Below are 142986 nucleotides of genomic sequence, written 5' to 3'. Positions count from 1 at the left end.
TAAAAAAAATAGATTTTAATAAAATAATTTTAACAGAATTTAATATTTTTATATCACAAAATAGTAAAATAATAAATAATTCACATTTTAACTAAATATTTTGATGAGTGGTGCTTATCTGTTATGTCAATAATTTCACAACGCAAAAAAATAATAATCTCATCTAATTTGTTTAAAATATGTATTTACCCATTCATTTTTAAAATACTGCCCCATTTCATTTTACCAAAAAACAATACTTTATTCAACTAACTTCAGTATAATTTAAGTCTTTCAAAAAGTAAAAATAAATAAATCATTTGTTGTTTTATTGAGTGGTATTAACTAGTCCATACAAACTCTCAGGTGCATGTCAGTTATTGTCAGTAAAATGAATTCTTGTTTATGTGCACTGACCGTGCCAGTGAAACAGAAAGTGCTTACTCATATCCGTACCTGTGGAGGCAGATCGAGTCTTGCAGCAAACCTGCAATGTTTTTTTAACCATGTATTCAACCACAGGGGGAAACATGGACTATATTTATCTGTATTTATAACAGCGTAGGAACATTCAATCCACATAACGGTTGCATCTTAAGAAGTGGGAGAAGTGTGAAAAGATTTCTTTCCATCGTGAATTTCCACAAAATGCACCAGCTTGACAAATAAGGGGAAATATAATATAACTCCTGAAACTGATTGTGCACGGTGTTTCAGAAGCAGATGCACTGATAAAACCAAAAAACCTGTTTAAGGGAAAACAAGTGTTCGCTTTGAAGAAAGCCATCGTAAATGTCAGCTTGCTGTATTTGATGCTTATTTTTGCTAGTGCATGTTTAAAAGTGGATTTGTTGTTTCATTTGTGTTGCACATACAAATCTGAGATCACACTGAAAACCAGCTATTTCTTTGTAAATTATTTGAAACAAGAAATAAAAGGTTATAGAAAATCTTAAAAATATGAAAACATTATGATTTAAAATGAGAGGAAATATCGAAGATATATTTAAGGTATTTAAGCAAATCTGTGCTATTGAGCATGTTAATGCCACCTAAACAATTTTACAATTAATTCAGGATTCAACCCTATATGGTGATGGTGGTATAGTTTGTGATGACACTTTTTTTACTGGTGGTCTCAGACTTTGGTTGTTCTTACCTCTCTCTTAGCTTTGATTCTGAACATGTCATCTGTTTGTGTGAAGGTGCTTTTGAAGGCTGTGGCAGCATCACTTTTGAGCTCCTCCTGCTGGCTCAGTATGATATGCAGGTGAGTGGCAGCATATGTGGCAGCATCCACCCCTCCGTGTCCATCAAACACAGCGTAATACTCTCGATCTACACCATCCTGTGGAAAACAGACACAAAATCACATTCATTCCTCAGAGACAGGGCAATACGCATATTCGGGAATGGGGTTGGTTAAATATCTACTACAATGCAAGATGTGGCGGTCTTACCTGCAGTCCTAGAAGCTGGTTAAACTCTCTCAGGATGATGTGACGGTCCTCCATCTTCCTGCGAGTGTTACGAATGGCATGAATGGAGCAGCTGTGTGTCTGTAATGAGGACGACCCGGGACTGGGCAGCTGTTTCTGCCAAGCCATACACACCTCTCTCAAGTTATTGATAAAGAGGCGCTGCAATGGCTCAGACTGTAACACTGCAGAGTCACACACACACACACACTCAGCATGATGCTACAGTGTTTAAACAGAGGTTCATTGAAATCACACATATAGACTGAAATCACGTAAACAATCAATAAAACAACCAAGAACGGAAACTTTTTCTCAGAAGAGATAAGTTGTCAAAGGTAATGTCAAATCTGTCAAATCTTCATGTAGTACTTCTATTTGAACTCTAGAGGGCAGCGAAGCAACTCAGCATTACATTGTCATCTTCAATTGTTTATATTTATTCATTAACTTTGATGAGTATTGTCAGCCTGTTAGTCACATATTTAAATTAGTCATTTTTGGTGGATTTTATTTATTTATTTTCTAACAACAACAATAACTTTATATCAAGACCACAAGAGAAAAAAAAGATGGAAAAATAACGCAAGGCCTCTGCAGAATTTGTAATTCAGTTTTCAGACATTAAGATTTTTTTTTTTTACATATATATATATAAGTTTCTCAATATTGTATTGCTGTTCTCTTTATCATCAGACTTATAATTATTTTCCCAACTTATTGTATTAAAAAGAGATCAATTTAAATGTGACAGTAACCCCAAATATCACAAAACAGAAAAGAACGAGAACCAAATCAAATGAATCACTCACAAACAACTTCCTGTTCATCCTCTGGTTGCTGTTCAGGATCTTTGGGGCAGTAGTGAGGTGAAAGGTCATCTTTAAGTAATTCAGTGACGGCAGCATTGCACATCGCTGCACCCAGCCAGGACGGGGCATTTCTAAAATAAATACACATGATCTCACATATACCAACAGTGTGCTCAAGTGAACTTACACTATCAGCCAAAATTTGGGGTTGTTAGATTTTGTAATGTTGTGGAAAGAAAATGTGTATGCTCACCAAGGCTGTATTTATTTGATCAAAGATACAGTACAACAGTATTAATATGGTGAAATGTTAATATAATTTAAAATATCTGTTTTCTAATTAGATGCATTTTTTATGTCATTTATTCCTGTGATCAAAGCTGAATTTTCAGCATCATTAATCCAGTCTTCAGTGTCACATGATCCTTCAGAAATCATTCTAATATCCTGTTTTGCTGCTTATTTAAAATACAATTCTTTTGTAATATTATAAATAATTTACTGTTGCTTGATCAATTTAATCCATCCTTGCTAAAAAAAAATAATAATAATAATTTCTTTAAAAAAATTAAAAATCTTGCAGTTGTGATTTGCTGTTTTTAGATTAGATTTAGCACTTTGCCTGCTGGAGCAACAAGTGGCAAATGGCTCGAGCACCCACTCATAACAACACATCTATTTAAAAGAATCATTTGGCTCTGTGAGATCTTATCTAATGACATAACATATCATAAAATGACTCCCTTTTGTCCTACTTGTCAAGAGCTGCGGTAACGACATGCACATCTGACCTACACCAAGACACGAAAAGGGTTAAACCTGACAAATCTGCACTGTGCAGACTCTGAATGCGCCACAGCTTCCAACAAAGAGGAAATGAAGTCTAAATGTCAGGAAGTGGGTATAACAATAGTGATTCCACAGACAGGAAGTCTGCCCTGAGAAATGCGTCAGAGGAGAGAGAGAGAAGGATGCAGAAAGAGATAAAACAAAAACTTCATTGTAAATTTCAACTTTAAAACCTCTGCACCATCGCTTTCACTTAACGCTTGGATTGCCACTGATAGTACGCTGGGAAAAAAACACCAAATCTCTTAATCAGCTCACGCATAGTGAAACGTGCTGACCTGGTCCAAATACTGTCAGGAAAACAGATCATGCCAGACAGAGAGCGAGAGAAAGCAAATGAGAGAGAAAGACAGGAATGACAGGAATGAGAGAACGCTCCTCCTCTGGTTGGAGAGGACAGGTGTGTCGCAACATTTCAGGCCCACTTCTGGGCCTTTTTTAAAAATATACGAAGTAAATGGGCAAGCACAAATATGAAGCTGATTTATAGCTTAGATCTGAGAATGTCATCCAACAGGAAACATAAACACAAACCATCCTCTCTTGCATGAAAATAGTGATCAGGGGTTTCCAAACTGGAAACCAGTGAACCCCAATAAGGGACTACATGGAAAAGCTTAGAGAAAAAGTGTATAAAAATAAATAAATAATAAAACATAAATAAATTAATGGATTAAAGTACTAAAAAATATATTCAATATATAAAAATTTCAATAAAGAAAGAAAAATGTAAATTAAAAAACCCCAGGAATTTTACAAGGGAGTGGTGGGGTATCCGTGGAAGAGCTTGGAGAAAAACATATTATATATTAAAATAAATAAACAAAAGAACATAAGGAAATAAATCTATAAAAAATTATAATAATTAATTAATAATTCAAATAAATAAAATAATTTAAGAATAATAATAAAAGAACCCCCAGAGGCCAGGAAGAGAGTGTTAGAGGGTCTGTTGAAAAGATTAGAAAAGTGTAAAAATAAATAATATAAAAGATCTAACTAAAAATGCATAAAATATATTTAATAAATAAAAATGGTTAAAATAACAATATATTATTAAATAATAATACCAATATAATATAATAATAATAATAATAATAATATATAATAGTATTTTAACAAATAATACATAACAGTACAGTAGTGAATAGAGTTTCTCTCCAAAAAATAATATGCTATACACATTCAATATAAATTACGTCTTTATATATTAAAGCACATAGCTGTCTTTTAAAGTATAGAATGAGGGTTTACTCGAGGACGATCATATATGGGGGTCCATGGCATCTGAGCGATTGAAAACCCCTGAGCTACATGATGTGAACACAACTGACCTGGCTGAGAGCAGTCGCAGGCCTAGCTCCAGACTCTCTCCCTTCACCTCCTGCATAGTGACTTTACGGCTGAGTGGAGCGACGGGAAGAGGGTCCTCTGGGCCAAGCGGGTTTACAAACTCCTCCAGAAACCTCTCCAGAAACTTCCCAGCGTCACCTTGCTCCGTGCAACTCATTCTGAGTGTGGATTTGCAACCTTTTGTCCAAAGCAACCTTTGATGCAAACGTCAGGTATGAATTTACAAAAAAAAAAAAAAGAATTATGAATAAATAAATAAAAACATAAACAACCATCCCTGTCAATGTTGTAAAATGAATTTTCCTCATTATTTTAAAGCAAATTTGTTGCTAAAGTAACAGTATAGAACAGAGTAGAATTTATAATATTTAGACATAAATATATAAATAATATATAAACTTTTCTATGCTTTGTGTTTAGGTTAATAATCCACGCAAAATAGAATGTTAAAGCGTTGGCTAATCAGAACACTCGGAGGAGGCCCGCTGTCAACAGTAACCAATGACGTGCACTTGGGGCGGGACTAACTGTTCATCCGAGCTATAAAACACAAGGAGAGATTTTTTTTTTTTTTACGTTTACGCTTTATGATTATTTACATGTTACAAAGTAAGCGTATGTATTGGGATACCACATTTTAGTCATATACTCTTCCGATTTTCAGATGGCAAACTAGAAATACAGAATAGTACACTAAATCAACAGACGTCTTCGCAAATTTCGCAAAACCCAGCAGAACTGACCTTCTGTCTAACCGCAGTGTATTGCATAAAGGAAACTTTGGTTTGATGCATGTCTAACGTTACAAGGATTCATGGTGTAACTTTTGCATGACACCAAACCAGAAAGTGCACACACTGTCGCCATTTGAAAGCAGCACAGCCGGGCCTTGAACTACAAGCAGCAACAGATTAGTTTAATTAACAACATAAAAGAGAACATAGTCGTGCGTAAACGTGCAGTATATACCTTTGTGGATGGTTGGCGTTGCTTTATTCGCCGACACTCCCTTTTTTTCCTCACGAGTGCGGTTTGAAGTGCTCGTGCATGAACGCACGCCCTTTCAGTCACTGCACAACAAAAGCCAATCCATCTGCGGAAGTCGCTGTGACAAACAGGAAGTACAAGCACAGCGAAATAGAAGCGATAAGGATGAACGTGTGATGCACGGAATGGATTTGCCAGAACAGGATGAAGACAATCCGTTTGGTTGTCAGATCGTGTTGGCGGTGACGGACCAATTTTATGAATATTAATACATTCCTTTTAACGTGCTATCCAACGAGCGCCCAGGGATTCACGTAAGGTAATTAATATTCATAAGCCAAGGTTTTACTTCTTTATATGGAAAGAAATGAGGTGGCGATTTTTGTAATAGTGACAAGGAAACATTTTTAATTATTTTTTTCCCCATTATAAATGCAGAGATTCCTTAAAAAACGTTATTCAAACATATTATTCTTATAATTACATTTTACAAGAGGATACTGAGAGATATGGCGCCTTATATTTTTATGTATTTTTTTTCTTAATATTGTTTGCATAATTTGTTCAGTTAAACATCGTAAAATGTTGTTGATTATATACTCTCAATGAACATTGTTCTTAATGTTGTTTCTTATGATTATATGCATTTCTGATAAAAATGCATGTAATCATAAGATAAGTAAATCCAGCAAATATATAAATAAAGAAAATACAGAAATTTAAATCTAAAATATAGAAGCAACTTGGTAAAATGTGCAACTGAAAATTTGTAACATGCTACGGTTGTGGTACCATATTAATAACCATACCCTGTTTGTTTTATTTTCATTTCTTTGTAACTAACTTTGTATAATTTTACCATTTTATTTATATATTTAGCATACTGTTTCATATAGATGTATGACTTTTCTATTTAAATATATTTTAAAATGTAATTTAGTAGCAGCCATTACTCGAGTCTTCAATTAAATTATTCAAATGGTTAACAGTTCTTTTAAATTATATTTCACAACATTATTATTATTATTTAATTTTTTTATAAAAATAAAAATAATTGTGAGCATTAGAGACTTTTTTCAAAAACACTAAACACATTTAGATTTTTTTCAAATGGTGCATTAAATATATAGACATAACCCCCCCACCCCAGAAATAAAATAGACAGACAAGATACAGCAAAGAGTGTATTAAACTAACAGTTTATTGCCATTTTCATATTTTGAGTTTGCACTTTAAGACTTATTAAGCTGGCTTAGATCTTCCGCTGCAAGAAAAATTAGCATTCTATACAAAATATGCTGCCAGGGCTGCCATTTTATCTTTAGGCTTTTTAGGATTCCCTCTTCCCATAGGTCTCCTTCCTCTTCCCTTCCCTCTCCCTCTGCGGGCTCCTCCGGCCCGGTGCATGGGATGCCGCATGGTCGCATGTTTCAGCTCCACCAGATCCTGGAAGACGGGGTCGCAAAACACACAGCCAGTGTGCTGCGTTTCACCATCAGGCAACTGCGAGCGTGTCTTGTTGAAGTCCACTATGACCAGTGAGGCTTCGCAGGAATCACAGCTGTCCTGGGACACCTGCACTTTATGGGCGTGCTCGAAGAAATGCACCACAACGTTGCATTTGTTGCAAGCCATGCGCCACTTTGGACCCGAGGTGGGATCGAAGACCAGGACGCCCGTCTCACATTCAACACACTGGCCGATGCCAAGAGAGTTGAGGGAGTGCTGACAGGAAGGGTGGGTGCACTCATTACAGCCCATCCCTGACCGAAATAGAAAGAGAAAGGACATTATAAGGGATATTCTTCAAGTACGAGAACTTTTACAGGAACAGGAACTTTTACATGTCAGAATTCCCCACCCAGTCTTTTTAACTGCACCTCTATGATAAGTGTATACATTTCTCTAGGTATATTATGTATTTTATATATTTATTTTAAACAGATTACTGTTCAAAAGTTTGTGGACATTAATATGTTTTAATTTTTTTCAAAGAAGCTCACCAAGACTGCATTTACAGTTAAAAAAAAAAAAAAAAAAAAAACTGTAAACGGTAATACTGTAAGATACTAAATTTTAAAAGAAGGGTTTTATATTCTAATTGAATGTATTTTAAAATATAATTTATTCCTGTGATGCAAAGCTGAATTTTCAGCATCATCACTCCAGTCTTCAGTGTCACATGATCCTTGAGAAATCATCCTGATATGCTGATTTGCTGCTCAAGAAACATTTCTGATTATAAACCATGTTGAATTCTTTACTATCCCTTTTGATCAATTTATCATTTATTCTTTAGCAAACAAATGTTACTGACTCCAAACGTCTGGTACTGTAATATGAAATATATAATATTTTTAATTATATAAAATGCATTTAATATTTAAAATAAATAAATGAATACATTTTAATATCATCAATCAGATACAGACTTGTAAAAACAACTGTGTAATTTAATAACAATATAAAATCAATATATTTTGTATTATGGAATATAAAATAGGGCTGTCAGTATGGAAGTAAAATAATGACAAATGTCTTTGAAACAAAAAAGCATGCTGAATAGCACTAACTGAAATATAATGCATTGCATTAACAGTACTTGCATTTTAATGCCTTGTATTTCCAAGGATTGCATTTTTAGGTCCTGAAATTTAACATAGTTGTTCGTTTAAGCTGTGAATATTTCAATAAAAAATATTTCACACACCTTTTCATAATTAAAAAATCAATAATTCATATTCACGTTCCAGAATTCACTTCCAAAATATTGAAGCGGTTTAAAAATACGATGTATAATATTCGACAGGCAAATTTCAGTCCATTTTATTTCACTTTCCAAATTCGCTTCCACAAATTCAGTGGTTAAAATTCGGCAGATAGTTCGCCCTTTCACATCCGGGAGCTGCAGGAATAGCAGTAGAGCACAGAGGCATGATCTCCATCTGCTGTCAGTCGCTCACCAGCAGGTGGTGCAAGCGACTGCTGATTAATACCTAAGCAACAGGTGGATTAAGTAATACAGTTACAAAAGCTGATCTGCATAAATGGAGCAGGCGCTAAGCAGAAGTTTTGATTATTGGGGCATGTGGAAAAGCTGATTGTGTGAATGTGAATGTTTATTTCAACATCTTTGCCTTTACCATAGACTGTATAAAGGCTGTTACCCGTAGCCTAAGCAGCATTCTCTACCATAAAGGAGATTATAATGGGATTTTACCCAACGCTGAAGTACAGAACTAACATTACATCTAAGGAAGACATATATTGCTTTCGGTTGTTTAGTTTCTTTGTGTCATGGCTTGTGTGTCACTGTGCTGTAATACTGGGGATCCCCTCACGTCACACTGCAGGATTCTCCAATGACGAGTAACGCTTCTCAATCAATTAATACTATGATATAAGACCTCAGATCTCAGATTACACTTTATTGATGATTATGCAAACTATATAGACAGTTAAGCAGATATAAAATATGAACGAACGCTCAAGGTTTCACGCGGTTTCCCTCAGACATCTGTTAAAGAAAAGAAAACTGGCTCAGCGCACTAACAGCGATTACATTTATTCACTTAGCAGACGCTTTTATCCAAGTCACTTAATAAGAAAAACTCCGTGTTAAACTTTAACGTTAAAAAATTAACGTCTTTTATTGCCTCAAGATATTAAATTCGGCATCTAATTAATACAATATATTACTGTATATTATGTACATTTCAGCAGATGAGCACAGAAATGAGCCCCACAAACCAAAAAGTTTCACCAAATAATTTTTTTTTTTTGTAAAAAGAAAACCAAGCGCAGTAGTTTTATGTTTGATATTTGCTGTCTATTCGCCTAAGCTGCTTTAGGGACCATCTGCAAATTTACCTCAAAATGAAACGTAGTACAATATTAAATTCAAATTAATCAGTTTACACTTAATTAATAATTAACTCAAACTGACTAAATATATATGGCTAATAACTTATTTCTCCTTGTATGGACACTACACAAATATTGTTTAAGAAAAAAATAGTAAGTCAGTCTTGTATCTAGCAATGTACCACAACTCGTGGAACATGAAAAACCCTTTCCAGGGATCTTTAATATGTAAATAATTGTATACTGTAAATATATGAAGGGAGGTATAGGCAAAATCTCACCTGTAGATAATCACTATGAGAAACATTTGACAGTACGTTATTTAAAATTTTTATTAAAACACATTGGACCTTTTAACCCAGTCAGTGGAATTGTCAGATGGCCCCTTGGGTTCCTGCTCTGTCCATGAAGATGCCTAGTTTTTTTCTAGGTGCGTCCACACCGCATCGAGTTAAAAACATCTAAACTTTTCAGAATACTGCAAGCGCACCACGGGTCATGTGGCAAGAACTAACCAGTCAGCTTTATCCTTTCCCATAACAAAGTTGAAAGTTCAGCCAAGATGAAGGAACAGCTGATCATAGCTGTATATGGATTGCCATTTTGAAATAAATTTAGTAGCAGAGCTACTGCAAGGGATTTTTAGTGCTGCAAATCCATTTATCCTTTGCTGAAATTTCCGCGTCTTCATGGAGAGAGCAGGTCATGGATGCTTAGCAACGGCAGATGCCTCAGGAGTGCTTCTGCCCGAGCGCTTTGGAAAGAAGGAGAAAGCCGTGTGCCTAGCGTTTTCCATGCGTTTTTAAGCGCGATATGTGAAAAGCCCCTTACTCGTCATTGGGGAATCCTGGAGTGTGACGTGAGGGGATGTAATGTTAGTTCTGTACTTCAGCGTTGGGTAAAATCCCATTATGGTAGAGAATGCTGCTTAGGCTACGGGTGACAGCCTTTATACAGTCTATGGTAAAGGCAAAGATGTTGAAATAAACATTCACATTCACACAATCAGCTTTTCCACATGTCCCGATAATCAAAACTTCTGCTTAGCCCCTGCTCCATTTATGCAGATCAGTGTTTGTAACTGTATTACTTAATCCACCCGTTGCTCTGGTCTTCATCAGAAGCCGCATGCACCACCTGCTGGTGAGCGACTGACAGGAGATGGAGATCATGCCTCTGTGCTCTACTGCTATTCCTGCAGCTCCCGGATGTGAAAGGCCGAATTATCTGCCGAATTTTAACCACTGAATTTGTGGAAGCGAATTTGGAAAGTGAAATAAAATGGACCGAAATTTGCCTGTCGAATATTATACATCGTATTTTTAAACCGCTTGAATATTTTGGAAGTGAATTCTGGAACGTGAATATGAATTATTGATTTTTTTATTATGAAAAGGTGTGTGAAATATTTTTAATTGAAATATTCACATCTTAAACGAACAACTATGTTAAATTTCAGGACCTAAAAATGCAATCCTTGGAAATACAAGGCATTAAAATGCAAGTACTGTTAATGCAATGCATTATATTTCAGTTAGTGCTATTCAGCATGCTTTTTTGTTTCAAAGACATTTGTCATTATTTTACTTCCATATGTCAGTCGATTAGCATTTTTAATCTAATTAATTACATGATGTGATGATTAATTAAATCTAAAATATGTGAAAATATCCACAAAAAAATTATTTAAAGCTATTTTGTGTTAAAAGATAAGTTGACATAAAAAAATTGTAGCTTTAGCAAGAAAAATGATATGTGATTCAACTAAATATATTACAAATAAACATTTAAGCTATAATGTCTTATTATAAACTATGGAATATAAAAGAAGATAATTTGAGAAACAACTCTTTATTGTCTATACAATTAAAATAATTTACCAAAACAGCTTTGTTACCAACAGTCTTAAATGACCTTCTTTATGTTCCGCTGAAGAAGTGTTTGAAATGACATGAAGGTGAGTAAATTATGACAGAGATTTTTGGGGGGTGAACAATACCTATCCCTTTATTGTTATCATGATTATTATTTTTATTTTCATGAAATGATTCTCTAAATAAAAAACTAAATCTGCCAGCAGGTGGCGGTAAATGTCTAAATTCGATTCGACTCAAACGGCTGATTGATTAAGGAATGAATTAAGCGGCTATGAAATTTTGAATCATTGATTCACGTGATTCCTTCAAGACGAATTCATTCAGAAACTAAACACTACTAGTAGTGTTGCTCAGAGATGCACAACATTTCTGCTATTGCTTTAAAGTTAATATGTTCTCTGCAAAATTGAGCAAAAACATAATATTGTGTTTAAAATATAACAATATCAACATCTTATTTACTGAACTGCTGTATAAAATAACATTTAACTTAACTTGTGATATTCGTGACAAAATGAGCACTCGTGTGATAGTGCTTATGGTGTGATAGTCCTATAAGTTAAATACGAGACAAAAAAAACTCATATCTTGAATTTTAAGGAATACCTGCATTTATGGAGTTGTTGCCCTGCATCATATTTGTCAACAATATGATGATTTATAGGTCAGGGGGCAGGGCCAGGCGTTAAAATATTTTAATTGCGTTATTTTTTAATAACTAATTAAGTTTAGCTCTAATATAAAATACATATTTTTTACTTAATATTTAATAATAGTTTAATTATTTAATATTTATTTATTATTTAATAATATTCAATGACTACATTTTATACATTTGATTTTATTTGGAAACTAAACATTTCTTTTCATTTCCATAAATTTGAAAGATGGTTTATCCAACCATTTCAACAAAAACAACAAAAGAAATTAAATCCAAAGGTTGATCAAGGGCATGATCAGATCTCTGATGTAAAGTACATAAAACACAGGTTGAAAGAAACCTAACTGAAGAATCACTTTAAAACCTGTTGATTTGAGAATCAAAGCTTTCTGCTTTCTCTTACCTTTCTTCATGTCTCTGAAGGGAGGGTTGCTGAAGCAGTATGGACACACAGGGTAGCTTTTGCCACGAGACCCCGAGGTCCACAGCACCAGCTCAAACTCATCCAGAGGACACTTGAGCTCCTTGTACAGCTTAATGGCTCCGTTCTGAGGCAAACTGTAGGTCTCGTCACAGTGAGAGCAGTGCAGGCGACTGGGTTTGGCCTGGGGGGGGATTCAAAAAGACATCATGATAAAGCTGTAGAAAGCCATCTGGGAAAACACACGTCAACTACCAGCATTTACTGAATTACTAATGTATTTCAGTTTATAACTTTATTTTCCACATATTTTACCATCCAAAATTAAGAAGTAACAGTAAATACCTCTATACTGTGGCTGGACTTCACTTGAGAAAATCTGAATTAATTTCCCTTACGCAAGCGGTGGACATTGAAGCCCATTTAACAGGGACATAGGAGTCTCATTTGAATGATGAGGGACTCTGATGAATCATTTGAGAGTTATTCCACATTAATATGGACACAAGACAACATTTAGGTAAAATGCTTCCTTGTTGAAGGTCACTTTCAGGTGCTAGAGAGATGAGAGGCTGCCTAAAAGCCCAAAGTGCATCAGAGCAGAAAAGAAATAAACCACGTGATTTACAGCAACATGAGCATTCGGATGGTAATTAGGATGAAAGTTAGTGTTCATATGTGGATGCTCTGGGATCCCATCCATATCAGATGAGTCATTAAAAACTTCAGCTGCATTACTCACTGCGAATAATCAACATCATCATGTTTTTGATGTACAAAGCATTGTGGGTATATGCACACTACATACACAGTATAAAGTACTGTTCAAAAGTTTTGGGTCAGTAAGATTTCTTTAAAGAAATTAATACTTTTATTCAGAAAGAATACATTATATTGCTAAAAAGTGAAAAACATTTATTATATGTTTTGGTTTCATATAAATACTGTTCGTTTATTAAAACATTTCTGAAGGATTGTGTGTAAAGACTGATTCTGCGTCAGACCTACGCCCTAGCCTACACATAGACGCACTCCCATACGCTGACTAGCTGTTTGCATGTGTACTGCACGCCGACAACGACGCAGAAGTATAAATGAAATCTGATGCATTGCCTACGGTGTAAAGGCTAAGGCGTAGGTCTGACGCAGAAGGATAAATCAGCCTTAAAGCCTGTCGTAATAATGCTGAAAATTCTGTTTTTTAAATTGTAATATTTCACAATCTTACTTTATTGCATTTTTTTATCAAACAAATGCAGCTTTTAAAGACTCTTCTTACTACCCCAAAACAAAATCTGTTTTAATAGTACACTGAACTCAGGCCTGAACTACAGATCATAGCATGCACAGACTTTGTCAACATTGGCCTTTAGTTTGAACTGATGAAAGTATGATTAGATGGAGGAATGTTAGATATTTAACCAAACACGCTTGTTTCAAAATGGTCCAAAGTTCAGTTCTGCACAGCACTCAAGTCAAATGATTGCAACACCATGTCTAGGGCTTTGATCCATGACCCTTGACCCTACCATTAACTCCCAATCTGGAGACATCACATAGGGCTTTGACCTTCTTATTACAAGCCAAGGGCTTTGACCTCTTAACTACCATTTTATCTGTGCTACGATTAAACATTATACCCTTCAGAGTCCTAAACAGGGTTGCAGAGGGGTGAAAATTTCCAGTAAATTTCCAGAAACTTTCAAAAAAGATTTGAAAAAAATATGGACATTTTCTAACATTCCTGGAATGTTTCAAAAATTTCCTGGAACTTTTCCATCTTTTTGCAACCCTAGTCCTAAACACATTCATTGAGGCGGCAATTATATGATCAACAATACAGTAAAAAGAGTATCACTGTGAAATGTTAATAGTATAATAAACAGAAAGCAAGAATGCAGTATGAATAAGAAGTCAATACGAGTCATTACAGACCTGGATGTACTTCATGAAGCGATGGCATTTGCCACAGCGTGAGAGAGGTTTCCCAGTAGCGGCGATGGGAGAAAAGGACACTTCCATCAGCTCATCCATTCCTGTTAAAAACATTCCCAGCATGATTTAAGAGTCAATAATTAGCAATAACAAAGTAATACACACTGATACATGATTAGTAGTGTTAAAGCAACATCTCTAATGCCAAATTCACACTGCAAAGGTGGCATAGAAGCGCATCTGATATGTTCAGTGTATTTAAACAGCAATTACAACCATATACTTAGTCTGACTTTTCTGCAGCAATCATAAAAACATGGGGTTTCTCTGAGAACATTCTGAAATAGATTTTTAGTCTGGTACAGAAATAGAGCAGTAAACTAATTCTATGCATAGATTCATTTTGGGACATTACCTGCAATGGAGTCCACAAAGTAGTGAAACTTCCTCTTGAAGATGTCCAGAGTGTGCTGTAAGACCTGGTGGAAGTCTGCCTTTCCTAAAGCTATCAGATTTAGCTGTTTTTCCACAGCACTGCGGATTGTGGGCAGCACCAAATCTGCATCTAACACACACATTCAGGTGTACAAGGAAAAATGTAAGTTTAAAAATGAGTCAAGCAGCTAAATACCTGATGTTGACACTGTTTCCTTACCAATCTTATAGTAACCATGAACCAGAACAATCCCCAGGTTGGTGGGTTTGAGTTTGCGGCCACTTTCAACCGTCACATAGTTCCTCTGGCAGATGTTGTTAATGTGGACAGGGATGCTGGCATCCGTACCTAGTGACACAATCATTTGTTTTTTGTAGTCCACATAGTAATTTCACTTTACTCCCAATTACTCCCAATTCCTACCAGTTAAATTTGAGCAAAAATTGTAACTAAATGTAAAAATTTTAATTTTTACAAAATAAAATAGCTGTAAAAGCTTATTATAAAATATTTATAAATCAAATAAAAGCTGTTCTTATCCTGAATCCTGAAAAAATTATGAATGAAATATTTAGCAGGACAACTGTTTTCAACACTGATTATAAGAAATATTACTTAAAGTAGCAAATTCTGAAGGATTATGTGACACTGGGACTGAAGTTATGGCTGTTTTAAAATATATACTTTAAATGAATAATATTTCGCAATATACTCGTTTTACTGTATTTTTGATTAAATATATGTATGCATCTTCGGTGAGCATAAGAAACTTATTTCAAAATCTGTAAATGGCATATGTATTAATACATTAATGCACTAAATCTTGTAGAAACATTTCTAATATAAATACAAATAAAATATGAAATGTGACCCTAGACCACAAAACCAGTCATAAGTGTCAATTTCTCACAATTAAGGTTTATACATTATCTGAAAGTTGAATAAATAATCTTCCCACTGATGTATGGTTTGTTATGACAAGGCAACATTTGAAAATCTGGAATCTGAGGGTGCAAGAAAAAAAAATATTGAGAAAATCGCCTTTAAAGTTGTCCAAAATAAAGTTCTTTGCAATGCATATTAATAATCAAAAATTACGTTTTTATATATTTGGGGTAGGACATTTTTAAAATATCTTCATTGAACATGATCTTTACTTAATATCCTTATGATATCAAATAATTTTGACCCATACAATGTTTTTTTTGCTACTGCTAAAAATATACCCCAGCAACTTAATACTGGTTTTGTACTCCAGGGTCACAAATGCTAAAATACTCCTCATATACAATAGCATATAAATAATAGCATATAATGCATAATGAAAGAATTACTTTTCATAAATCATTGTGCTGTGAATATTCTGCATGATTTTGAGACATAGTATTTTAGACACACCACATCTAAAAATGGTGAATAGTTCAATGGTGACCAAACACTAACACTGTGAGTGCACACCAGAGATAAAATGTATGTGAAGACCTGTTTCCATTTACTCTCCTCTGTGGACTGCTGTGAAGGTGGTCAGGACTAATAAAAGTGATCATACCGACGCCGTGTTTCTCCATGAGTGTGATGAGCTCGGCCTCAGTCAGGTAGTCTGGTGGATTGGTCTGTTTCTCCAGTAGTTTGATCTCATCCACTGTAAATGTGTCTCCTCTCTCACACACCGGCAAGGCCTCTTCCTGTGCAATACCCTGCCAGGGCATCACCTCAGTGTAACCTATTTGCAAGAAATATTAATAAGCATCATCTCTCCACTAAAATGGATAAAGTAACAAAAAACATTAATAAAGCTGATCTGAAGAATGCACGTACCAGCAGAGATGAGCGTCTTCCCGCTGCATGTGAAGCTCTCTGTGGCGATGCTGAAGGATATCGTGGTCTGCAGGTATTTGCAGTCGGGGCTGACCGTTGCGATGAAGTGCCGTGTGATGTAATCATACAGACGCCAACCATCGCTGCCTGCAGAAACAAAAAGATATTTGACATTTTATAGCTCTGTTGTCTTAGATCTGACTTCAGATCAGTTAAGATTAGATTCTAGAGTTAGGATGTTCCTGCAATATGGCCTTGTTGACTGTACTGTTCAAAATTTATTTTGATGTCTTTTATACTCACCAAGGCCGCATATATATATATATTATTATTACATTAAAAAAAAAAACTTTTATATTTGAATATATTTTAAAAATGCAATTTATTCCTGTGATGCAAAGCTGAATTTTCAGCATAATTTCTCCAGTCTTCAGTGTCACATGATCCTTTAGAAATCATTCTAATATGCTGATTCACTGCTGAAGAAACTTTTCTAATTATTACCAATGTTGAAAACAGTGCTGCTTAATGTTTATTTACACTTAATAATGGATAGTTATTTCAAAACAACAGCATTTATTTTGAAAAGGGAAATCTTCTGCAACATAACAAATATCACTTTTGATCAATTTAATGCATCCTTGCTGAATAAAAGTATTTTTTTTATTCACCTTTCTGAAGCCTCAAACGTTTGAATGGAAGTGTAAGCATCCTACATGCTTCACTATTTAATTAAAAAGATTCTTCACCCAATCGTTTACTTACCCTCATGTCGTTCCAAACCCGTAAGACCTTTGTTTATCTTTAGTACACAAATTAAGATATTTTTGATGCATTCCTTTATTCATCAAATTTATTCAACAATTCGTCTCCTCCATGTTACCTTAGCACCATATTGGAGAATATCACATACATAAACAAATTATGCAACATATGTACGCAGATAATCTGTTTATACTTTGATCTGAATGTACACAGAATATCCACATACATATGTTGCATTTGTTACTCTCGAAAATAGTGCTATAGGTTGAAGTGGAGGAGAGAAATTGTTGTATAAATATGTTTTCTTTGTGCGCAAAAAAGTATTCTTGTTGTTTCGTAAAATAACGGTTGAACACCTGATGTCACATGGATTATTTTAACGATATCCTTGCTACGTTTCTGAGCTTTGATTGTGTAAGGATCCTTGCTGTCTATGGAGGGTCAGAGAGCTCTCGGATTTCATCAGAAATATCTTAATTTGTGTTCTGAAGATGAACGTAAAGGTCTCACGGGTTTGGAACGACATGAGGATGAGTAATGAATGACAGAATTTTCCTTTTTCGGGCGAACTATCCCTTTAAGCTCACATTTAAAATGATTAACAGGTTCAAGCATCTTGTCCTGAAATGTCAGATTTGGATCATTGTATGATCCATGAGTGTTTTCTAGAATATCTCTGCACACATCATTTCAATATCAAACATGTAAATGTGAAAATACGCAGTCTGAGAGTCGTACCCAGCTCGCTCTCAGAGGCGGCTCTCATGGGTGTGATTGGCGGATGGTCTCCAGCGTCCGCTCCCTTTCTTGGCCTGTTAATGCCCTCAGAGAGCAGGGCTTTTACCTGTATAGACAAACACACACAATATTAAACACTTTGCATTATTTTTGTGGCATATCAAGATTAAATATATAGACTATCTATATTATAATACTAAATATTATACAAAATAAAATAAATGCAATTAACCTTCTTACAAAAATATAAGAACGGCAACAACAAATCTTTGACTTAATATATTATAAAATATTAGAGCTGTCAAACGATTAATCGCATCCAAAATAAAAGTTTTTGTTTACATAATATATGTGTGTGAACTGTGCATATTTATTGTAAAGAGCATATTCATTCATTATTGAGCATCTTAAGTGATCTCTTCGGGGGATGGAGGAAAGGGCTATTGCTTACCGCTTCCCCCCAGAAGGAGCTGTTGGCTTGTTGTTTGAGGGTGCCCTTCAGGTCAAAGTTTTCAGGGTAATGTGTGGTCTCTGTGCGAGGGTAGCTGATATAACCCTGTGTGTAGAGACGCTCTGCTATCTGCATAGTATGCTGGGGACCCATTCCTGAGAAATACACAGATAAAATCACATATACGCTGCAGTTTAAATGTTTGAGGTCAGTAAGATTTTTTTTCCTCTGTCAGCATATTAGCATGATTTCTGAAGGATCATATGAGATTGAAGATTGGAGTAATGATGCTAAAAATTAAGCTTTGCATCACAGGAATAAATTACATTTGACAATATAATATACAACGGAAAACAGTTATTTTAAGTTGCGATAATATTTTCAAATTATTACAGTTTTACCACATTTTTTATTAAATAAATGCAGCCTTAGTAAGAGAAGAGACCTATTTTAATGGTAGAGTGAGTTAACTATTTTCAGTCTGATTATTTTTTATGTAAATAATCCTTTAATACTACAAAATTACAGGAAAAAAAGTGATGTTATTAGAGAAAATTAAGTTCTAAAAGTTCTATGGCATTACATTTCATAAGTAATTGGTTTTATTGTCTCCCTTATTTCTTTCTTTCCTCATTAAAACCTATTTCTTATGCTTTTGATTTGTGAATTCACATTTAATAATCACAAGGAAAGCTGCCCACCCAAAGCAGAGCTGCCCACTCTTAACATCTCCACTGTATTCAAGGCCAGGGGTCTCTGCTTGGCTTTCTCTTTCTTAGACACGGATTCAACCTGCAAGAAAAGATACATCGCAACTCATGCAGTTACACATCACTAAAATATTAAATTACAGCTGAGACACAAATACATACTTTAGCCTCCTTGGCCGTCTTTGCCATGTTAACAAACATTTGACCAACATCTCGGTCAAAAACTCGCACACGGTCCCAGTCCAAGGTGAGTGGACTGTCCTTGCCTTTAAAAACCTGTGTAAAATGTAGAAAAGAAGCAAGAATGCGAACCGAAATGATATAGCAGTTCTGTAAAAGAATTGGATTTTGAAAGTGGGTTTTTGTATTTTGAGCAGAAAAGGCCAGAACTGACCTTTGCCTGTATGACCCAGTATGCTTCAGGTTTGAAGGACTGGATCTTGTCATGCCGTTCCACACAGAATCCCAGAGTGGGAGTCTGACACGGACCAAATGAGATCAAGGAGGAGTCCAGATTCCCATATTTCCCCTGGAAGTATTTAGTCTGGAAACTAAAAATAATGATTATGTGTGATGAATGAACAACTTACTATTATCTTTAATAACAATTCTTCGACAAATGCAATACTGTTCAAAAAGTTTGTAGTCAGTTAAAAAAAAAAATTATTCAGTAAAGATGCATTATTTTAAGGAAAAGTGACAGTGAATACATTTATAAAGTTACAAAATATTAATATTTCAAATGAATGCTGTTCTTTTGATCTTTGTATTCAACAAAGCATCCTGAAAAAAATTATCACAGTTTCCACATAAATATTAAGCAGCATAACTGTTTTGATGTTAATAAGAAATGTCTCTTGAGCAGCAAATGACCATATTAAAATAGTTTTTGAAAGATCATGTGACACTGAAAAATATAGCTTTGCAATCACTGGAAAAAAATATATAATTTTACAATATATTACAATAGAAAACAGTTAGATTTAATTTGTAACAATATTTTACAATATTGCTGTTTTTATTTAATTATTTTACCAAATTTATGCAGCGTTGATAAGCATAAGAAATGTTTGTCAAAACATTTAAAAAAAAATCTTACTAACCGCTATCATTTCAACAGTATATGTATATTGCACTTGCATTTGAATGGTATTAAAAGAACTCAAAGCAGGTCTGTTGGACCCAGAGGACTTCTTTCATACCGTGTGAAAGCACAGCCAATCCTGAGGTCCAGCTCCTGACGAGCATCTACGGACAGAGCCTCGTTCTTGTTGGGTTCTCCGAGTCGGTTCATGGCATTATAGATATCCGTGTCTGTGATGGAGCTGAACTTTGCTCGATACACGGTACGATCATTACCGTAAGACTTATTCATCAGCGGCTGAATGGCATCCAACACCTGAGATGGTACAACACAAACAAATCAAGAAAAGCCCCAGTTATTCGGACAATCTTACGCTCTATTTTCTTTCAGTAGATTCAGACTCACCTCAAAACAAATGTTCTCTCCTTCTTTATCACAATCCAACCACAGGACAACATAGTCACAACCTTTTGCTTCAACCTGTCAATAAACAGCAACTTTGTTATTTAAAGATTTATGGAAGGGTTTTTACATATGTTAAGACTTAATTGTTAAAATATTGTTATTGTTAGTATAATTATATTATATAATAGAAATGAGAAATTTTTTGACAGGCTTACATGTCGTCTTTAAATACAGTTTGTCTAAATGTTGAATTATTTTAGACAACAGATACAACACAATCAGTCAGGTAGTGAAAGGTAAAGTCACCTGAAGGAATTTGACCATATTTAGTTTGGGGTTGGCTTCTTTCTTCTCAGTCGGAGCTTTACTGAACAACTCAGCTGGATCAACTTTATCCCAGTTGTTATACTTTCCTAAAAAAGGTCAAGTTTTTAGTTTGGATCAAATAAATGCAGGCTTGGTGAGCAATAGAGAATTCTTTAAAAAACACTGCTTCAGAAACTTTTGACTGGTAGCGTACGGTTACAGATTTTGCTTGTATTTTAAAAGCAGTCCTGCTGAAGACAAAATACTTGCCGATGAAGTCCAGACTCATGACATGTCCACACACTGACGTCATCTTGAACCTCACATTCTGGCCCATGAAGCTTCCCGTGTACTCATGGACTGAACACGCTCCATTCAGGCCTTTACGGGATGAACAGCTACCTGTAAGTCAAAGGCAATGAAAAGAAATGTTTAAAGACCTCATTCATTCCTTATAACTTCATGTCCTTCAAAACTTGCTGGCATTTCTTTCTCTGGTTTCAGGTCAAATTGACTTCCATAGTATGAACAAAAAATACTATAGAATTCATTGTGACCCCAAATCTTTTTACGTATTTTTCGGACTAAAGTCGCACCTGAGTATCAGTCCAAAAATACGTCATGATGAGGAAAAAAACATATATAAGTGGCACTGGACTATAAGTCGCATTTATTTAGAACCAAGAACCAAGAGAAAACATTACCGTCTCCAGCCGCCAGAGGGCGCTCTATGTTTTCAGTGTAGACTACAGCAGCACTGAGCAACATAGAGCGCCCTCTGGCGGCTGGAGACGGTAATGTTTTCTCTTGGTTCATGTCTCTTAGTTAATTTCTCTTGGTTCATGTCAAATTAATTTTGATAAATAAGTCGCACCTGACTATAAGTCGCAGGACCAGCCAAACTATGAAAAAAAGTGTGACTTAATAGTCCGGAAAATATGGTAGTTAAAAAAAAATCTTCATTTGTGTTCAACAGAAGAAAGAAAATCATACAGGTTTGGAATGACATGAGGGTGACAGAATTTTCTTTTTTTGGGTAAACCAGTGTTTCTCAAACTTTTTCAGCCCAAGGACCACTTTATCTTCCATTTTTTTTCTGAGGACCACCTAACAGAATCCCACTCTAACACGCCCCCAAAAACCAACAAAATAGGAAGGATAAGCTAAATTTAAGTTTAATATGTGACTGTTTCAAGTCAAAAACGAATTATTCAAACACAAATGCAATGATATGGTCAGAAATTATTATATTAATTTTTATTTAATTTGAAAAAGTAAATGCGAAATGAGTTGCAGCTTAATATGAACAACTGCACATGTGGAAAAAAAAACTGCAATTAAACATACTGTAACAGCCTAGGTCCCACTTAATGCCATTCCAAAGAGCCATTAGTTTAAAACTGAGGTGGTGGGTATAGGAAGTCTATGGTTGTAACTATGGTAATAATAAAATGCTGAAAAGAATGTTCCCCTTAATGTCCAATATCACTGAAATACTGGGATTTTACACATGAAACAAAAACTAGTACATTACAAAACTAATAGATATGTGGATTTTAGATTTTGAGATTTCCATATAAAACTTAACGTGAATATTAATATAATGAGATGGGTGTTGCTGCTTATCACACATCAGTTTCTGAATGTCTGGCTCCAAAGAGGAGAGTTTTAGGTCATCTTTTCGCGGACCACTAGGGGGCGATGGCGGACCACACTTTAAGAATTACTGGGGTAAACTATCCCATTAACTAGAACAAAATTAAAAACTGAAGTATTTTAACATGAAATTCATGCAAACATAAGCTTTCACTGACAACACAATAATTGCATTCAGACAAAACTTAGTTTTTCGCTTCGAATGCACAGTTTAAAATTCATCCGCCTAGAACCACTTCAATGTCTGCAAAAGTAACTAACATGATGATGTAAGCTCAACTACTGCATAAGAGTTCCTTAAGAAACAATGATGGTGGAGTACACTGATGAATCAGCAGCCTAAAAGCAGTCCAATTGGTGCTGGCATTAAGCGATCCATCATGTGAAATGAGAGAGAGATGAGCTGATTATGCATCATTCCTTTCATTCATTCTTTTCTATTTTGCCCTACCAGAGTTAAACCTGAATGACGTCAACGGTCACCATCAGGTAACGAGATGCTGGTCCCAAGGCTGATGGAGTCCATTGTGACTGAGCCTGATGATGACCTCCACTCTTCCGCTACAGATTTTTGGAGGTTTCCATTGAGATGGTGGCACATAAATATAGGCCCAAAAGAAGAGGGAGGACACACTTGCACTAGAAGCTTTACCTCCAACAGACACGGCAAGCCTCCAGCCTTTCGCTGCACTCCTCAGCTCCGTTTCTCCATCATGCACCAGCTACAGGTAAGAGTCCAACGGCATTCTCACAAGACTAGCCTCGCAAGATCATCTAGGACCCAGAACTAGGAAACTGCACTTACTTGGACTTTTTAGATTTAAATTATTACATTTTAATATTAAATTAGTTACACTACAATTCAAAAGTTTGGGGTTAGTAATAAATGTTATGTTTTTGGAAAGAAGCCTCTTTTGCTCATCCAAGCAGAATTTATTTGCTCAAAAATGCATTGCTAACAGTAATATTGTGAAATTATTTTATATTGGAATATATTATTTTTAAAAAGTTGAATTTTCAGCATCATTACTCTAGTTTTTATTTTTGTATGTATATTTTTGTAAAATGATTAATCTCTTTAATGTCACATTTGATCAGTCTCATGAATCCTTTAAAATGACCTAAAGCTTTTGAAAGTTAGTACGCAATGCAAAAGTAAATATAAGTAATTAAGGCGAGACACTGCAGGCAAAAACAATGTTTTTTCAAGCACCTGTCAATTTTGAGATTTTGGGCTTTTTGGTTTTTCATAAAGTGCTTTTTCAAACTAGTGGAAGGAAAACATCCAAAAGACACTGTTAAGTGTTTCTTTTATAGCACTTTATCTGTTTGTGTCAATAGATTTCAATTACAATACATATTTTTAAAGGCCGTTTTCTCAAAATGAGTTTTTTCTTCAACACTGAGCCATAAATCTCAACTTCAGTAGCACGTACACACACCAAACTTGACATTTTTATTCCTGTCTGTATTCTGAAGATTTTTACAGAGGGATTTGTTCATATATATTTTCCTTGATTATATACAACATTTTATTCCCCCCAAAATTTTGAAAATATATTGTTTTCTGGCTGTTCAAAGTATTTTCTGAATTATGGAGTGACAAAAAAAGATAACCAGAATTCCCTCTGTAAAAACATTTGACTCTAATATGTCAAAAAAATTAAACAAAAAATTTGAAACTGACTTCATCTAGTGTTCAGATTTTTGTACTAGAAATGTATGCAAATTAGCACATATTTCATTAAAGAATGCCTCATTTGCATATTTAAACATAAAATTTTTGAAAACTTGTAATACAAAAAATGTTTGCAATAATCAATGTAATCAATCAACTGGGTAAGTAAGGTGATAACTATTAGATTTTTTTTTTTCCCTATTCACCTGCAGTGTCTCGCCTTAAATCATAATATTTCATACACACACACACATACACACACACACACATATATATATATATATATATATATATATATATATATATAATACATGGAAAATTATAGGTAAACAAAATTGCTGAAATCAAATTATTATTTAGATTTACCTAACATTAAAAAAAAAATTCTCTCAAAAAATTTGAAATTCTAAAAATAAAATGTGCCAGAAGTGCCCTGGCAGATATACATCATATCATATATCACTAAACTAAAACGGAGCATCCAATAGTTTATGATGCAATCCATTTTTAGTATTTATTTTAGTATTTATCTGTTTTAGTAAACTATATTTATTTATTGTTCATCACTGATGAATTTAATATAGACTAAGGGACACATGGAATCTATAATTATTCTTTAACTTGAATGATGTCAGTGTACAGTGCATCTGTGAATGCAGGTGTTATATTTTGGCAGTAGCTATGGAAGGAGCACAATAAATGAAAGTGTCCACTGGTGACAGGTGCCAATTAATAAATACTGATGGTTTGTTGCCTACTTCTCACTCTCCCGCTCAGATTCTAGGACTCCTGAGCATTTTTCTGCTGGTCTTGAACCCCAGCCAGTGCAGTCCGATCATGGAACAGTGTGTGGAGCAAACCGACTGCTCCTCCACGCTGAAAGAGTACCACGCACAGCTCCTCAACCTGCCCAGCAGGATCAACGAGCGCAGCGTCGCTGCATGGAGCTACGAGTGAGTACAGCAGATCTGTAAACCTTTTTAAAGCTAAAGGTAAAGTAAACTGCAGGTGCATTTTATACAGGATAAATGCAATCCTTTTCTTATAATAGTTTGTAACAATTCAGAATTTTACGAGCTGTATTTAACTGACATAACTGGCATCAAAATGCAGTCTAATCTGAAAGACACTTCAGCCAATTTCTGAATTTCTGAATATAGAAATATTTTTTCTGCACCAATAACAGGAAGAACTTCGACCTGCACCGTGTGCCACAGCTCATCTATGAAGCAAACTGCCTGAACAGTCATTCCTGTAATGGGGTCGACAGCTCTTTCAGTCTGGAGAGCATCCCCATTGCAATCAAAATGCCATTTCTTAGAAAAAACCCAAGATGCCCAAATTACGCACTGGAATTCGAGGATGTCAACATCGCCTGTCTTTGTGCTACATCCAGACAGAATTAGCACTGGGTCTAACAGTTCATGCACTGGATTCAATTTTAATTATTGAATCTAATGTCAACCACAAAGAAATCTACTGAATAGTGATGCTTATCGTCCTTAATAAACAACAACACAATGTACATGCTGCCATACAGATGTATTGAGTTCCCAAATGCTTGCAAATGTGATTAAATAAACTAGTTTTGTAACAAAAACATTTGATCTCATTTTGGAAACAAATGTTTCAAAATGTAAGACTCATTTCTTTTAAAATACTCAACAAAATGAAACACCCAGTAACCTTTTTCTTGCAGTGGGACTATTAAGAATATTCAATATACTCTATAATTTAGTATGTAGCCAAAAAAATGAAAAATAATTAGAAAATAATTAGAAACGTGCTATTAGACATATTTTTATTCTAGCACCTCATTTGACGATGACAACTGTCCATCTGCTGCAGGGATATACCAACGGAATATTAACGAATGAATGTCAAACAGGACCAAACAAGACATCAAGGCTGTTATTATAAATTAGGACACCTGAAATTATATACAGTATATTTAATTTGTATAAAGATCATACAGACTCACCTTTAGAGAGGATTTTGGCGATGGACTGAGCCAGAGAGGGCTTCTCAGCCACCATAAACACAGTCCTCATGGCTTCCGGCTTTATTTATGTCTCAAAAACATCAACGGGACCTGACACTGAAATAACAAAAGTATATATCGTATCTTAAAGTTAATAACTAAAGCTAAAATTAGACTTTTTAAAACAACAATCGTGAAAACACACCGGTATGTGATGCAGCCACTTCTTTAGGGATGTTCACTTCCGGGTTGTTCGTGTTTTTTTTTTGTGTGTTTTTTTTTAAATAAAAGCCCTGACTGTTGTACGAAACATTTTAATACAATTAAAATACCGATTAAAATGAAGGAATAAACAAATGTAATTGTAATGATGATTATTATTAATTATTATTATGATAATTTTACTTACATATTGTAATATACATATATTAAATATATGTATAATAAGTAGGCTATACAATTTTAAATACATATTAAAATGAATATAGTATAAATTAATATTTAAAATACATGGAAAATGTGTTGTTTTGTCTTAAAATTATCAATAACTGAAAAATGTCAAAACATTTTGAAAAGGTTATTTAGTAATATATATATATATATATATATATATATATATATATATATATATATATATATATATATATATATATATATATATATATACATATATTCATGCAAGTAAATACGAAATACATAAGCAAAATTCCTCATTAAATGGTAATAAAAAAGTTTTTAAAAACCTTTTTAAAAGCAAATCTGAAAATACGGGTCTTTACCAAGAAATAAAACAGCCAGTGAAAGATGCAGTGTTATTTATTTAAAAAATACTCAACAATGCTCAACATTCTCAAAAAAAAAAAAAAAAACGGAAAAGGGAAAGGGAAAGGGAAACAAAATAATTAATTTAAGTGAGCCTGCCCATATGGCCACTTGTGTTTCCATGCCAATCCAGAAAGAAGACTGTAACATTCTGTAATGATGTCATCGCTCACTAAGATTCTTACATTTGCATTTTAGTTTTTAATTGTTACATATAAAAAGGATTACTGTCAAAATTTGCATCCTTGAAGAATTAAGTTGATCAGGTGGTTTACTTTAAATATGATGACATCACAGTATCTCTCATTTCCAGTCTCACATGACATGATGCATAAACTGCATCCCGAAGGCAGATTCAATCACAGTGCTTTGCTCTATAATAGCTTGTTTGATTCCCTCTCTTTGATACAGAGAGACTCTATTCACAACATAATGAGTGACATATGGTTCTGTCACCTTATAATCTAATGCAGTTGTTCAGTACAATGCACAGTACACGTTCACCGTTTCAAAGGAACTGAGCTTGTGACGTTATCTAGTCATTTTGTTGTCAGTCCTCTATCACATTTTTCCACTCGCATCACTCCATTTATCCACATCACTCCAGTGAATATTTGGCAACAAAACATACCAACATTACCACTGTTTCTATCCAAAGAAAAAAATCATACATTTCATTTAAGAGATGTTGAATTTTATTCAGCATAAGCTGTCACAAAAAGGAACCTATATTATTTTATTTTATTTTATTTTATTTTAAGAACAACACAATAAAAAATGTAATACTGAAGTTTAAAATGCCAAAATCCACATCACATAATCCATGTGCAGTTAAAATATAGGCCTACTATATGAGTTCAAATTGTATTTTAGTCATTTTTAATAATAAAATAATTAATAAACACAAATTAATTCAACTAAATTAAATAAAAAGGTACAAATTAAAATACTACTATTAAAACGAATTTAAATTAATTATTTATTTATTTTTTATTACGTAGGCTGTATTCAATCCCATTCAATGGCCACTAGGTGGTGACCTAACTCTACGAGAATCTCTTGATTCCTCCAACAGATTGTTGAGTTCAGCTCACTGACAGCAACTGTTCATGTGAAATCCTGCCAATTAGAAAAGAACTAATGAGAACAGGACAGTTACATTTTTTCAGCCAGTTTGTTTAGTCAACTGTCCAATGCTGAATTGCTGATTCGTAAAAATGAGTGAGAAAAGGGGAAGAATGTAAAAAAAAAAGGGGAAAGACAAGTCAGTGCATCGCTTTGCTGAAATCAGCGTGTGTCTGTGACCCCACAGATGGCAGAGGGATGATGGAAGTGAGTTTGTCTCCTTCAGCCGAGTGATCAATTAAACCCATCCAACCCACAATGCCTGCCTCCTCCAGTATTGACTCATCTATTCTAGACTGTCTCACACACACACACACACACACACAGATTATTCTCTGACACATAAACTGATGAAATTATGATCCAGATCATCTTTTTCACTGTTTAATTGTGCAAAACCAGAACATATACGGTCAAGGGGATACTAGAACATTAATCCGCAAAGAGTTTTACATGAAGGCTACATGCATGTGTGTGACACTGATTGCAGGAGATGAGTCATATTTCTATGATTGGCCACTTTTCATCAGCACTCTCTGCCTCTTTCTGTCCCTTTCATCCTCTCTTACTCACAGACAGACACATAAACACATTTAAAGCAAGAAAAAGGCTGTGTTTAAGAACGAGAGAATATGCACCACGTTGAAGGAGGAGGACCGTAAAGCAGCAGACAAAGAGAGAGACAAATGAATGATTACAGGGCTGAGGATGGATGAAATTACAGACATGGATGAACAAACAGCACTTATTTGCTGCTGTTTCTCTTTCTCTCTAGCTCTCATTTGCTTTCTCTCTGATGAATTAAAAGAGGGTTTGATGGCTTCCCTTTCAGGTGTACACTATATTAACATCCCAATAATGTATATGTTGGATGAAAGCTTGAGGGAGGGAGGGAGGGAGGGACTGACTGGCAGGATGGGGGAAATGATCTTAACCATTAAAACTGTTGCCAGTAAAGATGGCTGACTCACTCGCTTCATCTAACAGGGCTGACTGTGGAGATCTCACTTGTTGTCTTGTTTGTTTTCTATCATTTCTTTCACTTTTGAGGAATATTTCAGACTAATGTGCATTAAAACAACTCAACAGGAGTGCTTAATTACATGCTAAGAAAAGAAGATTCATAAACGTTATCTCTTAAACCCTAAAGTATAGTGTGTCTTATTTCTAAGGCAACAATTTGATCAAAGCTGAAAACTGGACTGATAGTTTATACATTTTTAGTAAGTAAAACATTTTAAAACGATCCACCTTCAGCTCGTGGTACACTTTTTGCTGTGAAATCTTTCCTGCTTCTTATGAAGTAAATAATATTCTTAGCAATCTTTCATGATGAACACTTACTGGACTGAAGCAACATAGGTTTACTTAATTATCCATACACCATTTTTAAAAAATCATGTTAAAATGTAAGCATCAAATATGATCCATCATGCTTTAGAGAAAATTCTAATTTGTTTTGATCTCTCAGTCATCATTGTATTGCATGTTGTGAACCTTAGTAAAAAGTACAGAGTTTCGATCATAAAATTATTATTTTAAATATCATCTCCTTTAAATAGGCTATCATCAAGACATTGATATGTATATGCATTTCATGTAAGCAGTCTATTGTACTGTTGATTTACATCACATCAGAACTTACAAATAACAACATCTGGATCAAATTGGATATTGGACAGTATGGGTCTCTGAATAAAACTGATCTATTACTGATGTTAAAGCTGTGTATTTTCACTATTCCATACTATATGATCCATAAAAGCCTGTGCTAATAAATCTGACAAAGATAATAATACACATATGCCTATTTTTTATATTTTCTAAATGTTTTTTTGTTTGCAGTTTTAATGAAGTGTTCCAATTTAAAAATGTGTGGGGGTTTTCTAACTATTATTTCATTTGTAAGGCTTTATATAGAGTTAATATCTCAATTGTATCTCAGTGAGATTTAAATGAAGAGCAAACCGGGACTCATGTTTCCATTAATTTGTCTCCTTGTATGAGAACTTCATGAGATTTCTCACAAGGATGCAATTCTTCCAAGAACAAGCAATCTAAGCTATCTAAATTCATTTCTCATTACATCTATTTTTATTTCTACAATCAAGTCCCCTGAGCAATACAATTTTACTCTGGGTCTTTACGGTACATTTAAACATAAAGGACCAAGAAACTAAAAGGATATTTTTTCGAATCATCCCAAAGATAAAGTCAGCAGGTTAAACATCACAATACACTTCCTTTCTTTCCGATGGTTTAGTCTCAACTTGACTAAACTGTATTTCAAATTGAAGGGATCCTGTTTGAATGTAAACATGAGCAGGTTTATTCCCAATACATTTATGCATATTTAAACACATTTACTACATTTTTGCTTGTGTGCATATATGTACGATTCAAATGTTTAAGAGAGGACAAACTCTTCAAAATAAAGGATCCAAAATGGGTTTTCGTAGCAGTTTCATTTGAAGAACCTTTCAATAAACAGTTCTTAAAGTAACCATTCTGCATTTATAAAGAACCTTCTGTGGAATGAAGATGTTCCACGGATGTGGAAGTAAGGAACCTTTCTTTTAAAGGGTGCACACAGCTTTTGTTATGTTGTGTCTGTTCAGGCATTTGTCATAAAATCTCTTCTGAGCATCTAATTATTTTAGCTAACCAGCAGTAATTAAGAACCTACTTCATTATCAGATAATTTAAGCTCTCATCTTCACTTAATCATGGACATACTGTTCAGATCTCAGGTTAATAGTTGCACTTCTCTTCTACTTGATCATCATCACTGACCATCAGCTAGTCCCTGGTCTTTCTGTCCTTTTCCTCCCCTCCTACTTTCATCTTCACACATGTCTATGAGATATGCAGGGAATATGAAGCATTCTGGCACTCGGCTGTGAGGAAAGGTGAGGAGTGTGCAAGGTGTGATAGAGAGGAAAGTGGAGAAACATTTCCTCAGAGAAAGAGGTTGAAGGAAAACAGCTGAAACTCGATTGCTTTTAGTGGCATACATGTTCATGAAATGCTGAATGTACACATAGGTTTATACATTATAATAATAATCTTCAAGTAAACATTAAATCGATCAAAAGTGACAGTAAAAACATTTATAATGCTACAAAAGATTAATTTTTCAAATACAGGCTGTTTAATTTTTATTTTTTACTTTCTGTTCATCAAAATCTGTGGTTTCCACAAAAATAATATTAAGCAGCACAACTGTTTTAAATATTGATTATAGTAAAACATATTATTTTGGAGCATCAGTGGAATGATTTCATGTGACACTGAAGATTGGAGTAATGATGCTGAAATACAGCTTTGCCATCACAGGAATAAATGACATTTTAAAGATATATTACAATGGAAACTTTTCTTTTAAATGGCTTTTTAAAAATGAATTTAACTTTTCAAATGAATGTTGCCAGATCATCTGATCATCTGATCAATGAATTTTATCATCATGCAGTAGCGGTCCAAATACGTTTTTAGAATTGTATTTTTTTCCATTATTAAACAGAAAATGAGGTTAAGTTTTTTTGAAAGAGTGTCACACCTTATATAAATGAAATAATATAATATATATATAGTTTTTTAGATTATTACAATGCTTTTCACACAAAGGCAAAATGGTTCTTTCAGGAACTGATCACTGAAAGACAATCTTCAATGGCATCGCTGCGAAACACCACATTTGGAAGCTTTATTTCTAAGAGCGTAGAAAATTAAGACATGATTTACTTTCAGTAGTCTTTCAATATTTTTAAGTGTTGCACAGATGTAAGAATTCAAGGCAATCTTCTATCTTTCCAAGATTTTAAACAGCTCTATTCATATTTCTCCTCTTTCCGCGCTCACTGTCTGCTGCTGCCGTCCTCCATCCTCCACTCAATCGTAGTTGGGAACCTGGGATTCCTTTATTGTTTGAACAGGGTCCTCACATCAAGGCCATGCCTTTAGCTAGGGGCTGTTGCCCTCTGACCTTTCCTGCATTAGGTATGTGCAGCGAGACCTCAAAGAGCTGGAATTCGTCTGAAGTCAAACACACAAGTGAAGCACACAAACACACACACACACACACACACATTGGAGGACCACCGAGGGGCCAGGAAAATGTTGAAAACAACATGTTGAGGGACTCTCTTGATCACACGTATGCAGAAAAAGAAGAGACCACCTCCATGTGCTGAACTCACCACCTCACACAAAAATGTTTTTTGCAGACGCTGGTTTTTGTTGTATTTTATGAAAATGTAATTCTTGTTGACTTATTTCAGCTTTCACCACATGCATGATCAGATTAAAAAACCTCTTTTCTCAGTAGGAACAGGAGACCACAGTGGGACAGGCTCTGACCAGCATCCATCCATCATGGGACACTTTAATAAAAGCAATGAATAATTACTCACAGGTCATTGCTTTCTCTCTGCTTTCACTGTGGGCTTTTATTATTTTTATTTTTTTTATCATCCTCATCCTCACATCATCAGGGGTTTTTGGTATTAAGAAATGAAAAATCTTCTGTTATCTGCTGTCATCTGCTGTTTGACATCACAAAATTGAGTAATTTCTAAGGAATAATCGGGGATGTTTTATTCATTTAAGAAATGAAGATTGGTTTTTCATTTCCATGGAAAGTATTTTTCTCCCATTTATATTCCAGTTTTTTTTTCTCTCTCTCTAATAAAATTCTCTAAACAGTCTCAGGAAGTTTAAAGGTTGTGTTTGCATTTTGAAAAATCTTTAATTAATCTTTATTTTGATCTGAAGTTTAGAAAAGATCACGTTTTTGAGAATATGTTTCTTTGAGCTTATGTATGTTTCTTTGTTTATAAAAACATCTTGATGTCACATTACATGTTCTTCAGATCAGTATAATTTTTTTAAGGATCTTAAAACCACCAGTAGATTAATAAAAATATTAACTAGAACTAGAGAATGAAAATATTATTTGTGAAGCTAAAAATGTACTCCTTATTTGAATTTAGTTTCTTATTGACTGAAAATTATATTTTTTATTGTCATTTAACCTAAACATGAAAAGCGAAGAAAACTCTCTTAAAGAACATACTTTTGTATAAGGTGATTAGTTGTTACTTGATGTGTTAAACTATATTTTTCATGGACCAAATTTTTGAAAATGTTCAAAGGTACTGTAATCTAGCAAAAAAAAAAAAAAAATGAAATAAATAAATAAATACATTTGACAAATGTCAATTCATACAAATTATGAAAGGAATGGCATTTCGTGTAATTACTGAGATCTTAACCATTACAGAAATGGGTATATTTATCATTTAACAAATGTTTCTTTGTAATACTCATACTTTGTGACCATTTGGTGTCCTAACAATTAGTTTTTTAAAGTATTATTTAAACAATTATCCAAGTCCATAAGGCTGTGAAATACTCGATGCTCAAATGAAAACAAATGAATCTGAAATAACACATTAACACTGAAAAAAAATAATGTTTTTCTTCAACAAATAAACCAGAAAAACACTTTTCTGTGGAAGGCCATTAGTTGCTTTCTGGTTTATTCGTTTAAACATAATTTTCAAACCCATTAAAATGAGTAATTCGATCAAATTAAGCTGTTGTTGCTTGCAAAAACAATATTTTTCGTTTTTGCAATAATGGAACAAGCAAATTAAAATGCAGACTGACATGTAAACAACAGCCTTAAGATATTTGTCTAATTAAGAACTTAAACGTCTTATCGATGTTGCTATTATTTGCACGATTTAAAGCGATCTTTTGTTTTGAGCCCAGTTAGCCAGTTTTTCTAAACGTCCGTCTACACGCTTCAAGACCCTAAATGTTGCTAAACAGTATATCAGCGTCCACAACGCGTGGAATATCTAATAATCAGTCTCAAATCAACGAAAAAATCGATTGCCTTTCGATGATGTACAAAAATAAAGCGCGCCTGAGTTTTCGTAGATATGACAACAAATGAGCACTTTACATAGACCCGCCTCTTCCCAACACACACACACACGCGTGCACACACGCATGCACACTGAGGAATGTCAGACATTTCTGTGACCTTTAATCGCTTTTAAAGATGAGCTCCAGTAGTTTTATATGAATGAACCGTCAGTTTTATGTCTCAATGAGGGTCATTCATAAATATAGTTGTTAAATGTGAAAGAATAGAAATAACTTCATAACGTGCATGTTCGTAAAATCCATAATGGAAGTGAAAAAGTGCCACAATTTTAAGGATAGTCATAAAACTCCTAATAAAAATGGATGAACTTTAACTTTTAAGTAACAAAACTATTGTAAATAAAAATGTTTTATTTTCCTTTTCCTTTTCAACTTAATAACAAAATTACAAAAACAAGCAAATATTTCCTTTTCAATGTTACATGTAATTTCATCTCAAACTTGATTACGTTTGTTTCACTTTATAAACAGTTTTGATGAATAGCAAACAAGGCAAAAAGTGTTTGTTGTAAAAGAGTGTTAATTTGACAGGAAATAACAGTACTATCTAGATCCTGTCAAATTAATTATAGAATTTTTTTTTTTTTTTTTTACACACAGCAGTGATTAAGTTTGAATATATTAAGATGCAGACATTTTAATAGGTGAATTAAATGTAATTTATTAATTTTTTTATCAAATTTGAAATTAAATAAGCTATAAAAGAATCAATGTTTTACAGTGGCATCCTCTGAAAATGCAATGAAAATGAATTATTATTACTAAAAATTAAACAAAGAAAACAAACCAAACACAAGCAAACACCAAAAATCCATTCCATTTATTGACCCAACAATGATCAATCAGTTCTTCTGTGACGTCACCAAACAGCCATCTTTTGTCGGTTCTGCAGATTGTGGCTCTGCTAGGCAGCAGCACTGATTCTGAGCCTGTAGGCTCAATAGCAGGTATGTAGTGTGATCTGGGTGGTGTGTATGGAGGGAAGCAGAGGCCTGGCGCCACATGGATATGCACGAAACCTGAGACCCTGTGCAGTGGCTCTGAACTCTGACATCTGGGAATTCAGTGGATGCTGACCTCTGAGGGTCAGAGGTCACACGGGGGTCCAACAGTTTCCTTTTTGAGAAGGGGAGAGAGAGCACGATGGAGAACGAGGGGCGGGAGGGGGGAGTGAGGAATCCATAAGAGGGGTTATTGACTAGTCTGAAGAGAGGAAGGTTGATGATGCCCGAGCTCACATCTGGCAATAGTGGTGGATTTCTTATTATTTACATTTCCATTCAAGAAAGCATTTCCGGCACCTTGGTGAAAAGAGAGATTGAGTGTCCTGTGAGATACACGTCTGTGTGTACTGGGAGGGAGCATTGGTTGAGCTGATTGAACAGTCATGAATTTTTGATTCACAGTGCATTTGATCATTTCTGACTGCAACATGTAAAACATGTTCTGACTAAAATATGAAAATATATAAATGACAAAATTACAATGGTAAGCTTGCAATAGGTTCTATTGTAGTTAATTGCATGAATTATAGTTATAATAATAAACAATAACATGAACTATTAATGAAAAATCATTTTATTAATTTGATTAAATGCATTTCTTAATCATTAAGGTTAATTTATATATTTTGTGAGCTATCAATTAACAATTGTATGTATATATATATATATATATATATATATATATATATATACACATAATTGAATGCATAAAGTTAATGTTAGTTAATTTACTAACTAATGAAACTAATGGGACCTCATTGTCTAATGTTACCAAAACAAACAAACAAACTGATAACAGACTTTTTCTTTTCAAATCCGTTTTTTTTTTTTTACTTTTCGATTCTGCTTAGAAATCATACCATCCATAAATGTTAAATAAAAAATAAGATAAAAAAGCATTAATAATTTTACATTTTAAATAAATATAGGAAAAAAAATTTTCCACACAGCTACAAATACAAGTACTACATTTTAATTCATTAAGTTCAATTGCATTAACATACAATATTTTCAAAGCATATACAAAACATCTAATCACAAGAAAAAATAGAGTATAACAATAACAAATACCAATAATAAAATAGTTTTAACCTAAAGTGTTAATGGATGAATATAATATGTAGTCTTTCATTATATACAGATCAGGCAGTGTATTTTAAATATACTGAAAATGTTAAGAAAGAAATGATGCATGAGAGTTCACAGTGATATAGTGAAAGTGCATGACATGCTTCTGCATTAATGTGTCTGTGTTTGCACGTCACTCAACTCTAAAAAGCTCTCCAGTTCCTGCTATAACACTTAACAGTGTACAGAAGGCTCAATGCCACCCACCCAGCTGGAATGTCATGCATGCAATTAGGAGAGATTGTAGCAGTAGCTGGGGGGCTGGGACGGGACAGGACGAAGGCTTGGGCGGGGGGTGGGGGTATGGCAAGGAGCTGGAGACTGCCTGAAGAGTCAGAGAGAGGGCGTGGAAAGAAAGGAAGAGGTGGAAGGGGCCTTCAGAAAAACAGACGAAGTGAAGAGAGGAACACACCGGCTTCTCACAACCTCACAGTTCCTTCCCCTCACAGTTATCAATACCCATCAATAGGAATTGGCCTCCAGTCATAGCCCCCTCTCAGGAGGGATACCAGGCGAGAGAGAGAGAGAGAGAGAGGGAGAGGGAAAGAGGGAGGGAGTAAGAGAAACAGAAGGAAATGTTTAAATCAAAGAGGAAAGAAAAACATTGAAAAGGTGAAAGTGAATGGTGTTTTAGACATTTCACCAAAACAGAAACAACTACTAAACCTACTCCTTCATTATATGAAGATTTATTGCTTAAGATTTACAAGCAGAGGGGAATGCATTTATACATGCACATGTTATAGATAAATAGACAGATATGCACTAATTCAATTAAATACTTCAGTTCAATTAAATATTCATTTAAACAGAAGCAAGAATTTAAATTAAATACTTGCTTTCAATGAAAATTGTTTTAGTGAGTCATTGATAAATTCCTTTTGTTTAATATGTACTACAAACATGTTTGAAATATTAAGAACCAAAATGGTGTCGGATGTTTTTGCACTTAAAACATACATTTTGCACATTAAAATGAAAATTCAGCATAAACTGCAACATATATATATTTTAATGATTATAGTTATTTAATTACAACTAAACTGTTGTTCACATGAAACACAAACAGGCATGCATCCAGAAAGATGCATCAAAATGCTTTATTATTTTATTACAAACATTTTATTTGAAGTCAGATATTTAGTTCTAGCTAAACCCTACAGATTTAAATATGTTTGTCTGAACATAAATTCCAAGAGTGTAAAAAAACACACTGCTGCAATTAAACCTAAAAGACAAATGTACCATGAGATATTCTAAGATACTTTCATGGTGAAATTACACATAAATGTTAAACTGTAAATGTAATTAGTTTTGAGCTTATATCAGAGAAGTGTAGTAATTGTGTGCATGGGCTAAAAAAATAATATGCCAAAATCTGTCTGTAAAAAAAGTCTTGAAACGATGAGTTCGTACAGATTTAGATAATAAAAAAATAAATAACAAAGCCGTGCGAATAAACAAAAATAAGCCTAAGCTAGCTTCTATCAAACACACATGAGAAGTTTACTTCTTTACTGGGACGTGGGCGTGACCGACAGGGTTTGGTCACATGGTCACTAAAGAGGCGGAGATTCTCTATAATTTCATTTTTCCTCTAATCGACGTGTGGGTTGGGTGAATAAGAACGTTTTATTTTTCTTGTAGGAATATAGGTACACAGAAAGAACTCTTATTTAATCAAGTTAAAAAAAATGTCTTAATGTTGCACGTGGTTTAAAAAAAATAAAGCTTAATGTTTGCAGTTTATAATCACTGAAGCATTTGCTCTAATTAAATAGGCTACTTATTATAACATAAGTTTATTAGGCTAAGAAAAACGTCTATAAGAGTTTATTTACATATTCTATTCTTGTTCATTTAACAGTGTATAAATAGTTATATATTTAAATGTGTAAAAAAAAAAATATTCGGGTTACTGTAAACTCTTGCTTTTGCGCATGTGTGTTTTTTGAAAGTTTGAGCGCGTGTCATTCCTTATTCCGCCTCGAGATCACATGGACACAAAGGGCAGCACGTGCATCACGAACAAAACAAGAACACGGGGCAGGCTATATATTAACCGTTGCATGCGATCACGTAGAAGAGGGTTAATGGTTCGTTGGCAATTGCAAAGTGCATGCAAATTTGTGCATGCTTTGCTAACGGGTTTATGGCCAAAGGGTTTCAGTTGCTTTTCGATGACATGCCATGATTTATGATGCCTGCCCAGCAACACACAACATCCATTAGGGGTTTCCATTAAAGTTATTTTCAGAACCAGTTCCTTACATTCTAAAAACTTTTTTTAAAACCTTTATTTTTGTCTGTATGTTCTGCTTCTGATTTGCTCTCTTCCAAACAAACACCATGCACTAAGAAGGTATAACTAGGCCCTCTCTCATGCGTGTTTTATAGAAGGGGTAAGGGAGAGGAGGGTGTCCCTCTTGACACGTCTGCTGCATACTGAATTCACGCTCTGCTTTGGATCAAACGCTCTCTGCCGATTAGCTACACAATCAGGTCCCCGCAGCAAACGGGGGAGAGTAAGACAGCGAGAGGCGGTTCTTTTCCGCCGGACAATGCCATTATTTAAGCTCCATTGGTCAGGAATGCCGGATTTTACAGGCCGCTGCCCTCCTCTAGGCGTCAACCAAAGGGCCTCCACTGAGGGCCCCCCTTCCTCTCTCTCCTCGGGTCACCATATCTATCTCAGAGACCTATAGCTTTCTCAGTGCATTCCACAGTTGCTTCTCTAAGCTGTCGTCTCTGAGAGGCTCCAAAAATCAGCGGGGCCGTCAAATTCTTACAAAACAGACCCACCAAAGAAAACTAGAATTAGAATTTATTTTCAAACTGTCTGCATTAGGGCTGATAGAAATTAGATTAAACAGCATATATAATAATTCAATGTTTAATTTGACCGGAAACATACAACTATAAGAACTGTTGAATGCACACGAAAAAATCTTAATATAGCCTAAATTAACTTAATATTAGGCTACTTAACTTCACAGTTCTGTATAAGTTCATAGCCTATCAACAAAACTAATGTTTATCAGTTAAATCAGGCAGATATAGCCTAGCTCTTTTATTAGCAATTGCAGGCTATTTGTACAGTATAAAACATGACTTGTTTAAATATTTGAAAGGGTCATTATGGTTTTCTGCCATGCAAGTGCAAATAAATGTATTTTTCCTGAATTCATGAATCCTCAATGCTAAAGGAACTTCTGTTAGAAATGTGAAATTTATATTTGTAGATAAGATTCTACGAGTCACATAAGGCCCTTCTGGATAGATGATGAAAAGATTTAAAAAAAAGATATCCCTATTTTTCTGTTTTATTAGAAATTCAGTTCATTCAGTAGGATCCTTTTATATTCTTATAGGATTGTTATTTGTTTCTTTTTGATAGCTCTATTCTGAAAGTTCTAGAGATAGAAGTGGTTCTAAATTATGATCCAATTCCATTAGAATTATTTTAGGAATTGACTAGATAAGCTTTTTTTTTTTTTTTTTTTAAACGTAGGCTATACAGTTCACAGTAAACGTTTCTAAAATTGACCTCATGGTTTTTGTCCCTGTGGCGTGGAATTTAATAACCGTTTTCATGCAATCTGCTACTTTAAAACTACAATACATGTAGTCTTTCAATCTAGCATAAGAAGATATTTGTGAATGGGGAGCAGAATTTGAGCGTTCATTGTTAAACTAAAACTGTACGGTGACGTTTCACTCCAAGTAGCCTATCGCGGGACTCACAAGACAGTTAAATGCCTTTGACTTCAACCAATGATTCTTCAAGCGGCAAAGACTAGCGCAGAAACGCGCCAATAGCGAAGACGCATGCAAATGAGGAATTTGCTTCAGCAAGAGCTGAATGTCAACTAGTCAAAGATGGAGTCTTGAGCAAAGAGGGCCATTGGCTTGCCATGTATAAATCACGGTTTTGATTTTTCAAGACCATGAGGGGAAATAATGCGTGAGCGTGACGGGATGGCACTATGTTACGCGGGGTGAATGCGAAGATATTGGAAGATATTCGCGCTTCTTGCCTTGCAACCCTTCGGTCCAACTTTTTTCTCTTTTTGTCGGTGTCTTCTGCTTCTAGGATTGTCCCTCCCTTGGCCAGGTACCATTCATGAAATTAAGGGGGTCCTCTTTCTGTTTGTGAGTAGCATCCGGGTGGTTTGGTGGAAATGGCGGGAGCTCAGGGGCAAAAACGACAACGTTGAGTCGGCTTGGGTGGGGAGAACGACGAATGGGGTGCCATAGAAGCCCCTTAACATGGCTGTAGTTAGAAATGTGAAGCGCGCGCTGGTGAGGATATCAAGAGGGCATCGCGTTTCAGAAGTCTTGTCTGTCAGGCTGTCATTCAGTCCGAGGGAACAATCTCCTTTCGTTCTCTTCTGTTGTCATCAGTGTTGATCTGTTGCAGCCTATTTAGTCCGAGGAATCCATGTAAAGCATCTAACTTCACCATATTCCCAAGAAGCCAATGTTTAACTTGCAAAAGGGTCTGGGAAGCCTAGTCCGTGCTTTCCACGTGTTTTTATACACAGTCTAAATCAGTATGTTAACTGTAAAATAAACGATTTTGAAAATACAGCTCAAGTGAAACAGAGAAGTGGCAACACGATGTGCCACTTTTCTTTTTATTTTCAAAGATATCGCTGCATTAGGTGTAAAGTCTATATAAACTGAAACAAAATGTGCAGGAATTAATTATTTTGTTGCAAGTGCTGTTTGTAGATACATTTCAGAATTTGCATTGAAATCGAGGCTTTTTGTGTGTTTTTACAGTGCCATTCTAATTGCGGGAAAAAAACGTTCTTATCAATTTCTATAAATCATTTTATATCTGTAATTACTGCTAGGTAAAATTGTACTGGATGTTTGCACGAGGTTGTGCATAAATATGTTTGTTTTTGGGTAGCCAAAAAGTATGATTTGTTCAGCTCGGAAGAATATTTACATCTCAGCCAAATATAAAGGTTTATTTTAGGAAAAATTAAAATCTTCCGTGTTTTTCCCCCCCGAAGTGTCCAAAAGCACTGTTAATGTATGCATTGAAAATAACAACCTTAAGGAGCCTCCGCCCCCTCACCTTGTCCCCTAACCGGGGGGGGGTTTCAGATTGCCACTTTGGCAAAGGGGACAAGAATAATACATATTAAACGAAGGTTTCTCATACTGTATCGGGGAATGTGCTCTTTGCCCTATTTTTTTCTTTCTTCCTTCGTATCTCACTCAAAGCACTGTGTTCATCGCTATTATGCTGAAACTGCATGAAAAACGTGTGAAACCATTGCTGCTAAATGTAAATGTTAACTCGGAGATTTTGCCACGTCCTGCTTGGTTTTTTATAATTACATGTGCGTTGTTTCCCTCGTTTTAAGCTTTAATAACAGCCAGCAAACATCAGGTGGAAGGTTTGGAGATTTTTAATTTGTTATTATTATTTTTGCCTTCCAGCACTCCTTATTTTTTCTTAGACATACGCATACAGGAAACATAAATTGCTTTAAGTTAAATTAACAGTGTTAAGCTAATTATGACCATAATTACTGTTATGATCAGTACATGCATGGTCTAAGATTTACATTACAATTTCCAGTAATTTTGTGGATTCCCTCTGTGTGGGTCACGTGTGATATTTGATAAATCAGTTTAATTCAATCCGTTATAACACACCCCGTGTTCAGTTTCTTTACTGTTGTTGACCAGGGCCCTTTTTCTGTTGTACTACTGTGCAGTCAGATGAGCAGTGCAATATTAAAAGGGCATTGGCTGACAAAAATAAAAAAAGTAGGAAAGAAAAAGTAGCCTAACCTTCACCCCTCCCCTAAGCTTTCGGGTTCTCCCACTCTCATTGAATGTATTCGTCTACATTTCATTTGATATAACAACAGGTGTAATGGTTTGATTCCATAAAGACGTATTATGACGTCACAATGGCGTTGCTGCACAAATACAAAATTATAAGGCAACAAATGCTGACGGAGCTCGAGGAAAAATAGAACGAAGCGTAATTCGTTAAAGTTGCCAATATAGCAAGACATGTAGCAAATATTTTTACTAGCTTCAAGCATACCGATTTATTTTATATATATATATATATATATATATATATATATATATATATATATATATATATATATATATACCTCGTTTCTTCACTGAGTTTAACAATGAAGGGTGATCTCGCCCCGTTGTGTTGAAGGCCCGTTCAAAGGTGGCCCATGCACCTCGGCTGTGCTAAGGTCTGTTGCTTTGACGATGTTGCACTACTGAACCATCTACTCAAGCAGTGCAATAGTATTGTCATTGCATTCGGCTTTCGCCTACTCACCCACTAGAGCCTTAAACAAAGCTGGGACGAACGCTATATTGTTAAGGGGCATTTAAGTAGCATTTAAATGGCGAATAGGGGGTTTTGCACGAGTATTGACCACCTAGATATATGGGCCCAGATGTGTGCACGATGTTGGATTGATTCCATGCCCAACAGCACTATTGCAGAGCATGCACCAGGCCTGTGAACTGCAGTATTTGAGCTATGGTATATCTGTGACCAGGTTTTTCCACTTATTGAAAATGCCTACAAGACCACGCCTCCTTCGAAAGAACATTTTGTACGACTGAGGTCGTCTTCGTTTGCATTGAAAACCACGTGTTCGATTAAGTAACACTCCAAAAATGCTTTGAAGTGAGTTTCTCAACCTTTTGCATATTTCGGGAACTTCTGTATGAGGCCTGCTGGCAAAGAGGTGCACAAAAGCAGTGAATAATAACGAGCGGACGTAAATAATCATCTAAACGCCATTTTGTATGTTTTTGTCGATTCATAAATGTAAGTAGCACACACAATGTTCAGAAAACAGCCAATAATAATAATATCCTCCTATAAAGCCTTATGAACGTCCTTTTGCAGTTTTTAAATATAGCTTCACCCCCTATGCATTTTGTAGTCAACAGCAACGTGTTGAATTGTATTTATTTTCTTTAAAGAACAATATATATATATATATATATATATATATATATATATATATAATTTGTTTGAAGGTGTAGCCTATTTAAATCACAAACGTAAATAATTGTATTCTGAATTTGTTTTCTTCATGATTTAATTATTCTTCGTGCAATTAAACTTTATTATTGAATGTTTTTCCCCCTATCTTTCTCAATTTAGTGATTTAAGATATTTATTGTAAATTCAAAGCCAACACAATTATTTGGTTCTCTAACGGTTACACGTAAATAAGCCTGTACATTAATCAGTGCTATGAGAATTAAACCGTTTGATGCAAAGTATTTGTAACAGCAGTGCTTCCATCTCCCTGGAGCTCCCTACTAAACAGAGCTGGTAGGTGTGTAACCATATATTTAGATTTTTATTTATAATGAAGGAGCTCTTCCAGAAGGCAGAAGGAAGGGATGATTCTCTTGTTTGAGCCAGATCGGTGGGGGATGGGACTATTTGTAAGGAATGTAGGGGGCAGGTCCCTTTCCAAGAGGGGAGGAAACGGAGGGAATGTGAGGAGGGGGGGTCGTCCATAGTGACATTTTACTCTTGGTCAGTATCTGCAAGGTTATGCAAGTTGAACTTTTTCGGTTGTCCCATCAAAAGACTGGATATCTGGCCGAACAAAGTTGCTTGTAATGATACGTAGGCAGGTCGGTGTGTGTGAATTTGCTGGCTGGCGCAACACACACAGACTTTGTATAATAGCCTATAAAAGTTAAGTCAATAGTGTGTCTCGTATTTTTTAATTAAACATATTGCATGCAATTCGTACAAAAATAAAGTTTATGATGAACAGTGAATTATTTCGATATCTTTTTTTTTTTTTTCGAGTTTGGGACTTAAAATGTCTAGGTGGTGTAACTGCTGAGGTTGTAAAACACTTTTAAAAGCTACAAATCTTGATAAAAAAAGCAATATTGGCATAAGAAGTCTGTAAATTTTAAACGGACAATTCTTTAATGTTTAGAATTGCATGTTCTAACAAACAATCATCAACCATTTTGTTGTCATATGACGAGAAGAAGAAGAAAAAAAAACAGAGGAACCATTTAAAGTAGACCTTCATGACTTGACTGTGTCTGGGTTATTTTATTTATTTAAATCTCCCTTTTATGAAAATGCACGCTTTATTCAGTTTTGTTCAAAGGAAGGGTCTAATCTTACGTCATAACATAAGTTTGTCATTTTCATGACATTTGCTAAAAATCTTATTATTATTAGGCCTGTTTAATAATAGTTGTGTGGATTCGCGTAAAGTATTTTATGGTCTTTTAAAAAACACTGCATGATAATTTCGCACGAGTGTTTTAAATCAGACCATTACAAGATTTATCCTTTTTATCATCTGGAGTATTTATCATTGCCGCGTATATATCGGGGCTCTACAGTAGAATGTAAGCTTGAGACTCACCGGTCTGAACTGGGTGTATGAGGAATGTTGCCCTATACCGCAACGCGCATGCGCAGCGCATTCATAGGCCACTATGGCATACTGAGGCCTACAGCTCCTCTGTTCTCATGATCCTGGCTCAGCTCTTAGCTAGATGGCTTTGAAGCTTCACATGAGGAGTGGTAAGTTTGCCTTCACCTACAGATTTGGTAGCGCATTCTGTATTCTTATTATGTAGAACATTGTAAAATCGCCACACGTATTCGTATTATCGAAATGGCGCGTATTTACATACTATAGGATTAGTAAACAGCGCGTAACGTTACCTACAGGATACACATACAGGACCACTACTGGTTATTCAGTGTGGTCAGTTTATACCCTATACTAGTTGTTTGTAACTTTGTGGTGTCGTATTCTTGCCCTCTTGTCGTGATACAACATTTTGACTGCAAGTTCACTTGATGAAACCTGATTGGTAAATTGTTTAACGTGTTTTATTACCAAAGGGGACAAGTAAGATCATGCATGTGAGTTCAATGTGAAATTCCCAAGGGAGAGGAAAAAAAAAACATCCTGTTGAAGCATGTCGTTAACTCCAAGGCAGAAGCTGGTATGCTTGGAATTGCAGAGCACCAAGACTGCTTTTGGACGAAGATAACCAAAGGGCCTACAATATGCTTTCTACTCAGTGTTTCTCATATTTGAATGCCATCTGCGTGGTTTGAAAGAATGTTTGTCTTTATTGATAGCATGCATGTATTGGTATTAGAAGATGATTTTTTTTAAGTTGCCCATTTAAAATGCCAGATGTGCTTAATTATGTTTTTGAGAGGAAAAAAAAAAAGTCACATGGTATATTTAAATGATTCTACCTATTCTTGGTAATTCCTTGACAAATGTAGATTAAATTGTATTATTATAGATGAAAGCATTTAAACTCAACCATATAGCCTACACAACCCTCAACATTTTTGCTATATTAAACAACATTTCATGAATCATGTTGTTTGGCAGCAAATAAACTAAACTGAATTCTGTTGTAAATAAATGTTGAAATGAGCAGCATTTTGCTGTTCACTTTGGTTTAAGGCTGTGGAGGGTCAGATGTCACAAAGAGGTTTGCGTATCGTGTTGTAGAGCAGGAACCATTTTCAGTCTAACCATTTAGGGATTTAAACCCCTAGATATTGTGTTTTGCACAGCCGTGCTATCTAAGTGCTGTGTGATTTTCGTGATAACTGCATCTTGCAGGCAAGACCCTATCAATATTGCCTCTGCTTTTTTCACTGTTTATGGAGTAGTGCAATATTGCTTATAGGGTCTTGACTTTAAGGGTAATCTGCAATTTCAGAAACATTCGAGGATTTGATTGTCCATGGTCATTTTTAATAAAATGCACAATAATGTTGTGCTGAGGCTTGACAAGATATCAGTCTGTGAATTCTTTTGTGGAGAAAGAATGGGTTTGCTTCTCTAAATCGTTTAATTTGAAATACAATAAATAACACCCATTTAATATTAAAACTAAATGCCCCACAAACATTTTGATGTGGTTATATCTTGCTTTTAGCAGTGCAAACACTTAACAGCGATTACATTTTAAACCTTTCCTAATATGAATTATATCATTAAGTCAGAGAACACACTCTCCTTTGCAAAGTCTTATAGTGACTTATTTTGAGCAAACGTAATAGACCCAGGATAATTCAATTAATTCAGACTACTCTAGTTGTCCACTGTAAAGCAGCTTTTCTGGCATCAATGTATTTTGAAAGAAATATTTCTGTTTTCGATAATATATAATTTTTCCTCAACATGATGAACCGTCTCAATGTTATAGGTCTAATCGAGAAATAAATTACCACAGCACTGTCATATTCCAGTAGACAACAATTTTAACTTCCTTTGTTTCTCTGGTGACCATATTTAATATTGATATTTAAAAACACGACTGTTTTTACCTCAATTTGTATTTGAAAATTGTGTTTTTTGCACATGTAACTGAAAAATACTATTGACAGCTGAACATTTTAACTGAATATCCTTTATTGTATGTGAGGAATGCTGAATTTCAGGTCATGCATGATGAAAATCTAGCTCTCTAAATGTTGTTTCAAATAGTTTTTATTTAGTAAATGTCATGATCTCATAATCAATAGGTTAACCTTGAGTGAGTATGTGTATGCATGCAGTAATATGAAGCTGTGTGAGGTCTGAGATCTGGATCGTGAAAGGCATGGAAAAGCATTTCTTGTGATGATCAGAGATTGACAGGTGTATTTCCAAAGGCTGTTGAATTAGTGTTTTATGTTTTAGACCACCTGAAATGGCTGGAATGCATTTGGCTATTTAGAAATTATAACAGTTTAGTGGAATATGATTATTTCTAAACCCTTTCTGTTTGTGTGAACATGTTCCTGGTCCCATTGTTTGTCTGTTGCCTGACACTCTTTCCCTGTTGCACTACTGTGGGAGCTGCAGCTAGCAGTGCAATAATGAAAGGGCATCAGTCCACTGGACCAGACCACCAAACACACACCTATCCCTTATTTACCACAAATGACATGCTCCCCTGCATGCTTCAACCCAGATGATCAGCTAATCTATCCATATAACTTTTGTAAGTGGTGGTTGCTATTTACATTTATTAATTGAGCAAATGCTTTATCCAAAGTGACTTTGGAATGAGAAATACTTTATTTAAATAATTTTTTTTTGCAAATCTTTAATTTGGTCTGTACATAATCAGAATTCAATAAAAGCAAAATGCATCAAATACGTAGTTGTGTTTTTCTTAAATGCTGTTATTAACTGTAGAAAAAAAAAATTTCTCCTGCTTGCGAAGTTAAATATCACTTTATTTAAGGTGTATGGCAGCCATTCATGCAAAATGTTACTGTATCTTCAGATATGATGAAATGTCCATAACGATATTTACTTGCCTTAGTGTATTGTAAGAGAGTTCTATGTGGTTTATAGTCTTGCAGTTGATTTGGTTGCTTGACCATATTTAAGATGACATTTTATTAGGTTTATAGATTCATTTAGATTTTGCACCTCCAAATGCTTGTTGAAAATCCACATCACCTTTTTTTTTTTTCTTTTACAACGATAACCAAATTAGGGTCCACATATAAGCACAATAACGTGCGCCATGCAGTCTGTCTCTTTAAAAGCACACACTCTTGATTCTGATTGGCTGTCAGTGTTCTATGGTTTATTAGCTGGAAAGAAAATGTACCGAAAATGACTCCTATGATTATTCACCTCTGCCATTATCGTAGATGTGGTATGGACTTTGCTCTTATTTAACATTTACAGCTAGCCCATTTTAAAACTAAATATCGTTATCGTCCTTGATGTAAATGGCCCTAAGCACTTAATTAGCCTATTATTATTATTTTTTTTTAATTTTGCATTAATTTACTGCTAATATGACAAATTACGTCTTTTCTGCTTCTGGAATTTCTTAAATTGACTTAGATCATTTTGCAATCAAGGTGACTTTCTAAAGGCATATTTCAGATCCAGTCGTAGTGGTTCCCATAATATTTCGACCTCAAACACTTCAATTTCCTAGTCACTCTCACGGTCTCCATTCAGTCATGTTGTAACCCAAATGCTTGTCTTCTCTTGAGTATGGTATTTTTTTTTTATCATAGCTCTTCACTCCACCCTGTGAGGACGTGTTTTCATGGCTACCCCATCCACGTGGATACTCAGCCCAGCTATTAATTTGATAATGAATAGTGCAATAAAGAGCTTTTGAGCTATTAAAACCATGTGCTTCTCTCTTGGTGCAGTATGGCACTGCGTCAAGATTGTGTCTCAGATATGGTGACAGCACTGATGAGTGATCCTGACAACCAGAGAAAAGGTTTTCTTTATTATGTTGCGTTGTAAGAATATAGCCGACAAACAGCTGCAGTGTGTAGAATCGACAATGAAGGCACACAGCCTAATACAGAATGAGAATAAAAACAAGTGTTTTTAATACAGAAGCAGCTCGGTTTAGATAAGCCACTTCTCTGTACCATATTAGATGAATCTTTTTAGATACTAGAGTTTATAATAGACGACTGACTAGCGGAAATACGCAACCACTGTGTTATATTATGTCGCCATCTTCTGGGAAGACGGAAGAAAAAAAAAATCAATCCGCATCCTCTTACGATTCAAACTCTACTTTCTTACATAAAAATTAAAAAAGGTTTAGGCAACAATTTATTTGCATTAAGCTTAAATTAGTAGCCCTAGGCCTACTCGTTTATAAAACTTATAAAATTCGCATTAGTGATAAAATAACATCTTAGTTAAAGAAAGGCTGTTTGACAACTCTTAATTTTATTTTCATTGATAAATCAGGAACCATTTAATTAGATTATGCTTACGTTATTAACCTACTTCATGTTAATTGAAGTGTAAATTAGCAATAGGAAAACTTAATTAACTCAATAAAAGTGCGTATATTTAATCTAGGCGTTTTATTGCCCGCTAATTACGATGTTGAGCATCATGTAGGCTACTTATGTTCCATAATGTTATTATAACATATGCTTTTACACTCATGTCTGTTCAGATATTTACTAGGCTACATAACCGGTTTCTACTAAAATAGGTGGGACGTTATTATTAATCTAATCGGTTTATTTCTCATTATCTGCATTCTTCCATTACTCAAATCAGCATCATCCTAAAATAGTGAGGGGAGATACAAAATGGATTTTTTGGTTTTGACATCCCTCAGGAGGAGAGTCATCAGCGGTCATACAGCATCACGGTCAGCAGTGGTGGGAAACACTATGGTAAGTCAAATTTACAAAACCAAAACCATTTAAATATCAAAATTTACATTTACACAGAAGAGGAACAAGACATTACAGGACAGATTAAGCCACGGTATCAGTCAAGGAAGTTCAAGAAGTTAAATAGTTAGGCTATAAAAACAGTAATTCACCTATTTGACAATTTTATTTATTTTATTTTATTTTTTCCCCTTTTGTCTTAGCGTATTGCCGTTGCTGTAACGTTGTGTTATAGTCTATATACAAGGCTAAACCATTTGGAACAACTAATTAGAAAGTAACTATTCACTCAGTGGATGCTACATTAAAACCACAATAAATTAAAATGATAGCCTATCTGATTCAAACAGTGTAAGATTAAAGAATCTTTCGTTTGGTTTCAATTTAATGAGCACATTTCGACGGAATCTTTGCTTACCATGACGAATCTTTGTAAAGATTTTATTAAAATCAACCTGACAAAAAAATTCTCAACATAAATAATAGCGCAGTATAGCAGTTAGTGTTTGTTTTATTAACAAAATATAAGAATTAACTGTCCGTTTACCACAATATATTCTTTTAAAACAGCAGTTTTCATTTGGTCATCTAGATGTTTAGCGTTTCATTGTTCCAGTATATGAGTTAGTCATTTGTCCTCACTTTACGTCCGCGTTGTGAGTTATTAAACATCATGTATACTGTCCTAGACACACGTTTCACAGACAGTGATATTTCCTTCATTTCGATATTCATGCGGTGTGTGCCCAACACTTACTAAATGCTGCCCCTATTTGGATGCTGTGTGTCATTTTTCATTTTCCAGAGAAGCGAGAGTTAGAAGCAGAAATGATCATCTTGACAGGCGATTGCAATTTTAGAGTAATCTTTAATAAAGTCTAAATAGTGTGCAATATTTATTGACAGTATTCAGAAACTGGGCATCACAACAATGCATCTGCTTGTTTACAGTTTTTTCATTCTATGGTTTTTAAAAGTATGTTGTTTTAACTGAAAAAAAAATACCTACAGTATGTTTTCAAAAACTTTATTTAAGCTTTCATCAAATTATGAACATATCGGGTCATATACAGTAAGATAGGGAAAACAACTATTGGTTATTACAGAAACATAGAAAACTTAAACCAAAGCAGATATGACCATTTGATATTTTTCAATATTGAATTTAATTTCATGTGTGCAAAAACACTATTTCATAGCACAATGCCATTTGTTCCAGTAGTAATCAAAACTAATATAAATAATAAAAAATACTCTGTTTTAAACCCCAAAATCCTGGCATGTCATTTAATTGTAATCCCTTTTGTACAAAAAAAAAAAAAAAAACACATTCCAATCATTAGCAATCTAGTAAAACAAACCTATTTGCCTGTGAAGTTCTTTTTGCAGGTAACATTTTTCAAAAATTGCATCACACAATTTTGACCAATAAAAGTAAAACTTTATAGAAACTGAAGATTTAGTTATAGAGGTTTTCACAGCGTGTGTGAGTGGAGTTCTCAGTCGCTCGCTACGATAATGTAGCCGGTGGAATCATCAGAGCTCATCGTGGCGCGCTGGATCAATGCTGGGCTGAATAAAAACCCCCTCCATCACCTTCCAGTAGTTATGCTGATTGGGTGAAGGCATTCCATGGACCTCATGCTGGCCTCTGATTGGTTGACCGTACTGCTCTCCAGTTACACTGAGGAAAACCTCAGTGGCCACGTGTTTAATTCGCACTGCGTCGTCACGTTCCCAGTATGTTTCGCCGCACTGCACGGTCCATACGTCTAAATCATCTCCTTCTCCATTTTCACCAAATGCACTCACTTCCTGCAGACATAAAACAAATCAATGTGATTCAAATCCAGCGAGTTACAGTCATCTGAACATGTAGGTTAAGAGAGGAGAGTGTTGTGTGGATCTACCTGATGGTTAGACAGTGGAGAGCTAAAGTGATGTGAGTGTAGGTTGCGTCCGGTCTTCATGTGTGTAATTCGGATTGCCTGACCGCATCGAATGGGCTCCCCACGCTGACAAACTTTGTCTGGTTTTCCACGGATACGCCAGTAGCTGTTGGCATCATCGGCAGAATCCACACCGGTTACCGACTGCTGGCCACTTCCTGCAGGGCATCGTGTAAACAATCTATTATTTGAGCATATATTTATTTTGATATGGATATCATCTTGGACCTCATATTCATTATATAGTACTCCAAAGTACTCAAAGAATATTTTAATACCTTTGCATCCCATATTACATTTTGAACAAGAAAAACATAAGTCATGCATTATATATTGTGTAAGGTAACACTTTACATAAAGTGTTTATGTATGATGCATTACAAAGGGTTATTAAGGGGTATAATGCATTATAATTATTCATAATGTGCGTTGTAATACATCTTGTCATAAATAATTATAACCGAAGTGTAACAATGAATTGATAGTGTTATAATGTCTTAAATCTGGTTATAATTATGAATGAGACTGTACAATGCATTATAAGGTGCATTACAAGGCATAATTAATTCATAAAAGATACTTTTATAATATTTACATTATAAATTATATAAATAAAATATAATGGTATAACATTATACATTAAAGCTTTAAGTAAAGTCTTAATGAATATACATTCAAAAATATTTAGAAATATTTGTAAGGAATTAATGTTGTTATAATATAATAATAATAATAATAATAATAATAATTTCTAATCTTGTTATCTTATTATTCATGATATTCAGAGGATCATTTTGTCATTTTGATCATTTACCAAGTTATTTTTGGTCAATTTCTGACACATACAGATAATTACACAACAATTTTACCTAAACAACTGCTAACATCTGAGTGAAATATCAGTTTATTATTACATTTATTATCATTGCTAATGTAAATATATATATATATATATATATATATATATATATATATATATATATATATATATATATATATATATCAGTCTATTTATGTATAGACACATATAGATAATTATACAAAAATCTAATCTAAGCAACACTTAAAAAAAACATTTATTATGAAACATATTTATTACTATTATTATGGTAAGTTTCTGTATTGTTACGTACTTTTAAATCTTAACCATAACAAAGCTAAATTTCCAATATTAGGTACAGTTTAACAGATATTACAGAGCAAGTTTTGATAAAAGAAAATTTTAAAACCTGCAACAACAAAAAATACATTTTTTAAAAAAGCCACTCGAATAAATATATGTATTACCACTGTACATAAATATATGGTATTATCACGGTACTTTTTAGTATTTTGTGGTGCACCTGTCGTCATGATTACATAAATCTTTCAGGTAAACACAATACATCCGAACCAACAAAAATAATCCAATGGGGACGAATGAGAGTTTATAACTGGTTTACGGAAATACAAATTCAGTACTTTACTGTTTACTGATTAGAAATCTTAGCAGTCATTAGCTTCCTGGCTAATGCATACATGCACCAGCTGATAATACACTGAGGAATATCATTAATATACGTGCATTACAAAAGACTAAAAGTGAAAATTAAGCTGTCAGCTAGAACATAAACATTCTCTGAGAACTAAATGGCTGAAGTTTATGATTCTATAGACAGATAGTGGTTCTACCTGATCCGTATTTGACATCATGCGAGTGAAGTCTGACGCTGTGACGAGTGTTCAGGAGTTTGACCACAGATCCACACGTCACGTAGCTGGAGTCCAGATCACGAGCGCCGCATTGAGCAAACATGAAAGCCACTAAAATGACATCCAGAAAGACAGACAGAACTCTTAATGCTCCCATTGTTACAGCTCGTGCCTATGTACATCACAGAAAGATGGATACGCAGAACCCCATTCAAACGCTGACACGCTTTCTAACCAATCACATCATGACAAGTCCGAAAACAAGGAAGTGGTCCACGCGCACACACGGAAACCAGTGATTGGGCGAGGGTGGTGTGACGTCACTACATTTTAATGATCATTAGTTCATGTACATGTACATTCAAATAAACTAGAAATATTACTAAAAGTTTATTCATGCATTTTAAAATGCATTAATAGATATTTAAAAATTCTGGTAATGAATTAACAGTATCAATTAACACTATTTTTTTTCGGAAAGAATTGCTAAAATGTCTGGATTCAATGATTCGAATTATTATTATTATTATTATTATTATTATTATTAGGGCATGTTATCACACTATAAGTTAATAAGAAAATAGTACTAAAATGTAAAAAAGAAAAGAAAAGTAAACAAACTGAATAATCAAACCACTGTTTTGTTTTTTTAATGAATTAATTGTATAACATTTCGACATTTACACATGACAACCTGCACAGGTTAACCTTTGGTTAAAACTACCTCATATTTACCTTATTTATTATATTTAGATTGTATTTATTTAATTGTATTATTTAACATTTTATTATATTTTATTATCTCATTTTGATTAGCCAAGAATATAAAGCGTAGTCCTAATTTAATATGCATTCTTGCGTTTAACAAAAGCTAGACATATAAATATTAATTAATAAAAAGACATGTTTCAGAGATTCATTGTTTTGAAGCGAAATGTATCAAATTTCAAATAGTAATTGAACTCTCACTGTTTTTAGTAAACTGTTGAGCTACAGTGTATTCTAACACATAATGTAAGTGATGCCATGCATATCATTTCTACATCAGGTGGCTGAAGTTAAAAACACTTCATGAACATGCGGAAAGAAAGTTCACAAACATGATCCCCTCCCTCTCTTTATGAATAAGGTTACGTGTCTTGGGAAAACATTCAAAAGCCTCCACAGACACGTAAGCAAAAGTCACACCTGCTGCCTGTAGGATAACATTCAGCTTAATAACACTGTCCTGGGTCTGGTGAGTATGCCTAAAGCATAGTTTATTACTGTTTTTAAATAATAGCTGATTAAAAACTTCTAAATGTGTTCACAATAAGTTTTTAACGTTATCTATAAAATATCTATTTTCTAAAACACCACACTGTCATCTTTTGATTCAGTCTCTTTTATTCCTAAAGTGGCATATCGTGTTTTTGGTTGCCAACATCTTGGACAAAATCAAATGTATAATTTAAAAACAAGTGGTAAGCATTGATAATATGAAATGAATATATTTATATTTATTTAAAAAAATATACATATTAAAAATTATAATAATTATATATATATATATATATATATATATATATATATATATATATATATATGTATAAAATATCCATTGAAAACAAATGTTTTAAATTTAAAAATAGACTGATATAAATCAGGAAGAGAAACTTTGACACCTCATAGGCCTATTTGCAAATGTGGCGTTGTTTTGTTCACATCCGGTAGAGGGCGTTGCAACTCCGGAAAAGGAAATTGCAGTTTTACGTCTCCAGATGGTCATTCTCTCCGCACCGCGTTAGATACATTGAAAAACTAATGGCAAGAACCTCGCAATAAAATGGGTAAGCGTTTACCACATTATTACTGCTAGCCAGGAGTAACGTACATCACAAAAACAATTAGTCCCTTTGAAATTATAAACGTTTGTTTGCTTGTTTCTCAGCGGAGTAAATCTATAAGCAGTATGTTAGATGCGATTCTACACCACCATATGTGATGGATAGCAGCAGCTTATCGTGTTAACACCAACCAGACGAATAAAGCGGCAGAGTTTTAGATCTGTCTTATTAACGAGTCGGTGATTCCCCGCTAAGCAGCTTTGCCGCAGATGAGACTCGCGTTTCATACAAACCGTCTCGACTCGTTTCGTTTCGTTTTGTCTTTAAACAGATGATGCTGAATGACGTGTAGTTTGACGCGTGGACTCAAGGATCGTTTCCTCAATGATTGGGTTTTATGACTCAGAGATTAAGACTTCTCTGTCTGTGTTCATATGGAAGTTTCTGCCCTTTTAAGAGATCAATAATCGGTTTTATACGGCTATTTTAACGGATATCTACGTTTCATCGGCTGTCAGTAAATATTGGTCAGTATCACCGGATCTCGCTTCATCGGTTAGTATTTTTATATGTTGGATATACCCTGATGGCACCATCTGTTGAGAATAAGGCAAAACAAAAGGTAAAGTAACTTTTTTAATACATGGTTTTCATAATTACTCAGCGTTTTAAGTTTATATATATAGTAGCGTTATAACCGCGTTTTATTAATATATATATATATATATATATATATATATATATATATATATATATATATATAATACAATTCAGTCTAATAATGAATAAAACAGCCGCAGGTCATTTCCAGGTATCACGCGAATAGCTTTACGATTAAACATATCCATTTTACAATAAAGATACAAATAAATTTATGGCTTTTCAGATCAAGCAAATCTTCATGTAATGACATAATTAGCAACAAGTATTGTCAATACTACCTAATATTATTTATAAACTATTTTGATACATATTATGTAGTGCTGTCTCTATCCTTTAGTCATTGTTTCAAAATACAGAAATAAGTAAATGTAATTCTGCTTAATGTAAAAAGCATCAGTATTAAACCTAAAGAGGATATATTGGTCAATGTGTAGTCTAGTGTTTTTGTCTTTCATCAGCAAGGCGAGGAGAAGATGCCTCAAGCCAAGGTGAAGCTGGTGGTGACAGGAGATGATTTCGGGTACTGCGAGAGAAGAAATCAAGGGATTGTGGACTGCTTCAGATCTGGTGGGATCTCTAATGTCTCTCTTCTGGTCAATGCAGTCTCAGCGGAGCACGCGGCAGAGCTGGCTAAAAGGTCCTGCGGCTGATTTTCAACTACTTTTCATCTCAAGCAGATGAATATGAAAATATGATATCAATTTTTGAGTATCTTACATTCAAACAGAATGTTACAACACTTTCCCTAATGATTATGCAAGTCTTTTAAACCTATTGCCAAATATAAGACTAGGCCTACTGATAGTGTGTAGAGATTAGACAAAATGTTATTATGGTTAATTAAAACTTAATTAAAAAAAAGCATTTTTGTTACTCTAATAACTATTAAGAATTTTATTATAGCTTATTGCTAAGAAACTTTTCATTTTAACTTGGTTTTTCTATAATAACAAACACAAAATAAAAATTTAACCATAAAATGAATTAAACTATATCCAGTCAAATGGTTTTTGAACAGTAAGATTTTAATGTTTTATTTATTTTTATTTTTTTTATAAAGAAGTCTGTTCTGCTCACTAAGCCTGATTTATTTGGTGCAAAATACAGCAAAACAGTACAAGTTTGAAATATTTGTACTATTTAAATAATTTATTCCTGTGATTTCAAAGCTGTATTTTTGGCATCAATACTCCAGTCACTATTCTTCAGAAATCATTCTTATATTCTGATTTGCTGCTCAAAAAACATTTATTATTGTTATGATGTAAAAAAATGCTAAGTAGATTTTTTCAGGTTTCTTTGAATAGAAAGTTCAGAAGAACAGCATTTATCTGAAATATATATTTTGTGCTCTACTTGCTAAATAAAATAATTAATTTCTATTACAAAACAAAACAAACAAAAAAAGCATCATGAAATTTTTTTCAACTGTTTTAAATGATGAAAAAAAAAAAAAAAAAAAAATATATATATATATATATATATATATATAAGCAGCAAATCAGCATAGAATGATTTGTGAAGGATCATGTGACACTGAAGACAATAATGCTGAAAATATAGCTTTGATCACTGCAATAATTTACATTTTAAACTATATTCAAACAGAAAGCTGTTATTTTAAAAAGTAAACATTTTCACAATATTACTGCTTTTGTTATATTTTCAAGCAAATAAATAGGTTCGGTGAGCAGAAGAGAATTCTTAAAAACATTTAAAAAAATCATACTTAAAAAAGAAAAGAAAGACAAAAACATAAAATGACAAAGTAAAAGTTAAATGATAATGGAAAATCGATTCAAAATAGCAATAAAATCTAAAATAACACTGCTCTTCTCGCGCACAGGAATCACATCCCCATCGGACTCCATGCAAATCTCTCAGAGGGTCTCCCAGTCTCTCAGGATCTGAAGGGTTCAACGCTCCTCAACAAGGATGGATTCTTCCATGGCAAGATGGGCTTCCGGGAAGTTTTGCAGAGTGGCCAGCTCAAGATGTCAGAGGTACACAGAAACCGAAAGTCACACGTGAATGCATTCAAACCATGCAGTGTGTTTACATCACAGTGTATGTGACTGTATTCATGTTATACAGCAGTGTCAAAGGTTACTCAGAGAACATGAAAGGACTTTATTACACTTATTGCTTCTAAGAGGAGTTATGGTATTATGTGCTCTACATTTTAAAGCAGCATTTAAAATACCTACCACTATTTGAATCCTAAATGGTGGTAAAATCACTTTTATAATTTGTATTATTAAAACTGCACTAATGTTAGTCAAGAGTGGTTGCCCCAAAAACTTTTACATAACCATTTTCCACCTTGTTGTAAATGTAACCAGTTGTTTAATAAAGTTTAGTTTCGGTAAGATGGTGTTTTTGGCCTTTAACCTCTTTTATTTATAAGAATTAAAGTAATTAAGGATAGTACTGTTCATGGAATAACCTGTTTAAACTTGCAGTATTAAACCATTTTAAAGTTTTAAGACTTCAGAACCAAACACAGCTTAGTTTGTTTGATTCTGTTATGATGTGTTTTCGGTTTAAAAGGTGGAGGCGGAGCTCAGAGCCCAGGTAAATCGATTTTGTGAACTGGTTGGCCACATGCCCTACCATATGGACGGCCACCAGCATGTGCACATTCTGCCAGGTAACAGCGGGTTTGTTTTCAGCATCATTACTCATTCTCATTATCACATGATCCTTTAGAAATCATTCAGATATGCTGATTTGATGCTGAATGAATATTTCTTATTATTATAAATGTGGAAAACGCTTGTGCTGCTTAATATTTTTGTGGAAACTGATGCATTTTTGTCTGGATTTTAGTCTTAATAGGAAGCAATATTTTGTAACATCAATAAAGGTCATCCTTAAGCTTTTTATGTTTTGCCATGTTTTTCAGAGGTGCGAGAGGTGTTTGCACAAGTTCTCTCTGATTTTGGAATCTCCTACACACGGGTCCCCATAGAACCCGGACTTAAATTTTGTACCTTCCTCCCGCCGCATCTGCGGGACTTCAATGCACAGGTTGAAAAAGATGCCCTGGAATCGATCGAGGTCTTTCATCGCCATGGGATTAGGTTTGTGAGGCAACATTTTAAATGATCTGCACCTGTTGATGTTTTAGGAATATTTACCTCATTTATAGTATCTTGTATAGTTATTAGGGCAGGTTTGGTTACATTTTAATAATCACTTTTGTCCTTCAAATACATTAGGCACAGTATATTTACACAGTATGCATGACATGTTATCCTTACATTTTTACCTGATGAAATCAAATCAACTATATACTGGATTTGCCTATCTATTCAGATGGCCTGATGTTTACCTGGGCCTGAGCACCATGGGTAAGAACATGTCTGTGTCCAACCTGAAACGCGCTTTGGGCTTCACCCTGGAAGCTACACTAGATGACCGTGTGACCTCCCCATTGATTCAGTCCAGTGATGCCACAACCGACTCCTATTGTCCGGTTACAGCAGAGCTCATGGTGCATCCAGGATATCCCAGTCAGCCTCACCAGGGCGGATGTGGAGAAGGACCGGACGACTTCTCACAGTCCGCAGACAGACTACACGAGCTGAATACTTTGAAGGACCCTTTAGTGCTTAACTACTACAGGCAACAGGGGATCCACCTCTGTGCCTTTAAAGACTTTTAAACACCTCGAACAGAGGATTTGGGGTGTTCTCCTTTAAGAGCTTACCTGATACCTCAATTAGTCATTAGAGTATGAGTGCTTGGTTTGGGAAAGAAAGAAAAATCGGCATTCTGTTTCATTGTGCTGCTTCCAAAGCCCATATGAAACAATTTGAAGCTGCTACTTGAAGTAGAGCCAAAACTATATTCTAATTATTCAACAGAAACACAAGGTACTATAAGATTGACCTGTTTTTAAATGGTTCAACAAGACATTTAGTTTAGTTAACTTTTAAGCAACCAATATAGAGAGCTGCATCTTTATAAGAGAAAAGTGCAATTTTATCTGGATTTGTTTTTGAAAATGTTGCCTCATCCGAGCAAGTTTCTCTCAAATACTGATATTAATATTGCAGAGAACTGTTAATCTTAACAGCAATGCCATATATGTGTAACAAACTATGTGAAGATTTTCAGTCAACTAAACATGTAGCAATTACTTTATATATTTAAAAGTGAAAGGTATTTTTGGTACAGTGTTTTTAACAAATGTATTTATGCTATTTTTATGAACCTAAAATAAAGAGTTAATTTTATTTTGGTTTTCTTTCGGAGATTTAAAAATGGTAGTATTACAATGGTGGAAGTGATTTAGGATTGAAAGTAAAAAAAAAAATAAAAAAAAAATCTGTAATACATGAGCACAGCAATTTTGCTGCACTATATTTTTAAACATTTTATAATGTGCTTAAACCAACCAGTTGCATTTGTACGCCGAACATTCATCCTATTGAAACATTCATTCAGAGCTAGGTCAAAATAGCCTTTATTTGGTGAGTTCAACGTTTTGTCACATATTAGGGTTAACATGTTTATAACCTGTATGTTTCAGGCTACTAAGAAAAAGCGGTAATTGAAGCAACAGTTTAGGGTTTAAGTAGTAGTCCTCATAAATATATAGTTTACTAATGCTAATATGTTCAGGTTACACAATCACTAAATGCTCAATTGGGGAGTCTTAGAAAACTTACTGGATTGGTTGATTTTGATATGAAAAGCCTAACCAGATCAGAAGTGAATTTAGGCGACGTTTGAGTGTAACATTACTTGTTATAACTTTATTTTGGTGTACAAATGTGGAGCGTTTTTGAAGTCTGATGATGCATGAAAATAAGTTTATAACAAGGCATTCTGCGAGAGACTCCCCCTGCCCCAAAGCATGAGCAAAGCCCGAAGAACCGCTTTGCATTATAAAGAGCGGCATAAAAATGGAATATGACAGAATGAATGATATCCTTTAAAGAAACTGTAGAGAATGTTCTAGAAAACTCACGGTCAACTACTGCGTTTATTCTGTGTTGGGAAAAAAAGGGAATAATAATAATTCTCAGTAGCGTACATCTCAGTAAATCTAGGGGCCGTTTCCATGATTAAACCCAAACATACAAGGATTTCCTATGAAACATGTTAAAAGAGATGTTTAAAATTAGTGATCATCATGGAAAATTACGTTCACTCACACAAAGAGCGTTGTTTTCATCCTTCCTTTTTTCATTTGTGAAACAAAAATGTATTTCATAGCAATCTCTGCACTTTTAGTTATGGACTTTACAGTGGTTTTGCCGATTCGAGGCTTGGTAAAGGGCTGAAAGTAGCCGGTTCCTTACACATACCGTGCAACCCATACAAGTGCAGTGAAAGTAAAAATGTTATATGAAATAACCTCCATTACGTCTCCTTTTTTGTTTTGCGGAAATCAAAGAGCACAAATGTAAGAAAAGGGAAAAACATCATAATAATAATAATAACAATGTACATGATAAATTACAACCCATCTTTGTTTTAAATGAAGTGTCACTTCCAAAAGTCATTTTTGAAAGTTTTGTGTAATAATGAAATGATTCATTTTCTCATTACAAAAGGGTCGAACAGCATTCGTTACTGAAACGCCTTTTACAATTTCCAACTTCTTTGTCTTAAGTTAGCCTCTAACCAAATTTTGATGCTTTCAAAGTTGAGAAAGGAAAAATAAACAATAGTAGAAAGTTAGTAAGGGCCTCAAGCTAACACCAGAAACTCAGATCGGATGTCCTCGCGGCGTCCTGCTTCAAGACGGAGGATGCAGCTGCGCTGTACTTCTCCAGCTCGACTAGAGTGACACATGGAAAGGAGAGGAGAAGGAGGAAAGCGGGAGGGAGGGAGGGAGGGATAGAGGATATTGTTTGGGTGTCGGAGGAAGGAGGTAGAGCGAGGGGAAGAGGATCGGAGGAGTAGGAGGGGTCTGGGGCTACACACTTGTCTGGTTATTGTTAGTCCACTGGCCGCTTTTCGCCGTGTTTCTTTGTAAACTCTTCTGCATTCTTAAAGAATTTTTTACGGTCTTTTGAGTATTCTTCTGCTAGGTCGGCCCTCAGAGGATGTTCTGGCTGTGGGTCGTTCACCAGGGCAATGAGCGACTGAATAACTGTAGGAAGAAAGGGAAAAGAATGTACGTTATGATTGGTTACCACAACAAAAAGTGTTTTAAGTAACTTAAATGTATTTATTCTTATTCCTTACAGTTCTAATAAATTCAGCTTTAAATAATCCCAATAGTTTAGTGATAGAGAATTATATACTTTTCATCAGTCATCATGGGGATACTGTTTTAGATTTTAATAATATTTTGAGTTTAATATTTTAAACTTATCCAAAGAATACTTTTTGTATGGCTTTAGTTTAAGTTCTAGTAAACTATAATTACCCTGTATTTTTTAAATCTTCTATTTCAGTTATTTATTTCAAGTAACATTTTTTGTTAAACACCTTTAGCTAAAATTAACATTTTTAGTTAATTATCTATGGAATATTTGGGTAGTTAAAGTGCCCCATTATGGATTTTTGAAAATTAACTTTCATGCAGTGTGTAACACAGCTCTAAGTGAATAAAAACATCCTGCAAAGTTTTCAATCTGAAAGTGCACAGTGTATAAATTTATTGTCTCCTAAAAAGGAAGAGACAACTCTGAAACATCTAAACAAGTCACTTTAAAACGAATACCAAGCCGTTTCATGCTGACGTCAACATGAAACATTAGCATATTGTCCGAACACTTGTCAGCCTTTTCGCTTTGATTCAATGCCACTAGGTGCCACTTTTGGAGCGCTAAATGTTTCTCTGATAACGCTGTACGCAAAGCAGCACTGCGCTTACAAACGCTGCTTTATCAGGCATTATTATATAGTGAGACCAATCGGACCAATCACTGCAGATTAGCATCACGCAAAGGAAGAATTTGTAAAAATGAATCAATGAGTGATCGATTCTCATCTTTCTTTCTTTACGTGAACATTTGGGCGGCGTTATACAAATCTTCCCACACAGTGACGTAGAGATGTTTTCTTTATAAAGAAAATCTCTTTGGATTTGAGTCTTTAGTCTGAAACTTTAAAGATCTTTATGCACCAAAAGCTTGTAACACTCCAAAGAGAAAGGAAAAAATTGAAATCGCGCCATATGACCCCTTTAAAAAAATCTTGTCGACCGATATTGTTTATTTTATTCATATTTAAGAAATTTGAAATCATTTAACAATTCATTAAAAAATAAACATACTTGTACTTTAGTTGACAAAGTATTTTTCACAAATAAAGAAATAAATATTTAATAAAAATATAATTAAAAAGGATGTAATCACTGTAACCGAGATGGAACTCAGTATTCTGGGAGGTCTGTGTGCATTGGGAATCATATTTCTCAAATAAAGCCAGGGTAACACTCATTTTACGTACAGCACACAGAGAAAATTACATAAATATGACAGTGGGTGAATGCATAAAGTGCAGCATAATTTGAAATCGTTTTAAGCATTCAATAAACACGGGCCAACCATCATGCAGAGAACACGTGATCATGCTGGATAAAAATTATTAGACAGAACAGTTAACAATGACGTTAACAGTTAACAATAACCGTTAACAATGACAGTAAACGAGAGAGAGTGTGAGCACTGTGTGTGCGCTCGGGCACTGCCTTTCTCAGTGCCAGCAAAATAAAAGTCCAGTGTGCCGTCAAAATACCTCAAACAATTCAGCCAAGCAGAAAAACTTATCGGCTGATGCCAATATTTGAAAAATGCCAAATATCGGCCATGGCGATATATCAGTCGACCACTAATTGTTACCAACAGATATCCAACCAAAAGGTAAAAACAAAAGCCTAAAACATGGATGTTAGTTATTCAAGAAATAAGAACCTCATCATGTTTATTCCATAATCTAAAGCAAAACTTTCATCTAAACAGTTTTATAAACTAGGAATGTAGTGCTGCATGATCTAAACTTGTTCAGAGCAAGGTTTCTGAAGAAATGTGACATCACAAGAATGCTGTAGAACAATTGCAAACATCTTGAAAGTCAAACACAACTACGCAAAAAAGCCACTTTTTTGCATTTATTTTTGGCCATATGACAGATCATATATTCTATTTGTTATATTTATGTTTTGCATAAAACTGAATAATATTTAGTACATCCTAGAGTATGTCAATTCCGTATCTATTGTTATCCACAAATGTGTATAAAAAACATGTGTATAAAGATTCTCATAAATAATCACTTTTGTTTTGCTTAACCTATGTGCAATTATTCTAAAAATAACGTTTAATGACATTAAAAAAAATGTCACATGTTAATACACAAAGCATAGGCCTGAGTAAATTTGACCACTATAGAAGTGTAGTAATTTAGGAGGTGAATATACTGTGAAATTACATACAAGATATGGCATAATATTTGAAAGTATAACCACGTCTATGAAAAAAATCAATCAATAAAGCATTTTTTTTAACAATGACATTAAAATGTTTGAACAAAATGTTATTGCAGCCAGGTAGCCTAAGAATTCTTGAAAAACTTATATTTTTCAATTAAAGTGAACTTGGAGTTTGTAGGCTGCTTTTGGTGCATGAATTTCTTTAATGAGGTCCAGGTTTAGGAATGTGCTAGAAGTAACCATTTTAAAAGCATTAGCGCGAGCCCCACTCGCTGTGAAGCGGGAGCGACCAGGTGCCAGAGGATTCTGCAAAGTCTTAAAGGAGCCTTCCTTGAGTTGCTACGTTCACAATTCAAACAATGATTCGAGCAAGAAGAACGATTGATTTGGTACTTGTATGGTCTAGATGGTCATATGGCGTATGCCTACAAATATGGGACAAACTGCATCCCGTATAGCTTTCATACAGAACACTTCTCTGATGCCTTAAAGTCCTTAACTTTTATTTGAAAGAGCTTAGGCTCATGCAACCAGAAGTTTAAGATATAGATGAATATGGTTTTGTGTTTTTCTTGCCACATGGGTTTACATATTAACAAGCAAAGCAATTCAACATTAATTTCACGGTGTGTATGTGAAACGTTGAGATACCATCGTAGTAGTTTCGTGCGAGTGTGGATGTCATGACAACGTACCTCAAGCGGGAAACACTTAACGTAATGTGTAAGTGCGCATAACTAACAAAAAAATCAAGCAAGCTATGCATAGGCCACGAAGTGTTGGCGAAATAACATTAGCAGACCAGAGGGGAATAATATGGACTTTTTTTCCAGAAAACTTCTTGCACAAAATAAATTCAAGCATTTTCATGGACCTGTATCTATGCATGTTTATTTTCAAAAACTTTCCACGGCCTTGACTTTTTTTTCTCTTCAGATTCATAAACTTTTAAGGATTTCAAGGACCCATGGAACCCTGCACATAATCCAAAGATTAATTTCTAATTATCTATGTTGAAAACAGTTTTGCTGCTTAATATTTTTGTGCCAACTGAGATTCATTTTCATGGATGAATAGATGTTCAAAAGAACTGTTTTTTTGTTTTGTTTTTTTTAAATAGAAGTCTCTTATAACAAATGTCTTTCAGTCACTTTTGATCAACTGAACTGAGTCCTTACTGAATAAAATTATTACATATAGTTTTATTAAATTCAGCATTAAATCATTCCTGTAATTTAATCAGAGAAGGCTAAATGGCCTTTATCTTTATTTAAAAAAATATATATATATATTGATTGGGTAGTCAATCTGAACAGCATTAAGACAAAGCGTGTGGCCTATCCGTTCATGATTTCTAAACTATATAATGAAGTGACAACAGGACCAAGAGTATTTATGCACCAAGATCAGCTGAGCTTTAGCAGTCTGACTCATGTGTGACAACTGCAGCACATCTCACCTTGGTCAGTTTTGGTGGCTGGTTTCCAGTTCTCTGCACTAATGACAGGCAGGCAGACCTGTCCCTTCTCGTCAATGTTGGGGTGGTAGATCTTCGTTTTGAATGTGATCTTGGGTGGTTTGAAAGGGTATTCTGCAGGGAAGATGATCTCGATCCTGAATGCCCCTTTGTCATATGGAGGGTTGTCCTGTGGGAGAGAAAGGTAAATGAGCCAAGCGCAGCTCAGTCTATAATGTGTACAATAACAAACAAATCAATACTGAAAACAGGACAGAAGCGTGAATGCATGAGGTAGGAGATCCTACGAGGCTGATCGCAGTATGAAATGCATGTATATTCTCTAGGTCTAAACGCACTCTAGCTCTAAAATTGCAAGAAATTATAAAAAAATATTTAGAGGTTTATCAATGTTTTGCACAGAGGTGCCCAATTTTAAAAATCAAAAATCAAACAAGAATAAAAGCAAATGTTGCTTTACATTCAGCAACAGCGTATTAAAACGTGTTTTCCCCCCTTAAAGATAAAATAGGTCAGCATTGGCCAACTTTGACTTGCAGGTTCGGTCAAAACCTTAAAGCAGTTACAACATACCATTTCTTGTCTGCATACTTTACACATGCAAATAACGTTTAAACAACTCATGAAAGATGTATGAGTGTTTACTAAACACTTACTGGAACAATGAGGCCTTGCCATGTCAAAATGTTTGATTCGTCGACTTGAATGTTACGGAAATTTTTCATCCCAGATTTGCGGATTTCTTCAAGCTCCTGATAAAAAAGATTGGAAAGAAGGATGCGTTAGATACTATTTCTGTGGGTTTGCAACTTCTACTTTGAGATTTAGCTTATGCTAAAACTCTCTCCTAATATTAAAATCCCCATTAATTAGGTAATACCAAAGCACAAACAAATCAATTAGGAATAACAGTTTAAACATTAGCCTAAACCTTCTATGTACAACCCCTGGCAAAAAGTATGGAATCACCACTCTCAGAAGATGTTCATTCAAATGTTTAAAACCAAGCACATATATGCCACAAAACAATTTTCACTCAACAAAACAATATTCTGGCTGTATAAAACACTTACAAAAAAAACCACAAAGAAAGATAACTATAGTCAATTACAAGTGTTTTTACAGATCAAACAGAGGAAAAAAATATGGAATCACAAATCAGAGGAAAATTATATGGAATCACCAAATAAAAACACTACTAGTACTTTGTTGCACCACCTCTGGCTTTTATCACAGCTTGAATTCTCTGAGGCATGTATTTAACTAATGACAAACAGTATACTTCATCAATCTGTCTCCAGCTTTGTCTTATTGCAGTTGCCAGATCAGCTTTGCAGGATGGAGCCTTGTCGTGGACCATTTTCTTTAATTTCCACCACAGATTTTCAATTGGATTGAGGTCCGGACTATTTGCAGGCCATGCCATTGACATTATATGTCTTTCCTATAGAAATGTTTTCACAGATTTTGCCCTATGGCACGATGCATTATCATCCTGAAAAATGATGCTACCATCACCAAACATCCTTTCAATTGATGGAATAAGAAAAGTGTCCAAAATCTCAACATAAACTTGTGCATTTATAGAAGATGTAATGACTGTCATCTCTCCCATACCTTTACCTGACATACAACCCCATATCATTAATGATTGTGGAAATTTACATGTTTTCTTCAGGCAGTTGTCTTCATAAATTTCATTGGAACGGCACCAAACAAAAGTTCCAGCATCATCACCCTGCCCAATGCAGATTCGTGATTCATCACTGAATATAACTCTCATCCAGTCATCCACAGTCCAAGATTGTCTTTCTTTAGCCCACTGAAACCTTGTTTTTTTCTGTTTAGATGTTAATGATGGTTTTCGTTTGGCTTTTCTGTATGTAAATCCCATTTCTTTTAGGCGATTTCTTACAGTCCGGTCACAGACATGAACTCCACTTTCTGCCCATTTGCTCCTCATTTGTTTTGTTGTGCATTTTCTGTTTAAGGCATATTGCTTTAAGTTTTCTGTCTTGGCGCTTTGATGTCTTTCTTGGTCTACCAGTACGCTTCCCTTTTACAACCTTTCCATTTGATTTGTACTTGGTCCAGATTTTAGACACAGCTGACTGGGAACAACCAACATCTTTTGCAACATTCGGTGAAGATTTACCTTCTTTGAGAACTTTGATAATCCTCTCCTTTGTTTCAACTGACATCTCTCGTGTTGGAGCCATGAGTTATGTCAATCATCTTGGTTCAACACATCACTAATGTGTGCAAGCACTCTTTTTTAACTGCAGACTAATTAGCAGTTGTAATCAGATACAGGTGTTTGTTTTAGAAATGCAAAGTGCATGGTGATTCCATATAATTTTCCTCAGATTTGTGTGATTCCATATTTTTTTCCTCTGTTTGATCTGTAAAAACACTTGTAATTGACTATTGTTATCTTTCTTTGTTGTTTTCTTAAGTGTTTTATACAGCCAGAATATTGTTTTGTTGAGTGAAAATTGTTTTGTGGCATATATGTGCTTTGTTTTTTCTCTACACAATTAAACATTTGAATGAACATCTTCTGAGAGGGGTGATTCCATACTTTTTGCCAGGGGTTGTATCTTTATCATGGTCATCATTCCCAAATGTAACGTGAGCCAGGTCTCGACCTACTGAGTAGGAGAAATGACCCCTTCCTCAGCAGCTTACTGTAAATAACTGACCTGAAGTACAAGTTAGTGTGCATTAAAACAACCACAAACAACACTTTAAATGTTTGAACTAATAACCATTGCTCTAACATGGGCTGTTTATAGGGCAGCAACTAAAAATTATTTTGATACTTTGATTAATCTGTCAATTATTTCCTTGATTAATCAGGTAAAAAGACCAGTTGTAAGTTGTTTGAATTTATAATTTTAAAAATGTTATATTGCAGCAATCCCTTATTAAATACTGCAGTTTATCCAATAATAATTACTATAGTAAAAGGTAATGTTTTAGTGCCCTGTAAGTATTACCCATTTCCTTCTCTTGCCTTAGGGAGTTGATTGACATCTACAGTCACACTTATCTAACAAGGAAGTAGACTCGTTAAAACGGTCACTTTGACATTCAAGTCCACTCAGTGTACACAAACACCCCAAAACATCAAATAGACGTCAATTCAGAGAGGTTAACCTAAAAAAACGTTTTCTCGGACACATCTAGGTGGCTAAAAACTAGTTAATCACGAGAATGAATGAAGTGTTTTCGACAAGACGGAAGTGTATAAAGCGAAAGCTTGTTGTGAACACGCTTACGGTTTCGTTTTTTTATTTTTTAATAAGGGTGTTACTACAGCTAAGCACCTGGAACTCACTGAACCAACTTATTTAATTAGTTTCTACTTAAATGTGTTACATAAAGCTTAAAACATTAAAAGTACGGCGATTTCAGCTTATGTGTGACAGGTTAGGAGTCTTTGAGTCATGTCTAACGTCACTGCAGCGGGTTAAGATAGCATTACTCGGTTAAAAACATATATTAGATAATTTAACAGTCGATTAATTTAAAGTTATTGTATCCAGGTGATTCAGATCTGTTTGAATCAAACGGATCCGCTGTGACGGGACTCATCACAGTAGACTCCTGTGCGTTACATTCCTGTCATTTAGGCGCTGTCGATGAATGAAAGGACTTGATAAAATACCGAAGCCTACTCAAACGTGTCCTTTGACCCTCTATCTCCCCGATCTCGACCCAAAACCTTGTTGTAAAGTCCTGCGGCCTCCGTCGGCGCTTTTCCTCCTTCATGTTTGGAAACGCAAAGCGAGCCGAGTCATCGAGAGAGAGAACCGCTCGTACCAACGCCGATCGAGCACCAATGAACAATCAAATCGCCTTTTCTGCGAGCCAAACGTTATGTTTAAACCACCATCGCGTCGTCGTACCTGTTTTTTCTTTATTTGCGATATAAAAAGTATGAGGTTTAGACGTCTACCTTGTGTAGTCTCCTGCTCGCCGCCATCTTGAATCTTTCAACTGCTACCAGAATGCATCGCGCGGCGCAGCTATGGAATCAGGAGCTCGTCTGCGTTTTTAAAACTTCAGATGATCTGGGATCAGATTTAGTTCTCGCGCACAAGCCACACAACAGGCGAGACGAGAGCGCGCACAATGATCTCAGGTCAGCACCCGCGGGTATTTTCCATTACAAAACGAAACAAAAATGCAATTTATTATTACACTGTGATAGTAATTGATTATCTCGTGATTAATCGAGCCCTCATTTAGTCAGTCTTTATTATTTCTACTTATCTCGAAAATGTATTAAACTAAGTTCATGAATAAAGCTAACGGTTAGAGTAAACTTCAGAATGTAGGTGTGCCGTGCAGTGAACGTCCTTGACTAGGAAGTGCGTCTACCGGGTTTCTAGCTGCGAGCTTCTTAACGACCGCGCGATGTCACTCCAGAGTCAGGAATAATGATAAGGAAGTGGTTATTTGATGCAGAGGGTTTATTTCATTGATATTTTATTTTAATTATTTGGCACCTTTTACGTTGGCTTACCAAACCGCCATAAAACAGAAGAAGAAGAAGAATTATTTGCGACATAAACAATATTTCTGATTTTATTTGGTTTGAACGTTTCTGAAACCATTCAACAGACCAGTCTGACTAGGCTGGAGACTAGCCAATACCAGAAAACCTCTTAAGGCTGATTAAACTAGTAGCTTATGTGTGTACTAAATAAACAAATCTAAACAAAGTCGTTTTAACTTAATTTTAAGAGGACATTCATTGGCCTTTTCATCAAGTACTGGTTTGAAGTTAAAACTCCTGAATGATGGATTTGTTTCTTAAAAACACACATTTTGATTCACAATATGTTAATTGATTACTTGTGGATTATTGTGATGTTTTTATCAGTGGTTTGGACTCTCATTATGACGGCACCCATTCACTGCAGAGGATCCATTGGTGAACAAATTATTTCATGCTAAATTTCTCAAAATCTTTTTAGATGAAGAAACTAACTCATTTTAGATGGCCTGAATGTAGGTAAATTTGTTAATTTTTTTTGTGTGCAAACTATTCCTTTAATATACAATGTATAACTGTAAATATAAATGGCTTCAAGCTATATTTTAGTTGATCATAAATGCTTGTCAGTACATATGACAGTTTACATGTTAACCATATTTCAGTGGCAATAAGTATTTATGGAATTACATATAGAATGTACTTAAGTCTTACTTAAATATGTCAAAAACACTTTATGTTAAAGTAATTGCATTAAATATAAATATAAATTTAAACCATAAATCATTTATTTCATTTGTGTGCATGCCAAATTGGGTGTGCATTTGTGGTTTTATTCGTGTGATTTGTTTATTTGTTTAATCATTTCTTGTCACAGGAGCTCATACTTTGCTGCCAGCAAACTTCCCAGACCAAGGACAGATCAAAAGTGGGCTTGCATGCTCCCATGGTTTCCTGTAAACCGCATGACTGAAACAACTTGATTGGACTTGCTTCCCCTCCAGCAATTTCAGGTAAAGATGGGGTGTTACAGATGGGAAACACTAACTGTCTTTTGCTGTGTTCAGCATTCAAAATGTTTCCCTAATTTGGCTGAATACTATACTTTAAATTATAGTCAAATGAATGCTTTACATTTTTCAAGATAATTCACTTTAGTGAGACTCTTTAACCTGAATGAGTCGTTCAACAGGGCATGAACATGTAAACACAGGTGTTCAATTCTGAAGAAAACACCTGTCAAAATATATGTTTGAAACATATGATCTAACCTAAATTTCAATAACAATAGCTGAATTTTCACTTCCATGTAGTAATGACCTGCTTCAGGCAGTTTTGGGCTTGTAACTGGGTCAAATATTACTCCTACAACTTAAAATCTTAAAGATGAGCCTTCGAACACCAATGTAGCAAAGTAGGTCAGAGACCTTTTAGCCCCAAATTCAATGAATGCAAGTACATTGCTAGACAATCATCTTAATTTCCAAGAGAAGTCTGTTATTATGGATTGAGCTCTAATGTAATGGTTGATAATCACAGTGAAAAGAGATTTGGTGTAGAAACAGTTTTCAGTCAGAAATTGCTAGTAAAACTCACAGTTAAACAAAAGCAATAGACACAGCGAGTAGTTGTGTTTTAAGCATTAAACTCTGCTATAACTCCCTCGAAACAATGTGATGACTAGTATAAGCTTGTAGCTCTCTGAAAGTATTTTTATATTGTGCCCAATAAATTGGTTTCACATTATAAAATCATTTAAAATCAATATTTCATGCGTGAAGTTCAAGGCTTTCTCAGCAAAATCAATATAGGGGGTTTCTATCAGCCTTTGTGGTTTATGAGTGGTCATTGTTGGCTTTATTGCTCTGAGATTACTGGAAAGTTTGCCACTTCCTCCAACATTGTACAGCTGAGAAACCACTGAGGGTGTTTTCCTCCTAGTGAAAGTACTTTGTGTTCTTCATTGCACTGAGGCTAAAACTGCACAAGTTTGTCCAATTATGGGTTAATTCTTAAGAATGTTTAGCAGTGCTTTCAGGGAGTTCACACACCTTTTACCTGCTATGAGAGGGGTCTCAGATTGCCTTGGTTTTGTTTCCCTTACGAAAGGAAAATATATTTACCAATATATTTCTTAAAATATATTGTGATATATTGTAATATATAATTTTCCCTTTTTATTTTCTAATATTTAATATATTTGAATACATTTAATAATATATTGATAATACATACTTTATATAATATATTGCAAAATATACAAATGATTGCCGCTTTTAATATATTGCAATATATTGGAAAAATATAAATATATATAAGAATATATGCCTAATATATAAAATGATATTTTCCAATATATTGCAATATATTTTTGTTTCATAAGGGTTGCTTGGTATATGACTGCTGATAAGCAATCAAAAGATCTTATATTTGGAAAGAATTCAACTTTTCTCCTTTTAGGTTCTTGCCATACTTTTTGAGGGGAAGCATGAGGGGAATAGATTTTTTGTTGTAAATAGTTTGTACGTAAAACCTTTTGGATTTATGGATTTGGATTTATTGGTTCTACTTGTGTTTCATGAATGTTTTTTTTTTAACTATGCTCTAACACATGTTCTTTACAGTACTGGGGGGGGTGGGGGGGATGTGACCTGTCAGTGCAAAGGTCACAACCTAGCTATATCAGATCCATATGTTTGCAAAAGCAATTGTATGGAAAAATTGAAAAAAATGGATTGTATTACATAGAGGTTCACTCCTGAGCAAAAATGGGCCAAGTCAAAAATGGATAAATATTTGAACATTTTAACCACAAACCACTGGTCAGGAAATTATCAAGAATTGCACAAATACTATAGATAATGTAATTTAGTACAGGATATAAGTTTTAAGCCATGTGGGTAAACTTGCAGTTTACTTTTTAAGGAAGAAGAGTCAGTGTTATACCACTTGATGTTGATGTCTTCAAACAGTTAGTTGAAAATTGTCTCCCAGTTAGTTGGAGTTTAATGTGAGACCAATTTTTTTTAATAGAGGTTTAAATCTGGTCTCTGACCAGGCCAAAACACAAGCCTGGATGGAGTTGTTTCCAAAGCGCTTCTTAGTTATCTTTGCAGTGTGGGGAGGAGGATTTTCTGGTTGAAAACAATAACAACAGATCGTTCCTTTTAAGATAACAATTTTTCAGCTGTGGGAAGCAAGCCATTCTGCAATATTCTCTTAAATGCAGTTGACTTTTAACAGTGAAGCAGCCCACCAGTACCAGCACCACTGTGGTAGGTGCATTCAGATCTTCAAAAGACTCCGCTCTGGTGCATCACCATACAGCGAGTGTTTTATAGTGATTAATCGCTCCACATTATTCTGCTGCACCACTTCCAAGTCAAACTTTCCATATTCTGCTGAAAACCTCATTCTGTCTTTGATGTTTTTCTTAAACCGCTATGGTGTGTTTTGCTAATTTTCTTACCAGTAACTATAAATAAGTTTTCCAAAAGATTCTAAAGAGAAATGTAAAATATTATGATCCAACCACATCACTATACTGTGTTTTTAACACTGCATTCTTTTTTGGATGGTAAGAGTAAAATAAACTTTTAAACTTCATGGCAATTATTTTGTTCATTCTGGTGTGAATATGATATGTTATTGGCATGAATAGACTGTGCTGATTTTGGAAAGCTACGCTAAATCAGAGCAGTAAAAGTTAACATAGCACCAAGTTGTGTTTTTTTAAAAACGAAACTGAGTAGTGCATTGTAGGTGGAGGACTGTTCTTTTGAAAATTAAGCAAATAGAGCACCCTTTCATTTAGCAGGTGAGTTCAGGTCAGTGTTGAAATGTAACAGCACATTTCTCTTTACAGTTGTTCACAGTAGTGATGCTCTTGGCATTGTTGCTTCACGGAATAACACACACCCTTGGATCTTTTCCAAGCTCTGATAATAAAAGACATTCAGACTATTCATTATTAAGATAATGACATGTTTGGATCACTTTAAACACGCTTTTCTTGAACAGGAAAGTTTGGAAAGGTTTAGATTATGCACGTTATTTCTGTCTCCGCTAAAGAGATTTTACTCAAATGTATTTTGTCTGTCAGTTTCTAAGTGGCTTTACATTGAATTTTAAGAAATAAACCTTTTAAGAGTATGCTAAATTGAAATACAGTGGGGCCATTGAAAATCTGAGATTAAACATTTAAAATGTGATTTAAAATGAGCAGAATGTTTTGGCATGTGAATTATTATAGATCAGATTATGACTAGATAGATGTGCAGATAATTCAATCTGTAATGCTAAGAAATTGCACATTATTTCAATTAACTCAAATTTTCTAAGTGCATAAAAAATATACATTTTATTGTAAAATATATATATATATATATATATATATATATATATATATATATATATATATATATATATATATATATATATATTTTTTTTTTTTTTTTTTTTTTTTTTGTATTCTAGCAGCAGAAATCAGATAAAATCATTTTCAAAACTAAAGTTGTGAGCATCAAACCGTTATGCGACTCTGTTAAGAAAAACCCTAAACATTTCTCTGAAAGTTCAGCTGGATTCATGTGCGTCTGGTTGTTTATGAGCTGCTAAATAAATTATTCGGTCATGCACCCCTGTAGACAATTCTATGGGAACCGAGGGGAGAAAAACGGTAAAGAATGTGTGAATGATAAATGGAAGTGAAACTGATGCATTTACAAGATGGGGCGGCGCGAGTACGGTAAGTCTTAGCTTGAAAGTGAAAGTTTACTCATATTTTTTTTGTATAAATACCTGCACCTGATACCTGCGCATCACACCTGTGCATAATCGTCTGATGATCTTACAGAGACCAAACACAGACAAGAATGCAGACCGCAGCAGTAACTCTCCTGGTCATAGCTGCAGTCCTCTGGAGCAACACTGAAGGTAAGAAACATCTTGTTTCATGGAACACATCTTGCAGTTTCTCAGAAGCACCTTGCAGAATTTAAAACTGAAACTACTAATGAGTTCTGTCTGAAAGAAAGTTCCATTCTTGGCTTTTTCTATGCTGCTGGCATGCTTTTCTTAGAGATTTAGTTATGGTAACTGTAGGGGCAAGTTCCAGTAAATCCAGAAGTGCTCAGAAACAGGCCAAGTTTTGTTCTTGCACAGGGTCAGACACATATAGAGTGGAGGGGTTTCCTGTGTAAAGTGTTGCTAATGCCATCCTTTCATTCTCAGCTTTTTCAGACGCAGCTGTGGACTGCTGTCTAACCACCAAGGACACTCGTATTCCAGTACAGATTGTTGCATCCTACTTTCACCAAACCACAGAGAGTGGTTGTGCAATTCCAGCTACTGTGTAAGTTCCAGTTCAGGTTCTTTATTGGCACTGATGCTTCCATGAAGATCCTTTAACATCCACGGAGCTACAAAAGATTCTTTAAATTCGTAAAATGCTCTAGTAAAAAAGGGTGCTTTTAAGAACTGTCCACTAAAAGGTTCTTCCCAAAACGGTTCTTTATGGCAACCCTTTTTATTTTTAAGAATTTTGACTCCATTGATTCTAAACTAGGTTTATATTAATGCATTTTCTCTTCTTTCTGTTGCCATAGATTTATCACAAAGAAGGACAAGAAGCTGTGCGCTCCACCAGAGAAAAATGGCTGGATTTCCAAGATCATCACACACTTAGACAAGAAGAAGAAAGCTTCTCAGTAGAAAAAAATAAAAAATAAAAACCCTCTTAGTTCTGCTCTCATAAGTTCTGTGACATCTCAGACATCTTCAAAGCTAAATCAGTCATTTAGCAGAAGTTGTGCAGTTCTTCTTGCTTGAAACCGTTTTCTAGCTCCTGGTATCAATAAAACCTTTTCTGGTTTTGCTTTCACAAACAGGAGCCGAAAATGATAACCTTGTAACTGCACTGAGCAGCACTGGACAGACAGAAAGTGATTACTCTTAAACATTAACTACCGCAGTGGTTTTTAAAAGTTATGGAAAAGTTATGTTTTGGAAATCATGTAGATTTGGGGAATCCACGGTGGTCAGATTTTGTAAATGATTAAAAGCAGTTATGTTATTTGTTATATTAGACTGTATTGTTTTACTGTAGCCATTCTGAGTCTCATACATTTGCATGAATTATAAGCTGTGTCTTGTGTTTTAAGAATATGTTTTTTAATGTATGTCACATACTTTGTGTGACTGTAGTTTTTCTAACAATGATTTTTAAATAAATTCATTCTGTTAAATCTCCTGTGCACTGCAATTATTCCATTTAAAACACTTCACAATTATGGATGCTTACAGCAATATGTCTATTCCAAAGTCCTGTTCAAAAATGTGTGACACCAAATGCTTGAGTAAAGATGATCCCTGATAAGCGGCACATATAAAAAGAACGTGCGCCACCTGAAATTGCTGGGAATTTCCTGTCTGATCCAAATGCACAATATCACTGCTTCATATAAAGACATGTTTATACCACAACACTTTCAGGTTTGCTCAACATCTGTGTCATTATAGACATCAGACATAACTTATAAACTTCTGCTTGTACAATAAACCCAACAGAATTCACTGTGTGCTTTCCACTCAAACACATGCACAAATAATAATTAACTTTGCAACACTAAGTAAACATTAACAGTGGATCTGTATCTTTTTTTAACCCAGTGGAATCCCCAGCTTTGTGTTTACAAGAATCAGTATCGAGAAGATGACCAAACAGTTTGTCAGGTTTATCTGAATTGCTTTTTCAGTCATAGCAAAACATTTGTCAGTCTGTTGAGTCTATTAAGAGTTTCTATTTGGATTCAAGCAGATAACAAAAAAAGAAAGCATGGAACCGATACACAGAATGTGATGCATTGTGTCATAAAATCGGCCCTCTTTCAAAAAAAAATTGTTTTGTTTTGTCCAGGTCACAACCTCTTGCTCTGACATTTCTTTTTTGCAGGACAGGGGAGGGACTATGACAAACATCTGTGTAAAAATGAAACTTAAGACTGTCCTATAAAGCAGGGGAGTGATGGAGCAGTGAGAGGAGAGTGTTAGAGAAGAGCCATAGATCCTCCAGCTGCTTCAGCAGGACAGACGAGACACTTGTTCCTCCATCTCATCTTCTGTGGCGGTTACCATGGCTTCAGCCCTCGTATCTGTGCTGAGTGTGATCCTCTGTGCGTTGGCACTCATTCTCTACAGCAGTCCGGCGGGTACGTCATGTTTTCTTTATCTGTTTTATGTACTTCATGAGTGTATGGTGTATATGATCTATTTATTACTCTTTTATTTCTTCTTATCATTTATATATGATAGCAGATGTGCAACATCTCATCAATTCTAGTTAGTGATCTTTTAATACATTTTTAATACATTGAACTAAAATCGAATCATCTAAAACGATTCAAACTGTGCTTCATCCCAACAGAGATCAGTCAATTTATTCTATATATATATATATATATATATATATATATATATATATATATATATATATATATGTATGTCATATTATTAAAAATTAAATTATTATTTTTATGACATATTGTTTATAAATTAAAAAGAAAAAAGTTAAATATATACTATTCATATTTTAAGCAAATGTATATAATTTAATAACTAATAATATAACACTTTTTTAACAATCAATTTGAAATAGTCTTGAGAAATCCTATATATATTTAATATTCAAAATATAAATTAGATTTAATTCAAATGCCTAAAACGAGCCTAAAATGTATTTATATATATATTTTAATTTACACACACACACACACACACACACACACATATATATATATATATATATATATATATATATATATATATATATATATATATAATAAAATATATTATATATAATTAGCATATCTTAAACAACTGTAAACAGTTATGACAATGAACTTTTTATTTGTACTGTAGTTAGTTATTAGTCCCACACTATTCCAGCTGTGCATTGCACGTATGTTTCGGTTTATTGAAAACTATATATTTGTGCCGACACTTTCTTTTTTCCTTACAGAAGTTTTCAGACTACTCTAGAAGCAGACCTGTATTTCCATTTCTTCTTCCAACCCTTATTGTTTTTTTATTTCTCTTGTGTCTCAATCTTTCTCAGACGCTCAGGCAGACTGTTGCCTTTCGGTTAGCCACAAACCCATCCCGAAACGTGTCCTCCTCACTCACCGGAAGCAGTTCAAAGTTGACGGCTGCTCCCTAGATGCTGTTGTGTAAGTATATTCTTTATGGGAAACTTTTAGACTGGCTCATGTGTGGGAGCCTGGGAGTGGATTAAACTATTTGCCATCCCATTTTCAAACAAAGCAGATGTGAAAGAGCCTATTTATTGGGGAATTCCATTGCGCTCAACAGAACAGTGCTTGAATTGTCTACTGTTCTAGCCAAATAATGTGCAAAACTCAACTCCCTTTCAGATTCGTAACAAGGAAAGGTTTGAATCTGTGTGCCCCACCTGCAGCAGAAGAGCACTGGGTAAAAGAGGCGATCAAGTTTCTGGACACTAGGCTCAAGAAGTGCAAAGAAGAAAAATTTCATGTATGTACTTCACTGCAGATTCCTCACAGTTTCGTTTCCTCAGCCATCTTCTGTAGTATCTGATGACATAAAGCTGGTTGCACAACAGCTCATCATTGTTATGGCACGAGCCCTGCAGCAGGCCACTTTCTCTTTTCTGGTTTTCATCTGACTCATGACATTGTTTATATATAGTAGATCACAATTTGGATGTTATAGTCATACTCATACAAAACCACAAACTATTGAGCTGTGAAACCACAAGCCAAAACACCCTCCTACGGCAAAGCTTTAAGCCGACCACCAACAATGAGGACTCAGACTGTGGTGCATGCTGCATTTTACATGTGCAGCAAATCAATATTTACAATTAAATTCAAGTCAAGTAACAGTGTAACACCTCTTTATGAGCAGGCTGTAACTAATGGTTTTCTCTGTATTCTTTTATTTCAGGATAAACGCTGTGACGCCCTGAAGAAGTTCTAATCTTGATTGAACACATACACCTACATATACACTTTTAATGGCAGCTGATAGAGTCATCGTGACATAGCTCACTTCAGTTTCTGGAACACATTTCAGTTCTTCCACTTTCGGCATTTTCAACCTAAATGATCAAACCCCTTCAAGTTGTCTGATCTTCACAGTAGCTGCTGTAGTGTGAACATATTACTCTTTTTTTATTACTATTTTGATAATCATCTTGTTGTGTTTTTAAAGAAAATAAATTGGTTGACAAGAAATATTGGTGTGATTGTTTTTTTTTGTTTTTTTTTTAAGTCCTGACTTCATAGAAATGCTAAATGGATAAACACATGGTAAACTGCGTATTAAAACAGTTCTCACACACATTCATCTAAGTAGGGAATTATAATACTATCACTAACACTGTAATACTAAATAAAATGACCATAAACTCTCCAAAACCCTAAATTTAAAAAGTAATAATTATGAATAAAATTATTGTAATTTATTGTAAAAGTATTGTTTACACAGTCTCTTTATGAACCATTTTTTCATCTTTATACACTAATTCGTACCCAAATGAACATCTGTACCCAAATGAGTTAGAAACACACAAATGTGTGTAAAAGGGAACTTCTTAGTGGGTCCTTAAAGTTAATTGTAGAGTAATCCTAACCCTAAAATACATCTTTTAGAAGTCCATAAAGACTTAATTTAGTGTCTGCCCTCTGCATTTAGATTTTAGCTGCTTCTTTAGGTAATCTTATCTGTCTGATTTAATTTCCTCAAATTTCGAGGTCCATGAAGCACACGCACCAGCGGTCAAAGCCTCTGAGTGGCGCTAATGAGGTGATCTCTTCTGTGTAGCGCCGCCGTGCCACACGAAGAAGAGCATTCACTAAACCACCGCCACATTATGGCACTCTTATTATCCTCTCACGTCGTATTTCATTTTCTGTGTATAATTATTATGCTGTTAAGTGACGGAACTATCTGTAATGTTGGTAAGTGAGCTTTGAGCGAATTAAATATCAGTAAAAACAGTCAATGTGAATCCCAAAACAAAGTTAGCTATACGTTAGCTGGATAACTGTTAGCAAACAACTTGTTGCCATGGAGAAGCACAGCTGAACGTACATTTAAGACATGTACATTAATGATGTATTAAAAACATAAAGAGTATTTAAATAAGCCATTTTATTCAAAACGCAACAGTACAAATATACATACACAAATGTATATCTGTAGGTAATATAAATGTATGGTTATTTCAGTGTTTCAGCCTGCGTTTATTCTGGCATCTGGTCCGAGAGTTTCATCCTTTCTGGTTGGAAACTTGTCTGGCATTTCCTTCAGCCTCAGTGTTGTTTCATCCTCGAATGCAACAGGTGGACATTTTTTCAAATCATGTCGATGCTATAATAACTGCATTTTAACTGCTATGAACAAATATATGTGTTTCAGAAATCTAGTGTTTGGGCATCAAAGTTGTGTTTAAATACCCAGATATGCTGTTATGATGTTCTAGTCATGAATAATTCTCTTTTTTTTTTTGGACCCTTTAGTTTTCCATGTCTTTTTTCATGAATCAAAAGTGACATTAGGTCTGGCTTTACTTTAGGCTTCATGTGCTATGTATGTTTATTCATTTTGCCGACACCTTTAGTAACTGTATAAAAATGATAACTTTAATGAATGTTTTCTTTGTGAACGTCTTCAGGGAGCATCCCGTCATCGTCCTGTAGGCTGGTTTCTCAAACACACTGGAATCTTTCAAATGAATTAATTGGGAAGGTGAGTTGATCCTGCCACATCAATGGTAGGTTTATGTAGTATTTTGAGAGGCAACAATTAAATATCTGTCTTCATTTTGATTAGGAGTTAGAATCAGCAACATGGACAATTGTGGGCAACATGGAAAGAATTTACAGCAGTAAACAAGCATCAGCACAGCAAGCAATTAGCTTGTAAAATCCCCGTTGAAATATCAGGGAAATGAAATCTGTGTTATTAACCTTTATTCCAGACAACCTGTCATTAAGCAGGGTGTGATATTCACCTACGCATAACGTTTTTGTGCACGACTGAAATTCCCCCATTGTTTTCTTTTTTAGCCTTGTCAGGCAAATAGTTTAAACATAGTTTTATATGAGCTGCAGAACATGTCCAGGGCAAGTTTAGTGGTCTTTTAGGGAAAACTTACCAACTAATTTCTCATTTTGCTTTCCATTTCACCTCGGCACAGGTGTCGGCATTATTTCTACACAAGTTTAAATCGCAGTACCCTAGTTCCTTTTTCTGGTCATTTTCACTGATGTGATGTGTCACTTTCTTGTAAGGTGCTGCAGTAAGAAAGCATCTTCCAAGAATAAATGTGAATGTTCCAACATTTACAGTCAGGAAGCGCAAAGATGCATTAAGTTGATCAAAATGAATGGTTAAGAGATTTACAATGTTATAAACAGTTTCTATTTCTCATTTCTTTTGAATTTTCAAATAATCAATGAATCGTGATACATTTTTTTTACACATTTTCTACAAAAATAATATGGCGCACAACAATTTTTTTTAACATTGATAATAATAAGAAATGTTCCTTGAGCAGAAAAACAGCATATTAGAGTGATTTCTGAAGGATCACGTAAGACTGAAGTAATGCTATATACAATATTTCACAATATTACTGTTTTTACAGTATCGTTGATCAAATGTGTTTTGGTGAGAAGAAGGGACTTATTTTAATAAACATTTCAAAAATCGTACCGACTCCAAAGTTTTCAACGGTGTGAATGTACATTTTTCACAGTTCTTAGTCGATACACCTAAACGGACCAGTACTATGAATTCAATAAATATCTTGTCATGCAAGATATTTAATGAGATGGCTTTATTATAACATCCAAAAGGGTAGTAAAATTATTCATAATACTTTTCCTTTTAAATGACACTTTAAATTATTATACTGTAGTATTTGCTTCAGCTCAAATCATGGAATGGATCTGATAAAAAGAAAAGAAAAAAGGTTTATTTATTTATTGTTCTTATAAAATCTAGATGTCACCATAATTCATCTGGTTGACTTCTGGTGTAAACTTGATGGGAATATCCCTGACTTTCTAGTTTGACAAACTGCAATGTCATACCACTTACAAAATTGTGGTAGGTGTTTTGAATCATGATTATTTCGTGAATCACCTTAAGCAGAATCCTGAGCAGAAGGAGCGGCTTAATTGTACATTTTTACACTTGGTTTCCTTAATGTATAAATCAATGCTTTCCTAATAACACTTAATGACATTGATTATTGTTTTGTTGAAACCTCTGCCTGAGAACACACATAAACCAAAAAGTCTTCAGTGTCACGTTTCTCTTCAGAAAGCATTCTAATATGCTGATTTGCTGTTCAAGAAACATTATATGATTATAATCAATCCTGAAAACAGTTGTGTTGCTTAATATTTCTGTTATAATATTTTTACAGTTATTTTCAGGATTCCTTTATTAATGGAATGTTCAAAAGAAAAACTTTTATATAAAATAAATACAAATATTTTGCAATATTATAAATGTCTGTACTGTCACTATTTTTTTAATTTAATGCATCTTTTCTGAAAAAAAAAAAAGTATGAATTTATTTTAAACAATGAGACAATACACCTTCCGTACTGGTGTGTTGCACTACTGAACAACATTATATTCTCTCTTTATTATTAATATATCAGAATGCCATGCTGGTGCGACTGAGTCTAAACCGCAGTCTGCAGCTGTGTGGGAATGAAACATCTGTCCCGGACTGCTGTCTGGAGCCGCTGTGTCTCCAGGAGACTCTCCTCGTGTCTGCATGCATGGATGAAACTCCCAAAGCCTCACTCATTATACAGACCCAGATTTATGCCCAGATCGTACCCAACAAACCCCCGTCTGGTTAGTGTCTGATTTCATGGAACTGAATATGAAGTTCTGCAGTACATCCTGTACATATTGGAGTACCATGAAATATACGTTTGAGTTCCTGTCACTGAAACATTCACATCTGCATTAATTTAGCAGAAGTAAACTTACAAATGAGGAACACTACGAGCAGTAGAGCATTGCTTTAGGAACAGCAAGGTCATGGGTTCAGTTTCCATGTCATGTATTTTCCTTGAATGCAATGTTATACACTTCAATACCATTTTTTATACCATGGTGCCACTAAACTATTTCATAGAGCTGTCATTATACTTTAATGCTCGTATACGATATAAAATAAAGTCTTTTGTGTGTGTTTTATTTATTTGCAGAAAATAAAACCATCATTCCCAACCAAGTGTTTGAGCCTCTCGGCCGCTGCCCATGTGATGTTTCCCCAGGCCAGTGTGACATACACTGCTGTTGTGACCAGGTAATAATTAAAGCATAGACAGCTGAATATCTGTTTTTAATATATCTGTCCTTTTCATTGGCATTCTGCGGTTTACTCTTTGCTAAGCCCCACGTTAATGATCCGTCCTATATAAACATTGCATATGAACAAAATGGGCATAGAAATGTGCGTACGCCATTTTTTTCATGCACTTATCTTGGATTTATAAAAAAGAAAACTTGGCATAAATACTTTATGTGCACACTGTACAGATGCTTTTGACTGTGCATACACACACACATTTTCCTGGCGAGAGAACATTTTTAGACTCTGTTCAACTCATTTGGTACATTTACTCTCATTAGCACTGAAATTATAGAAAGTCATTACGCAGAAGTTAAACCCAAATTCTATGAATTTAGACGCATTTATAGTGAATGCACTTGAACACTTTTTCTGTGGCTGTTCCAATCACAGCAAAGAGTACAATAGGTGCACAATAATACATCTTTTAAACTAAACTGCAGATCTCATGTTATGAGAAAATATCAATATTTAGTGAGAACAATGATCAATAATGCACACTTATGGTGTGTGGACACTGCTGTCAAACTGTCTATTGTCCGGTTTGGATATGTCCAATTATAATAGATTTCAGTACAACTGCAGCTGCACAGAGGTTGCTGTCGTGTGTAGGCATCTCCACAACATTATGAAAAATACCACTGAATTTGAAGAATACAACTTAAGGAAAATGGTTAGATTTAGGATTTCCTTTTTAAAATGTCAGTGATGTGCTGAGTCAGACAATTGTGTTTACACAGGCCTATCGGTTTTCACTCAAAAGAGCTAAAAGATGTTCACCTTAACTGCATAAATGTAATTTGATTTGAATTGTTTAAAACAACTGAAACATCTGATAACCATTTTTTGTTTTTATGGATATTTTTGATATATTTATTCTTAAACATAACAAGGACATTGGGTGATTTTTAGCAATAAAAATAGGCTAATGTATGGCACAAATAGCATTTATAGTCATATTTACTTGTCTAATTATAGTCATATTTACTTGTCTATTAAATGGTATCACATGGATGGGAATATGAATGGAAATAATATGCAAATGAGGTTATGTATAGTAAAACTAGGCATTATAAGCTCCATAAATGGTGATTTTGGGGAGGAGACGGGGTGGAGATACACGTACAGTCGTCCCCTGATTAATTTATAACGGGATTTTTGCGCAGGTTCTGGATTTTGTGTGTACGAACACTTTTAGGATGAAATCTAAGGAGAGTTGTATAGGCCCCTGGTTTAGCAACATTTACTGCATAGTTTAATAATCTTATTTAAAAAATTACTTGCTGTGTCCCAATTCATTAGAATAATAGCCCAAAAAAAATTATAATTAATTTTATGTGCACATTTTACAAAAAATGATGCTGTTCAAGGCAATCTATAATTCATTTCAATGGGATGTTTCATTACATTTACATTTAATCATTTAGCAGACGTTTTTATCCAAAGCGACTTACAAATGAGGAGAACAATAGAAGCAATCAGACGAACAGGAGAGCAACAGTATACAAGTGCTATAACAAATCTCAGTTACACAATAAATATTACATAAAGCTGATCTGAGTGGCAAATATTAACATGGGGAATCAGGAAGCCTTGAGGTTTTCTATCTATGACAGGTTGTTTGTTGTTGTTGTTGTTGTTGTTTTTCAGGACTGTACTCAAGAAGTTCTGGGGTTGTTTGCGACTCAGTGTCTTCCTGGACCTTTCGGGGGAAGTTTCAGTCCTGTTCCAGAGTATCAGTGCTCAGCTCAGTCTTCTGAAAATGACCCTGATTGGTTCCCCTTCCTCTGTGTCACCTCCCCCTTGGACAACAACCCCTTTTTGGGACTTTTCTACAATGGTGGGACAGTGTAAGGAGAGGAAGTTTTGTTTATGACTAAATTCATGTGTTATTACACTTAATGAAAAATATACAAAGTTTTGGGTCAGTACAGTTTCTGCTCACCAACACTTTATTTTTTAACCAAATACATTGATATTGTGATTTATTGATATTATTATTATTTGAAATAATGCTTCTCTGTTTTATATTTAAAATTGTAACTAATTCCTGTGAGGACAAAGCAGCTGAATTTACAACAGTTATTACTCCAGTCTTCAGTGTCACATGATCCTTCAGAAATCATTTTAATATGCTGGTTTAGTGCTCCACAAACATTTCTTGTGATTCATCAGGATTCTTTGATGAACAGAATGCATATAATGCATAAAATTCATTCTTGCTAAATAAAATACAAATTTCTTTAAAAAAATTTACTGATCCCAAAATGTTTGGTGATTTTCTACATTTGCATGTGTTTTTACAGCTCTCCAAAGCCTAGTCCATCATTCCAAGCCCTGCAGATGACGGCTCCTGTACCTCCCATTAACTACCGCCAGGGGGATCCAATATTCACAACGGAGGACCAGTACGTCACCATCCCACAGGTCGGATGCAGCAACATTGCTAGTGCATGTATTTATTTATATGAGTGTGCACATTCATGCATGTGATATGAATATTAATCCCAGTTGTCTTGTGAGCAGAACTCTGGACTGGGTCAGTGTGCGGAAAATGCTCCGGTGGCATTTTTGGAAAACTTTGAGTCTCAGTGCGTGAGGAGTCTACAGTCCTGTCCGGCACCACCTGACGACCTGAGAGTGGATATTAAAGATGGATTGGGAGGTACAGATACAGTTTAACAGTTTTCTTTCCTATCCTCCTTTTATCATCACAACCAGACACAAGAACATCAACCACATATTACAAAGTGATACATTATACCATCAGTACCAACTATTCTTATCGGTCCTGTAATAACTCAAGGTTCAAATGTATTTACAAAGGTTTTGCAAAAAGGTGCATGAAATTCCTGAACCTACATAATCAAAAAAGCATCCGTATATGATAAAATATTCTGAAGAGAAAAAAAAATCTAATATCACATTACGCAATTTAGCAGTTTTAAAATGCAACACTACACTTTTAAAGGATAGTGTGGTTATAGTCTACCCTCAGTAATATGCTGTAGATAGGTAAATAGTGCTTAAGACTATTGATTGTATTATTGTCTTTCTGTGCATGCATGCATGCAAATATGCTTATGTGTGACTGTTCATATGCTTGCATATGTTCCAGGTATCGTCACAGTCACTGTTATGGACGAAATGGCCGATGACCTCAGATTATTTCTGGCAAATTCTTGTGAGCCTATATCTGGTCAGTTGCATGAACATTTCCAGCAGTCATTTTTTATATATTACATCTAAATATTAGAATTATATTACCTTTAAATATATTTAGATTAATAACATAGTAAAAAAATATCAATAATCAGGGCTTAAAGTTCTCTGGCACCAATCCGGAAAAAAAAAATTGTTCATTGATATCTCTCTCAGGTCCATGAGTTCGCCTATCAATGCCATGAGAGGAGGAGCTTTCACTCTCAACCATACTAACATTACTAGCCAGTCAGAATGTTTTGCTCTTATAAACAGGAGACACATAATAGTATCCAATTGCAGAGTCATAGCCCCGATGAATGGAGAAGCGCGACAAAAAGCTGCGAGGCGCGATGGTCAAAGATAGCGCATATTTATATAGAAAAGCTCATTCTAAAGCAGCAGAGCTTTGTAAAGTGCCCAGATTAATTAATTATGTGATTGCCAGAACAAATCACGCTGTAAAGTGTGCCGTTGGCGCCCTCTGTGGGTATTTGTTTTCATACGTAATGGACTTAAGTTGGTAATATTCATATAATGTATAGGCATATTATATTATGCATTTTAACAGTGTTGTTCAATACAATCATGTAATTTCTTGATTTTGATATTTTATTTGAACCAATTATTTTTGCCTCATCGTTAGTTTATATATAAAGTCATACTAAAGCCTGGTTTTCACTTAGGTCTGTTTGTGTTACTAAAACAAATCAGATTAATCAGTTGTCAAAATAATCAGTAGATTACTTGATTACCAAAATAGTCATTAGTTACAACCCTAGATTAGTTTAAATATTTTATAATTATAACTGCATTGTTTTACTTTTTGTAATTAAAACACAAAAATGTTGTCATTGAAAATTTCGGAAAAATAGTATTAAAATATATCAGTCATGTTCTAGTGAACCTATTTTGTCTCATCTTGTGAGCTAAGTGTATTGTCACAATCCTAGTGTCGATAGGTGGTGATATAGCTCATCATTTAGCTTATAATTTTCAAAGAATATGACACAGCTTTCATACTTCAGGTCAACCATATATTCATGAAAAGGAAAATCAGTTTGAATAAAGATGGCAATAACTTTGCCATAGTATCCTTTCTAATGTTAAAGTTGCCTGCCACAGTCATTGCATTGCATTGCTGCCCCACCCCCCGAAAAAAAGTTCAGGCTCAGGATTTTTTTTTTTTTGCTTTAACCCCCAAACAATTTTTTTACTGGAGTAAAAAAACATGTGGAATATGCTTTATAAAAAAAAAGAAGAAAAAAAAGAAGAAAAAAAACAAAAACACATGGATCACGTTCACTGAAGACTGGAGTAATGATTACATGCATTACATAGTAAATGATATTTTAAATGTAGTTAAATAGAAAACAATTCTTTTAAATAGTATTTTTTTACTATTTTGCTCTATGTGGGAAAATAAATGCAGTCTTGGTGATCTTTAAAAGATCCCAAACCTTTGAATGGTAGTCTACATAGCAAATAATAACACAGAAAGTATTACTATCATTTCTCTTTTAGTACCATTGTTGTCAAGAATGAAGTGAAGTGTAAAGTTGGAAAACTTTTCATTGTGTAATTATTATTGTTTTTGTTTTTTAAGCGCCACAAGAGTGTGGTAATGTTGTTGTGGCCTTGCGTTACACTCTTTACTGGAGAGAGAACGGCCTCACTGAAATTACTGTGACACGGACGTCTGCGAACATCACTGTACCTGGTGAGTCTCACAATATGACACACCTCTGCACTGCACTGCACTTTTCTTATGCACTTCCTAACATTTTTCTCTCTTTCTCTTTTGTGTCCCGTCTAGTATCTTTGACCAGAAGATACTCTGCAGTGTTTGTGCATGCAAATGAAACATCTCAGTCGAATTCTGGCAGTCCAGGTTAAAGGAACTCCCATGATTCATCAGTTTGAGATGCTCAGGAACAATGATTTATTGTGCATTACACTTTTTCTCCTAATGTTTGTACAGGTTACCAGGTGAAGACGCCAGTGATTGGTGGTATTTTGGTCTCTGATACAGAAGATATACTGAGGGCCCAGATCAATCTCTGGCAACCAGGTAGTGCAGCCAATGCATATTCATCTATATTAAACCACTACCCAAAAAGACCTTAGTTTGATCCTGTGCTGTGTTCTCCGCAGGTGGAGATGGCCTGTGCTCCTCTGCTGAAGTGAGACCAGCTCTGTTTGGGATCAACTCCACATCAGGCTGTATGATTCCTGCGAGTTTGCTGAATATGAAGCAGTGCAGTCAGTTGAGGTGAGAAACACTGCTGAAGAGTTTTGAGCACAATACAGTAGGTTCCTGTAGACCAGTTTCATCTGAAAAGGCTTCTTTTGTGTGTGGTTTCACAGAGAAACAGTGCATGGTGTCCTTGCTGGATTAGTGCCTGCTACACTCGTCTCCACAACAGGAACACCAAACTTTTCCAACCTATCAGACTGGGTCAACATTACTAGTGAGCACTGCATCGTACAATTATCTGTGATATGTATAATATATCAAACTGTTTTAGAGTCTAGTGATACTTTGACTTATAAAATGTGTAGTTGCAGCTTTAATTTTCGGTCTGGCTGAACACTGCCGGTCACATTTTTTGGAATCATTTTTTAAAAAGCATTTTCATTTACAAAATTTGTATTATTGCAATTAAATTTTTTTTTTCATATAATTTGAAGCATAATTTAATCCTGTGTTTCAAAGCTGACTCTGGTCTTTAGTGTCACAATATCCTTGAGAAATGCTGATTTGGTGTTCATTTGTTACAAGTCATTATAGGTGTGCACTGTTCAATTATTATAGTTTTTTTTTATTATTATTATCAGTGTAAAAAAGAATGTTTTTGTGGCATAGTATTTTTGCAGAAACTGTGATGGATTTTTTTAGGAGGAATATCAATTTCAGAAGATAAGAACCATCTTTATTGTCATCTTTGATCAATTTAATGTGTTTTTGCTGTATGAAAGAATTCATTTCTTTAAAAAAAAAAAAATCTTACCCCAAAATTTTAAATGGTAGTGTTTCATGGTTTCCATTTGTTTTGAACATTACTAATAATAGGAAGTGTTTCTAGAATTATTATGATAACACTGAAGACTGGAGTAATGATGCTTTGTCATCATAGGAATAAATTAGATTTGAAAATGATACAGTATGTTCCAATAGAAAACATTTTATCCCAATATAATCATATATTGTGAATTGTATATAATTGCGATATTATTTCCCTGTATTACTGTTTTTACTGTATTTTTGATCAAAATTAATCCAGCCTTGATGAGCAGGAGAGACTTCTTTCAAAAACATAAAAAAGCTGACTAGTGCTTTAAGTGTTTGAATGAAAACAATTCTTGCTCCTATATTTCAGCTTCAGTGCAGAACTCCAGTCAGCCAGCAGAGAACAGCACTGGAGAGTGCTCAGCTGTTCCCACACACCTCCGCATCCACGTGTGGAGCGGCATCATGGGAAGTGTGCAGGGTGTGCCTCAGACGTTCATCCAGGCAGTGGAGATTAGGTACAGGACTGCTTCCTGATAGATATTCATTCATGTTCGAGCGTGATGTCTGGATGCATATACAGACTTCTGATAGTTTAAGAATGTTCTGTGTTGCATTCACTCTTTTTCCAATTTTCAGTTTAATAGAAACAACATGGAGGATAGATTGTGGTATGGGAAGGGTGAACCCGTGTTTAAACCCAGAGCTAATGCAGAATTTCCCTGTGACCTCGTCTGTGACCTTTACTGATAATCCTCTCATTAAACAACCCCCTAGATCCAGGTGGGTCCTACACACACACACACACACACATACACACAAAAGTCAGATTACTGTATAGAAACAGTTGCATTTTAATTTCTAAAGGTATTTGTTTACAGTTTGAATTGAACTCTGAAGGTTTATTGGGGTATCTTCTCTTCTCTGCTGCAGGTTCAGTATTAACTTCACCGAGTTTGACTGTGACAGGAACGATGTTTGCTGGCCCGAGCTGGCTTTTCCTCTCACAAGATACTATACTGGTGAGGGCTTGGGCTTCTCATGGTTACTAATAGAATGAGACCGAAATAACCTTAAAAACTCTGTTCTGTTGAAAGGGTCAGCAACACTTAATGTACTATGTCATTTTGTTTCTATTTATTGGAATCTGTGCTGAAGTTATAGCACATTTTTAAAATAAGTTATTGCTCACGTTTTGGTATATTTGGATAGTTTATGTGAAATATGAAGCACTAACAGTAGTGTGACATGCTAGACCTCCTCTACAACTACTTTAAACATCATTTTTGCAATTTTTGTGTAGGCAGTTGTTATGAGCCCATATTTGGGGACAACAAAATATTTATGCTTTCAAAATCTAATTATTCACACTGCAGAAGTGTTTAGGTGAGCTGCACAGCACCTAATCATATAGTTTCTCTTTCACAAAAAAAATTGTAACAGTAAACCTTTATTCAGTCTTAAACTATGAATTTGGAATTTTTTCTTTTCCTGCAGGTGAGCCGTACTCCCAGGCCCTGGCTAAAGGTCTCATTCTAGTGTTCTTCTTCATTGCTGCGTCTGTTTTAGGAACTCCATGGAGACAAATCAGACAGGCATGGAATAGTGCTTCATTGTGAAAGAAATCAATGATCTATCAAATTGAATTTGAAATGCAGTTGTAAATAGGTGTAAAGATATTATTTATTTTCCTTTTCTGGTTTGTACATTTTTTTTTTTACAAATTATTTATTATGTTTTGAAAACTTTTGTAGGTCACGTTTATTATGTACAAAGAACTTTTGGATTTTTATTTTTTTTATTAAATATAGAATGCAAAATAAAAAAAAATTATACATTTCATATGTAAACACAATGTTTTGTTTCTTACTCTCCTATATATGTAACAAACTATCATATATAATAATAATAACTAATGATGATAATAATAATAGCAACAAAACCAATATACATTTTTATAATATCATTATTTGCATAAGTAAAACACTATTTAGTTTCATACATACATTATGATATATGCACAAACTATCACATAATAATAATTGTTATTATTATATTGTTTTTTCCACTAATATATTTAACAAACTATCACTATATTGTAACTAATAATAAAAATAAGCAACAAAAATCATATTATTGTTGTTATTGCTTGTAAAAACAATGTTTTGTTTCTCCCACTACTATACATGTGACGATCTATTATATATAATAATAATATTAGTAACTAATAATAATTGCAGAAATAGTACTAATAATTATAAAACTATTACATGTATCCTACTATATATGTAACAAACTATTGCATATATTATCATTTTTATTTGGTTTCTTCAACTAAATTGTAACATGCAATCACTATATAGAACTAATAATAATAATGGCAACAGTATAATAATTTTTTTAATATTATTCTTTGTATTGTATTATATGTAAAAGCATTGTCTTGTTTTTTTCACTAGAGTATTTATAACAAATAATAATAATAATAGCTAATAATAATAATCCACTAAAATATATGTAGCAAACAATCACATATAATATGACTTCTAATGATAACAATAATAGTAACTAATAATAATTGCAGCAATAATAACTATATAGAACTTATAATAAAAGCAACAATATTTTTAAATATTTTTTATTTGTATTGATTATATGTAAATGCATTGTTTCTTCCACTACTGTATTTATAACAAAATAAAATAGTAGCTAATAATAATAATCCACTAAAATAATATATGTAGCAAACTATCAAATATACTACTACTACAACTACTACTACTTAATAATAATAATAATAATAATAATAATTACACAACACACATACATAATCTATTACATGTGCTAGATTATGCATTAATTTCATAAACCGTGTAATATGAATGATTGGTCCCGCAGCGCCCCCAGCGGTAGAGAGACGCAGCGCAGCTAATGGGAGGGACATGAAACATCACTTTGAGTTCGCAGTCTCTCTCAGTCTGTCTCTGAGTCCAGCTAATTATTAGACAGTTATTCCTGGTGTACTCGAGGCGACATGAGCGGAAGAGTTGGAGATCTGAGCGCGAAACAAGCCGAAGCTTTGGCCCAGGTGAATTATTATTCTTTTATTTCTCTCATGTAGAGTATGTCGTGGATTGAATTGCTCCGGGTTTTTGGACTGAAACAGTCTCCCGGTCAGAGAGGCCACACACTCACCCACCGCAGATGAAAACAGACGAATCACACTCGTTCTGAATGCAGAAACCATAAACTACTCATAAGAGTACAAAAGTGTTAGTTAATCGCTCTTTTGCTGAGTTGTGTAAATTGCGTAACTGCTCAGTTTTGCAGTGTTGCCAGCACGTGAGTAGATGTTCCTCACGGATGTGCGCAACTTGACGCTGTATAATTATTCATCTGTTTTTTTTTTTTTTAAGTTTCGAGAGAAAGTTAAGGATATTCTACCCCAGTGTCCATCCCAGAGTGACCACTTCCTGCTCCGATGGCTGAGAGGTGAGCTACTTCACTCACATTCATAACGCACAATGAACAATTAGTAGGTTAAATATACATTTACTTTTCTTTACTAATATATACATTAATAAAAAAAAATTTAGTTTGAGAACAGTCTTAAGTCTCTGTTGCATAGATATCAATATTATGACAATGATATGTAATGATAAACTTAATTAATGTAAAAGAATGTGCATGAACTATAGATTGTGGAATGACTCTATTAATCTATAATAACAACTATTAAATCAAATCTTCTAAACCGATACTGCCTAAAGAAAAGAATGATAAAATTCATAGAACAGCTAAATACAATTCATTAAATAGAACCATATAGAATTATACTTTATATAGAGTCGAATCTTACAGAACAATTTGGCATATATAATATATAATGACATAGATTCTAGAAACAGAGGACATGTCCTGTCCTGACTCAGTATGAATCAGTCTAATCGGATCAATGCTGCGTGTATCTCTGTAGTCAGGAACGGTGAGGAACTCACAATACACGATAGATTAGGCCTTCACGCATTGGTATGGTTAGAAGTGTTCTAAATTGTAAGTTATTTGAATCTTTATAGCTATTTTATTTAGAAATAAAAAGCGCACACTGCAAAAAGTAAGATTTTAGATAAGTTTAATATTTAAGTTCCTATAAGTTTATCTTTTGTTCCTCTGTTGTAAGTTGTTTAAATTGTTTGCTAAACGTATATCCACTGTAAAAAAATATACGGTAAAAAACTGGCAGCTGTGGTTGCCAGAATTATACCATAAAAAATATGGTAACACCGTTTTAGGTTTAACGGTTTTACCTTAAATGTACAGTTTAATACCGTAATTTAACCGATATAATATTAATATACCAACTTATTGAAGTACTGAAATCTGTTTTGTACCTTTGTAATACACTGGTAACCACCCAAAGCAGGTGGTGATGAGAGTCACATGATCAAACACAGCCCATCACAAGCAGCTTTGAAATAATAAGATACATAGAAGGTGCACAGTGTCATTCACACAAGCGCTAAACAGCATCATGGTGAGACTCATTAAACTGAAATATGCAATAAACATTAATTTAACAACATTATATTTAACATACAACCCTAATAAACATAACGGATAAGGAAAAAATAAGACGAAACATAGTTATTTCAAAGAAAAAACATCAAATTCAAACAAAATTTGAAATGCAACGCAGAGAATTCTGGAATTTTACAGGAAATTACCGTTAACCATTTAACAGGTTTGTACTGTAGCATTTTCACAGTTTTTTACCGTATACTATAAGATTACATGTAAAGTCCAATACACTTTTTCACTGTATATAGTAGGGGAATTTAACAGGTTTTTACTGTAGCATTTTTAAAGTGTTTTACCGTTAAAGTCACAGTAATTTTTTACAGTGTGGTCTCTAAACTTTTAGCTGGCCCTCTAGAGTGGCGTTTGGATACCTTGTTGGCCGCTTTACAGAGGCTAACAAAGGCTGTTTTGTGTTTCTGAATGCAGCCAGTCTTCTAGGCACCAGACAGAGACTAGCAGCACCGATTCTATGCAGGACTACTGATGGAATTGTTTAATTAATTAGTTTATTCATGTAAACCATGAAGCCATCTAGCATGCATGATGGAAGCTCCAGAATGTCATTAATCGTAACTCTGAATGTTTTTCTCTAAGTGATCTGGGTCACATGTACTTCTGCAAGGCCAGTATTATAATTTTTGTGCTGCGTTAGAGACTGTTGACACATGCACATTTCGTTAATAAAGGCTGTAGCACCTCACAAAAGTGTTGATAAGATAAACACCCGATTGTGACACACGTCATTGAGGTCTGCAGTGATGTGATATGAGTTCCCTGAATGCACGGGTAATGTTACTCTAGTTCATGCGTTTACATTCATGCATACACACTGGTCAAAGGTTTAGGATCAGTAAGTTTTATTTATTTATCTTTTTTGTAGGAAATTAACACTTTTTGTTAAGCAAGGATGCTTAAATTGAGGCTTATTTTATGGCTAAAACAAATTTCTATTTCATGTAAGAATTCTGAAAAAAGAACTGTATGCCCGTTTCCACAAGAATATTAAGCAGCAATAATAAGACATGTTTCTTGAGCAGCACATTAGAATGATTTCTGAAGGATCATGTGACACCGAAGACTGGTGTAATGATGCTGAAAATTCAGCTGCGCATCACAATAATTACAGTTGATGATGTTTCACAATATTACAGTTTATAGTACTGTATTTTTGATCAAATAAACAGCCTTCGTGACTTCTTTTAAAAACCATCTGTAATGCTGCCTACTTCTTTTAAATGAATGAATGAACTGGCTTTTGAGTGGTAGTGTATACAACCTGCTAAATAAGTCAAATATCACTTTTATTTTTGCATATACTAATAGGAAGTTATGCAAAGCATTAACCTCGATGTGCGTAACCCGTCCTGCGCTTTTTGTGCAACAAACACAAGCATTATCTGTTACTTTTTCCAAGCGATTAGACACATTGGCTTAATTGTGGACAATAAAATAGGTGAAAAAAAGCTCACAGACTCACTGAAGCCCTATCTAGTGACCAGAATCTCAGAGATATCAAGAAACTTGGGGATGAGCCAGTAAGCAAACACCTAGCAACCATCCAGAACACACTGGCAACCGCATTAGAAACATTCTAGAAAAAACACCAACACGTCCGGGCAACAATCGAAATCATTGTGATAACATAATGGCGTGATTTCTGCAAAGACAAATTCACAATTTCTTCAGATATAGACATACTATGAATACAAAAAAATAGCCTTTTTTTGGTTTGATCTATTTTTACATGTAATTAGTTTTTTAAGTTTGTGTTGCTGCTGATAAATAACTAAAGTACTAACTAAATCTGATTAGTTTGATTAATGTTGTATTTAAGAAGAGAAGGCACTGTATCCGCTGTTAAAAGTCTTCATTATAAAGCGGTCGACATATCTGTTCCACGAACCACTGAACGCTTATGTCGGCTGTGTCACATAATCTCCTTTATGAGTATTATATACTTACGTATGACTCCATGTCTGACTAATTCTGGGTCAGTTGTGTCTCTAGGCCTGTCAGGTACAGACAAGTGTGATTAGATGACAATAAAACTCATCCACTGACTTTTCAAGACTGTGGAACTGAAATTGGGTTGGGTTGAAGTTGTAATGAAAGTAAAACTTGTTTGAGGATAGGCTTTTCCCTCCAAAATATGCCTATCTACATGGGAATATGCTGAAGGTCAGCACACTATGACCTTACTAGTCTACTCCAGGGTCTGCAAACTTTCCTTCTTTTCAACTGAACAGTTAATCTGTTACCAAGTAGTGACTTTCAGTGATTCAAGGCTTCCATGTGCAGGTTATCTTGACTGAGTTCAGAAAGATGCATGAAAGCTTGTCTTGCAGGCTAAGGATATTAAGGAAAGTCATGTGCACAGCATGTTTGCTCATCATTCACCTGTGGTTAAAGATGAGGCTGGAAACTAATGGTTTGTAGGTTCGAACCCTGCAAGACGCTTAAATCTTCCTGTAATAAATTAATTATAATAGATGGAAAACTGTTACATTTAGTTTTTGTTCTCTCCATTTTTATACTAATCTTTTTTTTTTTTGCCAACTTGTCTTTCTTGTTTTACAGCCAGAAATTTCAATCTTCAGAAAGCCGAGGCCATGCTGCGCAAGGTATCACACAAACTTACTATTTGATTGAGTTTTTCAATATTCACACAATATTCACAAAGTTTGGGATCAGTAAGATTCTGTTTTTAAAGAAGGTTATGTACACCAAGGTGGAAAAATAATGAATATATATAAATAAAATCTTTTCTGTCAATCTCTGGATTCATTAATTGTGATGAATTTGGGGGTGACTGACCTTCACAAAGCCAGGCTTCATGTCAGCATTGGTGTACATTACCTAAAGGCTTTAAATGAGATGTTGAATAACTGTATGTAATATGATCTCACTAATATTAGGCCCCGGTTACACCTGGTGAAACTCTTGTGGTCAGTTTATAGCTGTGTGTTGATAAAGCTCAAATCAGTGTTTTATATAGAAGTCTCGTATGTTCACCAAGGCTGCATTTATTTGATCAAAATACAGTAAAAAGAGCAATATTGTGAAATAAAATTACAATTGAACTAATTGTAATTAAAAAAATAATGTATTACTGTGATGCAAAGCTGAAGTTTACATTGCGATTACAGCGTGATCATTCTGTGCTATTGGGTGTGCAAAGGGCTGTTTGCTTTCCCATTGTGTGAGTGATGCTTCTGTAGTCCATGGGTTTTTTATTACAGACCTTTTGCTCACCATCTTGTTGTATCTCTGAACTCTGTTACCAGTATCCACTGAACCTCGGGTCAAAGCACAGCAGTATCTAACTAACACATACCGTAAATACACATAATGCAAATTATGTTGATAACGCTGAACGTTTGCTCCACTGGATCATGTAAAAACACCTTTAGGGCAAAAACACAGGAATGTTTTTAATCATGTGTTGTTTTTCATGTGCAGCACATGGAATTTCGGAAACACATGAAAGTTGACACCATCCTTACAGAGTGGCAGCTGCCAGAGGTATGATGCATTTGTTTTGGTATGAAAGAACAAATATACACACACACACACACACATATATATATATATATATATATATATTTGTTGTTAAAATTTTGGATCAGTTACAATGTATTATTTAAAAACACTGTCAATAGAATACTGTCAATAAAGTTATAATATAGTTTTTTCTGTAATGGTACAGCTTTTCAGTGCTTTTCAGTGTCACATGATCCTTCCGAAATCATTCTAATATGCTGATTTGCTGCTAGAAAAACTGGTATCATTATTATTATTATCAAAAATGTAAATGTTAGATATTTTTATTCTTTTCAATATAAGAGTTTGCAATTGATTAAAAGATGCAACTTGAATTGACGTTTTAGTACATTAATCTATAAAACAGGCATGTTTTGTTTTTGACCTCAAGAATAGAACCTGTGGTTTTTGCCAATGTACCTTTAAAGGGATAGTTCACTCAAAAAAAGCAATTTTCATCATTTACTCACCCTCATGTTGTTTCAAACCTGTATGAGTTTCTTTCTTCTATTGAACACAAAAGAAGATATTTTAAAGGATTTGATGGTGGCCATTGACTTCCATAGCATTAAAAAAACAAACACTAGAAGTTAGGGGTGTAACGGTATGTGTATTTGTACCGGACCGTTTCGGTACAGGGCTTTCGGTATGGTGCACGTGTGTACTGAATGACCGAATGCAATATTTTGTATTTTCGGAACATAGGTTTATTGTCGTGTTTCCAAACGAACATATTAAGTGGCGCAAGTCTCCGCGTTCAGCGACACACTGGTTGCGTGGCGCAAGCGTCTCAGCTGCGTGGCGTGCCTGCGTGAGACGCGTGGAACACGCGTGCATATAACCGACGCCTATTTTTCACGCAACACGAAAGCATGTTGGAAGCGTTTCCAGGCAAAATAGAATAGGAAAATATGTTTATATGTCATTTTGTACACAAATACATATTAATTCATGACACTTTGATGTTTGAAAGTCTATAGGTTGACATATATTCAGATATAAATGTAATTTAAAAAATAAATTAATAATTATCGATTTTCAAATATTGCACCTGTTAAACATAGTCTATTTTGCCGTCAATACTGTTGACAGGTGCAATATGCCAGTGTGTCACCGGCCTAATGTTTTCAAAAGGCATCACGCGAGTGTGAACATCACTACAACTAGGGGGAAAAAAAATTACTGTAATCAAATGCTGCTCCCGTCGGCATTTAAACAGACCTTTGCTCTTAATTCCGATCGGTCCAATGCAATAACGAAATCTGAGCAGGTCTAAAAACTGAAACTGTTGCTGCCCTTTACACTTTGGAAAAGTTATATATATTTTTTTTCAATATGAGCAGGCCTATAAGCTGGGATTGGTAATGCTGCACTGTAATCATAGTTATTTATTTATATTTTTCATTATATTTTATTATATGGTATTGGTTTGAGACTGAGAGTATTTTATTTAGTGGAGAACTTTGCAGCAGTATTTTATTTCTTATTCTGTTTTATTTTATATATATTTTATTAAAAAGTATTTAAAAAAAAGTGTAAACAAATTGTTAAAAAAGATTATATTAATAAACAACCTGCAGTTTAATGTATGCATTTCTTTCCCTTAATGTACCGAAAATGAACCGAACCGTGACTTTAAAACCGAGGTATGTACCGAACCGTGATTTTTGCGTACTGTTACACCCCTATCAGAAGTCAATGGTTAGGTTTGGTTTCCAATATTGAATCTCATACAGGTTTGGAACAACATGCCAGTGTCATTTTTGGGTGAACTCTCCCAAGACTTCTGTGCATAAGATCTCTATTATTATGAAATGACTTACCTGCCCACTCTCATTATATAATTGGTTATTTAATAATGAACCATTTTTGTAGGTTAATAGATTTCAGTAAGTATATTATGTACACAGAGTGGTAAATATATATTTTTTATGTTTATGTTGAGTATATACAAACTCTCCCCATTTAAGAGATTAGTTTTGTGATTTACACTTGATGCTTATTTTTGTGCTCAGGTGATAGAGAAGTATCTGTCTGGAGGGATGTGTGGCCATGACCGTGAAGGGTGCCCGGTCTGGTATGATGTCGTTGGACCTTTGGACCCTAAGGGTATGATGCATTCGGTGTCCAAGCAGGACTTAATCAAGTCTAAAGTCAGAGACTGTGAGATGCTGCAGAAAGAGTGCGACCTACAGAGTGAACGGGTAAGTGTGCAGCTTTGAAAAAGCCGTGAGGAATAGATTTGGGAGAAAACTTAGCAAGTGATTGTAATAGCATTCAAATCTATTTTTTCCTCCTATTAAAATTTTTTAACCATCACCATGTCCCTTTAGGGGCTTTGTACAATTGCAAAATATGACAAAATATTTGCATTATAATTTGTCATGCAGCCCTATACTGTATGTAAAGAATATTGAAATGAAAACAGTCAAAATAAAACAAACAATGAAATATTTGATCTTTACTTGCATGCCATGTGAGCATTAACCAACATCAAAATAACCAGCTGTAAATATGCAAATATGTAGTTAAATTATTGAAACACTATCATAATTTCTCAGAGTGTACAATGTAGTGTACTACATCCAGTGAGAAACCCTAAACATCCTTCGGACTGAAGGTCTGGAATTCATGGCAGCTTTCATTGGCCAAGGCCCGCCCATCAGGCCGTTTGACTGACATGTCAAAACCACCAATCACAGTTCGTTTTGTTCATCATCACGTTTTGAGGCGTGGAAATGTCGCCACAATAACAGAACGGTGTGTAAAACTCTCGGACATATTTTAAAGATTCTATACCACGAGCTTTAATTATTTCACATACTTTTGAAAATCCAGCATTTAGTTGATTTTGATAAGCACTCGTCGTCACAGTTGTAAACATAATGGATTTCTTATTTCGTGAGGGAGTTTGGCATCACGGTATCTTTGTTTCCAGGAAGAATATTAAAGAACGAGAATCACACGTTTCGCAGAAATCCTGTAGTTCAACCAGTTTAACTTCGACACTCCTAAAGTGTTTCCACTTTTGTGTCTCATATGCATCAGACATTGGTTTACCCAACGGTCCGTGGGCATGACATATGAGGCTGAGACTATTCTGAACAAAACAAACTGACACAAATCATGTAGTTTATTCTTTTACTTTCACCAAAGAATAAGGTTATTATGAATCATATCATGGTTTTATGCTTATTGAATAGTTTATGTCTGTCTGTTTTCTCTTTCTTCTCTCCCAGCTGGGTAGAAACATTGAGTCCATTACTATGGTGTATGACTGTGAAGGTCTGGGAATGAAGCACTTGTATAAGCCTGCTATAGAGACTTATGGAGAGGTGTGTATTTTTTATTATTATATTAATAGTATATTGTTTGGTTCTTTCAGTTGCATTAGACTCATATTTATGCCTTTAATGTTTTTTCATAGATTCTCACAATGTTTGAAGATAACTATCCAGAGGGACTCAAGAGGTTACTTGTCATTAAAGGTCAGTAGGATTTTATAAACTCATTCCAAAGTTATTAATTTGGAAAATGTTCACAGTTAGGAGTTATTTAATAATCGAAACATATTTTGTGGTCACTGCGATATACCGGTTTTGAAATATCTAAATCTCAGGACTGTTTCTGTTGCAGCACCCAAACTGTTTCCTGTGGCGTACAATCTGGTGAAACATTTTTTGAGTGAGGACACTCGCCGGAAGGTCGTCGTACTGGGATGTAAGCAAACACGCATATCTTACTGCACTAATGTCTTTTCAGGGACGCTACGCAGTATGGAATTTGATTTTAGTCATTTCTAGGTCCGGAGAAGAATGGAAAAAAGAAAATAGAAGAATACAAAAAAATTTGTGTTTCTTGACCATTGCCGCCATTCTGTTTTATTAAATATAAAATTGGAAATTTCTACAAAAAAATGTATCATACAAGCAATGTGTTTTTCATGTTGCTTTAGGAATATTAGGAATAGGCTAAAGGAATATTCTGGGTGTACATATTGATTGTGTGCATACAGTATGTTTGAGGTTCTGTCTGTTACTTTTTACACAATATTTGCTCCGAATTCTTAAACAATAGAAACAGAAAGGCTGTGGGTAGTTTTTAGAATTGATGCTTGGAGGAACAGACCAAACCAGTCAGATTATTGTAAAATGCTTATGCCATTCAGACAAAGTGTCATTGTCAGTTTTCTGTCGTTTTAGCAAACTGGCAGGAGGTTTTACAGAAATACATCGACCCTGAGGAGCTCCCAGCATACTATGGAGGCAAACTGACCGACCCTGATGGTGACCCTAGATGTAGAACCAGGGTGAGTAAAAAACAAAGGGCACACATCTTTCTGATTGATGTTGACTTGCTAACGAGCTCATGTTCAGGTGTAACCAAAAGTACCCTTGATCTTTTGACATATGAAAAATAATAAGAGGTCATTGTACTATAAAAATATCCTGTAAGTTTCAGAACTCAAACCTTTCTCGTCTAAAACAACTTATATTGAATGTACAACTCTATGATGTAATAGTGTGAATAAGCACCGCCTCCTCAGAAAAAGATCAATGCCTGCTTCGACCTCACTGCCTGTTTAGCCCCACCCACTGATTTGCACACATAGTGTGAATAATGAGAAAGGCAAACGCAGGTCTGCACAGAAACTAAACATGGATTTGTTTACAAACAAGGCACAATTTGATGTTGGATTTTCAGAAAGATTGAAACTGAAAGATGGTGCTATGCCGACTATTTTGGATCCGAGATAACATTATTAGTGGCCCTCAAAGAACGGTACAAAATAAAAGCAGTTCATGACCCCTTATTAAAAGTTTTTTCTTGTAATCGCAACTCTGGTTCTTCATTTGGGGATACAGTCTTGCTGTTAAACCACTGAAATGTAAATATGAGGAACAAGATCACAGTTTCATGAAAACTGGCATCAGAAAGTTTCACTTGCTTGTAGGGCTGTACTATTATGACAAAAAACTGAATTGTTGATTATTCCCTTAAAACTCTAATTGCGATTATTAATTAAGATTATCACGATTTACACTGAATGATGTTTATACCATTGTTTGATTCAACTGCATGCCATATTTTTATACGAAAATAAACAAGCTGAAAACACTGTAACTGAAAAGCTTTTAGTGCTTTTCTATAAGTATTAAGCTTCAAATGTCAACTATAAATCAGATTGGTGTCTTCTTTAAATTATAAAAAAGTAACAATATGAATGGTATTATAATGTTATACTTAAACTAAAATGTAAATAATTAGAAAAGCCATTAAGATAACACATAGAAAGAAAAAACACATCTTAAGCACGCAGAATAAAATAAGTGAACTTTGAACAATTAAGTAGTTGTAGCATCCATAAATGTAATCTGCATTAGAAATCTGATTAATGGTGCGGCCCTAACTTGCTTGTATATGATGCTATAAGAGACATCATGGTCTGCTACAAATATATTAGGGAAATAGCTTAATAATTCCAAATATCATTTTTAGGAAGTAATGCTAAAACAGTAATAGCAAAAAGTTGTGTGCTGTTGGCTTTGTGTTCATCTTGTGTCGTAGAAAGATGTTTCACAATTCCAACCTTTGTCAGCTCTTATTGTTTTGAAGTATGTTTTTAATATGAATTTCATTCAGACTTTATTATTGCTTTTGTATTATTTAATAATATATTGACATCAGCGTTTGTCTTGACATGCTTTCCACTTCAGTTTATGAAACAATGACATGAAGTTTTTCAGTCAACCTGGTCTCTCCATGCTAAATGCTTAGTTTAACATCTTCAGTTTTGCATATTTGACTAATTAGTTCAAACCTATGAGAGCTTGCCATTATACCAACATAATTTAGCCATACCAGGAAATATAGTATAAGAACATAGTCAACCTCTTGCCTCAGAGAGCCTGCCTATAGATGTATTTTTAGTGTCCCAAAGCAACAGATGAGTGAAATAATGATTATTATTTTTTTTATCTATATTGGTTTATGCTTGCACAACATTTCAAACTTCATTATGATACGCTTGATGTCGTGTGGTGTAATCTGGACAAGAGCCCTTTGGATTGCTCCACTGGTTATTGCATAGGCTGATTACTCAGTTGATCAGCTGGCAAGGTTGCAGATTTGACATGACTAATCTTCCCCTCCAATCTGTCTAAGCATTGTGGATATGATTGGTTATGATGTGAAGAGCAAAGGGCCTATTAGGACAGCAGCACCGGCACTTGAAAAGCACCCTGTCGAACCGACATAAAGTACACATTTTACCCTCTGGTATTCCTCACTTAGTGGCCACTTATCAGTCAAAACATTATAATTGTATCTTTTTTAATTGTACCCGTTTCAATAATATTTATTATTTTTGTGTGTTCACATGACAAGTGCCACACAAATCACCAAGTTCTGTAGCATTACGATATTTTTTATTTTTTTTAATGTATAACATTAAAATACTTTAATCAGAAATGACCAATGACCACTAGATGGTTACATTTCTATTTCCAAAAATAATTCTGTGCCAGTGCATGCTAGTGATGCGCGGGTCAGAGTCTTTTCCAACCCGCGGGTCCCGCTTTTATGAAATTATTTGGCCTTCCCCAGCCCACCCCGCAAATAAAGTAAAATTTCTCTACCCGCCCCAACCCGACCAGTGGGTTATGAGACTACCTGCGCATCGGGGACATCACGCAAGTTATGTTGCTACGTAGACCTTCGTATTGTAACCTTATCAAAGAACCTAATAAAGTATGAAAATAGATATTCCAAATATTTAATATAGGCTATAGGGAATTGCACGCAACATACATGGATTTAAAAAAAAAAATGTAATGACCCGCCCCGCAAATAAAGTGCCAATTTCTTTACCCTCCCTGACCCGCGGGTTACCCGCAGGGTCTGCAGATTATGAGATGATGCGCGCATCACTAGTGCACGCGTAGGGTTTAACACATGAATTACATTCCTAGTTCTGAACTGAGGCGTTTTGTGTCTGTATGTAGATACACAGGTAAAGCTGCTGCCCCCTTCAGGAGTGGATGTGCTAAAAAGACCTCAGAAGACTTTGGGAACATTCAAAGTGGAAGGATATTTAGTTACTTAGTTACAAATATTTGCAAAACTGTAATCCTTGGAGTCGTTGTTGGACTGTGATATAGCACAAGTCAAATACAATTCACTTTTTTCCTGTTTAAGTCTAGAGAGCTGAAGATAGAATTGATTTATTTACTTTTAAAGACCGTTAGAGTGCTCGTTTTCCCTCTGGTGTGACATATGGACGGCAATTTCCTTAGCTATTAAAACTATAATTAAGTCTAAAGAAAACCAGAGCACTTCCTTCATGAGAAAATCACTAAAGGGGAATGGATGCAAGTCCACAAGAAAGATCTGTACTAATGAGCACAGATGGAGTCACTGCATGTTTGAATGACATGTTGACATGTCTTTACACAAAGATGTTTTATGGAGTGAGTAATAAGATTGTGTCTAAATCCCAATTCACATCCTAACAAAAATATGTGCTTTTGAGTATTTAAAGAGAATCTATGTGAGTGTTAGCATCTAAATGTATTCGTATAATGTTAAAGCTGAGTTTTTAGCAGCCATTTCTCTAGTCTTCAGTATTTGATGTTCAAGAAACATGTCTTATTATTATAACAGTTGAAAACAGTTGTGCTGCTTAATATTTTTGTGGAAACTGATGCAGTTTAGCATTCTTTGATGAATTTAAAGATTTGTATTTTTTTTGCGTTTAATTGAAATAGAAACTATTTTACTGTTTCGGAAATCATAAAATACTTTTTTTTTACTGTCGTTTTGATCAGTTTAATGTTGAATCAAAGTTATCTTGGCTGCCGTAGAACGTATAGTATGTGAATTGGGATTTTGAGTCATTTAATATGCACAATTATTTGTGATTTTGAGTGTTCTACATTTGTTTCTGTGTATGAAGATAATAACGTGCATGAAAGTGCATCATTTTGAGTGACGCACCCTTTCTCAAACATCATCTTTATTGAGTCTGTGACTCCAGACGACGTGACCTTAACTCTTTATAAAGTGTCTGATGTTAATGTTGTCAAGATATGTGTTTTCTTATTGTATTTAGGAACAATTTAACCTCCTATTTCTGTATGTTATTTGATTTTGAGCTTTTGAAAATAAATGAGCATGAACACATCAGCAGGCTGTGATCTTCCAGTGTCTTAAATGTTACATGTAAAGGCAGTTTGTCTTCCTAATTAAAAGCCACTTTAATTTGGGTTCCTTTCCTGTCTGTTTTTTTATTTTCCATAAAATGCTTTTCTAACCTTAAAATGTCAGGCTTTTTTTTCTTTTGCACTCACGACGCTTGTAAGTTTCATCCTCCTTTGTCTTTTTTTTCTTCTTCTTCAGTTCTGATTATTACCAACTCTTCTCAGCTAAGCGTGTTTTTTTTTTCTTTTCAGATTACTGTCGGATCAGAGATTCCCAAGACCTACTATGTTCGAGACTCCATTAAAGTGGACTACGATCAGTCTGTGACTATTGGCCGCAGCTCATCTCATCAGGTGGAATATGAGCTACTTGCACCAAACTGTGCGCTAAGGTAAGCAATCAGAGGAAACACAAAACAGGTTTTTTCTAATACAACACAAAAACACTCTGAAACTGAAACTTCTGAAACTGGTAATAGACATGCTGGGTTTTTTTTGCATGGGGGTTTGCAGTCAGTGATCATGACATCAAAGGTGCTGGAAACAGTTTCTTTTTGAAAACCGATGCATTAAACTTATGTGTCAAACTAGCTAATCAGCAACACTCTCTGTATGGGACCTGCATTTGGGTTTGCTAACTTTGGTTTGGAAAGGCCTGGGTTTAGAGATGATTTTATGGTTTAATCAGATTTACATTGACAAAACATTAAAAAGCAACTTTCAGGATTGAACATGACCATTAAAGGGGACATAAACTGAGAAACCAAAATTCCATTGATCTAAACGTCTCAAGTTTCAGAACTGAAAACTTTGTCATTAGTCTAAAAACTGCTTATATTGAAGGCAGTCTGCCAAAATGTTCTACTCTATGATGTAATAGTGTGGATAAGCACCGCCTCCCCAGAAGATCAACACCTGCTTCTACAACACTACCTGTTAAGCCCTGCCCACTGATTCATGTATGCAGTGTTTATGAGAGAGTTGTTTATTCGTTTTTGACCTAAATCCCAGCTGCGTCCATCTATGAGGAATGTACACTGTCAAATTTACACAACTATTAGGCAATCATATCAGTGTGCATTTATTTCTGAGTCCACAATCTGATGTGTTCTGATGGAAAAAGAGCCTATTCTAAATAGTTTTTTTAATGTAAAATTCATTATAAGTGGACCTCATAGATCAGTACAATGGTGATTCAAGATGCCTTTCATTAAATATTAACCTCTTAGATAATAATACAATGTTATGAATGATTAATTATTGAGGTTTATTCAGCAAACTCATTATATGAGTATAGACATCAGATATCGCTCTATTAGCTTCACATTGCAAGAACTCCGTTTATGTGTGACTCTCTACTCTCTTCTTCAGATGGCAGTTCACCTGTGATGGTGCTGATGTAGGTTTCGGTGTCTATAGGAAGAAGAAGATGGGAGAGTGGATGAAGGCCAGTGAAATGGAGGAAATTGTGCCAAATGAGCGTTACAACGCCCACCTGGTACCCGAGGACGGATCCCTCACCTGCCCAGAACCAGGAGTGTGTAAGTACAGACTCAACAGGCTTTATTTCTCATCACCACTTCAGCATTAAACGTGCATCTGGATTTACTCAATTTTGTTTTATTCAGATGTTCTGCGATTTGACAACACGTACAGCATCTTCCAGTCCAAAACAGTCAGCTTCACAGTGGACGTTCTCCTACCAAGTCAAGTCAACCAATCAGAACGTTAGAAATGATGGCAATAAATTGAGATTATGAAACTCTTGCTCTGAAGCATAACAAACTCATGATATATTATACAGTGTCTCTTCTGTACTATAAAAGGAAAATATTATAATAATGTTGCTCTCAAAAAGGAGACTATGTACTTTAATTGAACTGACTAATCACTGCATTAAAATGGTGTGCAATGACTGATAAATCTAGATCCTGATATCAATGCCAGTGTGATTCTTTACATTTGTTTCTATAAGATAAAGATGATTTATCATATATGAAGTGTTGAGTTTATCAGTGAGCTGTAGTCTATCAAGTGTAACAACTGTGTTGCAGATGACTAGACTGAAACTGTCTTGGTATGTATTATTTGAGCTTACTCTTATGTAACCTCTTTATGATTGCCTTAACCCGTGTTCTTTATCTGTTTAGTTGCTTTTGATCATGAATTCATCTGATAATAAGTCTGCAGTTTTCTCTCATAATGTGATTAGGGGTTCAATTATTACCTACTACTATGTTTTTGACGCACACAAATATGTGAACCTTTAGAAATAATTTGTTTACAAAGAATATTTAACTTGATACAGAGTATGATGTCGACATGTCATTGGTTGGGTTGCGGGTTTTTTAATCCTTTTTTTTTTTACTAATTGATGTCAATTTTTCATAGTAAGATTTTATACCTCAGGTCCTTGTGTTTACGGTAACGGTGCCTGTATTTGATTCCTGCAACATACATCTGTTCTGGAAGTTACCACATTGTATTTCGTCTGATTTGTCACTATTGATTTTGTAATATTAATGTAATTTATACATGATATTGTATTGATTTTCATTAATTAGCTAATTAAATATATATATATTACACTAGCAAAAACAATCTGTTTTCATCTCTTTCTGACCTATATTTATGCATACATTTTAACGAGTGTTTAACAGTTAGTTCCAATGCACAGACTAAATCTACTCTAAAATGATTTTTAAAAAGTTTTTTTTCTTTTAATCAATGTGTGATTGCTCATTAGAAGGTGTCATTAAAATGGAAATCTGTCGTATAATAAACTAACACACACAACAAGCACATTCACGCACAAGTGAATAGTTATTAGTTTGTATTTTAATTTGCGAAAAGCCTTGGTGAGCATACAAGACTTATTCTTCTTCCGTCCTATTATTTTAATTTAAAGAAGAATAAGAAAAGAAGATAGGCTCTTAAGCCCACCAAGGCTGTTTTTCAAAAATACAATAAAAACATTACTATTGTAAACTTCACATTTTACATAAAAAGGTAGATTGGTCTAATCGGAATATGAAAAGTAAGATTGATTACCACAAAGTGCCAAAGCTATAGTTGGTCAAATTGGTCAAAGTGTATTTTATAGGTTGGTTCATGGTTCATGGTCTTAACAAATGTCAATGTTTATGAAACAAGCACCTGTGCTGAATTTTCAGTCTAATCTAATTAGTGCCGAAAAATGATTAATCGTGATTAATCACTCTCCGAAATGCACGTTTTTGTTTACATATGTGTGAGTACTGTGTTTATTTATGTGCATATATTATGTACACATGCATGTATACATTTATGAAAAAGATAGTATGTTGACATATTAAAATAATATAGCCTAATTGATATGAATAAATATATATGAGTAAATACATGTATCAAATTCTACATGTAAATACATGTATCAATTCTTCTTTAAATTAAAATAATAGATTACTGTTTACTGTCCTACTGTAGCGTGTGTAGTTATAAATGATAAATATACATAGTACACACACACATATGATGTAAATAAAAACTTGTATTTTTTATGCGATTAATCACGATTAATCGTTTGACAGGACTAAATCTAATCTAAGATCATTTGGTGTTCACAAAATAATTCTTGTTATTAGGCTATCAATGTTAAAAAGAATGTTGTAGTGTTTAATATTTTGTGGAAACAGAGATACATTTTTTTTCAAGAACTTTCTGATCAATGTAAAGTTCAAACGAACAGCATTGATTTGAAATAGACATTTTTATAACATTATAAATGTCTTTACTGTCACTTTTGACTAATTTAATGCGTTCTCCGTGAATACAAACACTGGTTTCTTAAAAAAAAAAAGGTATCTATTTTAAGTATTTTCACCTATTTTCAGACGTAACAAGCGTTTGGGACAGCTAAACAGATGGCTCCACCAGTACAGGAAAACAACTGACATTCGGTGGCGTTTTACAGATAGGCGTCTCGACGGCCTCCCTCTTAGGGGTCCTCTGGGTGAAGACAGGATAAGGATATTTATTCTTACTTTCTGTGCCCCATGATGGCACGTGTACACGTTGATTGAGTATTTTATCAACTGAACGTGTTTATTGTACAAAATATGGTCAAATTATTAAATACATTCATACTAAAATAGCTAAAAAGAGTATTTTAATAGTTATAACGGAGCATGGGTGACACCCAGTGGATTTTTTTTACATTAAACCTCTTAGGCGTCCTCAGTAGGTGGGCACCTTATTATTTTTCTCTCTTTTTTTCTCTTTTATTTAATGTAATAAACACAATAGATTATCGTTGATAGTAAATCATACACAATAAATTGAAATAGGAATATATATATATATATATATATATATATATATATATATATATATATATATATATATATATATATATATATATATATATACACACACACAAAAGTATAAAGAAGAATCCTAGCAGTTTTACATGCTAGTTTTCTTATTTATTTCTAATCTGGAAAATAACTACAAACTAGATTTAAATCAATGATGAATATGCATTTTGCCCACTTTACAGTAGATTACCAGAGCTCTCAAGTTATAGAGAAAACTATTTTACAGAGTACATTTAGCACACTTAAACTTTAAATAACGAGTGTTTTGACTTGAAAAAATAGCTTTTGTGATATTTTATCTACTGTTATATTACAGTTATACAATTAAAATTGTAATTGCTATGATCATACTGTCATTTTACTGTGATGATTACTATATTGATTTTCTTTGTAAGTAATAATTTTTAAATAACATGAAATCAATATTTGCAGAACATTCACTACAAAACAAACTATACATAGCACATTATAATTAATTACACAATCATTTATTACATTAATTAATTGGTTTGATGAAACTACCAGGGTTGCAATGATTCAGAAACCATGGGTGCTGAAGGAAAAAGTCAAAATAATTAAAAAACAACTGGTATGTGTGGGGTTTTTACTGATCTTCCCCCTACTGGAAAAATAAAATAAAAATTATATATCCAAAAAGCTGTGTTGAGGTTTTAGTTTCTAGTTTCTAGTTTGTATTTTTACTTGTAAACACTGTAATACACTGTATTGTTATTATCCATGTGCATACGTGTAAATGACTGTGTCGATTACATTCTGTTGCTTTACAAAAATAACACATTATGTGATCTTTGTCTGCAGCGTGAAGCTACTGAATGCTGGTTTTAGGCTTTTTGTTATGCTTTTATTTTGTATAGAGAATTTAGCTCTATTACAACAGGCTAACACAAGTTTTGATCAGGCATTTAAAGCAGCTACCGCCTGGGTCCTAAAGGAGACCCGATCGCGGGTGGAGACTCGATTTGTCGCGACGACAGCAGCTTCACTCTAGGGTCGGGACGCTGACAACAAGCGAACAGAGATAAACAGAGAAATCTGCATCCATCCTGCCGAGTTTCTCTATTCATTGGAAATATATCGATATATGTGATCTGAAGAGAATTTCTAAAGTTCATTCGGTGAGTTATTAGCCCGCTCTGTGTGGCTTGTTCGCGGGTTTTGGGCCGATTTGTCGCAGGATGTCTGAGTGTTTGTGTCGCTTTGTTCTGAACAGCAGCCATTTTTAATCGGCTCCCACATCAACAAGTCCCGAGCAACCCTTCATTAACGCATTGATTACTCATTATACCAGCCGATGTTAACGAAACACCCGCGCTGCTGCGGTTTGAAGCTCGTTTGACGGATCTGGTGGAGTTTATACAACAGAAGCGGCTCGAGGCTAATGTCAGTAGCATTGCTAAACACCTCATGAAGTCTTTGTGAAAATCGCTAACGTTATATTAAATGTCGTTATTGATCAGCTCTTACGTTCGTGTTTACAACTTGTAGTGTGTGATTGTGTTGATTTCGTGTGTGTGGAATGAGCTGGTTGTTTAATAATCAGGCTGAAGAGCCTCTGTTTACATCTCATGCTAACTGTTCGTTCATAAATGTTAGCTTCGTTTAGCCTGCCATCAAAATGTTTCGTGCTCTATTATTACATCACACTGATTTCATAATAATCCCACACTGTTAAACGTGTCACTATTTTTCGGGGTTTCTCGTGAAGTCTTACTGATGTGTATTTCTCATGAGAGCAGGTTTTATATCTCTTGTCATGATGAATCTGACTTTGGCACTGATGATGGTGGTCGTTTATAAGTGTGTTAGCAGTGCATCGGCCATTTTTGCAATTATACAAGCAAGTACTGGGTAATATTAACAACATGCACATACTGTAGGGTAAGGATTTGGTTCAGGTTTAGCTGCTTGTAATTATGCATATATTTTTTTTCTTAACAGTATATTAAAGATTCATAACCTGAAACAGACACTGTAACTTAAAGTGTTACCTTTACTTTGAGTTGAATAGCCGACACAAAAATAAAAATCGGCAAAAAGTGTCCTCATCCTCAGGCCATCCAAGATGAAGTTTGTTTCTTCTTAGAGATGTGGAGCCATTTAGCACTTGCTCTGCAATGCATCCTCTTCAATTAATTGGTGCTGTCAGAGTGAGAGTCCAAACAGCTGAAAAAAACATCACTATACACCACTCCAGTCCGTCAGTTAATCATCTTGTGATTGTGAAGCCAAAAATTGGGTTTTCCTAAGAAACGAAACCACCAGAAGGTGTTTTTAACTTCAAACCGTTGCTTCTGGCTGAAACACGAGTCTCTAATCAAAAAGTGGTCTGAATCAGGAGAAAAATCTCCACTGATCAAACACAGTTTACAGGCCAAAACAGCTCTAGAAAAATATATGGGTGGATTTTGATGTGACAGAAAACAGGGGCTGGATTTCTTCATTGGAGGAAGCTATGGTCATGTTATAGATATGGTTCATTTTAGCCAGAAGCAATGGTTTGAAGTTAAAAACATCTTAATGATGATATTTTTTTTTTTAAATATAAACGCTGCTTTTGGCTTGACAAGATGTTAATTGATTGACTGGAGTGGTGTGGATTGTTTGGACTCATTCTGATGGCACCCGGAGGTTTCTTTTTAAGCATATATTAATTATTGGGTGAACTATTCCTTTAAAATCCTTTTGTGTGTGTGTAGGGGACACACATAGCATCGTCATTGTTTGTTAGTCATCCAAAATAATTGACAATGAACTTCTGTTTGTCGTCTTATCTTTTTTTTTTTTTTTTGGGAGACTATCTAACATGTATTTAATCTGGAACACTTTGAGAGTGATTATACAGGAGTCTGTTATTGTCTTTTCTCTCATAAATATTTACTTAAAATGTTACGTATACTGTATTTTTACTTTTAAACTGAAGATGTGCACTTGAAGTTAAAGCCAAAGATGTAAATGATTAACTTGCTCTCATGTAATTGTAGTGTTTTGGTTTTCTTTCTTCTGTGGAACACAAAGGTAGATGTTATGTAGATGTCCATGTTGCTCACAGTGAAAGCATTTTATTGCTGTTACAGAAACTGCATACTTCAGGATGTCTTGTTGAACATGAATATTTCCCTTTCCCTCATGCATTTCACTCTAGGTCCCTGTCGCTGGTGTGCATCTAACAGCGAGTCGTAGTGTTTCCATGTTCTCACTGAGACAGCGGGACACTTCTTTTGTTATGTGAATGTTGATTTCTGATTCATCTCCTTTCCAAGATGTCTGAATGATCCCTATGTGGCGCTTAAAAAAAAAAAAAATCATTATTCTGTCCAAGATTGTGTTTTGTTGTTTGTTGTTGAGCCGCATCCTCTAGTGTCCGGATGGAAAGCTGATGTTTTTGTGGCATAGAAATTATTCTTCATCACAGTTCATAGGATGTGTTGGAGAGACGTTGGTTCTTCTGCTAAAATCATGTCATTGTGTGCGTTTCTCCAAAGAAACAGACGGTACTGAAGAAGAGGTGCAAAGAAAAATTTCCATACTCGATGACATTACATCGCAATGTCAGATCGTTTGGGGCAAATAACCAAGTCCAAGGATGGGAAAAGCAAGTATTCATCACTCAGCCTATTTGACAAGTACAAAGGGAAATCAATAGAAACTCAGAAAACCACAGGTGAGACTCAAGCACTTCATATTCACATCCGTATTCTAGTGTTTGTTGCTATTGACTTCTATGTAAATCTGATTTCATAGATTTACATTTACATTTTTTACATTTAAATCTCAGATCACTTTTGCATGTTTAATGTGTCACACCATGTGTAGTAACACCGGAGCAGCAGCAGATCTCTTATATCTGTGTGTTAACTGTAATCTGCCAGTATTTCTGACGCATGAGATGTTTTCCCGATTTCACACCTCTCTCTTTCTCTCTCTGTAAACCTGCAGTTGTTGCACGACATGGCTTACAGAGTCTTGGCAAAGTGGCCGCTGCCCGGCGCATGCCCCCTCCCGCTCACCTGCCGAGTCTGAAGTCTGAGAGTAAAGGAAACGATCCCAACGTGATTATCGTGCCCAAAGACGGTACAGGATGGGCAAACAAGCAGGATCAACACGATCCAAAGAGGTCAGAGAAAACGCTGCTGCGGCATCAGCACTGCTGTCCATCACGCTCACTAAAACCTCTCTGTGTGTGTGAAGTGAACTGAAGGACAGATTGTGAGATTGTCTATGTGTGTCATTGTACAGCAGACACTGATTGTGTCGTGCAGAGCAGCTTATATTAAGAAAGGAATGTGTGCAGAGAGAAAAAGAGATGCTCATCAAAGTGTTGGTCATGTGTGAGTGTTTGAAGTTAATGAGGACGTTTCAGTCACTGTGCTGCTGTGAGTGTCTCAATGCTGTAGTCCAGCTAAAATTGTACCGGCAGTAATTTTTTTTAATGTTCAGTAACACATAATGCTGCACACATGCAAAAACGTGATGCAGGCCTCATTAGTCTGATTGTTTCACTCACATTTGTGGCTAAAAATAGAGGTTTGTGAATAGTCAAGTCTTAATGGGTCAAAATTCAGTTTGTAATGTGAATTTTGGTCATAAAGTCTTAATCTCAAGGGGTATAAACAAATGTTTAATTTCAATAGATCTTAAATTTGTGGATGGAAAAAAAAAAATAGTTGTGATGGTGTAATGTGATTCAATTTCAAAGAGCCGATTCATTTAGTGTTCAGAACAGGTTGCAATCAATGAATACCTTTGTATGGGTGCTTGAATTCCTTGAAAAACGCTTGATTTTTATGTATTGTTCTCAAGGTTTGAAAAACACTTGGATTTTGGATTGGTTTCATAATAATTTGCTTTCTTACTGAATAGTAAATTTTTTTTTTTTTTTTACATAAAATAAGCCTAACAGCTATGCTCGAGTCTGTGCATGTGGCTGTAGTGGGATCTTTATTAACAAGATAAAAGCATGCCGGGAGGTTTTGAGAACTAGTGTTGGGCGATATGGTCATTTTTCAAATCATCATATCGTCAGCCTGTGAGATCGACGATAGACAAGATAGACTTTGTTCTTGTCATAGCATAACTATTTACCGTTTTAAACCATGCAGGTGCGCGAGAGAGAGCTAATGGAATCACCAGTAATAGAAAAAAATTAACTTTCAAACGTACGTTAAACAGCTTGTTGTGTCATATTTTCATAAGTGTCATATCGTGCGTCCTGTGAAAAATTTGCCGCATCTGCACACTGAAGTTATCAGTCTAAATGTTCTGCAAAATCAGTCAGCGGTGAAATTCAGTAGCAGATTTAATTTAAAGTCCAACAGTTTAACACCAATATTGGACATTATCGAACATGTTAAATATAAAGTATTCAAAACAGGTAAGTCATACAGCACTTTGGACCGCGCAGCTCATGACAAGCTCGACGCACTGCCACAGAAACAAGAATGAGATGCATTCTAACATAACTGTGGAATTAAACTCCGTTAGTGAGGGCTCGTTTAAAATATTGCACATATACAGGTCGTTCAGATTAGGGATGAACCACCAGTTGACCGGCCATAAATCGGAACCGGACGGTTTTTGCTTAATACGCGATCGGCAATCGGACAGTTTTTGGTCTTTTTCCCGACCGATTTTTGAAATAGCTGGGCAGTTTGTTAGCTGAATTATAATAGGCCATCTAATAAAAATAAAAATGAGCCTAATATCCACTTGACTATCGACAGAGACATCTGTTTACATCTCTCTCTGACTATCGTTGATGCACAATACTATCGTCTATCGGCACAACCCTAGCGAGAACTAAATAATTTAGTAAGCCTCCCATTAAATCAGGTTTTTTTCATTGAAGAGTGTGCCCTTTCGAGCCATATAAAAGGAAAAAAATAATGCTCCCCTCCCTCCCTCATTTAAACTTAAATCCTATAAAACTATCAAGATTAAAGTAAAAAGGGAAAATTAAGGGAATGATTAATCACAGAAGAGCGTAAGCTGCTTGCGTTCAGTGGATGTTCTCCAAAATGGTGCTACAGTGATGCATAGAATGACATTTTTTAAAAATAAAGGCTGGAATGTGAGGTTTATTAATATATTAAACTTTTATTTATTTGTCAAAAACCTGTGAATGGCAAATCATGTTTGTAGTATGATTACTAATAAGCAACTAGTTAATATTGAGAGTATACAGTGCCCTCAGTAAGTATTGGGACAAAGTTGCTCTGTTAACTGTGGAGTCAAGAAAACTAAATATGATTAAAAGATGAATATCAAACAAAACTACAGCATTTTATTATTGGATGATTCAACACAAAGATGTTTTACCATTTAAGAGGATCAGCACTTTTATAGTTTCATCCCCCAGTCTCATGTGAGTATAAGTATTGGGACTGTTAGCTCACAGATCTTTCTGAGTGATCATCTGTTTCCTGTTGAATTAATTCAGATGTTAAAAGAAGGAAAAGTGTCAGTATCAGTTATATCCATTGCTTCTGCATTCAGAGTCCTGCATTTGATAACACACACAAGCCAGGATGAAGATGAGGGAGCTGACTTTGAGAGAAAAGGAAAAAAAACCCTAAGATAAGTGTATGTAGAATCACCAACAACCTCCAGAAAGCTGGGGTGATGGTTTTACAATCTAATGTCATCAGGAGGCTGACAAAGAATTACAGAAACTAGACTGCAAGATGCAAACCTCTGATCAGCATCAAAAATATAAAGGCAAGATTAGAGTTTGAAAAGCACAAAGGTGAGCCAGTAGAGTTTTATGGGCAAATGAGACCAAGATTAACCTATATCTGTGTGATGGGAAGTGTGGAGAGGGAGAAAAACGTAAATGCTAATAATCCCAAGCATACAAGCTCACCTGTAAAGCATGGAGGTTGTGTTAGGGCAGTGACCCAAAACACCCTGCCAGTTCAGTCAAGAGGTTTAAAGAAATGAAATGTCTTCGATGGACTGAGTCAATCTCCAGATTGAAATCTTCTTGATCATTTGGCATGGCTGTATTAAAGGCTGGGAAAAACTTTTCAAAAGATGAGACCAAGAGTCTGGTGATGTCTGTGGGTTGCAGACTCACTGCTGTGTTTGAAACTAAACATTAGATTTTAAACGTCTATACTTGCTTTGTTCAATTGTCCCAGTACTTTTGCTCACATCAGATGGGGGATCAAACACTAAAATGTAAAATATGGTTCTGTAGTTTTGACTCGTATTCATTAAATGTCTTGACTCCACAGCAAACTAAGCAATTTTTTCATTACTGTCCCAATACTTTTGGAGGGCACTGTATATACACAGTTCAAAATATGCCTATAAATAATTACAAACTTATTCCAGAGTATTTCAAAAATTAGTTTACTTTTTGTTTTAAGAAATGTGCTTGAGAATTGTGCTTGTAAATGTGTCTTTGTATACACTAAGGAATTATTTGACACATTATTTGATCAATTTTAACCATGCCCCTAAAATCTTTTTTAATGCTTTATTTAATTGTTCAACTTGGGAACACACAGGTCTGTTTTTTAAAGAAAAAAGCACTAAGTTATGTTGCATATTTATTATTCATAAGACAAGTTGGAAGACTTAATTGGATCTTTAGTGTGTGTGTGTGTGTTATCTGCGCCACATTTTTAATGTCTGTTCATACGGCTGAAATGACCATGGACATCATGCTCAAAAGCTTCGATTTGCAGTGAGGTGAACGCTTTCTTTGCGACCGTTCTATTTTTTCTCTTCTTTTTATCCACATGCTGTAACCAAGTGATGTATGCAGTAATGTGAAATCTTTTTCTGGTTATTTAAATACGTACTTTGTTCTCAAAATACTCCACTCTATTTCTGGATGCAAATGGCCATCACACGTTGTCTGATTGGCGTCTGTTTCCTTCTGTAGTTCCATTGCATCATCAGCACAGCTGCCGGAGTCGCAGCCACCGCTGGCTTTACAGAAATCTGTCTCCAATCTTCAGAAGCCCATGCCAATCACCAGCCAGGAGGTACAGATGGCACGTTCTTCATCTCTTCATGGTGCTCACCTGATGTTAATGTCATGGTGTCTGATGTCTGCTGAATGTGTTTCTGTCCCTCTAGAGCACAAGTATAGGTGGACAAAAGCAATGGGCACAGCTCAATGGAAAGGCAGTAGATCAAGATGGTAATCATCCGTTTATTCTGCTCAATGGTGTTTATGTCATGTGATGTTTTATATTTGTTTGACTCTGTTGTCCAGGTTTAAAGGTCTCAAGCCGACTGCAGCCCTTCTCTCACGAGGAATTTCCGACGCTGAAAGCAGCAGGCGAACAGGACAAGGCTGGCAAGGAAAGAAGCGTCTTCGATCCGTCGTATGGGCCCGGACCAAGCCTCCGCCCACAGAGTGAGTCCAGCTTTGTTCAGAGCGGTCCGGTTTGATGCTGGGAAATGTCAGGCATCTGTGATTTGTCATTGCATGTTTGCTTCATGTAGTGCTGGGCAATAGACTGATTCAAATTGTAAGCCAGTTTGAATTAAGGACGTGGTATGAATTAAAAAAACAAAATGGCTTAATGGTAAAGTACAAATGGTACAACGAAGACAGTATTGTAAATTGAGAGGAGTTCAATGTTAACTGTATAAACTTTTTTTGACTAGCTGGTCAAATAAACAAACCGTAAACAACAGAACTCAAAGACCGAAGATAAAATGCAAAGAGGAGAAAATACTGCAGCAGGCTGAGCAAACTGGCTTCAGCATGTGTGAAATATTGAAAGAAAAACCTAAATGCTGAATTGGCGGTGAGGCTTTATATGAATGTACCTCTGATGACTCGGAGACCTTTCCTAATTCCGCTTCTCCTCTGACTCCAACTAAGCTTCCTGACAATTCTGATATGTCCTGACACAATAAAGGCAAAAAGTTATCCCCCCGCCCCAAGGTCATGCTTTTATAGTGGATGGATGCAGTTTTTTGCAGTTAGGACTATCCCTAATCTCTTTTATTCTTTCCTAAACCAATACACTTTTCATAAAGTAAAAAAAAAAAAAAAAGTTGAAACAATATTTGGAAATGTAGTACAGTAATATTTCTGTTGTATTATAGATATTGAAATATCTGGTTACACTTTGTTTTAAGGTGTCCTTGTTCCAGTGTAATTGTACATTTAAGTACTGATTGAGTAATATTAATTGAATACTTACTAAGTACTTAACTATATAGTTTGTATTAAGATTAGGGTCTGGTTTAGGGTTACTTGCATAATTTATTGTTATAATAGTAAGTACATATAGCATTTGTAACAAGGCCACCTTAAAATAAATTGTTACCAAATATCTGTAAGCCTATCCCTTAACTTTGGCGTAGTTTCCTAACCAGGCATGAAAACAGGGTCACAAAACGCTGTCAGTGTCTTGTAGATTTCTTAGTCTGCTGTAGGTATGCACTTCAAATTTCATACAATTAACGGGAAAATAAGCCAAAAGGTCTGAACAGAAATCCAACTCTGACAGATCAGGAAAACCTCATTGTTTTAGTTGGCTTGTAAAACCACTGGCATGAATGAGTCTCGATGCGATGTGCTGATGTTGTGTGTTGTTGTCAGACGTGTCGAGCTGGAGGGAGGGCGGTGGGAGGAACCTGCAGCCCCCGGTGCTGTCTGCCACCCCGCCCTGCACAGACACGGACACCAAGAGCAGCGGCTCGGCTGAGACCACCACTCCTCTTCCTCCCCCCTCCTCATCCACCTCATCCTCCTCATCATCCTCTGCTGCCGCTACCCAGTCCTCTGATGTGAAGGAGCCGTCGCTGCGGCCCGCTCAGCCCGTGCAGCGCAGAGCCGCCCCATCAGCCCTCCAATACCAGCACCACACCACCACCACATACCACGACATGCTCCCTGCCTTTGTAAGTCTCTGCCCATCATATCCATTATCCAGTGTGCTGTGCTTTCTCTGATGAAATGCTTATTGGCACTTTGTTTGTCAGATGTGCCCTAAAGAGACTCGTGACGCCCCAGTTTCCTCGGATCACGGCCCAACCACTGTGGTTGCCCCCGTGCGCTTTGAATCCAGGTTGACGTTCAGACCAGCGTTTCCTGCACCGGAGCCCGTCAAGTGAGTGTTGTGCGAATTACTGTTGTGGGGAATGCTTTCTGTCCTCTTTATAAATGGCTGTTTTTCATTTCCCAGTGGTGATTTAAGAAGAGAGGCCCGTTTCGCCCGTATCCCTCCACGCCCCTCCACTCGCCCGACCCGCCGCCCAGGAGATCGAGCTCCCCGTCCTGCCATAATCAACCCTGAGGACCTGAAGGACCTCGATGAACTGGACAATGACTGTGAAGATGGCTGGGCAGGTGAGCGCCAGTTTTCTTTAACAACAAATTCGTTTTTTTTTATTTTTAATTTTTATTCTCATTGTGACCGGTGTCTGTTCTTCAGGTCTCCATGAGGAAGTGGATTACAGCGAGAAGCTTAAGTTCAGTGACGATGAGGAAGATCACTCCCACTGTGAGAAGAATAAGATCTGGTAAGCTTTTCTTTTTTTAATTCAGTGCGTGTGGTGTGAACGCTGCTTCTGTTGGAATTGAAGCTCATTCTGGTGCTTGTGTCTTTCAGGGATGGTTGGGACAGCCATCAGGACCAGCATTCATCTCAGGGCTCTGGTGACGGTTTGTTTCCACGAGACGCTGAGGAGTCATCATACTCGCGCCAGCCAGAGCCCGTACCCTCCAGGAAGACCAATGGACGATTGTCATCTGCTGAATCTCAGGTAACAATCTACAGCCTTAATGCATTTGTTTTTTTATCTGCAGCAAGTAAGGCCAGCATTAGGATTGCAAACAGACCAGAGATTAGGGGGAAAAAAGTATAAACAGACAATAAAATAAAGTGACATGCATTCAGCACAGTTATATGCATGTTTTTTTTTGCTTACTAAATGTTTAAATGCAAATTTTTTTATAGCACCTTTTAAGTTGGTCCCATCAGTTCAGGCTCATCTAAGGGGTCTCCTTTCTCTATTGTTTGTGATTTGCAGCACCAGCAGAAGAACAGTGGCAACAGTGAGTCTGCAGAGGAGCAGGAGGAGCCGCAGCGGCAGGTGCCGCCTCGTGGGAAGTTTGTCTCGGCCGACATCTCTGCTGTGGAGAGAGCACGCAGACGGCGCGATGAGGAGGAGAGGAGAGCACGGGAGGAGAGACTGGCTGCCTGTGCAGAGAAACTCAAAAAACTGGATGAAAAATTTGGCAAAACTGAAAAACCTGCACGGTCTGGAGAAACACTGAGAGAAGCAGACAGCAAGGAGCTGACGCAATCTCCAGGCCGAAGGTCATCCAAACACCACCAGGAGGGCTGGCAGTATGGCACTAAAGGTATACGAGTTCATATAAACTAGTTGGTTTATAAATGTAAGCTTTAGCTACCCCTTGTAATAATGGCATTGCGATTTCTCAAAAATGTTTCATTTAAATCAAAGGCGTTTATTTTCCGCTACTTTTCTTAAAACCTTATTTCTTTGTATATAGAAGTGTCTGATGCACCATCTGAGTCATCCAGTCAGGATTACAAAGATGAAGGTTGTAACTACCACAATGATGACAATGGTCCTGAGTCCACCTCTCCCCTCCCAGACTACGGCCGACACCAGAAGCCTGTGCCACCCCGCTTCCAGAAGCAGCACCAGCAGCAGGTGAGCTTTTATACCTAATACTTTAAGTATGTGGAAATGGTTATTAATTCAGCCACCCTGAAAACCTTGAGGTTTATATTAGGGTTTGCATAGAGTAGTCGAGTGATCGGATCGATTACTTCAACCACTAGTAGGCGCTGTCGGAAACAATCGACTAGTCTAGCATGCATTAACCATAGTGCGTACAAAGAGTTTGCAAGTACGACATGAATTTTAGGATTACAAAATTGCGTGTAGCTGTTACTTTCTATGACCTTATCTATGTTGCATTTAAAATTAAATATGTAATGTAATAATTAGGTGTGTGCCTGATAGAGTTGTTCCGATTCCGATACTAGTATCGGAAATATCTCCGATACCACAACAAATTCTGGCATCGGCATCGGCGAGTACATGAAATCATATACCGATCCGATACCATTTTCTTAAACAAGACCTAGTTATGACTGCTAGCTTTGCCTAACCACTGCACGGTTCTTCTTCGCTGCTCAGAATGCATTGCAAACACAGGAAGTTGTGCTGTGTTGCAACAAGCAACCCGTGTTTAGAGCAACGAAAAGAAATGACAACGCGTTAACAGCACTGATCTATATGTGACTGGATCGCTCATCCCGTTCTAAACTGCCAACAAACAGTGAAGCCGCTTCTATATTATAGATCAGTGGTTAGCAGCATGTCTCTGTAGTACCGGTAGTTATCAACTCCCGAGTATATTCGGTACCCGCAGCTGCGTTCAGTCGCATCCGTGTTAGTCAAAGCGCGGGGCTCCAGACAGTAGCCGAATATATGTTAGTGTCTGTGAATATTAAACTGCTAAATATTATTTAAATATTACTCCTGCAAATTCTACATCTCTGTGGGTAACGGGCGCAGATGCGCGGGAGCTAGCTTTTTTGTAGTCTCTGCTGTGTGTCACTATATGAGGACACGAACGCATAAACTGTCACTTCATGAGAATTTACCGTTTCATTTGAGAAAACTGTCATATCATAAACACAGACACTCAAAGATCTTCATGGCAGCCCATTAAAATAAATGTTTGGTTTAACATGAGTAAATTGACAATATATTAAGCTACTGTTGTAGCCTACAGTAGATTTAGCTATGTTCATATAGTAATAATATTACGTCTCTATTAATAATAATAATTATGCCTAGACGGTTGCTTGTTTCTTACTAGTTTTGTTGTAAAGAGATTATCTGATTAATATATTTTTTTTATATTCCTAGACTTATTTGTTGCAGTTTTTTATACAGTTATATTGTAAAACTAAAATACCTTTATTAGTTTGGGGTGTTTTTGTGCATTTTGGTGCATTTGGTGCATTTTCGCTTAAGAAAATAAATAATACTGTCAAATTCATGTCAGATAATAAAAATACTGTATTGAATACAGTAGTTCAGCATGTATTTGTTCATTTTTTATTAAGGGATCAGTCTGAAGCACACCATAAAATAATTCTAGCAATTTACACAGGGCTAGTAGTATATACAGCTGTATATACAGATACACACACAGGTATCGGATCAGTACTCGGTATCTGCCGATACCCTGCGCTCAGGTATCGGAATCGGTATCGGGAAGAGAAAAAGGGTATCGGAACATCTCTAGTGCCTGAAGTCAAATTCATTATTTGGAATGGCACGGATTTTAGTTTAAAAAATGAATAACAGACAAATAAATTCAGAATAATTCTGCCTGAATACTCTGCTGAAGCTGGCACAGTCCGGAGTTTGCTAGATAACAGTTGAGTCAGGGAATCAGCGCAATATTATACAACAGACCTCTAAAGTCAGAGTGTGAAGTGAATGAATGTAAACTTTGAGTGAAAAGAGCGCAAATCAAACACAGCATTGCTGTTCCTCTCCGTGCATCTCTCAGAAATCAGAGCTTTGCAAGAGTAATATCACCTATAATAATACATCATAAACCTTGTATTATTTGTATATATTTAAAAGGCAATGATTTAAAGCTGCAGTAGGTAACTTTTGTACAAATATATTTTTTACATATTTGTTAAACCTGTCATTATGTCCTGACAGTAGAATATGAGACAGATAATCTGTGAAAAAAATCAAGCTCCTCTGGCTCCTCCCAGTGGTCCTATTGCCATTTGCAGAAAGCCATCCGCTCCCGGTAAGAAACAACCAATCAGAGCTGCGATCCGTAACTTTGTTTGTGTTCAAAATGTAGAAAAATGTATATAATAAGCAAATACACCATGAATCCATTTTCCAAACCGTGTTTTTAGCTTGTCCTGAATCACTAGGGTGCACCTTTAATAAGTGTTTATATTCGGACTATTTTAGATTGCTTCAGGGGGTACCGTGGCGGAGTAACCCAGTACCTTTGTGATTCTTCATAGATATAAACAGAGAGAAGTAGTTCCGGCTACGATGTTCTTCCACAAGACGCAAGCAGTTCTGTTTATTAACCGCTAGAGCGTCAAAAGTTCCCTACCGCAGCTTTAAACCGTAGGCTATGATATGATACGAATGAATGGATTAAACGGCACGCTCACCAATCAAACAGCCACGCTGCGTGTCAGTCTCTCAAAAACAAAACCAGTTCTAGCAGGCTAATAATCAGCTTTGATACGGATACATTTTCTACCAGTCCTACGTGTTTGCATCTTTACCTTTTGCTGGGTTGCGCGGCACATGCATTTGTTTAGTGAAGTTCACTAAACATTAAGACTTGGTGTTCTGCGTAATGAAAATGTGCGCATTGAATTGATTCAGTCGTGTTAAAATGATCACTAAACGTTTGTCATGACATCTCTCTGCTGGCATGAGAGGTTTTTAGTTTAACACGACATACTTGTTCAGTGATAACTATGAAAAAAAAGATAAAAGCCATAACGGTCTTATCAACGTTGTATCCGAATGCAGATAAAAATGATTATTACAGACACGCATAGAGATACAAATACTGGCTGTTACATGAAAATTTAAATGTAATGTCATAATTATAAAGTTTTGACAATTTATACAGTAATTGTTGCATACGACTATGAATTAATAAGCATTTATTGATTAAAAAAAAACTCTTTAATGTCTTTTCATTTACAGTAGCATGAACCACAAGTAGTCGAGGAACTCGAGTATTTTTTTAATAAAAAATCGACTAGTAGAAATCAGTTCATATGTCTATGGAGAAGTTCTAATGCTAAGAAATTATGGTTTTCATGCTAATTATGCTTTTATGTATGTACTGAATGCATTCATTTTATAGAGATTTTATTTTCAATTGATTTCTCTCTGTGGTTTCTAGGAGCAGGTGTATAAGATGGCGCCGTGGCAGCAGTCGGGTCACCCCACCCAGTCCAGCTCTACTCACCCACAGAGAGGCTTTTACCCTCATCATGTTTTGGGCTTTGACCCACGCTGGATGATGATGCCTCCCTATATGGATCCCCGCATGGCACAGGGATGTTCTCCAGTGGATTTCTACCCTTCTGGAGTTAACTCATCTGGTAAACTACAACATCCTCCCTATTTAGTGGTGTTTGCCAAGTCAAGCATTAGGGGTGTGACATATCATATTTTCCACAATAATACCGGTATACATTTTTACGAGAAAAAAAAAAAGTGATGTATTACGGTATCAATGATATAGTGATGCGATGACGTTTGACGGATATACGTTCCCTAGCCCGCACGACAACTACACAAATCCAATAGGTGTGTTCAACTTGAAGCTGCGTCGACTGATCTGTGTATGACATCAAAGTATCGCGAGAGTGGTTCTAGAGCATATTTGAGCGCTTTACCTGTCTTTTCGAGTATCCTTAAAAAAAAAATGGTTGGTTATGTCTTAAGTAAAAGTAGAAAGCTGAGATCTAAATGGAATGTGTATCATTATATTGGATGTATTATCTCTTAAAGTGACTGCGCCTAGCTGCTGTCATTGTCCTTCAGGTTAATCCAAGAAATAAAATGGGAGAAAATCACTTACTGCTATTTACTGAATTACTTTGTAGTTTTAACAGGAATTAATCTTATTATTTAATTTATACAGTAAAGACTATACAATACTATTAACATTTGATTATTCAGTTTCTGTACCTGGACACCTACAAGCCTGAAAAAACATTGCACAAATATACAAATTAAACAAATTACACCATTTCAAACGGGGCCCACCAGTACAACCTGCACCAGAGCCTCACAAACTCCAGCTACGGCCATGCACACCGATCGGTCTGCTTAAAGTCAAACACACAGCTGCTGCTGCCACCCTATGACAATAGATTTACACTTCAAATTATATAGTCTGTCATCAATGAAAGTAGCTCATTGGGGGGAAAAATGCTACTGCTTGCCAGCTGCAATCACCAATAAAAAGTTGTTCCATGTTTTTTTTTCTATATCGTCATAGATATTATCGCAGATATTTCAAATCATGATATATTTGAAACCATATCGTCCACCCCATCAAGCATCACTATTATTCATATTAATACGATCAAACCTTTAATAATATTAAGCTTCAAAATATGAGTAAACTTGATCCAGTAAGCCAAACATTACTAACTGTTATGTCAATTTAACCCCTTTGACAGAAATGATTAAAGAGCCACACAGATGGAAAATCAAAAATTACCTGTATTACAGTGTGTGATGTAGCTGTCCATCAGTGTAAACAATGTGCAAAGTAATTAAACCAAAAAGTACACGATTTATAAAGTTATTGGCTTCTAAAGTAAGGAGTCGACTCTGAATCGCTGAAACGAGTCGTTATAGATTTCAAATCTTTTGCCCATCTCTATGTACGTCACTAGAAACACTTTGCATAATAATCTCCGCCTACCGTCTTGGGAGAAACGGAACTCTGACCTGCCCCACCCCCTACACAGACGCTCTGGTTAGTGTGATAGCATCATGTCGAGGAGACAGTGTGTTTTTAATTGTAAAGGCAAGTTTGTTTTTCACTGCTAAAGAATGAAGATCAGAAGAACCAATGGCATTTCACTGATGACTGCTTTTCTAATCTCGGTGAGTTCAAGGTGGGATTTTCAAAGCGTTTGGCAATAAAAGGGGTCTCATTACCAACTTTATTTAGACCAACAAACATCTCCAAATCACAACGCGAAGTATGATTATGAAGTTATTTGTTTGTTTTCTCCCGAGCGTCTTATCAGTATGTCGCGCTAGCACTAACAGTTATATGTTAAAACCCTCTGGAGTCGATTAACGCGGATACGCGTTATGAGTCATTTTCCCCTGATAACCCCGAAAAAGTCGGCGCTGATCTTCATTTACAAACACATCATTAAAATGAAGTGTAACTCCGTGAATACTCAACGAAGAGACATGAGTGATGTCCAATCTTTCACGTCTCCCTTCGTTATATCTAATGTGACCACGCCCCCGCGCTGAACGCACTATTCAGATTCAAACTGAAGCGCACGGCTTGAATACACCCACACAGAAGAAAAAGCAGCGAGACTGTTCAAGTTTTTTATTTTACTGTTTGCTTCACGGTGAGAGGAATAAGACATAATGCACCCCAAAAAGATGCTAACACATTGTTTACCGTGAAGTTGTGTGCGGAACAACCAATCAAAACTATGTCAGTTGACCAATCAGAAGACCGTATGCTACCGAAAGGTGGGGTTTAAGGAAACTGAATCTTTTGAACAGCTTCGCGCCGAAACGTTTGGGGATCTCTGAGAATTGAGGTAATTTTAAAATGATAAATTGACAAAATGACAATGTTTTTTAACCTTGGATGGATTTAAACCTGTTGTACAGGACTTATAAACAGTGATAGGAAGCTTAGAATTTTCATCTAACTGGCTCTTTAATCTGAAGCTCCCAAGATTTTGAGAGAATGTTAATATCTTAACGCCACATCTGCATGTTCATGGTTCCCTGATGCTGGAAAATGATCACACTTGATTTGCTTTACTCCATATCATTAGTTTTTTTATTTTTTTATTATCCCATTGATTTCATTGATTAAAATGAATTAATTTATAGTATATGGTTGCTCAGTTTGGTTAAAAAAAACAATACTTTGATTTTTGTAGTCTCTTGTCACAGTTTAACTGCGATGAAAGCATTTAATCTCATAAGAAAATCTCTTGTATTGCTGTTGCTGAAACATCCACTTATTTCAATATTCTTTTTGTTTTTGTTATTTTAAACTCTAAATGAAGACTGATATATTACAACTTCAAAAGGTTTATTAACGCTTTTTCTATACATTGTAAAATTCTAAAAACCTGTCTGCAGAAATGTCGCAATGCCTTTCCCAAAAGTAGATTTTGTGGTCCAGCTACAGTAACTTAGTATCATGCTATTTTTATTCAGAACTTTTATATTGTGATATTTAAATGTAACTTTTTTTTTTTTTTTTTTTTTTTTTTTCAAGGTTTGGTGAAACCTGTCATTCAACAGGATCACCTGAATAGCCCTGGTTCCACCTCTGATGAAGGCTGCCATCCCAACATGCATCAGGAGAGGAGGGCGCCATCCACTGAGCCTTACCAAGTGTGGAACCAAGACAGCTATTCATCTCGCAGTTTCACCCCACCCTACCAGAGACAGCAAGAGAATTGTGACCGGGCTCAGGCAGATGACAGGAGTGACCAGTCATCCTCCAGACATGACTTGTATGAAGACCGAAGTCATGACTGTGCAGACAGTCCAGCAGAGGAACTTCCTCATCAAGGCTTCCGCCAAGGCAGAGGCTCAGATGTGTCGCTCGGTTCGCAGCAAGAAGTTTACAATGAAGTAGCCCATCAACCATTAATACTCCGCAGAACCCATCCTGGAGACAGCGAGCACAGGGACGTCTCGTCTGGTAGACATCAGAAAGAAGACCTTGATACTCATGTTGAGGCCTTCGATGGCAAGGAGAAGAGCTGCGACTCTGATTTTTGGAGGAAAGGTATGGGTAGCCTGAGGAAAGATGCCAGCAGTCAGGCGCAGTGGTCCGATCATGGTTCGAGCAGCAGCAGTAATGTTAGCCAGCCATCTGAGTCCATTGGTAGAACCTTTAGAAGGACGGGACCCATCAAGAAACCTGTGTTGAAGCCCTTGAAGGTTGAAGACAAAGAGAACGAGAAACCCAAAACTGATCCAGAGGAGAAGACTGTCCCATACAGGCTGGAGAAAGAAGTTGTTACTAACGTCTATGACCTGAAGAAAGATGCTCCACTTCTGTCTAACAGGCACTCCGCCCCACCACCTGCTTCCTCTCATGAGGAGAAACAAGTGGAAGCTCCGAAGGTGGAGAAAACGAGCAACTTGCCTGAAGAGTTGCACAAAGAGAACTGCTGGGATAGCAGCAAGGGTCAGTCTTTGGACTGCTCTGACAGCAGGGATCCACCAGCTCCTCGGCGCAACAACTGGATATTCATTGATGAGGAGCAGGCGTTTGCAGGGGCCAGGGGAGCAGGTCGTGGACGTGGCCGGGGCTTCAGAGAGTTCAACTCTCGTGGTGGTGCTCGTGGAGGACGGAGCGACAGCAACAGGGGGGGCTACAGTATCACAGGCGCACAGAGGCCTGCACGAGGACGTGGCACTCGAGACTTCAGGGGCGAAGATCTGCAGCGAGGCAAACCCCGGAGACGTAATGTGAGTGAGACGCACAGTGAGGCCTCAGAATATGAGGAGCAGCCCAAACGCCCACGCCAGAAGGCCACTGAGAATGGAGAGGCTTCGTATCCTGTGTCTGGAGAGGTCAAGAGGGTTGACAAGGAGTCGTGGAGATCAAACAAGGTCTACACTGATGATCAGAGTGGCAACATCGATTCCAGGGACAAGACAAAATCCGCTCGAGCATTTGGAAGATCATTGCCCCCTCGCCTTAATGCTGGATACAACCGTGGATTTGGCTCAAGGGACATTTCGACATGGAGAGGGAGAGGAGCCCAGTTTGGAAGCACCACCTCTCAGGAGAACGGTTACAACTTCGGTGCAGACTCCTATTCCAAACGTTCATCTGAACGGGAGTTCCTGAAGTACCCCCCTAAATTAACGGGCTCCTTTGTAGATAATGGCGTCGAGGACCGAGATGGAGGTTACTACCTTGATAATGATAATCCTGACAACCGGCCCCTTAGAAGGCGGCGTCCCCCACGGCAGGATAAGCCCCCACGCTTCAGGCGTCTACAGCAAGAGCGTGAAGGAGGAGGTCACTGGAATAATGAAGACTATGTTAACGGAGATGTTGGCAATCAGTGGCCAGGTCGTTCTAAGGGTGCAGAGGAGCACTGGCCAAACCACTACTCTGGAGGACGGTCACAGGAGATCACGGGTCAGAGTCAGGGTGAAGACTGGGAAACCGGTTCTGAAAACAGTGATTTCAGTGACTGGAGGGAGAAGCGGGGGCAGCATGGCGACATGCTCATGGAACCTGGCTCTGAGAAGAGAGAGCTCTCAAAGCGGAGCTTTTCTAGTCAGCGTCCAGTCGTCGACAGACAGAACCGGAAGAGTGACACATCTGTAATGGAAAACAAGATGAACCGCTCAACGGACACACAGTCTAGTGCAGGTTCCTCTAGTAGAAACGAGAGTTGGCAGAATGGCATTGCTTCCAACAGCAAACGGTATATTTCTTTGGAACATAAGTTAAACATATTGATATGAAATAACTGTACCATTTTTGAAATTCACACTATGAATGTGGTGTAACTCGCTTTGTGCAGAGTTCCAGAAGATTCAGTCACTGGCCTGAGCTCGGCATCTGTGTACAATGTGGAGCAAAACAATGACACAGAAGCAACAGGAAAGATCCTAGAGAACGACTTGAAGCCCAGAAACATGAAGGGGGACATGACGGATCCACTGTGCCAATATGACCTGAACACTTACCCAAGTAAGTCAAAAGTGGTTGTTTATGATAGAAGTGCCTCTCCAATGCAGAATAAAGGATGATAAACTGAGTTGTTTTTAAATGAATGCAACCCTGATTAAACACATCTGAACAAGTTGATCAAGGTCCTCAGGATTACTAGAAATTTCCAGGCAAGAGTGTTGGAGAAGGTTGAAGTTGAGCTCTTCAGGACATTCGCCTTTCATGAGCACGTTTAGAAACGGTTCAAGTCTCTGTTTTTTGTTTTGTTTTTAAGATCATGACAAAAGGATCTCATAATATGGTGAATGGATTTAATGGATGGTAATTTAAGAGAACTGTAAAGTTACCTAATTTAACAGTTTTCCGCGAAAAATGGTAGATATCATTTGTTTTTAAGTGTGACTTGCGTGGTGTTCTTCCGTACTAGATCTGAAGAAGCTGTTGCTTGTGTTTTCTCACAGTTGAGAGTGACTCAGGAGCTTCTGTACCCAGTCCAGAGGTTTTCCAGGACGCTCTGTCCAAAAAACAGCGCCGCCCACAGGATGATGATCGCAGGAGGAAGGATCAGGGTCCTCCAGTAAGTAATCGTGGCCTCTGTTCCCTGATGTTTAGACCCATATCTGATAACAAGAAAGATGATAACTTCAGTTATTTAACTGCATGAAGCATCTCCTGAGTGGATATTATAGTAAGTTGGTTTGTGCACCTGAAGGGTTCGGTAAAGAATAGAACAATTGCATCAAAAATGCCTCCCCGTTTTGCCAAGAAGCAAGGCAGCATGTCCATCGAACAGCCTGAGGAGACGCTCTCCACCAACAGCTTGGGAACCGAGATCTGGGAGACAAACAGCACCGGTAATACTGATAACATTCGATATTGCGTGTATTAATATGTAAGAGACTGATTCTAAATGACTTTGTTTTCCTCCTGAAGCTCTGACTGTCCAGTCGTCAGGTGGCGATTCGTGGACAAAGCAGGTTTCCTACACAGGAAGCGAACCCAATTCAGAGGTACAGGTCGTTCTTTTCTAAGCAAGTGTTTTTGCAAGCCTCAGTCAGTGAGCTGAGCCTTAGACTAACATTCCACTGTCCTGTCCTCCAGGATTCAGATGCGGGGCCCGAGCAGAGTAAAGAACACAAACCAGGCCCTATTGGCAATGAGCGCTCGCTGAAGAACCGCAAGGGTTCAGAGGGCATGGAGCGTCTGGAGGGACATATCACTCCTGTCAATGGAGTGGATATCCATGTGGACAACGTCATTCCTGTGCCGCCTATTGAGTTTGGTGTCAGTGCAAAGGATTCTGACTTCAGCCTTCCTCCAGGGTCCACGCCAGTGCCTGTGTCCAACCCCGTCACCAAGCTGCAAGACGTGCTTGCTGGGAATGTGCGTACAGTAGCTCTGCACGCAGCATTTATATTGTCAGCTTTGTGTAAAGAAGCATTGAGCATTTATACCGTTATTAATGTGTGTGCACAGGTGGGCCTGACTCAAGCCATCCCAATGCTCCGCAGAGACCACCTGCAGCAAGGAATAAACCTCAACCCCATCAGCTTCCCTTCTGCGGACCTCACTCTCAAGGTATTGCTTACTGACACGTCATTGATTGGGTTGAAGACTCTCCATCACTGACCTTAAGGGTTCTTCCAGATACTTCATTTTGTTTCTTGGAATTTGCGAGAGACACATTCTGTCTGCCCATCGCAGACAGCGATTAAAACCTGTTGATCATTGCTAGCATGTTGCTGTAATTTTTCATTCTAGACTCATGTTAAGCAGTATGGTAAAATGTTATTCTGCTAAAACATGCTAGCAATATGGCAAAACATGCTTGCACCATAATCAGTTGTTAGTAAGATGTTAAAACATGCTAACAATATTTTAAATCAAATGGATATGTTAAAACATGTTAGCTTCATGTTTTAACAGTTTGTTGAACTAAACATTTTGACACTTTAGCAATATGGTAAAACATATGACCAGTTTGGTAAAACATACTAGCAAAATGTCAAAACATGTTAACTTCAATAAAACATTTTTGTTAATAACTTGCTTAAACATGAATTTTAAAACATGTTTACTTTGTTAAAATGTTAGTAATATGGTATAGTGTCTAGCAATTTCTAGCAAAAAAAAAAAAAAAACCTTAGCAGCATCGTAAAACGTGCTAGCTTAATGTTACAATGTTTGCAAGCTAAATATTAACATGCTACCTTTTTTAAGGAATAGTACACCCAGCAATAACAATTGTCATTATTTTACATACCTTCAGAGATTTTCCAAAACGTATATTGTTTTTTTCTTTTGTTAAACACAAAAGATATTTTGAAAAATTATATATATATATATATATATATATAGCATATTTTAAAAACTTTTTTTTTTATTTAAAATGTATGTTTATTTGCAACTGCTATGCAAACAACAATAAAAAGACATTTATGACAGTAAAACGGCAACATCTGCTGACGGACGTGATCCCAGCTGAAGATGAGGAAATTTTGTCGCACCTATTCTAAAGTGCATTCCTAATGACTGCTTAATGGCACACACGTGCCCTGCTCTCTCCAAAGTCCCTATTCCAAGGGGATAGGGATGATTACTTCCATTTGGAATTTGCCCGGGAACCATTCGTTACCAAAACTAATACCGGCACATCCCTAATTGTGTTCAACAGAAGAAATAATATCATACATTCCTTTCGGCCAATCAGAGTGCTGCATGTTAACCCGCCGCCCACCTGCCCCTCCTATCCACAAGCTTAGTTTGCAGTTAGAAGAATTAGAAAAGTGGTGGAATGGCTTGAAATCTAGAAGGTTTGAGACAGGCCAGGTGCTGATTAACGTAAGATAAAGGTAACAGTTAGGCTATGTTTAGCCTAATTGAATTAATGGACATTAAAAATGACCTTGACATCATAACAAGCAGTCCAGCTGTGATGAGCTCAGTTCTGTTCATGTAAGTTAGGCTAACAAGGGTGGCGCTGCCAATAACGCACCTAAAAGCTGTCACAAAGAACCGGCAAAAGTAATGATTATGAATATTTAACGAATATAATTATTAATAAACAAGTGTTTTCGGTATCAATGTCGTGTCGACTGCAAAGATAAAGTTGACGATGCTGTCTCGCGATCTTCGCAGTAGTGAACGCGCCAGAGAAATGCACATTTCATACGGATTAATGTTACATAAGCAGAGAGCAGTCTGTTTTCTTTCGTTTTGAATTGTTCTGTTCAACCCTCTGGAGTCTATTAACGCTGATACGCGTTATGATTCATTTTCTCCTGATAACTCCTAAAATAACTTAAATTACACTTTCAGTTTTGATCGTACAGATAAGAGCAAAATCGAATCTGTAAAGGGTCTACTTTTATTTGTATACAGACATAATAACAAAATTTGTGCACTAACAAAATAAAGATAACAAACAAGGTGCTGTCTGCAGCCTTCGTCTGCGCTGATCTTCATTTACAAACACGTCATTAAAATGAAGTGTAACTCCATGAATACTCAACGTAGAGACATGAGAGAGATATCTATAGAAAGCATGACATGTCTACTTTTAAACTAAACAAGTGCTGCCGAACAAATATTCTGTGATAAAGTAATCCATATGAAAACAACGCCGTTTTTCACATCTCCCTTCATTATCTTCTAATTCGGCCACGCCCCCGCGCTGAACGCTCTATTCAGATTCTAATGTTAAATAAAGTTTTTATTTTTATTTTACTGTTTGCTTCGCGATGAGAGGAATAAGATATAATTCACCCCCAAATGTGATTTGAGTATTTGAGATTTGGATTTCCTCAGAAAAAAGAATGAAGCACGTTATTCAGCAGAGATCATAAACGTGAGTAAGTCTCTTTTTATTTATTTATATACTTGTACTAGTTTTCACATAACGTGTAAACATTTTACTAGTTAGACTTTTTCCAAACTATAAATCCTGACTAAATGTATAATCAAGTGAAACATTATGAAGTTTCAATAACAATATGCAATACTATACCATTCAAAAGCTTGATGTAAATAATATAAATGTAACAAATAAATGTAACTGTAACAAATGTAACACAATGCTGTTCTTTCAATTTATTCCCCTGAAAAAAAAGAAAAAAAAAAAGTCTCCGCTCTTTTCAATATTATTAATAATCTATTAATATGAGCACAGACATGTTTAGTTCTCTGGTGACAAGAAAAGTCATGATTGCCTCCAAAGGCAGCATTTGTTACAAAGAGACTTTTACTGATGCACTACAAAAAAAAAAGCTGTTGTAGTACTCATAAAATTTCTTCAAGGTTGGCAGGTATGACAATGTGCTAGAACCTGAGCAGCTGAAGCACAGGTCATGTTATCTTCACTGTCATTTCCGAAGACTTGTCTCTCACCAGCATGTTTCTCTGTGCTCTCAGATGGAGTCGGCTCGTAAGGCGTGGGAGAACTCTCAGGCTCTCCCGGAGCAGGGCTCCCCGGGCGGTGCGGGCTCCGGCGCTCAGCCCACCTGTAGCGTGGGCTCCTCCAGCGGCGTCAGCTACAGCTCCTTTGGCGGAGTGTCCATGCCACCCATGCCCGTGGCATCTGTTGCTCCTTCTGTCTCCATGCAAGGTCAGCTGTCCAATCGTTCTCTCAGACTGTGTGTTGCATGCGGTGGCAATGCATGGCTCTAAAAACTTTTGTGATCTGTGTGTGTATCACAGGCAGTCATATCCCTCCTCTGTATCTGGACGGTCATGTGTTCCAGAGTCAGCCGCGTCTTGTGCCGCCCTTGACTCAGCAGCCCAGTTACCAGCAGGTATGCATCTTCACTCAAATCAAATTGCAAGCTTATGAATCAGAATCGAATTGTGAAATTTGTGTCAAAACACAGCCTTCGATATAAATGCATCAAATATGATGATATTTAAATGATCAAAACATAAGCCATGCTATACTATGATGATTGAGAGATGAACAAATAAAGGTTCCTCAAAATATTTGATATTTTCGATGCTTGTGAAGATCATTCCTTAACGGAGGAACATGTTTAATTTTGTTTAGATTTTGTTGATAATTTATTCTTGTGTATCAAGTATGATACAGTTTGCTATATAGGGTTCATTCATTGGATCTATGTGCATGTGAATAACCCGTGTTTGTTTTTGTGAGTTCAGGCCACCCCTCAACAGATCCCCATCTCCCTGCACACATCTCTTCAGGCCCAGGCGCAGCTGGGCCTGCGAGGAGCTCTGCCTGTCTCTCAGTCTCAAGAGATGTTCAACTCCATCCCTCCCTTCAGGTGATTCACACGACTCAGTCACTGTCACTATTGTTCAATTTCATTCAGTATTTCTACACAAAGTCCTTTGCCATTGCAAGAGTTCCTCTTAAAACACCAAACTGCTGGTATCAATAACTGCTGTATATAGCTTCTTCTACACTGACATGCAGTCTAGAGAATATGGACAAAGACAAAAAAGAATCATTTTCTGCTGTATTGTACATTAGTGTAGAGATTGACTGTAATTGGTTTAAGTATAGTGTAGAGAGAGACAGATAATGATATTGGTTAAGTAATATGTCTGTCAAATAACATTGAGTCTGCTCTAAGCTGGTGAAATTTTCCACTCTAATAATGCTGGGCTTCCTCTACCTTTTGTGATCATCTGAGCACTCTCATGTTCTCCTCTGTTACAGGTCTCCGATGTACATGCACCCAAACCTGTCTCAGCACAGTCCCATGGTGCTCTCTGGTGGAGGTCCTCTCAAAGGGCCGTACTCTGCATTTCCTGGCATGCAGCCGTCAGACATGGTCAAACAGCAGTCCGGGTCTCACTACCAGCCCATGAATGGCAGCCAGCCGCTGGTGTACGATGGGCCCATGAATCAGGCGGCAGGGATGGGCACGTCACAGCTCATGGACTCCCAGCTAATTCAGGCAAGTTCTGTGAAAGCCATAAGACAGCAACACGTAAAATAATTTGGGTCAGGCGTTATTATGCAGTCAACAGCTTCAAATGCAGTTTGAATTTGAATTATTCTGAATTTATAGTTCAATGCTGTGTACACTGACTGATTTTTCAGGTGACGATGCCCATGCCTGGATCTCAGCTGCGCTATGGCTCGGCCCAGCAGCACCTCATCCTGCCCCAGTCCATCCAGCTCCAGCAGAACCAGAACCTGTCTGTGGGAGCGCCACGACGCATGATGCCTCCTGGATCCCAGCGGGAGGTGAGAGCCTGTGCTTCAGGAAATAACGGCCCTCAAATATCTTCCTGCGTGTTATTGACACACCTCTCTGATAAACCTTGTTCTCTCTGCAGCATTCCCAGATGGACATGAAGGGATTTCAGTTCTCTGATAAGCCCAGCCACTCACCTGGAATATCCAGCGGCTCCTACAGGTGAGTGGAGGTGTTTGTGTCATCCTCTTTATGATTTAATTCAGCAACTCATAAAGGGGCCCAGTGTGCAAATGCTGTCGATTTAACAGTAACCTTTTCCCCATTTAGTGGTCATTTGTGAACAATCTGCTCTGAAAGTTGTAATTATTTGTGAGGGGAAATGATTTATAAGTACGGTGATTAACACTATATACTGCAGTAGAAATGCTCATTAAAAACAGTTTTTTTTCTATGATTTACTGTTTTAATAACTAAGACTATTTGTGAATGTTTTAAAATGTAGTCTTTTGAGTCTGTTGTGTGTCAGTGCCTCTGTTCACTCATGAGGTCTTGTGTTGTTGGTATTTCTCCTCAGGCCCGGTTCAGCCAGTCCTAGTGGGAAACCCTCAGGAGCCCCTACAGCAGTCGCCTCTCTCCCAGGACATTACACACAGCAGGTACGGCTCATTTCTGTCCCCAATGCTGACCCAAGAGGACACGTTACACATGGCTAAACACATTCATCTGCTGTCTGATGCTGCAGGTGTCCGCTCCTCAGGGCAGTTTGGTCATGCACATGAGGCCCCCCACCAATGGTCCCTTCCCCAACCCCATCCAGCGGCCCATCATGCAAGTCAACAAGACCATCATCATCCGTTCGCCACCTTACCCCAACCACGGGCGCGATCCGCCCCACAGCACACCCCCCTCCAACCCCGAGCCAACCGTGAAGGGTCCTGAGGATGGTGTGAAGGTGAGCCACCCACTGTGAGCATAGGTAATGGCATTTTATGTTCTTTCTTCTTATTGTCATGCTTTATGATGTTTACATCAAAACCAAAATACTAATCTGTAAAGATGAGGCTTTGTCTAATGGTGGAGGTTTGTGTGTCTCTCAAGTGAAGCTGGGTCATACAGCAGCTTGATAAAGGCTAGATAATACATCTGTAAGCTTAAAAGAAAATTATGAATTTATATGATTTTCCTGTGTTTAGTGATTTAGATAATCTGATGCATGTTACTAAAGTCTGCATGTTCTTCACTACAACCAGCCAAAATAAAAGTTTGGTTTAAAAATGTATTGGCATAAATGTGATCTTCTGCTTCATCCTGAGGAAGAACTACAGAAACCAGTCTTATGACACAATACACAGGAAAATGAAAAGCTATAATAAAAACAAATATATAAAAAAAAAGCTAATTTGATGCTAAAATGACTATGTTGCCTTCTCGTGTGTTGACTGTTCAGTGTATTATACAGTAGAAACATTTGAAGCAGTTGTTTCCACAAGTCTTTGACTGCCAGTTTTGGAGAGTTTCTTCGCCAGTTTTGAGTCGGTCTCTTGTCTTTGGTACAGGTGAAGGCTCTGCGTGACGCGCGTCAGGCCGTCAGCGACGCCAAGAGCTCATCAGTGATCCCCGGCAAGATCCAGGAGCAGCTGCCTTCAGTACAGCTCAAAGCTGCTCGAACCGGAGCCATCTAACCACAGTCAGTCAAAGTGGAGGAAGGCAAAGCCTAATAAATGGACCTTATGATCACATGACACAGCTGTCTGTAGGACCTCCTCCTCCTTTCTCTTCTCACCCCTCTCTCTTTCTCTCCCCCCCCCCCCCCCTCTCTCTGTCACTATACTCTGGAACTGACGCACAGGATCACCAACTCCACAAATCAGTCGGGTCACATAGAGAGAAATGAATATCTATATATAGAAATGTAAACTATATATATATAAATAGACACGATAGTTTTGGACACTTCTGCGCAGACTTTCCAAGATCAGCTTTATTTATTTACATTTTATTTGACATTTTCAAGTGAAGAATTACAGTTCACAAAAGTGGCAAACGAACCCTGGTGTGTCTCACTCTTTCCATCAAAGTCCGCAAACAGAAAAACAGGAAGCGTATCTCTTCTTCCAGCGCTCACGTCTCCACGCCCACATTGCCAAACTGAGCCAGCTGATTGGACTCAAGGTTTTGATTGACATGCAGATCAACAGAAGCTCCAGAACTGCAGTGTGTGGCATTAAGTCATTTTTACTGGGTACCATGGAGTTTTAACCCCTTTTTTTTATATCTATATATATATAAATATAGTAATCATGCCTATTTGCGCTATTATTATAAAAAAAAAACATCTTTTATTCAATAAAAAAAAACTTTAAACCCAATTTTGAGGACATTGTTCAATCCAAAAATGGAGGACATGCACCTTTCTCTTATTTTACAGCTGCTTTTCATGCGTTGTGTAAATGCAACATTTGATCCTTAAAGGTGTTGTATGATGATGCTTGAGTGGCGGCGGTGTGGTGTGTGGAATAAACATGTTAAAGTCAGCAGCATTGAGAAGCGCTTGCTCTGTGTTTGGTGTGATAAGGGCGGGTGGGATATATGGGCACTCGTGTAATGTGAGGACATTTGGGATAGTTGTGCTGTCTGGAGAGCTGATGGGCAATGTTACAGTATGTTTGATTTTTATTTGATTTGGTCAAGAAACTCTTTATCTTCAGCTTTGAGTTTCGTTTTTGTCGGTCGGACACAGGAGTGCTAGGGTTGCACAAGCAATAGACAGCTTATCTGTAACCATCGGGGTCCAAACATGCACCTGCGTCGTGTGTGCGAATGCGTGCTTGTGTTGGAAATGTTGCCATCTCTGTGGTCTCACTGGGATCATGACTGTAATTATGAAGGGCACAGAAAATGTTGGTTTTGAAGGTGCTTCGTTATACTAAAACTGTACAGAGTTATAACCATCAGCACGTTTGCAAATGCAACCTCTTCTTTTCCTTTTGGGTGAACTGTTGGACATTTGCAATGCCTTTTTAAAAAATGATTTCTGCAGTGCTCATGGTTATTTCAGAGGTTTATTTGTTTGGGTGTTCATTGGCGCTGTTGAATCGCGTCACCTTCAGCGGTAACATTGCTTTCTGTTGATTACTGCATATCTGTACAGACTCATTATCCCTTTTGCTTTTGTTAGACCTGTATTTAAAGGGCCAGCAATGAATTTACTCCCTTTTCTTTTACATTTAAGGGTCTGTTTTCCCTGCAGATATTTATCACTCAGTGTTGTTTATCCTATTAAATGTGTGATAATATTTGCCCTTTTATTGGAAATGATCTCAAGAGAGAAATAAAGCAGATTGTGCTTTTTTTGAAAAGGAATCATTGTTTGTATTCCCGTTACCCATGTGCAGTTTTTAATGAGGCCAATTTAAGCATTTAAGTCATGTCAAATGAAAAACAAGGTTACTGCATCTAGATGTTTTTTTCCACTCTTTTAAATGCACATTGAGAAATGGCTAAAGGTAAATACTGAAAAAAATAAAGAAAAATTAAGCCTTTTTACTAAATGAACACAAAGAATGACGTTAATGACCAATTTAACAATACATAGCCAAACTGCAGTTTTTCTTTTAACATTTTTAGTGGGCACGTACACATTGAGTTTTTAATCACTGCATTGAAAATGTTTTAACTGATTTGCAAAAATTAATTCCAACTGCTTGTAATTATGCAGTAAGGTATAATAGGCTCTTTTGTACTGTCAATATAGTAACAACTTGAAGGGTTGACATTTAAAGTCGCTTTCACTGCAAGTCAGTTTACTTTCAGGCATTGAACATTTCACATCAGAAATCAAATCTGATATCAATTGTATTAACAGTTCGTTTTTGCTCTTGAAATAACAGAAAAATCCTAGTATAACTCAAGGTTTTGCAGCATAAACCAAAAGCTAGTGAGTGCAAGTTTGATAATGCCAAGTCATCAACACCAAACACCAATGTCATCGAACAGCAAAAACAATAGTTTTTAAAAAATATTGATTTTATTTAACCCAGTTCTCCAATAGTATTAAATGAAGTGTCTCATTATGGGATGCACTGCTTTTTTTTTTTTTTTTGCTTTTTTTTTGTAGTAGTCTGGAGTAGTTTTGTAGTAGTCTGGAGGCACACCAATAGTACACATTTCTGAACTCTTCTTGATCAAACACCTGATTCCACTCCTAAGTCGAAATCGGTGGGCCAAATAAGAGATATTCCTGCGAATACAGTTGTGAAACACTACCTTAGGGTGCCTTCACATGCTTTCGGAAACCTCCTGCTTCCCACTTTTTTTTTTTTTAAGTGTTTTGTTCTTGGAAAGAACAGGAATTAAGAAAACCTTCTCATGAGTAATTCTTGACTATTTATTGAGGACAAATAATTTAAATCAATCGGTATAGAAGATATTTAGTTGAGAACCAACAGGTTTTGAGTAAAATGTAGTGTCCAATTCATTGGTAGCCTTATTAACATTCACAGCACTATCTAGATATTCAGCTTTCTAAGGATTCCTAAATTTTGGTCACGAATATGGTTACATTTTCGATTACAAACGATTCGCATCAAATGGTGATTTATAAATTACTGTAAATGACTGTAAATGCAAGAGATGTTGTGGAAAAAGCTAATAAAATGTTCCTCTCCTCCACCATGTTTAAAGTTTATGGGCCGTCAACTCAGGAGCTCAAATATCAAAATGATCTGTTTCCCAGTTGTAAATAAGACTAATGAAGTTGTATTTATGAGAATTCCAATGGCACATTGAAGGCAGCATTAGAAACCCTATTACAGGGGAGTGCAACTCCCCTCCTGTAGAGCCATTTTTGGAGTAAAGTTCCATCCCTAATCAAATTCCTGCCTGTGGTTTTCTAGCGTTTCTGAAGGCATAGCTCCAAATTTCATGTCAAGTCACCTTTATTTACAGGCGCATCTCATTCATTTATAATGTCATTGAAAAGTTCATTTATTTCAGTAATTAAACTCAAATTGTGAAACACGTGTATTAAATAAATTCAGTGCACACAGACTGAAGTAGTTTAAGTCTTTGGTTCTTTTAATTGTGATGGTTTTGGCTCACATTCAACAAAAACCCACCAATTTTCTCTCAACAAATTAGAATACTAAATAAGATCAATAAAAACATTTAGTGAATTGTTTTGCCTTCTGGAAAGTATGTTAATTTACTGTACATGTACTCAATACTTGGTAGGAGCTCCTTTTGCTTTAATTACTGCCTCAATTCAGCGTGGCATGGAGGTGATCAGGTTGTGGCACTGCTGAGGTGGTATGGAAGCCCAGGTTTCTTTGACAGTGGCCTTCAGCTCATCTGCTTTTTTCCCCCATAGATTCTCTATAGGGTTCAGGTCTGGTGAGTTTGCTGGCCAGTCAAGCACACCAGCACCATGGTCATTTTAACCAACTTTTGGTGCTTTTGGCAGTGTGGGTAGGTGCCAAATCCAGCTAGAAAGTGCACTTTTTTTTTTTTTTTCTTCCACACTTTTTCTTTCCACTCAACTTTAACATGCTTGGATAAAGCACTCTGTGAACAGCCAGCTTCTCTGGCAATGTTTGTGGCTTACCCTCCCTGTGAAGGGTGTCAATCATCAATGCTTGTTTTCTGGACAACTCTCAGATCATCAGTCTTTCTCATGATTGTGTAGCCTAGTGAACCAAACTGAGAGACCATTTTGAAGGCTCAGGAAACCTTTGCAGGTGTTTTGAGTTGATAAACTGATTGGCATGTCACCATATTCTGATTTGTTGAGAGAGTGAATTGGTGGGTTTTTGTTAAATGTGAGCCAAAACCATCACAATTAAAAGAACCTAACACTTAAACACTTAAGTCTGTGTGCACTGGATTTATTTAATACACAAGTTTCACAATTTGAGTTGAATTACTGAAATAAATGAACTTTTCCATGACATTCTAATTTAAGATGCACCTGTATATAGCCCTTTAACCAGTTTTCCTCTGACCAGACGAAACCAGCAGTTCAATTCCAGGCTGCAGCAAAGTCCGAT

The 142986-nt window shown here is 35.9% G+C and overlaps 11 protein-coding genes and 1 long non-coding RNA gene across 21 annotated transcripts in view; 8 read left to right on the top strand and 4 right to left on the bottom strand.

Annotated features, from left to right (window-relative positions):
* The window catches only part of LOC113068088 (uncharacterized), a 3059-nt gene extending 1096 nt beyond the window's left edge, over positions 1-1963 (top strand). Inside the window, exon 2 of the long non-coding RNA XR_003279482.1 lies at positions 1185-1963. This is a non-coding gene — a long non-coding RNA (uncharacterized LOC113068088). The remainder of the gene's footprint in view (positions 1-1184) is intronic.
* Positions 1-5689, bottom strand: part of ppm1f (protein phosphatase, Mg2+/Mn2+ dependent, 1F) — a 10373-nt gene extending 4684 nt beyond the window's left edge. Inside the window, exons 1-5 of one of the 2 annotated variants that reach the window (XM_026240673.1) lie at positions 5441-5689; positions 4453-4665; positions 2270-2400; positions 1440-1642; positions 1139-1327 (exon numbers count right to left, since the gene is read on the bottom strand). In XM_026240673.1, coding sequence (XP_026096458.1) covers positions 1139-1327; positions 1440-1642; positions 2270-2400; positions 4453-4628 — 699 coding nt within the window. In that variant the 5' untranslated portion in view covers positions 4629-4665; positions 5441-5689. Of the gene's footprint in view, positions 1-1138; positions 1328-1439; positions 1643-2269; positions 2401-4452; positions 4692-5440 lie in introns of both variants that reach the window. The other variant, XM_026240672.1, reaches the window with a different exon arrangement.
* Positions 5690-6638: 949 nt separating this feature from the next.
* On the bottom strand, positions 6639-26510 carry top3b (DNA topoisomerase III beta). The gene is made up of 18 exons (XM_026240670.1): positions 26450-26510; positions 26245-26360; positions 21200-21331; positions 20930-21036; positions 20624-20698; positions 20337-20533; positions 19529-19685; positions 19297-19410; positions 19126-19216; positions 18425-18579; positions 17974-18079; positions 16471-16617; positions 16202-16375; positions 14872-15000; positions 14632-14781; positions 14217-14317; positions 12264-12465; positions 6639-7221 (listed from the first exon to the last, which is right to left on the bottom strand). Exons 2-18 carry the CDS (start codon positions 26312-26314, stop codon positions 6743-6745), a joined length of 2586 nt encoding a protein of 861 aa, XP_026096455.1. The 5' UTR covers positions 26315-26360; positions 26450-26510; the 3' UTR covers positions 6639-6742.
* LOC113068085 (uncharacterized) lies at positions 22861-25888 on the top strand. Its single transcript, XM_026240671.1, has 3 exons — positions 22861-23313; positions 25041-25216; positions 25450-25888. Exons 1-3 carry the CDS (start codon positions 23083-23085, stop codon positions 25667-25669), a joined length of 627 nt encoding a protein of 208 aa, XP_026096456.1. The 5' UTR covers positions 22861-23082; the 3' UTR covers positions 25670-25888.
* A 23992-nt stretch (positions 26511-50502) lies between the features above and the next one.
* sdf2l1 (stromal cell-derived factor 2-like 1) lies at positions 50503-53383 on the bottom strand. The gene is made up of 3 exons (XM_026240669.1): positions 53109-53383; positions 51399-51595; positions 50503-51303 (listed from the first exon to the last, which is right to left on the bottom strand). Exons 1-3 carry the CDS (start codon positions 53284-53286, stop codon positions 51025-51027), a joined length of 654 nt encoding a protein of 217 aa, XP_026096454.1. The 5' UTR covers positions 53287-53383; the 3' UTR covers positions 50503-51024.
* Positions 53384-54288: 905 nt separating this feature from the next.
* Positions 54289-59859, top strand: ydjc (YdjC chitooligosaccharide deacetylase homolog). Of its 3 annotated transcripts, none has more exons than XM_026240668.1 (6): positions 54289-54366; positions 56077-56255; positions 57465-57621; positions 58169-58268; positions 58524-58701; positions 58937-59859. In XM_026240668.1, exons 2-6 carry the CDS (start codon positions 56092-56094, stop codon positions 59283-59285), a joined length of 948 nt encoding a protein of 315 aa, XP_026096453.1. In that variant the 5' UTR covers positions 54289-54366; positions 56077-56091; the 3' UTR covers positions 59286-59859. The 3 variants fall into 3 exon arrangements, with proteins under 3 accessions (XP_026096453.1, XP_026096452.1, XP_026096451.1); XM_026240667.1 differs by lacking the exon at positions 54289-54366 and adding an exon at positions 54844-54958; XM_026240666.1 differs by lacking the exon at positions 54289-54366 and adding an exon at positions 54982-55577.
* A 214-nt stretch (positions 59860-60073) lies between these two features.
* On the bottom strand, positions 60074-69635 carry ube2l3b (ubiquitin-conjugating enzyme E2L 3b). Its single transcript, XM_026240660.1, has 4 exons — positions 69455-69635; positions 66150-66245; positions 65476-65662; positions 60074-61727 (listed from the first exon to the last, which is right to left on the bottom strand). The coding sequence occupies exons 1-4, from the start codon at positions 69479-69481 to the stop codon at positions 61573-61575; spliced, it is 465 nt and encodes a 154-aa protein (XP_026096445.1). The 5' UTR covers positions 69482-69635; the 3' UTR covers positions 60074-61572.
* LOC113068081 (C-C motif chemokine 21-like) lies at positions 69508-76242 on the top strand. Of its 3 annotated transcripts, none has more exons than XM_026240663.1 (5): positions 69508-69640; positions 70875-71010; positions 74853-74932; positions 75230-75350; positions 75604-76242. In XM_026240663.1, the coding sequence occupies exons 3-5, from the start codon at positions 74872-74874 to the stop codon at positions 75707-75709; spliced, it is 288 nt and encodes a 95-aa protein (XP_026096448.1). In that variant the 5' UTR covers positions 69508-69640; positions 70875-71010; positions 74853-74871; the 3' UTR covers positions 75710-76242. The 3 variants fall into 3 exon arrangements, with proteins under 3 accessions (XP_026096448.1, XP_026096449.1, XP_026096447.1); XM_026240664.1 differs by lacking the exon at positions 69508-69640 and adding an exon at positions 70438-70516; XM_026240662.1 differs by lacking the exons at positions 69508-69640; positions 70875-71010 and having other exon boundaries at positions 74781-74932.
* A 770-nt stretch (positions 76243-77012) lies between these two features.
* On the top strand, positions 77013-79266 carry LOC113068080 (C-C motif chemokine 19-like). The gene is made up of 4 exons (XM_026240661.1): positions 77013-77205; positions 78111-78222; positions 78427-78547; positions 78980-79266. The coding sequence occupies exons 1-4, from the start codon at positions 77130-77132 to the stop codon at positions 79010-79012; spliced, it is 342 nt and encodes a 113-aa protein (XP_026096446.1). The 5' UTR covers positions 77013-77129; the 3' UTR covers positions 79013-79266.
* A 604-nt stretch (positions 79267-79870) lies between these two features.
* Positions 79871-91451, top strand: tctn2 (tectonic family member 2). Its single transcript, XM_026240659.1, has 18 exons — positions 79871-79995; positions 80266-80379; positions 80712-80785; positions 82714-82915; positions 83275-83375; positions 85071-85270; positions 85727-85847; positions 85947-86085; positions 86539-86619; positions 88228-88341; positions 88438-88512; positions 88603-88692; positions 88776-88893; positions 88989-89092; positions 90002-90149; positions 90271-90414; positions 90565-90653; positions 91129-91451. Exons 1-18 carry the CDS (start codon positions 79908-79910, stop codon positions 91248-91250), a joined length of 2124 nt encoding a protein of 707 aa, XP_026096444.1. The 5' UTR covers positions 79871-79907; the 3' UTR covers positions 91251-91451.
* Positions 91452-92549: 1098 nt separating this feature from the next.
* On the top strand, positions 92550-108567 carry sec14l8 (SEC14-like lipid binding 8). Its single transcript, XM_026240658.1, has 12 exons — positions 92550-92719; positions 93048-93123; positions 96787-96830; positions 97669-97731; positions 99765-99953; positions 100989-101084; positions 101177-101237; positions 101386-101469; positions 101952-102058; positions 106200-106339; positions 107319-107488; positions 107576-108567. The coding sequence occupies exons 1-12, from the start codon at positions 92666-92668 to the stop codon at positions 107677-107679; spliced, it is 1188 nt and encodes a 395-aa protein (XP_026096443.1). The 5' UTR covers positions 92550-92665; the 3' UTR covers positions 107680-108567.
* Positions 108568-111261: 2694 nt separating this feature from the next.
* Positions 111262-140238, top strand: LOC113068075 (protein PRRC2B-like). 5 transcript variants are annotated; one of them, XM_026240655.1, is made up of 30 exons: positions 111262-111438; positions 113806-113984; positions 114260-114437; positions 118212-118314; positions 118409-118472; positions 118548-118691; positions 119892-120193; positions 120275-120402; positions 120478-120641; positions 120727-120814; positions 120904-121057; positions 121325-121658; positions 121812-121975; positions 125256-125451; positions 128355-130536; positions 130636-130805; positions 131246-131361; positions 131497-131638; positions 131718-131794; positions 131886-132167; positions 132261-132362; positions 135195-135387; positions 135480-135574; positions 135933-136057; positions 136456-136696; positions 136843-136989; positions 137082-137161; positions 137517-137598; positions 137685-137894; positions 138499-140238. In XM_026240655.1, the coding sequence occupies exons 2-30, from the start codon at positions 113870-113872 to the stop codon at positions 138622-138624; spliced, it is 6504 nt and encodes a 2167-aa protein (XP_026096440.1). In that variant the 5' UTR covers positions 111262-111438; positions 113806-113869; the 3' UTR covers positions 138625-140238. The 5 variants fall into 5 exon arrangements, with proteins under 5 accessions (XP_026096440.1, XP_026096439.1, XP_026096438.1 ...); XM_026240654.1 differs by having other exon boundaries at positions 125253-125451; XM_026240653.1 differs by having other exon boundaries at positions 125250-125451.
* The last annotated feature ends 2748 nt before the right edge of the window (positions 140239-142986 follow it).

The sequence above is a fragment of the Carassius auratus genome, linkage group LG30F (assembly GCF_003368295.1).
Source record: "Carassius auratus strain Wakin linkage group LG30F, ASM336829v1, whole genome shotgun sequence".
NCBI classification, from domain to species: Eukaryota; Metazoa; Chordata; class Actinopteri; order Cypriniformes; family Cyprinidae; genus Carassius; species Carassius auratus.
The sequence above is the reverse complement of the archived record's forward strand: the minus strand, read 5'-3'. Positions and strand labels throughout refer to the sequence as shown.

Coding starts and splice junctions, on each gene's coding strand:
- LOC113068085 (XM_026240671.1), top strand. CDS start 23,083: ATGCTGGTCCCAAGGCTGATGGAGTCCATTGTGACTGAGCCTGATGAT. Junction 23,314..25,040: donor CCATCATGCACCAGCTACAG/GTAAGAGTCCAA, acceptor TCTCCCGCTCAG/ATTCTAGGACTCCTGAGCAT. Junction 25,217..25,449: donor GTCGCTGCATGGAGCTACGA/GTGAGTACAGCA, acceptor CACCAATAACAG/GAAGAACTTCGACCTGCACC.
- top3b (XM_026240670.1), bottom strand. CDS start 26,314: ATGAGGACTGTGTTTATGGTGGCTGAGAAGCCCTCTCTGGCTCAGTCC. Junction 21,332..26,244: donor CGCCAAAATCCTCTCTAAAG/GTGAGTCTGTAT, acceptor TTTGACTTACAG/GTAGCTGTTCATCCCGTAAA. Junction 19,686..20,336: donor ATTGGCTGTGCTTTCACACG/GTATGAAAGAAG, acceptor CATTATTTTTAG/TTTCCAGACTAAATACTTCC.
- sdf2l1 (XM_026240669.1), bottom strand. CDS start 53,286: ATGGGAGCATTAAGAGTTCTGTCTGTCTTTCTGGATGTCATTTTAGTG. Junction 51,596..53,108: donor TGATGTCAAATACGGATCAG/GTAGAACCACTA, acceptor GATGCCCTGCAG/GAAGTGGCCAGCAGTCGGTA. Junction 51,304..51,398: donor CTCCACTGTCTAACCATCAG/GTAGATCCACAC, acceptor TTATGTCTGCAG/GAAGTGAGTGCATTTGGTGA.
- ydjc (XM_026240666.1), top strand. CDS start 55,542: ATGGCACCATCTGTTGAGAATAAGGCAAAACAAAAG. Junction 55,578..56,076: donor AGAATAAGGCAAAACAAAAG/GTAAAGTAACTT, acceptor GTCTTTCATCAG/CAAGGCGAGGAGAAGATGCC. Junction 58,269..58,523: donor GCATGTGCACATTCTGCCAG/GTAACAGCGGGT, acceptor CATGTTTTTCAG/AGGTGCGAGAGGTGTTTGCA.
- ube2l3b (XM_026240660.1), bottom strand. CDS start 69,481: ATGGCGGCGAGCAGGAGACTACACAAG. Junction 66,246..69,454: donor CGAGCAGGAGACTACACAAG/GTAGACGTCTAA, acceptor CTTTTTTATCAG/GAGCTTGAAGAAATCCGCAA. Junction 65,663..66,149: donor GGCAAGGCCTCATTGTTCCA/GTAAGTGTTTAG, acceptor TCTCTCCCACAG/GACAACCCTCCATATGACAA.
- LOC113068081 (XM_026240663.1), top strand. CDS start 74,872: ATGCAGACCGCAGCAGTAACTCTCCTGGTCATAGCTGCAGTCCTCTGG. Junction 74,933..75,229: donor CCTCTGGAGCAACACTGAAG/GTAAGAAACATC, acceptor TTTCATTCTCAG/CTTTTTCAGACGCAGCTGTG. Junction 75,351..75,603: donor TGTGCAATTCCAGCTACTGT/GTAAGTTCCAGT, acceptor CTGTTGCCATAG/ATTTATCACAAAGAAGGACA.
- LOC113068080 (XM_026240661.1), top strand. CDS start 77,130: ATGGCTTCAGCCCTCGTATCTGTGCTGAGTGTGATCCTCTGTGCGTTG. Junction 77,206..78,110: donor TCTCTACAGCAGTCCGGCGG/GTACGTCATGTT, acceptor AATCTTTCTCAG/ACGCTCAGGCAGACTGTTGC. Junction 78,548..78,979: donor GCAAAGAAGAAAAATTTCAT/GTATGTACTTCA, acceptor CTTTTATTTCAG/GATAAACGCTGTGACGCCCT.
- tctn2 (XM_026240659.1), top strand. CDS start 79,908: ATGGCACTCTTATTATCCTCTCACGTCGTATTTCATTTTCTGTGTATA. Junction 82,916..83,274: donor ACCCAACAAACCCCCGTCTG/GTTAGTGTCTGA, acceptor ATTTATTTGCAG/AAAATAAAACCATCATTCCC. Junction 89,093..90,001: donor AGACTGGGTCAACATTACTA/GTGAGCACTGCA, acceptor CCTATATTTCAG/CTTCAGTGCAGAACTCCAGT.
- sec14l8 (XM_026240658.1), top strand. CDS start 92,666: ATGAGCGGAAGAGTTGGAGATCTGAGCGCGAAACAAGCCGAAGCTTTG. Junction 92,720..93,047: donor AAGCCGAAGCTTTGGCCCAG/GTGAATTATTAT, acceptor TTTTTTTTTAAG/TTTCGAGAGAAAGTTAAGGA. Junction 106,340..107,318: donor GCACCAAACTGTGCGCTAAG/GTAAGCAATCAG, acceptor TCTCTTCTTCAG/ATGGCAGTTCACCTGTGATG.
- LOC113068075 (XM_026240653.1), top strand. CDS start 113,870: ATGTCAGATCGTTTGGGGCAAATAACCAAGTCCAAGGATGGGAAAAGC. Junction 132,363..135,194: donor CTGCGGACCTCACTCTCAAG/GTATTGCTTACT, acceptor CTGTGCTCTCAG/ATGGAGTCGGCTCGTAAGGC. Junction 137,162..137,516: donor ATATCCAGCGGCTCCTACAG/GTGAGTGGAGGT, acceptor ATTTCTCCTCAG/GCCCGGTTCAGCCAGTCCTA.